The following is a 110878-nucleotide window of genomic DNA, read 5'->3' as shown; positions in this document are numbered from 1 at the left end:
TCTTGGTTTCCAGTTATGTAATTATTTCACAGCAAATAATGATAAATTAACTTCCTCCTTATCAACTTTGATTCTTCTCTTTTTTTTCTAGGAGGTACTCTCATATTAATACCAAAGTGGTGATGGTGGTAACAGTTAGTGTTTTAGTCATTATTGCTATGTAACAAACTACCCCCACCCTGACATAAAACAACCATGGATTCTGTAGATGGGGAATCTGGACAGGGCACAGTGGGCATGACTTACCCTTGCTCCTTACTATCTGGTGTCCCAAGTTGGGAAGATTTAAAGGCTAGGGATGATTCACTAGCTGCGGGGTGAGATCATTGATGTCTTCAATCAACATGGCTGAGAGTTTTGCTGGTCTCAGTCGGGCTCTGGCCGACACATTTACACATGACCTCTCTAAGTGATCTCTCCATGATGGCTAGTTTGGGCTCCTTCCCAACCTGGTAGCTGGCTCTTAAGAGTGAACATCTCAACAGAGCAAGGCAGAAGTGTATTGCATTGTTATGATCTAACCTTAAAAATCACAAAGCATCACTTAACCGTACTATATCTATCCAAGCAGATTTGCAAAAGACCAAGGGCAAGGGAGAAACACAGACTCCCCACCCAGTGGTTGGATTGTCAGTATTACATTCTAAGAAAAGCACGTGGGATAGAAGATATCCTTGAGGCCAGCTGTGGAACATAAAATCTACCAAAAGGAATGGCCTTATTGTGTTCCTGAGTTGAATAGAAATTCTTCCACTAAAACTTTAAGCCTCAGTTCCAACTTATTTATTTATCATATCAAAGAAGTCCCCCTATTCTGATTTTATTAAGTTTTTAAAAAATAAATAAATAGGGGCGCCTGGGTGGCTCAGTCAGTCGAGTGTCCGACTCTTGACCTCAGGGTTGTGAGTCCAAACCCCACGCTGGGCATGGAGCCTACTTAAAAAATTTTTTTTAATTTAGAGGTAAAATTAAAATAAATAAGTAAATAATAGATGGTGAGTTTTCTCAAAGGTCTTTTCAGCATTTATGAGGCATCTATTGAAGAGGCATCAAAATAAGATAAAAATGAATGAGGTTGTGTTTGCTCTCTTTGAGCCACGTCTGCAGCTGATCCCTTCATTCAGTGAGTATTTCTTTCTTTTTTTTTTTTTTTAAAGATTTTATTTATTTATTTGAGAGAGAATGAGAGAGAGCACATGAGAGGGGGGAGGGTCAGAGGGAGAAGCAGGCTCCCTGCCGAGCCGGGAGCCCGATGCGGGACTCGATCCCGGGACTCCAGGATCATGACCTGAGCTGAAGGCAGTCGCCTAACCGACTGAGCCACCCAGGTGCCCCTCAGTGAGTATTTCTGAGCCCTTACTGTGTGCCAGACACTCTGCTAGGCATTCAGAACACTGAGCCAAAACAGAAGTTGGTTCCAGTCCTCAGGAAGCTTGTAGCCAAAATGATCCAGATCCAATTCAGTGTCTGAAATCTGGCTTTTGTGCCAACAAATGCAGGAAGGGGAGTTACTTCCCACCCTCCCACCCAAATTCCAAACAAACTCAGTAACTTGGCCCTTCAGACTCTCTCATTTCTGTGCCATCCAATCACTGGTCTCAATTGTTTGAAGACATGGGGCATTTACATGTATAATTTTAGCCACCAGAGGGCAGTCACAGTTAAAAAACACTTTCGTAGGGCGCCTGGGTGGCTCAGTCGTTAAGCGTCTGCCTTCGGCCCAGGTCATGATCCCAGGGTCCTGGGATCGAGCCCCGCATCGGGTTTCCTGCTCAGCGGGAAGCCTGCTTCTCCCTCTCCCACTCCCCCTGCTTGTGCTCTCTCTCTCTCGCTGTGCCTCTCTGTCAAATAAATAAATAAATAAATAAATAAATAAATAAATAAATCTTTAAAAAAGAAAAATACTATAAAAAAACAAAAACAAAAAACACTTTCATAGGGGAAGAAAGAGGACAAACCCAATTCTTGAAAGGCTATTCCCAGGGTTCCGGGGCCAGAGTCAATCCCCATGGTGGGATTCTCTCCAATGGAGACATAGCCCAGCACCCAAACCACTCTCCCACTTTGGGCCTGGGGATTCCACCGATTATCACAAGGCTCTGTTCCCTTGAGTGGAGGATGATGTCATGGAAACTGACATGGGCCATAATGAAGTCGATCAGAGGGTCTCCCAAACTAAACAGTTTAGAAGAAGTTAACTACATAGGAACCTCCACAGGGAGGGGCCTAGGGTACCCACGTACCCACCTCCTTTCAAGTCCTCACTGAGGAGAGTCAGTCAGTGAGCATTTATTGAGCAGTATCTTCACAACAACCAGCCCTGTATGGGCAGGGGTAAAACAGACTTGTTCTGGTTACAGAGAGAGGCCTCACTTACACAACATTACAAGAAAGTAGTAAGGACAGCCCCAAGGCAAAGAGCGTCTGTTCCAGGGGAAGCGCACAGGAGACCACCCAAGACAATAACTTCTCCAAGATGCAGCATGCAGCCCTGACCCTTGGGGTGCTGCCAGTGAAGGTGGTGCTTCCAGAAACCGCAGTCCTTCTCTTTCCTAGCCTAGAGTGATGATCTATTTCCAGCTTGTTTTGTTTTGTTTTGCTTTTTGCTTGTCTGATGTGTTTTATCAGAGCCCCACATTCCCTTCCCAATCTGGGGCTTGAGCAGCTTTGGGAACACATAAGCAACAGAGATTTTCAGGCTCTTCCCTACCCAGGCTCCTCCCCTCTCTACATCAACGACGGCAAAGCCAGCCTGAATGAGAAGAAGGAAAGGGAGGAAAATGGTTAGTATCTCAAAAATATTCTCCTCCCGGGCGCCTGGGTGGCTCAGTTGGTTAAGCGACTGCCTTCGGCTCAGGTCATGATCCTGGAGTCCCTGGATCGAGTCCCACATCGGGCTCCCTGCTCAGCGGGGAGTCTGCTTCTCCCTCTGACCCTCCTCCCTCTCATGCTCTCTGTCTCTCATTCTCTCTTTCTCAAATAAATAAATTAAAAAAAAAAATCTTAAAAATATTCTCCTCCCACAGGATCGTGAGACTGCACAAGACTTAGCCCGAGACTGGCATAGGGCAAGAACCTGATGAGTGTTAGTTATTCTATGTCCACAATCCCTTTCTGGAATTTCCCAAGCTCTAAAAGCCCAAAGGTCTTTCATAATTGATTTGGCAAAACTAATCTGACCTGAATTCATTTGGCGGCAAAACCTCGTCTGAACCACGATGCCACTAATTTTGGTCCATGTGTACCACTTGGTGTGAGTACTCATGGATTCCACTACAGAAATCTACAGTGCTTGATCACAGGGTGTTGTCCCAGACTCCACTGCATGAGTCGTTGAGTCTATGGTGTAAGCACCTGATTGTCTCTCTAAAATCGAACATTCTGAATTCTGACACATAACTAGCCCCAGAACCTATTTCTATATGAAATCTAGGTTCTATATCTTATCTCTCCTATTATCTAGCTATGTGACATTAGATATGGTAGACTGACCATAGGGTGGCCCTAAGATTCATGTCTCCTACTTTATGCGTGCCCTGTATAATCCCCTCCCTTTGAGTGTGGGCAGGACCTGTGACTTGCTTCTAAGTAAAAGAATATGGCAAAGGTGGGGCGCCTGGGTGGCTCAGTTAGTTAGGCGACTGCCTTCGGCTCAGGTCATGATCCTGGAGTCCCTGGATCGAGTCCCGCATCGGGCTCCCTGCTCGGCGGGGAGCCTGCTTCTCCCTCTGACCCTCCCCCCTCTCATGTGCTCTCTCTCTCTCATTCTCTCTGTCTCAAATAAATAAATAAAATCTTTAAAAAAAAAAAAGAATATGGCAAAGGTGAAGAGATTTTGAAGATATAATTAAAATCTCAAATCAACTGATTTTTTTATTTAATCAAAGGGAAAATTATCCTGAGTGAGTCTGAGTTAATCAGGTAAAAGCCTTTAAAAGAAGGACTAGGTTAGGGCATCTGGGTGGCTCAGTTGGTTAAATGTCTGACTTGATTTTGGCTTAGGTCATAATCTCAGGGTCATGAGATCAAGCCCCAGATTGGGCTCCGGGCTTGGTGGGGAGTCTGCTTGAGATTCTCTCCCTCTGCCCTTCCTCCCACACTCTCTCTAAAATAAATAAGTAATTTTATTTATTTATTTTTTTTAAAGAGGGACTAGGCCCTTCCTGAGGTCAGAGGCTCTCAGATGTTGGCTTTGAAGAAGTGGCCATGTTGTAAGTGGGTCTCTGGAGAGGGCCATGTGGCAGGGAACTATGGGCAGCCTTTCGTCACGGAGAGCATCCAGCTGACCACCAGCAAGAAATGAGGACCTCAGTCCCGCAACCACGAGAAGATGAATTTTGCCCATGAGGGAATTCTGCCAACAGCCCGAGGGGGCCTCGAAACAGATCTTTTCCCACGGGAGACTCTGATGAGACAGGGGCCCCAACTGATACCCGGATTCCAGCATAGCAAAACTGGGAAGTGGTGGACCCAGCTAAGCCAAACCCAGAATCCTGATCCATGAAAGCTGAGCTAATAAGTGTGTGTTGTTTTAATCCACTAGATTGTGGTCATCGGTTATGCGGTATAGAGAACCAGCGCATTGGAGACATCCCTTAACCTCCTTGGGCTCTGGTTATCCGTCCGCAAATTGGGGCAGCAGCTGGTCACACCTAGCAGCCTCTCCAACTCCTGCCTTGGAGACTCGATATACGGGGCAGATGCTGGGTGCTTCGGTGTTGGGAGGGAGAATGATTTTCTTCGTGGCTGAGCGGATGCAGGGAAGGGGCCGTGGATGCCAAGGCAGTGTGCCGTTGAGGCGTCTGAAGCACAAGCAGAGAAAAACGCAGGCAGCTGAGGACTCACCCTGAGTCCCCAGTGATCTGGCTGCCAGGTTGGACACTGGCCATTGCGGGCATCGCTCCTGGCTGCAGGAGCCATCATCTTTCAGAAGCAGGAAAAACAAGCATCCTCATTGCCCTGCTCTGTAAGGGAAGCTTCACCACCCTGGGCACCCGCCCCCATCTCTGTCAGTTTAGGAAGGGGCAGAGGGTCTCCTCTCACAACTCTTCATCTCCAGACACCTAAAGTTCTTGGGCGGACGGCCTCAAGAACTGACCTGGGGAACTCACGGGGAGCTGAGTCAGGGAGGATATCAGGTTTCCTATGAGCTCTTGACAAAGCTCGGAAGTAGGTGAGGTTGTGCTTCTGTGTTCTCCCACCAGGCCAATCCATCATGTCCCCTTGCTCTCCACACTCCTGCCGCCTGTCACAGGGGCCCCAGACCACTAACATGCCCCAGAGCCGGCGCATCAACTCTCTATCTTGCCTCCCCCAAATACTCCCTCAGACACAGCCGACAGGCTCGTTTGACTGGCTGAAACGATTGTCCCTTATTAAATTCCTTAGGGGATGATCTCATTAAGCCTTATTATGGGTCACTTCTATTTCAGGGAGAATAGATTTGCTGGAATCTTTCTATGGGCAGCTAGTTCACTGAAACCTGAAGTGGCAAGGTGGGGAGCAGGTGGGCAGTGGGACTGGCTGGGTGAGGAGCTAGGAGCTGGTGGAAGCTGTGCCTTATTTCTCAGTTGGTCTCACACTAGAGGAGGAGAAGGAGCAGGCAGGGGCTCCACATGAGGGGGGCCGATAAGACGGAAGACACAGGCCATGGACTGAGAGGGGAGATAAAAACAAGGGCACCCTGCAGCCTGATCTGCAAGATAGCCTCCTAGCTGCCTCCCAGGCCTCTGGGCCCAACACAGGAGTCCAGACTGGCATGAAGTGATAAGGGCCTAGGCCAAGATGTGGCAACAGAGATGGAAAAGAAGGGGCTGTGAGGAGACTTGGAAACCAATTTAATACGAGGACGAAGGAGAGGAAAGTGCCCAAGATGACCTTGAAAGATCTCTGGAGAATGGGGAGAAGTGCCAGCAAACAAGCCCAGCAGGGGCCTCAGATCAATGCCATGCTCACGGCTCTATCATTTGAAGAATCCCTCTTCACCCAGTTGGAAAAAATGACTGTATCCAGTCTTCTGGCTCTTCAGCCATGATGCTTGCAGGTGGTGAATTGGGTATCCACCGTGGCCCGGCCCCTCTGCTGGGCACTGGGGACGCAACTATAAACAAGCACACTGCCCAGGCCAAGCGGCTCCAGCCCCTTCCGAGCGCTTAGCCCCTCTCAGAATGTTTTACTTCAATTCCATTTTCAAACAGCTGTGCTGATCCTCAGCATGGGCACTTCGCAGGAGAGGGCATAAAATGGAGGAGAGTTTTATGTCAGGGACCTTAACATCAAGTGAGCTTGGTACGGCTGGAAGACAGGTGGCAGCTAATTAGTTGAGTGGCCCCAGGCTGGTGTCTTGAACTTGTGGACCTGGCTTCCTTCACCTGTAAAGGAGGGAGGGGGATTAGGTGATTCCTGGAAACTCTCCTACCTTTCCTTCTTTGCTTTGTTTCATGGATGAGCAAGTGCTGCAACAAGTTTGATTTCTACAGAAGTGGAGGATCGTCCTTTATTCCAGAAAACAATAGTAATGTGAGCACCCACAGAGTGGGTGTGGGGTGTGACATGGAACCTCTATTCCCTACTCCTCGTGTTTCCATGTGGAGCTGACTCCACTGAGCCACATTCCTGGAGTCTCCCTGGTCTCTCTCTCTCTCTGGAAGAAAGACATCTGATTGGAAAGTTTGAGGGAAGGACCTGAGCATGCTATACTAAGACCAGCTTCCCGAGTTCACATGTTGAAGTCCTAACCCCCAGTACCTCAGAATGTGGCTGAATTTGGAGATGGGGCCCTTAAAGAGGGGATTAAGTTAAAATGGAGTTGTTAGGGTGTGCCCCAGTCCACGATGGCCCTCGTCCTCAGGACACAGACCACACAGACTGAGGAAGGGCTATGTGAAGACACAGTAGGAAGGAGACCATCTGCAAACCAAAGAGACCTTAGAAGAAACTAACCTTGCTGACACCTTGATCTTGGGCTTCCGGCCTCTGGCACTGTGAGGAGATAACTTTCTGTTGGTTAAGTCCTCCTGTCTGTGATACTTTACTATGGCAGCCCTCGTGAACTAATAGAGTATTCTCTTTAGGACTTGCCTGACTACAGGGATGTATATTCTTGGGGCGCCTGGGTGGCTCAGTCATTGGGCGTCTGCCTTCGGCTCAGGTCATGATCCCGGGGTCCTGGGATCGAGCCCCGCATCGGGCTCCCTGCTCGGCGGGAAGCCTGCTTCTCCCTCTCCCACTCCCCCTGCTTGTGTTCCCTCTCTCGCTGTCTCTCTCTGTCAAATAAATAAATAAAATCTTAAAAAAAAAAAAAAAAGGGATGTATATTCAGAGCTGCTCGTCATGCACCAAACCTGCTTCATGGGGGAGGGCTGAGTCTGTCCAGGTCTGTCTGCTGTCAGGTGAATGTCTGCAGTGGCTGGGACATATCAGGAAGTCCCTAGGGAGGGCACATGTGTACCGTGTCCTCCAGTCTAGTTTGTATCTACCATAAAGTTGACCTTTAAATGTTCATCTATTTCCTGTGTCTTATTTCTCAGTTGGTCCCAAACTAGAGGAGGAGGAGAGTCGGGGTTATTTATTGCACCTTGTACCTCCAGCCCCACACCAGACAGAAAAGGGAAAAGCACCATAGCCCATGTGACATATTAAACCCCTCTCCCACAGGTGCCCTCACCACTCCCAAATGGGCACCCTACGTCCAGGCCCACTCATCCCCAGCGTGGCCTGGCTCTTAGAGTCCACGGGGATGCCCACCTATTATATCTTTCCTCTTCTCCATGCTGCAAAATTCTCTTCATTCTTCAAGTCTTGGCTCAGAGGCCTCCTCCTAGCTGAGTCTTCCTTGGGGCCCAGGTCTTGCCTGCAGCTTCCTCATGTCAGCTATGACTTGGTACATATTTCTATTATTTTGTCATACCGTCCTAATGTTAGGTGGCCTCATGTCTGTGTTCTCCACTAGGACAGACTAGGCTGAGCACTACACCTGGAAGGACTTCCTCTTGTCACGTCTGTGTCCCCAGTGCTAGCTTGGTGCTTGGCTCCAAAACAGGTGTCTGTAAAGTGCTGGAGCATGTATGAGTGGCAGGATGACATTTTTGACATATTAATCTGTGTGTTTCTCATAGTTTTCCACCCCACCCCTTCCATTTCAAGTGGATTGGCCGGTTGGTAATTCCTTCATTTGGGCTTGGTGTAAAGCAGAGGAGCCTGAGTTCAATGACTTCCTGTCCTTCAAAAAAAATCTAAACTCATTGGGTTTCACGTGTGTGTCTGTGTGTGCGTGCGTGTGTGCATGTGTGTGTGTGTGTTGTGGGGGAAGGGTAGGAGTAAAGAGGGGAGATGGCTTTTGAGAGAGAAGAAATCGTGAAGGCCTAGAAAGGGAGAGAGGTGTGGGTGCTCTCACCCTTGCATAGCCATCCATGATGGAGGTGGCCGGTCCTCCTTTACGGGTGGGAGCAAGGATTTCTGCTTCCCGAAACAACATGAAAACAGAGCCAGCTGCCACCCATCACTCTCTATTTCTGTCTCTCTCAAATAAATAGATAAAATCTTTAAAAAAAGTTCAGCAATGACTGACATGGTCTTTCCTGCCAGGTGGGGGCCTCGGAGTAGAAATTAAATTGATTTCTAGGACATAAAGAAAGTGATGTTTCTTGCGTACTTGAGTTGGGAGGACTAGATTATCATCCACTAGAAATGAATTCTGGATCCTGTAAGTCCTGAAATGTTTCTCCCTTTCCCCCTCTTCTGACCTAGAAATTTTGCCAAGACCTGAACTGGTTCAGAATTTAGCCCCTCGTCCCCTCATCTGTTGCCTGGAGTGTGGCAATTTGGGGAGAGCTTTATCATTCTCAAGACTGTATGGTGACTTGTCCTCTCAGCAGCTTGGGGCAGCCCCAGAAGGCGAATCCTTCAGGCATTGGATGTTCCCTTCCAGAGACTCAAAGTCCCAGTAAGGAAAATTGTATCCTTCCCTCAATGAGGATGGAGAGTAAAAGTGCTGCTCAAGGTCAAGCTCTGTGCATGGGAAGAAGAGGCACCCAGGGAGGCCAGAGAAGAAGCTCCACAGGGAAATGAACCCAGCTGGGTAGGGGGTAGGGGTGAGGCTGTGTGTGACAGGAAGGATCCTTCTAGCCAGCACTGGGCCACTGGGAGCAAGGTGCCCAAGAAGGTTGTGAGATCAATAGAACTCTCTCTCTCTCTCTCTCAGGTCCAGCTAGTCACCTCTACTGCAGTTAAGACCTCTTAGAAATCACAAATATCTCTCTCCCATCTTTAGCCCCTCTCTTGTCCCTGCTGCCCCCCTCTACCTTGGTGCAGAGCCAAAGCTCCCAAGGGATGGTGTGGTAAAAAAATGTCCAACTTCCTCACCCTCAGTTGGCCCAAGGACACACCATCTGTCTCTGAGGTAGACTGGGGAGGACAATATATGTTGAGAGGAAGAGAGCAGACCAGCAAAGAGAAGAGGGAAGGCTGAGTGGGGACTGGGTGGAGGAGACTGACGAGAGGAAGGAGAGCCCGGGCTTGGGTTTGGGTGCCCCCCCAAAACAGAGTCTGAGACAAGAGCTACACACAGGTAGTTGATTTGTGAAGCTCCTTGGGATACAGTGACTTGAGGAGAGAGGGAGAGCCATTCCCGGGGAATGCTACCACACTGGTCTCCATGGAGACTGAGTGGGACATGGTCCTGCTGGTTGCCTTGGAGGAGCGCTGCAGAAGGGGTCACAGAATTGTCCACCTGAGGAAAAGAAGACGGGACATTTATCCACCAGCTCTGGCCTCTGCCAGCTGAGTGTCACTCTGTGGGCTGTTGATTCCTTCTTCCAGGTTCCTCCAGAGTCGACTGTCTGCCCCAGGAGGGAAGCCCCAGGGCAGGTGACATTAGCACACAGGGAGCCGGGGCACAATGCAAGAGCAGAGGGTGAAGCAGAAGATGCAGCAAAGGAATGGAGAGAGAGGAAGGGAATGAGGGCAGGTGATGGGGGGGGAGGACAGATGAACACAAATAGTCCCTGTTTGGGGGAGAGCTACCAGCCCAGCAGAGGCAGGACGGTAGCCCCTGGGACCCTCCGCAGAGCTCCTGGAACTGGCTGGGGTGAGCCCCAGTGTCATCGCCTTGTCTGCTACCGGGCTCCGGTGGGCACGGGGCAGTGTCGGCAGTGACGGTACATCTCCACCCCCTGGGAGCCAGGAGCAGCCTTTTGGGGCCTTCCAGGAAGATAAAAGTTCTCCTCGGTGTTTCTGGCTCTTCTAGTTCAACAACGTCGACTTAGGAGTTCTGGCTAAAAACACACCTCTCCCAAGAGGCAGACTGATGGGATATGACTACACAAAAGGATCATGACCTGCCAGAATGGAAGCATGCTTCCGGCGGTCCTTGTGGCAATGGGAAATCCAGTTAGGGGCATGGTTGCCACCCCTACTCCAAACCCTCAGTGCTGGGCAGATTTGAGGAGATAGGCTGTTGAAGCTTCTGAAGTTTAGAAAGGCCTGGAACATTCCATATTTGTATTCTATCTACACTGTAGACCCAGCCTCCTCCCACCATAGAGTAGGACTCTTATTACACAGCACTGACCTTTCCTTCTCTGAAGTATTATCGTACTACTAATAATCAATAGCCCAGATTGATCTCTCAATTGTCTTCTTTTTTTTTTTTAAGATTTTATTTATTTATTTATTTGACAGAGAGAGAGAGCAAGAGAGCACAAGCAGGGGGAGCGGCAGAGGGAGAGGGAGAAGCAGGCTCCCTGCTGAGCAGAGAGCCCGATGTGGGGCTCCATCCCAGAACCCTGGGCTCATGACCTGAGCCGAAGGCAGACGCTTAACCAACTGAGCCACCCAGGCGCCCCTCTCAACTGTCTTCTTAATGTTCTTTTCCTTTGAGTTACTCTTGTCGTCTTTAATTGTAAATTCCAAAGCTTCTTGGTTCCCAGTACACCAGAACTACAAAACAGTTGGGGCTGAGGCGCCTTAAGAATGTATAGATGAAGGGCGCTTGGGTGGTTCAGTCGTTAAGTGGCTGCCTTCGGCTCAGGTCATGATCCCAGGGTCCTGGGATCGAACCCAGCATCGGGCTCCCTGCTCAGCGGGAAGCCTGCTTCTCCCTCTCCCGCTCCCCCTGCTTGTGTTCCCTCTCTCGCTGTGTCTCTCTCTGTCATATAAATAAATAAAATCTTAAAAAAAAAAAAAAAAGAATGTATAGATGAATGTGTCCTCCTACGCTGTCAGATTGTTGTGATTTGAGAATTCTGAAAAGACTGGCTAACAAAAATATCTCCCTCCTCCCAGCTGACCTGCCTTGCCATCTGAAATTCCTGTCTTTTATGTCATCCCTTGATGGCTTCTAGAGAAGAGTTTGTTAGTTGGACAAAATGCCATCGCCTGGGAGAAGTCATGTGTTAGTCAGCTGTCACTCTAGTAGGAATTGGGTTCCTTAATTAATTGTTGTTAAGCTGTGGAGACTAGAAGCCTTAGAGATTGAGTTCTAGGCCAGGATGTTTTGGTTGTCAGAGGTGGGGAATAGAGAGGCAAAGAAGGCTAAAGTCCTGGGGCTTTGAGTGGCGGCGACAACACTGACTGGGTCAAGGAGGGGCCTGGATGTAGTGAGCACGGACGCACCAAAGAGAAACCAATTTTACGCTTTTGCCTTAGGTAAGGCCAATGTGTACATCCCATGAACAAGATCTTAGTTCTCTGAGGACAGGGACTGGCCAGTCGGCATCTCATACATCCCCCAGACTGACCCACAGTGCGTGCGTGTGTGTTCTCTCAGGAGTTGGCTTTGCACACACACATCACTCCATGAGGCCTCCCCACCAGCTGGTCTTTTGCCCTTCTGGTGACTTGAAGGACTCACAGCAAAAACCACAAGCAGGATTAAAAAGCCAGAGCAGCTCTACTGAGTGCTTTAAGGGACACAACAAGCAAAATTAGCAAACAAAAACATTTTTTTTTTTTTAAAGATTTTATTTATTTATTTGAGAGAGAGAGAATGAGAGACAGAGAGCATGAGAGGGAGGAGGGTCAGAGGGAGAAGCAGACTCCCCGCTGAGCAGGGAGCCCGATGTGGGACTCGATCCAGGGACTCCAGGATCATGACCTGAGCCGAAGGCAGTCGCTTAACCAACTGAGCCACCCAGGCGCCCCAAACAAAAACATTTTTTCTGCAAAATAAAAGGGCTATCTCTAAGGTCCCCTTCTCTGCTTGAGGGTTACTCATGGTTTTCAGTAAAGGACAGTAACTCTAGAGGAGGGAGACCTTTGGAAGCTGCCTGGTGCTGGCCGGCCTGGCCGGTGAGGGCCCTCCCAGCCTGCTGCCCCCACACAGGTTCTGTAAATCTCTGCTTTGTCTTTTTCCCAGGGGGCCCCATCCTGTTTCCCAAAGCCTGGTGCCTTTGCACCGACTCCTCAAGAGAGGAGTCACATGAGATACTCTGCTTCATTTAATGTTAGGTTATTGTTGCTGCTGTCAGTCTATTGAAGTACTTTAATGAATGCTTGTATTGTTCTCGGGCTGGAGCCTTTTTCAAATGATCAGCACATTATAAAACACAATAATGAGTCTAATTCCCACCCCCCCCAACACACACGCAGGCACACACAATGGCATTGCTAAGTCCCCCAGAGATGTACGGTAGTGAAGAGTCTGGGATTTAGGGGCAGCCGAGCTGGGTTTGGCCCTGACTCTCCTGTTCCGTGCTGGTGACCTTGGGCAAGTCCATTCATTCATTCATTCATTCATCCAGTAAGCATTTTTTCAATATCTCCTTATGTTAGTCATATAATCTCTGCAAAATGTTCTTTTTTTTAGATTTTATTTATTTGACAGTGAGAGAGAGAGAGCGCGCGTGCGCGTGCTTGCACATGAGCAGGGGGAGGGGCAGAGGGAGAAGCAGACCCCCTGCTGTGCAGGGAGCCCTGATGTGATGCGGGCCTGGATCCCAGGACCCGAGGATCATGATCTGAGCCAAAGGCAGATGCTTAACCGATTGGCCACCCAGGTGCCCCTCTCTGCAAAATGTTAACAATGCCTGCTCTTACTACCTTTCCTGACTGTTTAGAAGACCTAACGAAACCATACTTGTGAAGTGTTATAGGTAAGCTCCGAACACATTTGTATTGTTGGCATTCATCAGCAAAAAGCTTAAAAAAAAAGCACTGGAGGGGTAGGGGAGGAGAGCCCAAACCACAGACTTCATACATCACTTGAACAAGAAATACACCTCTTCCGGGCTGTCTGGTGTGCCCCATACTTCGGGAGCCCAGCCTTTCCCCGAGCCAGACTTTGCCTGGCATACCTTTCTCTTCATCTCTGTCCTTGGAAACCCTGCTTTCTCCAAGGCCCTGGTCGAAAGCTTCCTCTTCTACAAAGTCCTTCTTGCTCTTGGGAATTCATTTCTTCCTCCCACATGTCCTTCCTCTGCTTTGGGGATTGCCACGTCCCACCCGTGAACTCCTGTGATTTGTTTCTAGATTGAGCCCTGTTCCCGGACAGACAGCGGTGTTCTGGAAGGAGGTGAGAGGTGTCCTTTTCCAGGAATCCTGGCTCTGCCCCTTCAGCTCATGTGACCTTGGTCAGGCGCACTGTCTTCTCTGAGCCTCAGTTTCCTCTTCTGTAAAACCTACCTGCTCTTGCTGACTGTGGGGAGGATGAATGAGATACCACATGTCAAGTGTGCCTTGCTTTTAGTGGGTAGGCTTTCAATAGATGTCATTTATTTATATATTTATTTATTTAAATATTTTATTTCTTTATTCATGAGAGAGAGAGAGACAGAGAGAGAGAGAGACAGAGAGGCAGAGGGAAAACAGGCCCCCCAAGGAGCAGGGAGCCCTATGCAGGACTTGATCCCAGGACCTCAGGATCACGACCTGAGCTGAAGGCAGCCACTTAACCATCTGAGCCACCCAGGCGCCCAATAGATGTCTTTTAAATAAAATTGAAGGGCATTCATGCAGACTTCCGTGGGCTCTCCTGAGACACAAATAGAGGAAGTAGCCACTTAGTAGGTGCAAATGAGGAATGTTGCGACAGTCTCTATACAGGATTTGGTACCTGAAATATCACCAGGAAAGGTGAATTTCTCCTCCCAGGCACTCCTTTATGTTCCAGTACCATGGGGAGAGGTGAAGCCTCAAACCACTCTGCCTCCCCGGGTGTTGGGTGCCGGCAGCATTGATCTCCAGTGAAACCGTGGAGACACCACAGGGAAGCAAGGTGAGGAGTCTGAGATTTGGTAGGACTGGTCTTGCTTAACATAACATTTATTTAAAATCAAGTGTGTTCATTTTTGGTCAAAGTTTTTACGATCACACCAATTCTCTGACAAGAGGTGGGTCTTCCAATAATTCAGTTCAATTCCCTGAGTTAGTGCAGACCCCACAAGAGGGCCCCCACTTCAGATGCCAGGAGCAAGGGGCGTCCCCAGGCTACCCACACTTATGCCTGGCAGACTATAGATTTGGGGGCTCCCATGACTCTCCCATAAGTTCACTAGAATGTCTCACAGAACTCAGGAGAGTATTTTATTTATGATTACTGGCTTACTTCAAAGGATACAACTCAGGAATAGCCAAATGGAAAAGAAACATGGTGGGGTTTGGCTCAGAGCTTCCAAGCCCTCCCCAGGAGGGCCACCCTCCCAGCATCTCAATATGCTCACCAGTACGCGGTCTCTGTGAATCCTATCATTCAGGGATTTTTACGACGTTTCATGAAGTAGGCATGATTAATTAAATCAGTGGCCATTGGTGACTGAACTCAATCTCCAGCCCTTCTCACCAGCCCAGAGTCGGGGTGGGGCTGAACGTTTCAACACTCTCCTCGGGAGGTTGGTTTCTCCAGCAACTGGCCCCCATCCTGAAGCTACCTGCGGGCCCACCCAGAGAACCCTCATTAGCATAAACTCAGGTGTGGTTGAAAGGGCTTTCCTAAGAATGACAAAAGGCACTCTTATCACTTAGGAAATTCCAAGGCTTTTAGGAGCTCTGTGTCAGGAACTGAGGACAAAGACCACACAGTTTTAATTATGCCACGGATCCCCTGATGTTGTTCTTACTTAAATATCATAGTTTTCAGAGCTGGAGAGGGGAAGGTGGGGGACCGGGGACCTTCTCCATAAGGCTGGTGTTTCCGTGGCTCTGAAGCCCTTGAGTCTTTTCTTTCAAATCCCAGTGTGTCTTCGGAACCATCCTATCTGCCCCCAACAAGGAAGGGGCTAGGGCTGCAGGCCCTTCCCTTCTTTCCTAGTGCTTTCCTTCCTTCTTCTTCAACAGCAACCGGATTGAGCCTTCCCCTCCCAGAGCTCTCCCTGCCCCGTGGTTGGTCAGTGTGGGGTCAATTCCTTGCCAGGTTGTTCGTGGGCAAGGAAGGATCTGCTGTCTGAGGTTTTGATCATAACACTTAGCAGAGGGGGAGACGTCACACCCTGCTTCCCTCTTAGCGCTGAAGGAAGGCAGCCCAGGCTCCCTACACTCACCCGCAGCCCCCCACCTCCCTTCCGGCCACAGGCAGCTTGGCCCTAGGGTTGTCATCCTCCAAACATCCCAGGGGCTTTTCCACCTCTTGCCCCTTTTCCCTCAAGGTCAGTTTCTCTGCGTATTTTTCCGTCAGTCACAAACATTTCTTGGATTGTCCTGTCTGCCGAGCTGTGTGCTGGACACCAAGGGAGCTCAGAGGAAGGAGGCAGGAGCTTTGCCCTCGGGCACCTACTCTCTTCCTCCTTTGTATCAATGCCGGCTCCTCCCTCAGGCATCCCTCACTGCCCTCGACTGCAGGCCTACCTCCTCCCAGCCTCTCACCCACCTGGCATCTGGCACCACTTGTCTTGACAACCCTTCAGGCTTCTGGGTCTCCCCAGCTCGATGCTCAGATGGACTTCTTCCATTCACACCTGCGTCCTCATGTCTGCCACAGAACAGGGCCCCACTGCCCTCTCCGGTGAGTCAGACGGGTGGGGAGGAAGGACATGCCCAACAGGTACACAGGGGTAGACGTTACAAAGGGAACAAACAGTTCCTGAGATGGGCAGTGGGGTGCATGTCCGAGGAACCCCTCGCTCCTTCCACCCTGGAGGTCCCACAAGGTCGGGTCCTGTGTCACACAGAGCTAGTCCCTACATTGAAAAACGAGAGGACAACACACACTTGTTGAGAAATGTTAAACTGTCCATTACGTTTATTTCCACGTTTTAATACAAGTTATAGACTTCCATATAGAGGGAATGTCACGGGGGTCACCTGACTGGAAAGAGGGACCGGGAGCCCAAGACAGAGAAGCCTCACTCAGCCCACCCCAGAGAACAGGGGAGCTGAGGGAGGTGCCCTGCCCAGCCACCCTGGGCCACGAATGGCTCCACTTTCATGGCCCCATCTGCCCTGTTCCATTCTGGTTCCATGTGAACTTGGGAGCTGAGTTGGCAGCATCATTGTACTTAACCAGTGTGAGTCTGGGTGCCTGTGGGAGGTGCGTAGCCGGAGTGTTGCCATCAGAACAAGGGTCCCGTTTATGGAGTGTTCTCTCTGAGCCAAGAATTGTGCTGACAGCTTTACATACGCAAGTCACCTCACTCCCAGCCCTTACAAAAGCCTGCAAGGTAGTGTCAGGAGTCATCTGTGGCGAACAGGTGAGGACCCTTATGCTTGGCAGGGTTACCGAACTGCCCAGGGGGTCATGGCTAGAGGGAGGCAGAACTGTATCCAAATTCAGATCTGTCAGATTCCAGAGCCCCTAGTGCTGATGACCATGTGACCCTCTGCTACTTGGTATCCTTAGAATGTTCTGGGTGGCCTTCCACATGGAGGACATAATTTAATTCTGTGGAATAATGCTCTGAGTTAAAGCAGGTAGTGTTAACTCTGGAAGGGGTGACTTTTCTGAGGTTATGTGGCCAGCGCAGTGCAGAGGTTCAACACTTCCCCTTACAGCGCATACTGGGAGATTGTAGTGAATGCTGGTCATGCTGGGGTTGGAGGGTAGAGGGGTGGGTGGTTACGCTGAGGGAGGGGTAGCCTGGTTCTTAGCAATCTGAGAAGAAAGAGAGGGGGCAGCCCAGAGCCTACAGATAAGGGGTCTGTCTCTCCGATCTCCCACTTTCCTCATCTAGAGAGTGGTCCTAATAGTAACATCCCCCTTACAGGAGGAAATGGCTGAAGTTCCGGGCTTGGTCAGGAGGGAAGGGGCTATAGTCAAAGCAAGGCCAGCCACGCTCTGATGCTACTGTTCAGGCCACCATTTCTTTTTTTTTTTTTAAGATTTTATTTATTTATTTGACAGAGAGACACAGCCAGAGAGGGAATACAGGCAGGGGGAGTGGGAGAGGGAGAAGCAGGCTTCCCGCGGAGCAGGGAGCCCGATGCGGGGCTCGATCCCAGGACCCTGGGATCATGACCTGAGCCGAAGGCAGACGCTTAACGACTGAGCCACCCAGGCGCCCCCAGGCCACCATTTCTAACAGGCATCTGCTGCAGGCCCAGCCCCAGTGCTGGTGGTACACCAGGTGTAAGCAGTGATGCTAGAGAGTGATTCAGACAGGCCTGGCCTTGGCCTCCAAGACTTAGGACCGAAATTGAGAGGAGAACCACCGCTACGATTCAGTAATAACACTGCAGGTAGGCTAAGGGATGGACATGTTTGTAGGCTGGTGTCTGTGAGCAGAGGGATCGTGTTCAATTTCTGGTAGAGACAATGGGATGGAGGGGGTTGCTAGTGATGTGGGGGGGTGGTAGGGGGGCTGGGCCGGGCTGGTTTTATGGAGATGGGATTTCAGGAGCTTGGAGAGCTGAGCATGTGCTGCACGTGGGATTCTGGGAGACAATTCAGTATGTCTACAGCCTTGATGAGATAAGATTGTCAAGGAGTAGTTTTAAAACCGAAGATATTAGCCCACATTTATTCTTTCACTTCAAGACTGACAGGTATGTTCTTGGTAGTAAAATTTTCTTTTTTTCTTCTGAAAGAGCTTGGGCTCTTATCACTACCTGACAACTTCTCAAATTCCTTGAGGACTAAGGTAGCAGGGAAATAAATGAACAAAGGGATGAACAAGTGAGTGAAATAAACATAGACAAAATGTTTATTGGGCACACGGTATGTTCTCAGTGAGTCTCAAAGAGGTAGGTCGTGGTAGAGGCTGGGAGAGCAAGCCCTAGAGTTGGACTGTTTGTGTTGGAGTCCCGTCCTGCCACTTACTGATGTGTGACCTTGGGTGGGTCACTTTAACCATTCTGGGCCTCAGTTTCCATTTTTGTCACCTGGAGCTGGTAATGGTACTGAGCTTATAGGGTTGTTGTGCAGATTAAATGAATGAATCCATTTAAGCACATGCTACAGTGCCTGGCACACAGTGGGCATTCAACAAAAGTTAGCTATTAATATAAAATTATTTTATCAATGTGTTTGTTTAATCATGGACGGAGAACTCCCATGCTTGTGGCCAGTCAGCATAAATGAGTGAACTGGGGGAGCTGAAGCACCAGATCTGAAGGGGAGACTGATGTTAAGGGGGATGTGGGGCCAGCGCTGTGATTTCCATAGTCTCCTCTTGGGTAGTGTTACCCCAGGTGTCAGCACGGCTCCTGAAAAAGTGAAGACCTTCTACATTTTCTCCTCACGCTCTTATTTACTCATTTACTTCTCAAAACCCTGACTTTGGGAGCGCCGGCCCTTGGCTAGATCTCGAATTGCATTTTGTTCGCCGTACCTCTGAGCCCAGTACCGGCCAGGTGGCCGGTCACCTTTCCTCCAGGGCCCGCGTCCAGCACGTTTCTTTCAATCACAGACCTAAAGGAAGGGCCTCGAAAACTCAGAGTCCCCTGGTGCGTCACCCTGCCCACGGTGAAGTGCAAATGAGAGGAGTGACTCTGCAGAGGTGGAATTTGGGGCGTTTGCAGCGCGCGGAGGGGCGGAGCGGGCTCTCCCCCACTGACCCTGACTCACCAGCAGGTGGCGGTCTATCTGCCAGGCCTGCAAGGTAACCGACCAAAAACTTGAACGGGATGTTGATGCCACTGCAAGAGACTAGCACAGCCGAGTCTCCTCGAGCCGAGCTGTCGGCATCCGCGAAAAAGTGGGGAGAGAAGAGAGCGGACCCGCTGCTGGAGTCACTCAAGGATTCAGACACTACGAGCTTCATTCGGGAAGGCTTCAGAAGGGGTGAGTACCGAGAAGCGCACGGAAAACGGAGTGTTGTCCTTCTCTTAGGGCATTGTCCTTAGCTTGCACTGACTGATTTCCGACCCTCTGGGAAGGACAGGTCTGGAAGGGAGCTGCCTGATCAGATGGATGGAGCGCGGGAAAGAAGCCGGGGAAGCTGGTGCCTGCGCGCCAGGCACTCTGCAGCGGGAGGAGCGCCTGTTCCCTTCCGCCAGATGGCGCTCTCTGGCTTTCCCTCGGCCTCCCGCTCGAGTCCCTGGAGGCTGCCGCCGCAGCGGCCGCTCTAGCCGACCCGTGCGGGCTCTGTGGTTCCGGGCGGAAGTGAGGCGCCGAGCGGAACGGCCTCTGGTGACATTTTCTCCGGGCGGCGCGGACGAGTGAAGGGACTTGGTGGTGGAGGCTGTGGAGGTGGCGAGATTCGCTTTAGCCTCGGCGGGGCTTTGACCGCGACCCTCAGCTCGCCGCCGGGGCTGGTGCTGAGGTGGAGAAGGCGGCGGTGGCCGTCGCGCCCCGAGTCACCGCGGCCCGGGGAGTCCCGGTCGGGGCGTCGGTGCGTGCCCCGACGGGGCGCGCGGAGCGGGGAGGAGGTACAGAGCTGCCGCGGAGCGCAGGTGAGTCGGGAAGGTGCGCAGGGCTGGGGCCCGGCTGCCGGTCGAGCGGTGGGACCAGGCTGCGTCTCGGGGAGGGGTCGAGCTGGGCTGGAGGGGTGCGGGCCGCGGTGTGGGCTCTGCGGCGCCCGGGCTCCGGGGTCGTGACGGGCCCGGCCGGCGGGCGCAGAGTGTTTGCGCCCGGACTTGGCGGGAGGCACGGCCCGGGTGGGGGCTCCCGGCAGGAGCGGAATCGCTGGACGCCTTGTTCGTCCGCCCGCCGGTGACCCTCGGGTCCTCCCGGCCCGGCCGAGCTGGCGGGCGGAGCTTCCTCTCCCCTTCCCCGGGTCGCGGGTCCCTCTCCCGGGGGGCTGCGAGGAGGCTGGGGTTGCCGCTGCCCATGGGCCGCGCGGGGGAGCGGCTTTTCGGCCCTGGAGTTGTCTTCACGCAACTTTCCGGCGCCCCGGCCCGCGGGAGAAGCGGCGGCGGTGGCCCTGCCAACTCTGCCAGCTCCGCGAGCCGCGATCTGGCGCCGACACCTGCCCCTGCTCCCAGGAGCCCAGGCGGCCGCCCCAGTGCCGTGGCCTAAGAGGAGGGAGAAGAGGCTTCCTTTGGCTGGCGCCGCTTGCCTCTCGGCGCTTCCTCTACTTTCGGTCGGCCGACGCAGCCGGTCGAGGGGAGGCATGTGTCAGCCTCCAAAATTGACCTCTTCTGGAGAGTTTGTCAACTTTAGGTAGAAAATCGGCGAAGATGTAAACTGACGGGCGCGAAGTTAAAGATCGTTGCCTTCTTTGACTTTTCCCGGGGGGTTTTCACTTCTCCCCAGTAGCACTTCATGCTTTGTAATTTATTTCTTACAGCACCGATCTCAGTTTACGGTTGGGGCCGCAGCCCCCACGAGAAACCGCAGGTCATTCATTCTCTCTTTTAAGTCCTCCTCTCCGCTGTCGCAGAATAGAGGCTCGCAGGTTGAACGAATGAACCTCTCTCTCTACTTGTTCTTCCAGATCGAACCGCCCGAGCAGTTTATGCTTAATGTGCTTTTCATTTCTTGACTGAGCTTTTGCTTTCTGAATCCATCCACCCAGTAGGATGAAAATCTCACTGATGATGCTTTGTCAAGGTTGGACCTCTTAATTACAAATACATCTGGCAGTTTTGCTTAGGCTATTATTATGTAGTGTCGTTGGGCACATGCTAACAGTTTGAATCACTCCCTTTCTTCTCCTGGGATATTTTGAGGATGGAGGCTGTTAACTTTCTAATGTAGTTCTGCTGATCCAGGCAATCTGGATTCCTCCATTAAGAGCATTGCCTTTTGGTTTAACAAGCATTTTTAGAGGCCTACAATTGATAGTTATTACCTGATGTCCTGAGGAGTCAAAACGCTGACCGTTTGTTAGTGGGAAGTGTAATATTTTGGGTGTCTAATCTGGCCAATGGGATGCTTAGTTTAGTGCTTTATGCACAGTAGGTGCTCAGTAAATAAAAAATTGAGTTAAATTTTAGTTCAGGAAACTAAGATGGAATTTACTGCAATGACCTATGCTGCTTTCAAAAGAATCTTAGTGAAATTTCATGCAGTTACATTGAGAAGTAAAAATATTTTTAGCCATTTTTATTTATTTATTTATTAGAGATTTTATTTATTTATTTGACACAGAGAGAGAGAGCACAAGTAAGCAGAGCAGCAGGCAGAGGGAGACGGAGAAGCAGGCTCTCCAGCGAGCAGGGAGCAGGAGCTGACATGGGGCTCGATCCCAGGACTCTGGGATCATGACCTGAGCAGCCCTTAACTGGCTGAGCCACCCAGATGCCCCTGTTTTTAGCCATTTTTAAATCAGAGTGCTTTTCAGTATCACTGTACTGTTAAAACTTCAAACTATACTTATTTTTCATAACATTAACATTTTGTAGATGTAAACTTCAATATAGGTGTATACAACATGGAAGGCAGAGAGACATTTCCAGGTAATTATACCTAAAGCATCAGCTAAATGATTTCTTAATGAAAATATTTTTGTGAAAAAGACATCTGACATCTTTTTGTGAAAAAGAAGTGGAGCTGGAAGCTTTCCCCAGTGCTAGCTTCATACTACATTCACAGTGTAGTTGTTACATTACTAATTTAGTTTATATTACTATTAAATGCATTTATGAAAGTGTTCTAATGCTCTGTCTTATACTCTTCGTGATTAACTCAAGATCTGATATTAAAGATAAATTCAGCTTAAATTTTAATTTAATGCAGTTCTGTTGGAACTGAGTGCTCAGTATATGTCCTTCAAAGATTTTATTTTGTGACAATGGTACCTTAAGTACCATACAGTCTACTGTATGACTAGTAACTTCTCCAAGCTCGTGTAACTTGTAAACTTATTATTCAAGGAGTTGTTTTGCTGGGATCCTCAATCTTATGGTTTTGTTCCGACGTCTGCATGAGTAAACTTGATGTATGTGAAATTAGAATGGTTTTGTTATTGTTTTATCTTTCTTTTTAAAGTTTGGAACAGGTATATAGTAGAGACCCAAACCCTATGTTTGTAAGTTTGGCAAATCATCGTAGACCTTCCTAATTTTCCTGCATGTAACTAGGGATGTAAAAACAAATGTATATTCATGCTTACATGCTTACAATTGACAGTACTTGAGAAAACCTTTACTGTAAAAGATTTAAAATGTGGTACTTTTTTTTTTTTTTTTTGAGAGAGAGTCAGTGAGCATGTTTGAGAGAGAGTCAGTGAGCATGAACGGGGGAGGGGCAGAGGGAGAAGCAGACTCCCCGCTGAGCAGGGAGCCTGATGGCTGGATCCCAGGATCTGGACCCTGGGATCACGACCTGAGCTGAGGGTAGATACTTAACCAACTGAGCCACCCAGGCGTCCCAAAATTATGCTACTTTTAAAATTTTATTTTTTTATTATTATTTTTTTAAGATTTTGTTTATTTATTTGAGAGAGAGAATGAGAGGGGGGAGGGTCAGAGGGAGAAGCAGACTCCCTGCTGAGCAGGGAGCCCGATGTGGGACTCCATTCCAGGACTCCAGGATCATGGCCTGAGCCGAAGGCAGTCGCTCAACCACCTGAGCCACCCAGGCGCCCCTAAAATTTTTATTTTTTAAGTAAATGTTACACCCAACATGGGGCTCAAACACGATCCTGCAATCGAGTCACATGCCCTGTGGATTGAGCCAGCCAGGTGCCCCTCACAATGTGCTATTAATGTGTTTTCTTTTGAACCATACTGATTACGGTATTCTGTATTATTTTAGGAAAGAATCTGGGGCCAAAGAAATTTTCTTGGATAGCTGTAGTAAAAATGAAATAGACATGTTAGTAGTTGGGGAAGAGCTTTTGAAAACTTTGAGGAAACAGAGGACAGCACATTAGGTAGAACCTCTTCTCACAGCACTAATTTATTGGTTGCTTACTGTGTGCCCCTAGTGCCCTGGTTGCTAGAGATACACTGGTGAACAGGACTGACAAGGTCCTGATGCTGAAAGAACATTGAAATCTGACTCTGAGATGAGTTTCCAGGTGGGCATTCCGGCTGGGTAGCAGCTTACCCAAAGTCATGAGGATCAATCTTGACTGGCTAAGTGTGGCCAGTGCCTTGAGTTTACAGAGGGATGGGTTGTGCTTAGTCTGCTAAAGTGTTACTTTCTTTCAGGGGAAAAAAGCTGAGGTGGAATATGAAGGATGTGATAGGCATTCCTTTTGAAAGATTTTCTTCATCCTTATGTTCAATGAGTAGAAATGTTGCTGGTTTAATTTTATTATTGTTATTATTATTTTAGAAAGAGCAAGCGAGTGAGCGAGCGGAGAGGGGCAGAGGGAGAAGGGGAGAGAGAGAATCGTAAGCAGGCTCAGTGTGGGGCGTGACAGTGACGCTGGGCTCAATCCCAGGACCCTGAGATCATGACCTGAGCCGAAATCCAGAGTCAGACACTCATTCGACTGAGCCACCCAGGTGCCCCACTGATTTTCATTTTTTATTTTGGGTTGATTCTTATTTGTCAGACTGATAGTTCTTTTTCTTTAGTTTTTAAATTCCAGTCTTAAATTTAAATTTGATTGTTGTCATGAAACTTTTCTAAATCCTTTTAAGGTTTATCTTTAATTGTACCTACACTCCTTGCTTTTTCAGGGCTCATGATAGATAGGGGAAATAGTGTTTTCTGATTGTGTGTGGGCAGCCTCTCAGCACAAGTGGGATTGATGTTCAGTTTTCACACTCAGCCTACAGATCCTTGTAAAAGGAAGGAGCAGGGTGAAACTAAGAAGTATTTTATATTCCTTCTATATTTCTGGGCTAAGGGAGGAAATGTGTGTTGTATATATTATACATATTTTTCATAACCTATTAGTAGCAGATGATAATAGTAAACATGGTTTAAAAATAACATAAAATAACCAGCATACTCAGATTTGATGATTCTCTTGTTTAGGATTTGTGGCTTTATAGTGTTCATTTTAAGTTTTGTTTCTGTTCTCTTTCATGTCTTCATTTAAAACAGGGACCTCTGATTCTGTCACTTAATAGCCGAAAGATAGATGGTATAAGTCCTAATTTATTAATTTGACTTGATTCAATTTTAAAACTACCTGGATGGTTATTTTCTAGTTAAGATTAATTAAAAGTAGAAATTTACCACAGAACTGACTTACTTGTATGTGGAGGTGTTTATATCTGGTTAAATCAGAAGCCCATTTACTGAGTACTTAGGTGCCAGGTAGGGATGGGTAGAAAGAGAAAAGAAACAATTTCTGCATAAGGTACTCAAATCTAGTGAGCCAGATGACCTCTAAGTTTCTTTCCTGCCCTAAAATGTGAAGAAAAGTAGGCTATAGCAGAAAAAGTACTGTATAGCAAAGTGTAGTATGGAGTTAGTCTTTTCCTTTATAAAATAATTTTATTTTTTATTTTTTTTTTAAAGATTTTATTTATTTGACAGAGAGACACAGTTAGAGAGGGAACACAAGGAGGGAAGTGGGAGAGGGAGAAGCAGGCCTTCTGCTGAGCAGGGAGCCTGATGTGGGACTTGGTCCCAGGACCCTGGGATCATGACCTGAGCTGAAGGCAGACGCTTAATGACTGAGCCACCCAGGCGCCCCTAAAATCATTTCAAATAAGGTATTGGAGAATGACATTTTTCTTCCTCCTTGCCCCCCCACCATGACATTTTTCTTTTCTTTTTTCTTTTTTTAAGATTTTATTTATTTGAGAGAGAGAGAGAGAATGAGAGAGAGAGCATGGGGGGGGAGGGTCAGAGGGAGAAGTAGACTCCCCACCGAGCAGGGAGCCTGATGTGGGACTCAATCCTGGGACTCCAGGATCATGACCTGAGCCGAAGGCAGTCGCTTAACCAACTGAGCCACCCAGGCGCCTGACATTTTTCTTAAATAGGTCTCTTAAGTGTGAAAGAAAATGATTGGAGACTTGAGTGTTCTTTTTTGTACTGCCAGTTCATTTATAAAATACTTTTTCCTCTGCCTGGGATTCAAGTCCATGTATTAGTAAATTAGTTTTGATTGTTCAAAGAGCAAGAAAAGGAAATCTTTTAAAATTTATAGCAGTCATTCCTAAGACTGGATAAACTAGGCTTGTCCTTAGGTAATCTAGAGTGTTAAGTTTTCATTAGTGTGGTAAACATTAGGGAAACAAGATACCGACCAAAGTGTCCAGAAGTTATTTTATACTGAGTTGTCTGGTTTAAAAAAAAAAAAAAAACTTTTATGATGTTCTGAGTCAGCATTTTGCTAGGTGTCTTATAATTAGGGAAAGGTATTGTTGGGGATAGGGAAGTTGGGTGTGGACTAAAACTCTGGGAAAACAGAACTGTTTTCCTTTCTGTATTAAGAACAAAAACCTCATGTGGTTAAGATTTTAAGTGGTATCCTGTCTGCCCTAGTTTTAACCTAGCATAGAAGCATAGTTTATTCTTACATCAGTGCTTTATCATCAAGGGTTTCCCATTACTTTATTACACTACAGTCCATCATATAATTGCTATGTTAGGTTTTTGGCATCATTTATCTTGGGGACCTCAGGTCCTAGCATGTGGTGACCCATCTTTATCCCATCTTTATGTGTACTATATTCTGAGGGAGATAGAAATGGCCAGAGCAGAGATCTTGGAGGAAATCTAGAACCTGTGTTTTAAAGTGTCCTTGATTTATACTGATGGTGCTTTTGAGTACTTAAGAGGGTCTCACATCAGCCATAGTGCATTCTTTCCTTTTGGTACTTCCTTGGCTCTTGATGCTGGTTTATTCACAGTCTGAGGCTGGGCCAGATACATGTCAGTAGTGGTAGTATCTGCAACATGAAGTGATTTGAGCAGTCATTATCACTCTTGGCCTATTTATAGAGCTTGTATCAGTGGAGAAAAGGTTGGCTGGCAAGCAAGCAAAGCCGCTCTCTTCCCGTGGTTGCAGTCTCACAATTTATATTTCAGTCTGGGTGGGCCAAATCCATTCAGCTACATTAATTTTTAGTGTTCCTTTTCTGTACTCCAATCTTTTAGCACTGCAGTTTCTTAGTCAACTTCACTCATGAAGGAAAAAACCCAAATAACTATTATCACACTGAAAATAATTAGCAATAATTCCTTACTGTCGTATGATATTTAGTGTTCAGATTGCTCCATTGTCTCTTAAATGTATTTTTACTGAACCAAGAAAGGTCTGTGTATTGTTTGGTAATCTAAAGGTTCCCCCTACATTTTTTCCCCTGGCAAATTGTTGAAGAAACAGTTTTCCCCATTTGAATTTGTCAGTTACATTCCTGTGGTGGTTTTAAACATGTTTCTGTCCCTTTGGTCTCTCGTTATTTGGTATTAGGTTTAGAGGCTTGATCAGATTCAGTTTCTATGATGTATATTGGTTGTTGTTTTTTTTTTAAGATTTTGTTTGAGAGCCGGGGGGAGCAGGAGTGGGAGAGGGAGAAGCAGACTCCTCACTGAGCAGGGAGCCGGATGTGAGGCTCAGTTGTAGCATCCTGAGATCATGACCCAAGCCGAAGGCACTTAACCAACTGAGCCACCCAGGCACCCCTGTAATGTATATTGTTTCTCTCCTTTTTCTTTGAAGGGGCAAAAATATACCTTATCGATGATGTTGAGTAATTGCATCAGGAGGCACATAACATTTGGTTCTCTGTGGTGTTAGCAGCTGTTGATACTCATTGCTGAGCTGCATTACTTACTTACTCCTGATTCCTCACCCTGAATGCCTTTCATCATTCCCAGTTCTGAGGCTTTTATACTGAACCTTGTATAGCCTTTTCAATCTCTCCCTTTTGAGAGCTAAGGGAAGGGATGAGTTGCTGTGGAGAAGAGGGCTATTTCCGCTACATTGTAATATTATAGGGGGTTTATTTCAGTCCTGATCTTTGGTTCCTGCACTGTTCATATTATCCATGCTACCTACCCCTCTCTCGGGAAAAACTAACTCCAAATCCAACAAATAATCAAAAAGAAGTCCTTTGGGAGCAAAATTTGTTTTGAGATATTGGTGCTTACTAAGATAAAAGTACTGTTGTCATTAAAGTAGGTTAGTGGGCACCTGGGGGGCTGAGTTACGCTTCTGCCGTTGGCTCGGGTCATGATTCCAGGGTCCAGGGATCGAGTCCTGCATGGGGCTCCCTGCTCAGCGGGAGTCTGCTTCTCCCTCTGCCCCCTCCCCCACTCGTGCTCACGCGCTCTCTCAAAAATAAATGAAATCTTAAAAAAAAATGAAGTGTGTATATATAAAAATTAGAAGAAAGGTTAATTTTTCTATTTCAAAAGATTTGGCAACATCACTGTTATAGACATAATGGATTCTTCCTAGAACTGAACATCTGGGGAGATGGGGCTTTGTGTGACTTTCAGTAAGATAATGCTGCTTTTACCTTATTTGTGTTATGTTGCCTAAGAAATTTAGTTTCGTAGTGTCTGATTTTTGCATCTTTATGCATAAGTTCACAGCATTTATATACAGTATTCTAACTAAGGAAATAGATTTACTAGGCTATTAGCAGTGGTGTCTGTTTTTGTCTTACGTTTTTATGTGGAAAGATAAAGGAGAGTTACACTGTCAGAAATCATGTTGACTCTGTGTAATGGAATACGTTTTTATATACAAGTTGATAGTGCTGTTAAGCAAACAAGGGGTTTCATTAGTGGTCTTGGTGATTTTTTTTTTTTTTAAAGATTTTATTTATTTATTTGAGAGAGAGAATGAGAGACAGAGAGCACGAGAGGGAAGAGAGTCAGAGGGAGAAGCAGACCCCCTGCCGAGCAGGGAGCCCGATTTGGGACACGATCCCGGGACTCCAGGATCATGGCCTGGGCCGAAGGCAGTTGCCCAACCAACTGAGCCACCCAGGCGCCCTGTCTTGGTGATTTTTAAAAACGATTCAGTTCATCAGTTTAACAAATATTTATTAAATATTATGTATTAGGGAAAAAACGTTCTATATTAGGAACTGTGAATGAACTGAAGACGATTAATATAATCCCTGTTTTCAAAGGAGATTGCAGTATAATGGGGCTGAAGGGGGTGAGTAAAAACATTTGCACAAGTAACTGGTTTCTTTTTTTTTGCTTTCTTCATAATGTGCTGTTTCCCTCCTCCCCCGTGTTTAAGGTTAACTCTTAATTTCTTGGGCTTAAATTTTCTCAGTCATTGCTGTGTGTGTGTTTTTTTTTTTTTTGCTTTAAAAATCACTCTCATAGCAGTGTATGTGTTGTGTGCCACAGTCAGAAAAATCAGGTAATAATTAGTAGGTGCTAATTTTTTTGGATGATTATTTATATTGTGATTCTCTCCCACCGTTAGATTGTCATATTATCTGTTCTGATATCCAACTTGCCTGACACTGTAGAGTTACTTTATAATGTTTGACAGTTGCCTACACCAGCAGGAAGTTGGCATACAGAACTGTTTGAAAGCCCTGCTTCATTCTAGTTTTATTTTCTTGGGTTGCAATTTGTCTCTTGGTCTCTGTCTTCTGTTCATGTTTTTATTTTAAAAAGTAAAACCATGCAAAACTTCAAAACACCTTAACGTGGGTCTTTTTTTTTTTAAGTTTTTAGGTGTAGGGTAGGCTAAGTTTGGCAAAGAACTTAGAAAGTGGTTTTAAAGACCCATAATTGATTGTCAGGGATTTTGCTTTTTTTTAATCTCGGTCCCAATTATTAGGAAAGTTACTACTACTTAAAGTGAGTTAGTAGAATATGCAAGCTATAATCTATTTTATATCTTAACTGTCTTGGAGGCAGAAATTTCTATTCTCTTAGAGTTAAGCTGCACTGTTGTTGGTGGTCTCATGATTTTTTTTTTTTTAAGTTCCATTCATATAAGAAGTGTTTTTCCAACAGCGTAGAAGCAGTCCAGTTGCTTTGATTTTTAGCGCTAGGAGAGTGCATCATTTTTGAATCATAGATTCAGTAATAAATGCATAGTTGAGGGGTGCCTGGCTGGCTCTGTCGGTAGAGCATGTGACTTGATCTCAGGGTTATAAGTTAGAGCCCCATGTTGGGTATAGCAATTACTTAAAAATAATTTTTTTTTAATAGAACAGCCTCTTTTATTTATTTTTTTCTTCGGGGGAAGGGGCAGAGGGAGGGGGGAGAGAGAACCTTAAGCAGGCTCCTTGCCCAGTGTGGAGCCCCACGTGGGTCTTGATCTTATAACCCTGAGGTCGTGACCTGAGCTGAAATCAAGAGTTGGATGCTTAACCAATTGAGCCACCTGGTTACCCCCAAAATAAAAAGTCCTTAAAAAAACCCCAAAACAAACACCTGAACAAACACATATAACTGAATATTTAAACTGTAAGCCAGCTAATAATTTTTGGATTTCAAAGCTAAACCAATTAAAAAAATAACTAAAAAATTTGTTTAGACTGCTGTGAGGCTATTTGGATAGCACTTCCCTTGCTTAATAACTCCTTCCCTCCTCTATATGGCATAGTTTTTACTTTTTTTTTTTTTTTTAAAGATTTTATTTATTTATTTGAGTCAGAGAGAATGAGAGAGAGAGCACATGAGAGCGGGGAGGGTCAGAGGGAGAAGCAGACTCCCCGCAGAGCAGGGAGCCTGATGCGGAACTCGATCCTGGGACTCCAGGATCATGACCTGAGCCGAAGGCAGTCGCTTAACCAACTGAACCACCCAGGCGCCCAGTTTTTACTTTTTTTTTTTAAATGATTTTATTTTTATTTATTTGAGAGAGAGAGGGAGAGCCCATAGGGAGAAGTAGACTCCCTACTGAGCAGAGAGCCTGATGTGGGGCTTGATCCCAGGACCCTGAGATCATGAGCTGAGCCGAAGGCAGATGCTTAACTGACTGAGCCACCCAGATGCCCCAGCATAGTTTTTACTTTTATTGATTAATTGTACGGTATGCCTTGGGCATGGTTTTAAGTAAGTGCAGTATGGAAAAATATACTGCTTGTGTGGTTTCTACAAAGTGAATAAAAACAATGGATATTTGTTTTTAGGGAAAGTTATCAGAGTAGCCCTGTTTACTTTCTTAAGTGTAAAATGTAGATATATTTTGATTTACACAAAATATATATATATATATATTTTTTTTGGTTAAAGTTTATTATTATTATTTTTTTAGTAATCTCTACAGCCAGTGTGGGACTTGAACCCATGACTCCAAGATAAAGAGTTGCACCCTCGGGGCACCTGGGTGGCTTAGTCGGTTAAGCATCTGCCTTTTGCTCAGGTCATGATCCCAGGGTTCTGGGATCAAGCCCCGCGTTGGGCTCCTTGCTCAGTGGGAGCCTGCTTCTCCCTCTCCTTCTGCCTGCCGCTTCCCCTGATTGAGCATGCGCGCTCTCTCTGTCAAATAAAATCTTAAAAAAAAAAAAAAAATTGCACATTCTTCCAGCTGAACCAGCCAGGTACCCCACAAAACATGTATTCTTTTTTTTTTTTTTTTTAAGATTTTATTTATTTATTTGAGAGAGAGAATGAGATAGAGCATGAGACTGGGAGGGTCAGAGGGAGAAGCAGACTCCCTGCCGAGTAGGGAGCCTGATGTGGGACTTGATTCTGGGACTCCAGGATCATGACCCGAGCCGAAGGCAGTCGCTTAACCAACTGAGCCACCCAGGTGCCCCCAAAACATGTATTCTTGTATAATTGTGGGTGAAACCAAATTATGAAGTGGCTTAGTATTTATTTAAACATTAATAGCTTATATTAATTGAGCCATAGATTTAAACAAGGAAAAAATGGCATGTTATTTGCATTTCCTGTAGCTGATATTGAAAAAATATTTGTCACTTAAGCCTTTATTATTATTGTGTATATCTGAAAGGCATGTGTTAAGCTAATATGATGCATTTGTAGATAAAGTTAGTGCTGAAGTAAAGGGTAACTGCACTTGTAGCAGAGTTTGTCCTTAAAATTTTTAAATGGTTGGGAAATTATTAAAAAATAAGGGCCTGGGCGCCTGGGTGGCTGGCTCAGTTGGTTAAGCGACTGCCTTCGGCTTGGGTCATGATCCTGGAGTCCCAGGATTGAGTCCCACATCAGGCTCCCTGCTCAGCAGGGATTCTGCTTCTCCCTCTGACCCTCCTCCCTCTCATGCTCTCTGTCTCTCTTTCTCTCTCTCGCAGATAAATAAAATCTTTAAAAAAAAAGGGGGGGGGGGCTTTTAAAATGCCAATGTTTGAAAAAGCAAAATGTCCTCAAGATTCTATTTTAATGAAACTTATTTTTAAAAAATGGTATCACAGGCCCCAGCAAAATATCTTTTGCTTAATAAATACTGAATATAAATATATGTTGTTCAACAAATATTAGGTGTCTGGTAGGTTTTGGGTATTTTTCTAGATGCTGCAGATACAGTAATTAATGGGACAAATCCCCTGCCCTCTTGTATCTCATATTTTATGAAGCAGACAGACAATAAACTGTAAACACAAATGAGCAAGGTAATTTTAGTCTCCTTTTAAAAATAGAGAATAATGGGATATGGGTGAGAGAGGAGGTATTTATAGTATATTTAAGGAAGGCCTTTTAAAGGTGAGTTTGAATTGAGATCTGAAATACAAGAGCAAGCCAACTTTCAAAAGAGCGATGGGGAGTGCTTTCCTGGTAGTGGGAACAGCAAGTGCAAAATCCCCTGAATCAGAAAAGATCTTAGCATGTTGAAGAATTTGGAGCCTAATGAAGCAAAATGATGCTGAGGTGAGACTTGAGCAATACATGCCTTATAGGCCTTACTGTAGAAACTGTAGGTCTAAGCAAGGAGCAGTCTTGTTTACCTTCTTTGGTGTACAGTGTAGATGTGCCTTGATTCACACAGAAGAAGAGATATTCTTATATATTTATGGGCAAAACCCAAATTTTAAATAACCTCAAATACATTAGGAAAGCTTATTTTAAAGGAGTCTATATGAAAGCCTTACCTTTAAAGTGTATAACCTAAATGATCTTTTGTAAAGATCCAGATGTTCAGAACTTCATTTTGGTTAAAGGAGGCTACTTGTGTAGCACAATCTAGTCTTAGGTTAAGAAGCAGGTTGGGAATTCAGAAACTGTTCTAAATATATCTATCTAAATCTATCTAAATCTATCTTGGCCATTGACCTATATATTCTTTTCTTAGAAATGAGGATTATATATTTCAGGTTAACTATGAGCAATAATTAATAAAAATAATTATAATGTTCTGGAAACCTAAATGGAATTGTTTAGGTAGTTGTCAGTGTGGATAGACTACTTATTGTGTGTATCTTTTTAAATTATAGCTTTAAAAAAAGCCTACAAATAGGCAATAAAATAGTCCTAAGTTTGTTTTTAAAAATAGTGACTAAAGCATTCTTTTAGTAGGCTTTTCAGTTGAAATCGCCTATATCTTTTTTTGCTTTTTAAAATATTCCTTGAGGGGTGCCTGGGTGGCTCAGTCAGTTGGGCATCCAACTTGTGATTTTGGCTCAGGTCATGATCTAATCTCATGGGCAGTGAGATGGAGCCCTCAGTTGGGCTTTGCACTCAGCACGGAGTCTGCATGGGATTCTATCCCTCTACTCCTCCCTCCACGTGTGCATGCACTCTCTCTCTCTCTCTCTCTCACACACACACACACACACACACACACATAGATAAATCTTTATTTATTTATTTATTTTAAAGATTTTATTTTTTACTTGAGAGAGCCAGAGAGAGAGAGCACGAGCAGGGTGAGGGGCAGGGGGAGAAGCTGACTCCCCACTGAGCACGCAGCCCAGCTTGATCCTGGGACTCTGGGATCATGACCTGAGACGAAGCAGACCCTTAACCAGCTGAGCCACCCAGCTGCCCCAATAAATAAATCTTTAAAAATAAAATAACCCTTGGAAGTTTTTGAAACATTGAGGTCTTGGCTAATTCATGGTTGAGTTTTACGCTGTATCTAAAATCGACAATAGTCATCAGTAATAGTGCTTACAGGCACTAGTTTTCTAATGGTGAGAAGCAAAGGCCAGAGCAGTGCAGGTTGCTCTCATGTCGACTTTTCAGTGAAGTCTGCAAGTAAATCCGTTAACTGTGCTGGTTTTCTGTTAGCAGTGATGACTGTAACATATGTATATTGTAGCATCCCATGCATTTTTTAAAAAGCAAGAATGAGATGTAATAGGTTCACTTAACTTTGATTTTGATAAGTCCAGTGTGCAGCTGGCCTCTAACCTAGTTGAAGCCGGGAACTCATTTGATATCCGGGCACTCTTTTTCTGTTTGTATACTGGCTCCTGCTGTCTACTGCTTTTCTTTGTGGGCTTCATTTTCACTCAGGCGTTCCTCTCATGAGAGCACAGTTGACTTTCCAGCAGCTCCAAGCTTACAGTTTCCTCAGCATTTAAGAAAGATGAATAGACTTTATATTTTAGAGCAGTTTTAGGTTTGCTGAGAAATTGAGAGGAAGTACAGAGTTCCTATATACCTCCTCTTCGGTTTCCCTGTTATTAACGCTTTGCATTAATTTGGTACATTTGTTAACAATTATGAGCTAATATTGATACATTACAAAGTCCAAGTTTATATTAGGTCTCACTTTTTGTGTTGAAAAATAGAGATACCATACCACGGAATAACAGGTCTGTGGATTTTGACAAATGTCTAATGCCTGTCTATTATGATGGTATCCGACAGATAGTTTCACTGCCCTAGAGATCTCCTTTGCTTCACCTATCATTCCTTCCCCTTCTCCATTTCTCCTTGGCAACCGTGGTTTTTTTTTTTTTTTGACTATTTATTTATTTTAATAGACTTTATTTCTCTTTTTTAGTAGTTTGTTTAGAGCAAAATCGAATGGAAGGTACAGAGATTTTTCCATATACCCCTTGCTCTCACACATGCATAGTCTGCCCCATTATCAACAACCCCCATCACAGTGTACATTTCTTTTTTTTTTTTTTAAAGATTTTATTTATTTATTTGACAGAGAGAGACACAGCGAGAGAGGGAACACAAGCAGGGGGAGTGGGAGAGGGAGAAGCAGGCTCCCCGCAGAGCAGGGAGCCCAATGTGGGACTCGATCCCAGGACCCTGGGATCATGACCTGAGCCGAAGGCAGTCGCTCAACCGACTGAGCCACCCAGGCGCCCTACAGTGTACATTTCTAACAACTGAGGAACCTACATTGACATCGTCACCCAGAGTCCATAGTTAACATTAGAGCTCACTCTTGGTGTTGTACAATTTTTGGGTTTGGACAAATTTATAATGTATATCCACCACTTTAGTATTATACAGAGTAGTTTCATGCCCTAAAAATCCTTTGTGCTCCCCCTGTTCATCTTTCCCTCCTCCAGACCTCTGGCAACCACTGATCTTTTTACTGTCTACGTAGTTTTGCCTTTTCAAAAATGTCATATAGTTTGAATTATAGAGTATGTAGCCTTTCAGATTGGCTTCTTTTACTTAGTAATATGCATTTAAGTTTTTTCCATGTCTTTTCATGGCTTAATGGCCCATTTCTTTTTTTTTTTTTTAGAGATTTATTTATTCTACAGAGTGAGAAAGCAGGCACAGGTAGGGGGAGGGCAGAGGGAAAGGGAGAGAATTTCAAACAGATGCCCTGCTGAGCTTGGATCTCGATGGGGTGTGGGGGGCGGTGCTCAGCTCAATATCACTACCTTGAGGTCACGACCTGAGCCAAAATCAAGAGTCAGATTGGCCCCTTAACCAACTGGGCCGCATGGGTGCCCCACAGCTCATTTCTTTTTAGCACCGAATAATATTCCATTGTCTGGATGTACCACAGTTTACTCGAATGGTCACCTGCTGAAGGACATCTTGGTGGCTTCCAGTTTTTGGCCTTATATCCTTTAGCACTTTTGACTGAAATCACAATATTGAAACCACTCTTTTTCTTGACTTTATTACTGTTATCAATAACAAATATTTATGTCTCCCCCCCCCCACAATGGTATAAGAATTTATTACTAGTTTTTCAGAAGATGCCAAGTGTTAGAAGAAATTTTTCTCCTAGGCTAAGACAAGAATAGGTCTGTTTTAAAAACAATAAAATGCAAATTAAATGTTTCTCCTTTGTTAATCTAGCATTCAGTGGTTTACAAAATATTTTCTCACACATTAGTGAAATTAATACTCAAAATAACATTCTGAAGGGGGGTGCCTGGGTGGCTCAGTTGGTTAAGTGTCTGACTCTTGGTTTCGGCTCAGGTCGTGATCTCAGGGTGGTGAGATTGAGCCCCACGTCTGGCTCTGTGCTCAACAGGGAGTCTGCTTGAGACTCTCTCTCGCTTTCCCTCTGCCCCCCGCCCCCAATAAATAAATCTTAAAAATACCGTTCTGAGGTTAGTATTGTAGTGTCATTTTGTAGCTCAGAGAAGTTACATGACTTGTCTAAAGTCACATATGCGCTAGATAAAAACTAAAGTCATTTTACTGTAAATCTTGTGGGTTTTGTATGGCACTCTGCTCTCCCTTTACGTTATCCTAACATTTTTAAGTGTTGTATTTAAGTGTTTCAAAATCTGCAGATTCTCTATATAAACTCCTCTGTATAACCTTGATTTGTTTCTCTAACTCCAAAGCCCTTACACTTTGGTTTAACAAAACTACCACCTAATTATTTATGAAAAAATAGGATTGAAGATTATCAATAGCAAATATTTATTGAGCAGCTCCTTATTTTAAGGTATGGTGCTAGGTGGGATATACTGTGGAGTGATGAGTGATAAAGAACTTGCTTCTGTGAAAATCCCGACTCCAGTATTGACGTTGTGCAAATTCCTTAACTTTACCCCATCTGTAAAATAGGGTGATAGTATCTGCCTTATAGAGTTGTTGGGGGTGGGTTATACATTTAAATACTTAGCTGATTTTCTGGAGACTAAAGAGTGCTTTATTTTAAAAGATTTTTACTTATTTATTTGACAGAGTGAGAGAGAGAGCACAAGCAGAGGGAGAGGGAGGGAGAAGCAGGTTCTCTGCTGAGCAGGGAGCTCGATGTGGGGCTCGATCCCGGGACCCCGGGATCATGACCAGAGCCACCCAGACTCCCCTATTTTATTTTATTTTTTAAAAGATATTATTTAGGGCGCCTGGGTGGCTCAGTTGGTTAAGCGACTGCCTTCGGCTCAGGTCATGATCAGTTCATGCAGTCATATCAAAGGCTGGATTATTTGCAGTTTTTTTTACTAAAATGTAAGATTAGCACTAAAATAACTACTAAAACAACTGCTCGTCTTTCCTACATACATGCTATGTATTGAGAAGTGTCTAAATAGTGTGTTGAGCAATACATGTCTTTGATGCTTTAGACTTTTTAAAGCATTCTTACATTGTTTCTCTTAACCTGCAAAATCTGTATTTCCATTCCCTACTCAACTTTTTAAGTTTTACAGATAAGGAACTGAAGAACAAAGGTAGAGACTCATCTTAGGTTACATAGTTAGTGGCAGAGCTAAGGTTAGAACCCAAGTTTCTGATTCCTACCTAAATTATTTTTTTCTTTCTCTACTTTGCTGCCTTTCTTTTTCATGTCATTACTTTTACATAAAGTGAGAGTCACGTGCAGACAGAAACAGAGACAATGGTAACTCATTCTCAAAGATTTGAATTTTTCTTTTTTTTTAATATTTTATTTAAGTATTGGAGAGAATGAACAAGCAGGGAGAGTGGCAGGGAGAGGGAGAAGCAGGCTCCCTGCGGAGTAGAGAGCCCGATGTGGGGCTCTGTTCCAGGACCCTGGGATCATGACCTGAGCCGAAGGTAGATACTTAACCAACTGAGCCACCAGGTGCCCAGTATTTGCATTATTTTTCTAATTTGTTGTTTTATTTGGTCTTAGGAATGCCAAGAATACTTTTGTGTTATTGGCAGGAAAATCCATCCCCAATCTCTGCTGAGTTTTGGACCTGAATATTAAATACTTAGTGTTTCTCCAACATTTCTTTGGATGTCTCAAAGGCACTTGAAAATCTCTAAGCCTAAAACCAAATTCTTGATGTCCTTTTCCCCTCCATTCATTACACAGGTCCTTTCATTCTCTTAGTGATTGGTTCTACTGTCAGACTGGTTGCAGAATCCAGAAACCAAAGACTTGTTCTTGACACCTGCCTTTCTCACTCCTCATATGTGCTCTGTGATCTCGTATGCATCCACATCTGTCTGTTGCCAGTACCATCAGTCTAGAAATACTGTAATTTTTTGCCTTACCTTCAAATTGTTGTTGACATTTGTCTTCTTTTCCATCCTGTCTCTGCTATGCTGCCAAAGTGCTCTTTTTGAAGTACAAATCAGCTTAAATCTATGTCTCCTTCCTCTCTTTAAAACAATGGGTTCCTATTTACTTTTCAGGGAAGCCTTCCTACATCTTTTAGGCTATGTTACATTCCTCTTCCTTTTTTCTTTTTATGGTGCCAGTATATCTTCTCTCTGTAATACTACAGTAGTAAATTTTATATTTATTTGTGTGATTATTCAACTGTGTGATTATTCAGTTGTCTCTTCCTTAGACTATAAGTACTGTTAGGAAGGTGCTGTATATTTCCCAGTGCCTGGCACAGTAGCTGACACTAGGTACTCAATAAATATGTGCTGAATACATGAATGTATCCAGATAACATTGTAGAGAAGTGACATGTTAGTTCTGTGAGGGCCTTGAAGTGAAGAAGAGAGAATAGAAAGGCTAAAAAAAATACTGTCTCTTGAAATTTGACTTTGTGATTGTTACGTATTAGGTACTTTGAATGTGTTACTCATTTTATCTTACCAAGGACTGAAGTTTTATAAACAAGGAAATTGAGGCTTAGAGAACATTAATAATTGTCAGTGGACACATAGCACTTCAAATGCCCTTTCCTTCTAGTATCAGGACTGGTATTTTTATGAACTTTTGTTTTCTTTCTTTTTTTTTTTTTTTAAGATTTTATTTATTTGACAGAGAGAGACACAGTGAGAGAGGGAACACAAGCAGGGGGGAGTGGGAGAGGGAGCCTGATGCGGGGCTCGATCCCAGGACCCTGGGATCATGACCTGAGCCAAAGGCAGACGCTTAACGACTGAGCCATCCATGCACCCCTCCACTATGATTATTATAATAGCCCAGGCAGTGGGTCATGGTAGCTTCAACCAGGCAGCAGAGAAATGAAAATACTTGTAGGATGTATTGGGTGGCTAGGTTGATAGGAGTTGGTGATGGAATGGGATTTTGGGATATGTTTTTGGATTTGGTAATGAGACAGTTAATTGTACATTAATTGCTTGCTAGAGGAGAGGCAAGTTTGGGTATTTTTTTAACATTAATTTTGCAGTATCTTTGAGATAATTTAAATAGAATGTCAACGATACAGTTGATCATCAGGATTTGGGGATCTTTGGAAGAGCCCTTTGGGCTAAAGGTGTGAATTTGGGAGTTAAGGGTGTGGATGATACCACTTAGAAGTACAATAAGAGAAAGGAGGGCCTAAGACTGGGCCATGAAGAACTAAATTTGGAGCTTCTGGGTTGTTGAACACTAGGAAGTTGGGGAGAGTGGTATGCCTGGAGAGGGCATGGAAGCTCCACATACTTTCCCTGTGTGTCTCTTCATCTGGCTATTGCTTCATATCCTTTAACAAACTGGTAAATGTCTATTAGTCCATCAAGATGACCTGGTGGAAGCGCCTCAGACAGGGGTTATTAAAGCAGCAACTTTGGACGTGACACACCCAGGGCCCTTTCCCACAGATAATCCATTGTTGAAGTTGAAGAACATCACTCTTAACACCTCACGTTGGAAGTGTTCCTCATCAAGCCGGACGACAGATGATGGAATATTTGGTTGAACAGATGATGGAATATTTGGCTTCTCTCAGTGGTCTTCTCATTTCTTTTTTTTTTTTTTTTTTTAAGATTTTATTTATTTATTTGACAGAGAGAGAGAGATAGCGAGAGCAGGAACACAAGCAGGGGGAATGGGAGAGGGTGAAGCAGGCTTCCCGCCGAGCAGGGAGCCCGATGCGGGACTCGATCCCAGGACCCTGGGATCATCACCTGAGCCGAAGGCAGACGCCTAACAACCGAGCCACCCAGGCGCCTTGGTCTTCCCATTTCTAATGAAGTGGTACTTAAATGATCTTACGTGGGCTGAGAATTCAGTGGGATGAAACATGGCAGTTTAAATAGGGAAAAAAATTCTTGAAAAACATAATTTAGAGAGATGAGAATAAGTCAGTAAAGGAGATATAAGTTGGTTGAATTGGAGAGGAAGGAGGAAAAACCAGAATAGTGTGATGGTATAGAAATCCATGGAAAGGGATTTTCAAGGAGGGAATGGTCAACAGCATCAGATACTGTAGAGAGGTAAGGAATGAAGACTAAAAATGTCTCTTGGATTTAGTGACTTGAAATAAAGGTAGTTTTAGCAAACTTTAGGTGGAATGATGGGAACAGAGATTAGATTACCTTGGGTTAAGCAGTGGAAGAGAAGGAATTAGAGATGCTGATAGATCCTAAAGTTTGACAGTTGAAGTGAAAGAACAAGAAAGGTGTGCTTTTGGGAGTGCTTGAGTGGCTCAGTCGGTTAAGCGTCCGACTCTTGGTTTTGGCTCAGGTCATGGTCTCAGGGTTGTGAGATTGAGCCCTGCATGGGCTCCGTGCTCAGCGGGGAGTCTACTTTAGGTTCCCTCTCTCTGCCCCTCACCCTGCTCATGCTCTGTCTCTCAAAAATAAATAAAATCTTAAAAAAAAAAAAAAAGTGTGTTTTTGTTTTTTTAAAGGTGAGACTTGGACGTATGTTTCAAACTTTTTGTTCTCATGACAGTGTCTTTGCAGAGCAGAAATTTTTAATTAAAATAAAGTCTTTTTTACGGGTTGTGTTTTTGGTATCATATTTAGCAATTCATTGCCAAACCTAAGTTCACCTGAATTTTCTCCTGGTTCCCCACTAGAAGTTTTATAGTTTTGCATTTTACATTTATGTCTCATCCATCTTGAGTTAATTTTTGCGAAAGGTGTAAGGTCTGTGTCTAGACGATTTTTTTTTTCATGTGACTGTCCAATTGTTCCAGTACCATTTGTTTAATAGACTTTATCCACTGAATTGCTTTTCTTGTTCTTTTGTCAATGGTCAGTTAAACGTGTTTGCATGGATCTATTTCTGGGCTCACTCTATTCTGTTCCATTGATCTGTGTTATCTGTTCTTTGGCTAATACTACACTGTCTTGATTACTGTAGCTTTTATAGTTAAGTCTTGAAGTTGGGTAATGTCAGTCCTTCAGTCTTCGGTATTGTGTTGACTATTCTGAATCTTTTGTCTTTCCATATAAACTTTAGGATCTGTATGTCAGTATCTGAAAGATAGCTTGGGGATTTGATTGGGAATACACTGAATCATTAGATCAGGTTGGGAAAAATTGATGTCACAACAATAATGAGTCTTCCAATACATGAATACAGACTATTCCCCCATTTGTTTGTAATATCTTGAAGGTTAAGAATAGACAACGTTGATCTATGGTGATAAAGTCTGAAAAATGGTTACCTTTGGGAGAGGGCAGGTAATGATTAGAGATGGCATGGGGGAGGCTTCTGGGATTTGGGGAATGCTCTGTATCTGTGTGGTCATTACATGGGTATGTTCATTTTGTAAAAATTATCAAATTGTATACTTAACGATGTGTGTACTTCTCTTTGGTAATATTTTCAATATTTCTTAAAAAAAACCCAAAACTTTAGAGTCTGACTATTTTGATTAAAGAGCAGAAAACTTGTATCCAAATTTGTATTTTAGTGGTCCAACACCTACTTAGTAGCTTTGAAATTTTGTGGGTATAGTTTTGGAGGGAAGGGAAGTAGGTAAGGAATTTAAATATTGAGGCTAAGAGCAGACTCACATTAAAGGTTTTGGTGTTCCTTGTAGTTTTTATGTTAGGTAGTTTTTGGTCACAAGTATAGACAGAATTTTTTTTTTAGTATCAATTTTAGACAAAATGAAAAACCAAGGTAGTCTAAATCTTGAGAAAAAACTATGTTATAAATTCTATTTGAAACAGTGTTCTCCCAGGGGTGGTTGGTGTAAGCCCTATCACTTGGTATTTGACACTAGATTAGATAAAACAGTAGAAGGTTTCCTGTTTGGAAAAATCCCACTTTATTGCAAGGAAATAGGATCACTTGTAAGGATTTTTTTTAACTCAAATTTTTGTGACAGAGGAAGTATTATCTCTTCTACTCTAATGGTCAGAAGCATTGTTATTTTGTCATTAAAACATTGACCCTCTTTAAAGTTGCTTTTTTGGGGTGCCTGGGTGGCTCAGTCGTTAAGCGTCTGCCTTTGGCTCAGGTCATGATCCCAGGGTACTGGGATCAAGCCCTGCATTGGGCTCCCTGCTCAGCGGGGAGTCTGCTTCTCCCTCTCCCACTCCCCCGCTTGTGTTCCCTCTCTCACTGTGTCTCTCTCTGTCAAATAAATAAAATCTTAAAAAAAAAGTTGCTTTTTTGTCTAAATAGAAAGCCGTATTTAATGCATTGTTTTGTATAAGAGCAATGTTGGGGGCGCCTGGGTGGCTCAGTTGGTTAAGCGACTGCCTTCGGCTCAGGTCATGATCCCGGAGTCCTGGGATCGAGTCCCACATCGGGCTCCCGGCTCAGCGGGGAGCCTGCTTCTCCCTCTGACCCTATCCCCTCTCATGCTGTTTCTCTCTCTCTCTCTCTCTCAAATAAATAAATAAATAAAATCTAAAAAAAAAAAAAAAAGCAATGTTGGAATTCATGAATTATCTAATGCTGTGGCTTGTACACGTGGAGAAGCAGTGTAAGTTAATGGGTTCATATAGATTGTTTGAAGCATTACCTGCTTATATTTCTTACAAATCTAGGGTGGTGATATGAAATAAACAGATGTAGGAGTGCTTACAATTAAAATGCCCCATTTTACATGACTGTAGAGCAAAATCGCACCTAGAAGCAGTTTCACTTAATGGGCTGTGCTTGTGTCAACTTGTGGTTTCAACGGAAAAGTGCCTGTAGCAACAGTAAACTTCTAACAGCAAATGACTTGAGTTTGCATTTGTCACATTAGGAAGGACAATACAGTTTCAGTTTATTCATTCATTTTGCGTCATTATAATGGCGTAAAAGGATGGTTAGTTGCCCATTAGGAGTAAAATTGAACAGCATAAAAGGCAAGCCTTTCTTATGTTGAGTGCTTAATGATTTTATATATACTGCTGTGTCAAAACTCTCAGGAGGGTTTCCTATAGTGGTTGGCCTTAGATAAGACCCCATCAGTCATGGTCCATTCTCACAATTCTAGTTCATAGGAAGTTGTTAAATATCTAAGACTATATTGTGAGAAGGAAGACTTTCTTCTGTATGTTTTATTGATACTTTCATATCTTTTTTTTCCCCCCAAGGGTAATTGTTTTACTATTAGTTTATACACTAAAGCAACAGATTGACATTTAAAAAAAAATCTGTTTAGAATTTCTCCTCTGTTAATTTTATGCTGTCTTCCTGGATTAGCTGATATATTCATCTAGCACTCTACTTACATTGATAATGTCCAAATCTGTATTTCTGTATTTTTTTCTTCAAGACCTATGTTCCTAAGCATTATGTAGTTCAAATTAAAGTTGTTTATTTCTCTTTTTACTTTTCCACTAGTTCGCATCCTTTTTTTGTTTTTGTTTTTGTTTTAAAGAGAGGGAGAGAGTAAAAAGGGGGGGGTAGGGGTAGAGGGAGAAAGAGAATCTTAAGCAGAACTCCATGTCCAGCACAGAGCCGGACGTGGGGCTCAATCTCACAACCCTGAGATCATGACCTGAGCCGAGTTGGACACATAACTGACTGAGCCACCCAGGCGCCCTCCAGTAGTCCACATCTTAATTTGGGGTTACCCTGTACCCAGTTGTAAATGCCAGCAACCACCCAGGAGTGGGGTGTTCCATATTGTCATATGGGTTGAATTGGTTGATAATGTTCAAGTCTTCTAAATTCTTCTTGACTTTCTGTCTTGTTTTATATATTTACAATGAGGGCTAGAAATCTGCAACTATTGGTGTTGAATTCTCTCCTTTTCATTTTGTTAGCTTTTGTTTCATATATTTTGATTTTTATATTTTCTTGATATATTAACCTTTGTATCATTACGAAATGTCCTTTTTTGTCTCTAGTAATATTTCTTGTCTTAAAGTCTATTTTACCTGATGTTGATAGAAACATTTTAGCTCTCCTATGATTGCTCTTTGCATAATATATCTTTTTCCATTTTCTGTCAGCCTGTTGTATCTTTGAACCTAAGGTGTGTTTTTTAGACTGCATACATTTGGATCTTTTGTTATTGTTGTTTCGTGTTTTTACAATTGGATTTTTTTTTTTTTTTTTGGACAGAGAGTTAGCGAGAGCGGGAACACAAGCAGGGGGAGTAGGAGAGGGAGAGGGAGCAGCAGGCTCCCCACTGAGCAGGGAGCCCGATGCGGGGCTCGATCCCAGGACCCCGAGATCATGACGTGAGCTGAAGGCAGACGCTTAATGACTGAGCCACCCAGGCGCCCCTACAATTGGATCTTTTTTATCCATTCTGACAATATTTTGCTACTTGGTTAGAGTATTTAGGCCATTTATACTTAATACAAATATTAATATGGTTGGATTTACATTTGCCATTTTATTTTTTAATGTCTCATTTGTTGTTGTTCCTCAGTACCTTCTTTACTGTCTTTTTTGGGGGGGGGTTAGTTTTTTAACTGTATTTTTTGAGGATTTTCTTTTTTTTAATGGTTGCTCTAGGGATTGATTATATCTGTATCATCATTTATCACAGTCCTCTTCAAATTAATATTTAATTTCAGTAAAATATAGAAACATTGTACCAATGGGGAAGAGCTCCATCTCCTCTCTCCTTTTTATAGTATTACTTTTATATATGTGACATCTGTGTGTATTATAAATCTCACAGTGTTATAATTATTGCTTTTTGCAACCATTTATTTTTTAAAAGAAGGTAAGAGAAGAAGTAATCATTTATAGGGTCTTTTATGTTAACATACATATTTACGACTTTTTGTTGTCTGCATTTCATTTTGTGGATTTGAGTCACAAATTCTTTCCTTTTAGCCTAAAGAATTTCCTTTATCATTTCTGGTCAAGCAGGTCTGCTACCAGTGAAATTTCTTAGTCTGCTTATCTAGGATTTTTTTTTTTTTTTTACATTTTATTTTACATTTATTTATTTTATTTTTTGCAATCCCTCCACCCAATGTTGGTCTCGGACCCATCACCCTGAGATCAAGAGGGACATGCTCTTCCCACTGAGCCAGCCAGGCACCCCCATTAACAAAATTTAAAAAAAATTTTTTTAAAAGATTTTATTTTTTTGACAGAGACAGTGAGAGAGGGAACACAAGCAGGGGGAGTGGGAGAGGGAGAAGACTTCCCACAGAGCAGGGAGCCCGATGCGGGGCTTGATCCCAGTATCCTGGGATCATGACTGGAGTTGGAGGCAGATGCTTAATGACTGAGCCACCCAGGTGCCCCCCCCCCCAATTTTTTTTAAAGTAATCTTTATGCCCAGCATGGGGCTTAAACTCACCACCTCAGGGTCAAGAGTCACATGCTTTACTGACTAAGCCAGCCAGGTGTCCCTTTTGTCTTTGTTTTGAAAGAATATTTTTGTTGGATATAGAATTCTTATTTTTTCCCCTTAGCACTTTGAATGTCATTCTACCTTCTGGCCTCTAGTGTTTCAAAATGACAAATCAGCTGTTGATCTAATATGGTTTCCTTGTATATGATGAATTTTCTTTTATTGCTTTCAAGATTTTTCTCAGTTGTCTTTCACTTGTTTGATTATGATGTATCTATGTGGATCTTTATTGAGGTCTACTTTGAGATTTGTTGAGCTTCTTGGATATGTGTGGATTGATGTTTTTCATCAGTTTAGAGGATGTTTGGGGCCATTATTTTTTCAGGTATTTTTTCTACCTCTTTCTCTCTTTCTAGGATTCCTGTACACATGTTGACATTCTTGACATTGTCCCTTATGTTTCAGAGGCCCTATTCATTTTAATCTTTTTCTCTCTATTCTTCAGATTGCACAGTTTTTATTGACTTATTTTGTTCACTGATTTCTTTATTCTGCCATCTTGAACCTGTTGTTGAGCCGTTTTCATGAAATTTCAGTTTTACGCTTTCTGACTGCAGAATGTCCGTCCATTTGTTCCTCTGCAAATAATTTGTTCCCTTATTGAGATTCTCTGCTTGTTGACTCATTGTTCTACTTTTCTTTAATTTTTAAAAGTTATTTCCCTTTAATACTTTGAACATATTTAAAATAGCTCTTTTGGGACGCCTGGGTGGCTCAGTGGGTTAAATGTCTGCTTTCATCTCAGGTCATGATCCCAGGGTTCTGGGATCGAGTTCTGCATCGGGCTCCTTGCTCAGCAGGGAACCTGCTTCTCCCTCTGCCCCTCCCCCTGCTTGTGCTCTCTCTTCTCTGACAAATAAATATTTAAAAAAGTAAAATAGGTCTTTTGATGTCTTTGTGAAGTTCATCATCTGAGGACATTGTTTTTCTAGTGACTGCTTTTTATCTCCTGTGTATGAGTCACATTTCCTATTTTTTCAAAGGTCTCTTAATTTTTTATTGGAAACTGGACACTTTAGATAATATTTTGCAGCAGCTTTGGATTCTTACTATTTTTCCCTTTGAAAGGGTTGCTGTGTTTTTGTTTAGGTAACTGGGATAAATCTGAAATCTGTCTCCCCTGCAGTGTGTTGTTTATGTCTCTGCTCAGTTTTTAAAATTTTTTCTATTTTAACTTTTCAACCTGGCTTTCTGTTCTTTGCTCTTATCCTTTCCAGCATAGTTTACTGGTCAGCCAGTACTTGGACAGAAATTGTGCTCAAATACCTCCCACCAGTAAAGATTTTTGGCATCTCCTCTGCATAATCCTGTAGCCTTAGCCAAGAATATGCTTGACCCATTCATGATCACATCCTCAGGCTAGTGGAACCCTTGACTGCCCTGTCCGCCTGCTGCTTAGATTGTCACTTGCACCTATAATGCCCCTGGGTGTAGGTGTGGCCCACCATTCCAGATTGAGTGAGGCGCCTTTGTAAATGCAAACACAGATCCTCTAGGCCTGTGCCACCTAATTAGGCAGAACCTATTGAGCTGGGAGGTGGGGGGAAATGGGAGTGGCCCCAAGTAGGTCCCCTACTGTTCTTAATAAAAATCTTGCAGGTTTTTACATTTTAAGATTTAATTATTCATTTGAGAGAGAGCGAGCTCGCAGGCAGGGGGAGGGGTAGAGGGAGAGAGAGTCCTGAAGCAGGCTCCCCGCTGAATTGGGAGCCCAACATGGCTCCATCCCAGGACCCTGAGATCATGACCTGAGCCAAAACCAAGAGTCTGCTGCTTAACTGACTGTGCCACCCAAGCGCCCCAAACCTGCAGTGTTTTTTGTTTTTTTTTTAAGATTTTATTTATTTATTTGAGAGAGTGCTTGCGAGCGAGTACGTACAAGCAGGGGGAGGGGCAGAGAGTGAGGGAGAAGCGGACTCCCCACTGAGCAGGGAGCCTGACAAGGGGGTGGGGGGGCTCCATCCCAGGACCCTGAGATCATGACCTGAGATGAAGGCAGACACTTAACTGACCAGGTTCCCCAGTCCTGCAGGTCTTTAAGCATCAGTACTTCTCTTTGGTGCAGGCATTTGATAGATTTCCAGAGCTCTGAAGTGTTTTTTTTTTTTTTTTAAGATTTACTGATTTATTTGAAAGAGAGCGAGCATGCACACACAAGTGGGAGGGAGGAGAGAGAATCTCAAGCAGACTGCGCCCGCTGGGGAGCCCGACTGGGGGAGGGGCGTGTGTGTGTGTGTGTGTGTGGGGTCCCCGATGCAGGGCTGATCTCATGACCCTGAGATCACTACCTGAGCTGAAAGCAAGAGTCAGGTGCCCAACCAGCTGGCACCCCTGAAGTGGTTGTTTTGATTAATTTTGTCTTGCTTTGTAATTACATTTTGGGGGTATTTGCTGACCTTTTCCCATGCTCACAGCCAGGTGTCCTGCCTTACCAATACTTATGAAACCCTGCATACTCATCATCTATCACCGCTTCTTCACACTGAGGTAACCACTATCCTGACATTTTGGTAATCATTCCTGAGCTTTTTTTAAAGTAGTTTTACAGCACAACTAAGTATCCATATATATTATGTCATTTCGTATCGTCTTGTTTTGAACTTTATATACATTGACTGATAGGGGTTTTTTTTTTTTTGCAATTTCCTTTTTTTTGTTTGTTTTGTTTTTGCTTATCATTGTTTTTATTGTTTTATCCATGTTGATGTAGTTGTCTTTTGTTTCTACTGCTATATGCTCCTTTACTGTAGGAATGTACCACAGCTTATTTTTCCGTTCCGCTGTTTGTCAGTAGATGTTTTGTTTTTGTTTTGTCTATCACAGAGACAGTGCTGCTACGACACATGTGTTTCTCTAGACAGTGTTTTTCAAGCTTTTAGGTCACCACCTATTGGGTTGTGAAATCAATTGACTGAGTCATGAACAACACTACATTTTTTAAATATATAGAATGAAAAAATATCTTGAGTGCTTTACATAAGTTTCTGTCTCATGAATGTAACCACAGGAAGCTCCAAACTCCTACGTCACCCCTTATTTCCTACACTCTAATCTTCAGAAAGCACTGCACATTCCCTGTTCTTTCCCTTCCCTCCTTCTCCACCTCATTTCTACTTCAGTTCATCATCAGCGAAATCACCAATATTCTTAACTTCCTCTCTGAACTTCCCCTTCACCTTCCTACACTAGTAACACTGTGGTTTCCACTGAGGGCACAGCTTCACCTTGCAAGGGATGCCTGTGCTTTTTTTTCTCCTGCAGTCCTTCTCCTCTGGCCTGGATTTCCTTGTTCCTCATTGCCACTTTTCAGATAATTTTCCTCTTCCATTAATCCCCATATTGCTGTCCTCTTTTGACCACTGACTCTGGTGATTTTTGTTCCTTGCTTAGTGTCATTTTGTCCATTATTACTCTTGTCTTAATTCTTCATGATTACAGTATACACAGATGATCCTTCTGACACTGCCCACTCAGTTCTGTGAACTCTCTCATAATGATTTTGTTCTCTACCTCAGCCAGTTATTTTCACAGTCATACTCTAACCAGTGCTTCTCGAACTATCTGTTGTGAAGGACTAGTATATATATATTTTAAAGATTTTATTTATTTATTAGAGAGAGAGGGGGAGAGAACTTGTGTGGGCGCATGAGCGGGGGGAGGGGGCAGGAGAAGGAGAAGCAGACTTCCTCCGCCCCCTACCCCCCAGCAGGGAACCCGGCATGGGGCTCGATCCCGGGACCCTAAGATCATGACCTGAGCCAAAGACAGACACTTAATCGACTGAGCCACCCAGGTGCTCCAGGACCAGTGTATTTTTATTTCCAGTCCATCATTGGTCAATGTTTTTGGTAAAATACAATTAATTAGGGTGCATGGGAGCAGGGAGCCGCCTCCTCCCTCTGCCTCTCTCTCCCTCTGTCTCTCATGAATAAATAAAATCTTTTAAAAAATACAATTATTTACTAGGAAATTGAAATGCTGTTTGTCATGACATGTCATGACAATACCAAATTGCCGTATAAGTCTCTTAATCAGTTTTCTTAATTTCTGTACTTCTCTCATTGCAGACAGTCCTTTAAGAACACCACTTTGAGGGGCACCTGGGTGGCTCAGTTGTTAAGCATCTGCCTTCGGCTCAGGTCATGATCCCAGGGTCCTGGGATCGAGCCCTGCATCGGGCTCCCTGCTTGGCGGGAAGCCTGCTTCTCCCTCTCCCACTCCCCCTGCTTGTGTTCCCTCTCTCACTCTGTCAAATAAATAAAATCTTTAAAAAAAAAAGAAAAAAAAGAACACCACTTTAAGTGGCACTATTTTAGATCTCATCAGTTACCAGTAAATGCAACCCTTCCGTAATCCATTTCATTCACAGCGCTCTCGGACTGCCACCTTCTCTTTGCAGTTCACTATAGTACCTTGACTCCACTGGGATGTCCATTTCATTGGGCATTTTCACTGCCCTGTACCTTCTGGATGTGATCATTAGAATCATTTCCTTGTATACACTCTTGTTTCTTTCTTGCACCGATCTACTTGCTTAGTAAAACTAGAATTCTGGTTAAACCCAGCTTCTTTCTCCTCTGTGCTTAGACTTACACAGCTGAATTTCAGAGGAGAAAAACATACCTGTGTGTCCCAGTCTCACTTGAAGTTCATGCTATAGCCTTAAAGTGGGCCTTTATTATGGTCTGAAAATCATATACTGTAACTGCTCTAGTGTCTTCATTTTCACCATACTTTTTCACACCTGGTCTTCTGATCAGCCTCAACACCACCTCATTCATCTTCACTCTTAATGATGACCTTGCTTTCTACTTCCTTGAAAAATTTGTAGTCAGAGGGAACTTCCATAGATTCCCATTGTGTTTATCATTGGGCCATGAAAATTAGAATGACACCTTTAGTCTTGACAATTTCTGTCTTAAGGTCTGTTTTGCCTAATAATCATGGAGATAAATAAGCTGGGGGATTATGTGATTTCTTTTCATTTATATATTTTTTTATTTCGTTAAACCTTTATAAGTCCCTGTGTATGGAATATGGACATTAAACAGTAACAGTTATGCAAAGTGCTGTGAAAGAAAACAGGTGTGTAATCTTTTTTTCCCCCCCTAAAGATTTTATTTATTTATTTGACAGAGAGAGAGACAGTGAGAGAGGGAACACAAGCAGGGGGAGTGGGAGAGGGAGAAGCAGGCTTCCTGCTGAGCAGGGAGCCCAATATGGGGCTGGATCCCAGGACCTGGGATCATGACCTGAGCCGAAGGCAGATACCTAGCAACTGAGCCACCCAGGTGTCCCAAAATAGGTGTGTAATCAGTATATAACAGGGATCCTATTAGTAAGGTACCAAAGGCTACCCCAAGGAAATGATACTTACTCTGATATCTGTGAAGAGTAGCCAGCAAGGGGGCAGGCACAAAATGAGTGTGAAAGGCCAGAGATCTGAAAAAGCCATTCATGACACATTCTTTGTATCTGGAAGGAGTTAGGGTGTGAGTGGCCCAAGATGAAGCTGGAGATGTGGGCAGAGGTTTTGAGCAGGTAAGAGCAATCACACACTACCTTCTCCTCTTAAGTTTGTGTTAATAGTCCCTACCTAGCGTGGAAATTGAGTAGTATTACAAATTATTCTTTTTGACACTATGTAAATTACTGTGCTTAGCAGTTTTATTCTCCTCACATTTTCTGTAGCAAGTGTTATAATCCTTTTCCATTTTCACAAACCTCCAGATGTGCTCTTTTCACCTTGTATTAAGTTTTGCCGACCAAGAATAAGGTCTGATATGAGAGAAACTCCCTCCAGATTTTCGCAGTAGCCTCATTTAGCCTTATACTTTGTACTTTCCACTCCTTTTCACTTAATACTTTCCACTTCCCTGTCTCAGAGGGGCAGTGTATTGCTTCCTTTCCATGGTTTAGCTCTCCTACCTGTCCTCATCTTTTGTCATCTTAGTTTCTTAGTGAACACAGGACTAATAAAACAAATGCTGCATTTTGATTGTCCAGAACTGAAGGCCTGTTTTTAATTAATTTATTTTTTTTAAAGACTTTATTTGAGAGAGAGAGAGTGAGCGCATACGCGCACCCAAGTGGCGGGGTGGGAGGGGGGAGAGGAATAGGGTGAAGTAGACTCCCTGCTGAGCAGGGAGCCTGATGTGGGTCTCAATCCCAGGACCCTGGGATCATGACCTGAGCTGAAGGCAGGTGCTTAAGTGATTGAGCCACCCAGGCACCCCTTTATTTTTGTTTTTTTTTAAAGATTTATTTATTTATTTTAGTGCGAAAGAGCACAAGCGCTCAGAAGAGTGAGTTGGGGGGAAGGGCAGAGGGAGAGACCCTTCAAGCGGACTCCTACTTGAGCGCAGGGCTCGATCTTACAACCTGAGATCATGACCTGAGCCAAACCAAGATGACGATGCTTAGACGACGATGCTTAACCGGCTGAGCCACCCAGGCATCCCTGACAGCCTGATTTTGAAAATTATTGCATATAATCCTTTTTAAAGGGGAGAGAGAGAAACTCAGATAAAACTCAAGTTGCCTTGAACTACTCTCCTCTTGGTCATCCCCCTACTCTTGTAAGACATTTATAAAATACTTTCTGTTTATGTGGAATCTAAAAAAACCCTTTCTATAAACATGTTATATTTGCCTTGTAAAAATATTGTTCTGTCTGCTGTATAGAGCACAGGTTTGTGGGTAGGAGCAACACTGAATATATATAGAGAGGAGATGATGATTTTTGGTCGTTCTATTGAAAAATAAATTATGGAGGTTGTGTTTAGAGTGGTTGACAGTGGAGATGGAGAATACTAGGCTAGAAATATGAGGTAGGACTGATAGGAATTAGTGAATGATGGGATGCAATGAGTAAAGGAGAAGGCATTGTCAAGGATAATCCTCAGGTTTCTGACATGAGCAACTGAAGTATTAGTGGTGTTATTTTTTTTAATTAATTATTTATTTATTTAAAAAATAGAGGGAGTGAGAAAGCATGCGGGCAAGCACGCATGCAGGGATGAGGAGCAGAGGGAGAGGGCAAGAGACTGTTAAGCAGATTCTGTGCTCAGCACGGAGCCCAGCGTGGGGCTCAATCTCACAACCCTGAGATCAGGACCTGAGGTGAAACCAAGAGTCAGATGCTCAACCAGCTGTGCCACCCAGGTGACCCATAGTGGTGCTGTTTTTACTGAGCTAGGGAAAGTTAGAGAAGGAGCAGAGTGGGGTAATTCAGAGATGACTAATTTGGTTTTGGACATGAAGAGATTATGGTGCCTTTGTGAAATCTAAATGCAGATGTCAAATGGCTGTTTGGGTAGACTAGTATAGAGCTTGGAGAAGAGCTGAGATGGAGAGACAGAATTACTAGTATAGGGATGGTATTGGAAACTGGTGTAGGGCGCCTGGGTGGCTCAGTCGTTAAGTGTCTGCCTTCGGCTCAGGTCATGATCCCAGGGTGCTGGGATCCAGCCCCGCATGGGGCTCCCTGCTCCGCGGGAAGCCTGCTTCTCCCTCTCCCACTCCCCCCTGCTTGTGTTCCCTCTCTTGCTGTGTCTCTCTCTGTCAAATAAATAAAATCTTTTTTTAAAAAAAGAAACTGGATGTAGAAGAGGGTTACTTTGAGGGGTGTGAGAAGGACCTAGTCCTAGGACTAACACCCGAGGTTTGGTAGAGGAAGTTAAGTCTATAAAGTAGGCTGAGAAGGAGCAACCAGAAGAAGGGAAGCCTGGGAAACCAAAGAAAAACATTAGCTTAAGGAGGAGAGGGGAGTGGTTAAGCATAGAATGCTGCTTAGACATTAAGATGAGGGCCAAACTGTTTGTTTGCTTTAAATATACGGGGGTCATTAATGACCCTGATAAGAACTGTTCTACAGGTTTAATAAAAGCAGATGTCAGATGGGATTGGGTTGGAGGAGTACGAGAGGTAAGGAAATAGAGGCAGGGAATTTAGACAGCTCTCTCTCTCTTTTTTTAAAATTTTTATTTATTTATTTGACAGAGAGAGACACAGCGAAAGAGGGAACACAAGCAGGGGGAGAGGGAGAGGGAAAAGCAGACTCCCCGCTGAGCAGGGAGCCCGATGCGGGGCTCAATCCCAGGACCCTGGGATCATGACCTGAGCCGAAGGCAGACGCTTAACGACTGAGCCACCCAGGCGCCCCTAGACATCTCTCTTAATGACGTTGTGAGAAGAGAATGGTTTCTGGAGGAGATGAGAGGTTGAGGCGGTAAGTAGGAGAATTTTTTTCAAATGAATGAGTAAATGGATGGATGGACGATCCATTTGAGTGTGAGAAGTTGATGAATGCCAAAGAATAATCACTAAGGCTCTAGGGAGATGAGGGGGGATTAACTGTAATATCCATGTAGAAGGGGACCGCCTTTAGAGTGGAGGGAAGAACAGCATAGTGGAAAATGCTCTTCTAAGGAAAGAAATGCTGTATGTTACATAATTATTACTTCATTGTGAATTTACTATTAAACTGGGTGGTTGAGAGCCTTTTATCCCATTTGTAAGATGCAACTATCATTCAGTAGTTTTATCTTTTTCTCCTGCCAGCTACTTTTGATTACCTCTACCAAGAAAATCCACATTTTTTCCCGGACCAAAAACAATATATGCAGTAGGGGCACATGGGTGGCTCAGTCATTAATCGTCTGCCTTCGGCTCAGGTCATGATCCCAGGGTCCTGGGATCGAGCCCCGCATCAGGCTCCCTGCTCGGCGGGAAGCCTGCTTCTCCCTCTCCCACTCCCCCTCCTTGTGTTCCCTCTCTCGCTGTGTCTCTGTCTGTCAAATAAATAAAATCTTTAAAAAAAAAACAACAACAATATATACAGTAAATACTCTGGTTGTTGGAGAGGATTACTCTGTACACATGACATCTTTCCCCCGTGTTTAGAGTACTTTATTTTTATTCCACTGCAGGGAGTTTTGTCAGAGCTTGTATTTTCACTTCCTGTGACTTTTTTTTCTTGTGTTTTATGAATTATGACAAAATTCCACTACAGTGGGGAGACTCTAATAGCCTTCACTGACTAAATGTGACCTGAGCAGTAGTTGGTGTCAGGAGCAGAAAGGTACCAACTCCCCTCTTCTTCAGAAGACTTTAAAGTAGACTTTTATGGGGCGCCTGGGTGGCTCAGTCGTTAAGCGTCTGCCTTCGGCTCAGGTCATGATCCCAGGGTCCTGGGATCGAGCCCCGCATCGGGCTCCCTGCTCAGTGGGAAGCCTGCTTCTCCCTCTCCCACTCCCCCTGCTTGTGTTCCTGCTCTCTCTCTCTCTCTCTCTGTCAAATAAATAAATAAAATCTTAAAAAAAAAATAAAGTAGACTTTTATGTTTGAGTGGGGTTTTGGATAGGCAATACTTGTACATGATAGTAGAATCAAGAGGTAAAAACTACGTACAGTAAAAAGGTTTTTTGACTCCTGTTCTCTCATTCGCTTTCTTTCCTTGCCAAAGTAGCTGGTGTTAACTATATTCTTAAGTATCCTCGCAGAGATTCTGTACATCTACAGACGAACTCACATATAAGTATAAAACAAAATTATACTACTTTATTTACACTAATGGTATAATGTACCTTTTTTATTCATTTAACATTATATATTGAAAATTGCTCCATATTAGTGTATTAAAGAACTTTTTCATCCTTTATGGGCACACTGTATGGGCATATCACTATTAGCTAACTGGTGTCCTATTTATGGTTGATGCTAGTGTTTGTGATTAAAATTGTTTTTTTAGGCAGTAGAAGTCATTGTAGATCTCAATAAACTGTTAAGTATAAGGATCTTGAAATGAAAGATAATTGAGTTGTCATATTGAAAGACAATGATAATGTCATGTTTTCTTACAAAGAAAAACAGTTTAGATTTATTTGTCCTACCCACACAATTTATTTACTGAACGAACAAGAGTTTTATGGTCATATTAACATATTTACCTTTCCACCTGATGTTATATTATGTACTTCAAAAAGGTCCAGTGCCTCCTTTCAAAAATTAATTTGAGACTTTTGATTCTTGTGCTTTATGACTGACATTAATTTCATTTGAGTGTAATTTCTCTCAAATATTTCAGCTGTAAGAAAAATTTTTATTCTGGAATATATAACATCATTCTGTACAGAAGAATCAACTCTTGTTTCTATTTAGTTACAAAATCTTGGTTTATTCCTTATATTTGGGGTATTTCATATCTCAATATTTTATTTCCTGTTTGTATTGCCAACATGCTTCAGTTATGACACTGGCAGTTTGCCGGTTTAACTTTTACTCCCTCTGTTGGCTTTCAGAGGTGTTACATTCCTTTTGGAATGGTGTTAGGAATAACATTTATGCTTTTTTTCATTTAAGTAAAAAATTAGTAATGATGCAAATATGAAATAGGCTACATATGGGATTGTTTTACATTAATGAATGTTTCCAGTGGCCGTGAATGTTCTGGTTTTCATGAATATGTTGTGAGGAACCTTCATCAGAATGTCTGTTTCATCAGCCGCTGAGAACAAGGCCATGAAAAACAAAAAATAGGAATATAGAATATTCATGTTCATAGTAAGCAAAAAGTAGGCTTGGCATGTTAGAGCAATAAAAGGATTTTCTGAATATCTTCTAGTTGCCATCTACCATATATTAAACTGTCAAGTAATAGAGTTGATAGAGTGAAGTGATGAAGATGTCTTATGGCACCTGATTAGCACACCATCTAGCTCAGTGTTTGTGTCTGTTACCAGTGGGAAATCATGATAATTGTCTTCTATAACATTATATGTACAGAATGAGGTATTTACTGGCTTTGCACATTCTTAGCACCATCCTTTTAAAACCAAACCATCAGTTAATGGAGTTTGCTCTGTACAGGTCACAGCTCTTGTAGTTTAAGGTTATTTCCTGTTTCTCCATGATTAAGTAGAGTTGTAGCACACTCAGTAGGGGAAGGATGTTAGGTTCTAAAGTTAGCACATAGGTGCGCCTGGGTAGCTCAGTCATTTGAACATCCAACTCTTGGTTTCCGCTCAGGTCATGATCTCAGGGTCTTGGGATCCAGCCCTGAGCTCAGCGAGGAGTCTGCTTGAGATTCTCTCCCTTTCCCTCTCCCTCCTCTTCTGCCCCTCTTCCACTCATGGTCTCTCTCTCTCAAATAAATAAAATCTTAAAAAAAATAAATAAATAAAGTCAAGGGCGCCTGGATGGCTCAGTCGGTTAAGCGGCTGCCTTCGGCTCAGGTCATGATCCCAGAGTCCTGGGATCGAGCCCCACGTCAGGCTCCCTGCTCTTTGGAGAGCCTGCTTCTCCCTCTCCCTCTGCCTGCCTCTCTGCCTACTTGCTCTCTCTCTCTCTCTCTCTGTCAAATAAATAAAATCTTTAAAAAAAAAAAAGCATAAAAGGTAGAAAATTTGTGTAGGGTGTTTTCTCTTAAACTCCTTAAGTCATTCATAGACTAGAATGTACTAGGTTTTCTGGGTTCACAAAGTAGTTGATCTGTATTTAGTGGCTCTGTTTATGAAACAAAACATGTTGAAACACTAGACTCACATTCAGCCTGATGAGAGGTATGTGGGAACTAGGAAGGACTGTGAGGAAACAGCATAGTCAGGTCTGGCCTCCTAATACGCCTGTAGAGCAACTCCTCCTGAGGGGAATAGCAGATAGGTTTGATGCATACAATTACTTTGGGTGCTCATTTGCCAAATGCATATAATTGAAAGGTTTTTTTTTTTAATGTGTGTACATTTGATGTTACTCCACTATAATGTCCTCTCTTTGAGGATTTGAGTGTAAAAGTAATCATTCTAGCTAACTTGTTTTTGAGACTAGTTTTTTTGAAGCATTCTTTTTCATATATGTTAAAGTCAGAACATACACATTTAACTGTATCAGAGTTTTGAGGACCCCTTTCTTGAGCATTTTAAGTAACGTTTTTAAAATTGAAAATCCTTGTTTGGTTCCTTGCTGGGCTTGCAAGTTCAGTAATTGAGGATTAATATTATGCCATTTTTAGTAGTTGTGTATGCTAGTATTTTGATAGTACTGAGTCCTTTGAATTTGACTATTAAGCAGATGACAGGTACATTTTAAAGGCCTGTGTGATGGTAACTTTTGCTACTAATTTAGAAAGGTAGGCATGTTGTGTTGATTACATAATCTTCCATTTCTGTTTATTGATTTTGTGTGTTTTTGTACAGGTTGCTTTCCTGTTGCATCTTTGACCTAGTTTCCTAAACTCTGCTCCATGATTTAACTTGAAAGTCTGAAATGAAGATGGAGGAGGCAGTGGGAAAAGTCGAAGAACTCATTGAGTCTGAAGTCCCACCAAAAACATCTGAACAAGAGACAGCTAAGGAGGAAGATGGATCTGTAGAACTGGAATCTCAAGTTCAGAAAGATGGGGTAGTGGATTCTACAGTTCTTTCTTCAATGCCCTGCTTATTGATGGAACTGAGAAGGGACTCTTCTGAGTCTCAGTTAGCATCCACAGAAAGTGACAAGCCGACCACTGGCCGAGTTTATGAGAGTGACTCCTCTAATCACTGCATGCTTTCCCCTTCCTCTAGTGGTCACCTGGCTGATTCAGACACGTTGTCTTCTGCAGAAGAGAATGAACCCTCCCAGGCAGAAACAGCAGTGGAAGGAGACCCTTCTGGAGTGCCTGGTGCCACCGTCGGGCGCAAGTCTCGGCGTTCCCGATCTGAAAGTGAAACATCTACTATGGCTGCCAAGAAAAACCGGCAATCCAGTGATAAACAGAATGGCCGAGTCGCCAAGGTTAAAGGTCATCGGAGCCAAAAGCACAAGGAGAGAATCAGGCTACTGAGACAGAAAAGGGAGGCTGCTGCACGGAAGAAGTATAACCTATTGCAGGACAGTAGTACCAGTGATAGTGACCTGACTTGTGACTCAAGCACGAGCTCATCAGATGATGATGAAGAGGTTTCAGGGAGCAGCAAGACAATCACTGCAGAGATACCAGGTAGAGGATGTTTTTTAAACTGACTGTAGAGCGACCGATGGCATTTCTAAGCTGTCAGGCTCAGTTAGATGAGTGACACTTGAAAAAATCCAGGAGACCTGCAGCTCTGTGTAAATTTGAAGACTGCAGTGTATTAACAAGACATGGCCAATTTTAAAAACCTGTTCTGAGGTTTCCAGTGCACTTTAGCACGTCAGCAAAAAAATATTTAAATGGTTAATGATAGGGGCAAGATTATTTTTAAGTAATGGAATTTCTCACACGTCTCTTTCTCTGTAACACATTATCTGAACTCCCATCATTGCCTTTTTAGCACTGCTTAGGTTTAGTACTCACTGTTCAGCATTATTACTAAGTAAATTCTCCTCAGGAATAGGCACTTTGCTTTATTATATAGCCACTGTACTCGAGCTTATGGTGTCTGAAATGACATGTTCTATCTTCCGTTTAAGTTTTCTAGTAACTGTTCCTCCTAAAACAGTAGTTTTATGAGTTTTTCCCCAGTTCACTGCATGATGAGATAGTTACCTTGTACATTTTTCTATTCTAAGTTGTCCCTTGCATTGGAAAGAATGCTTTTTTGCAGTATTTTCCCTTTACTCTCCCAAGCTTTAAGAAGTTTGATAGAAATCTGCTTATTCTAGCTCTCACTGGTGTAAGAGTGTGTAATTTATTACATGTTAGACATATCTGCTTTTTCCTTACTATCATGACTGGTAGTGTGTACTACAAAGGCAGTCTTGAGATTTCAAGGTGGAAGAAGGAGGAGGTCTGAATGGTTCTTAATTGGTGAATTCTCGTTATTGAAGAGACTCTTACGATTAGGAACATTTTATAAAGTACCTGGCACTTAATAGATGATGACAGCGTTGTTTATTGCTACATTAAAGAAGGGGAGGTTTTGGTTTTTAAAATTTTATGGGTGACTGTTCTTTTCTCTTAGTTTTCTGAAAAGTTTGTTTCTATACATGAAGACAGCATATTGCTGATCTACAAAGAATATTTCAAGAAAAATCATATTGGTTCATTAAGCCTGTAGCCAACCAAACTTACATAAACTCAGTAACAAGAATGATCCTATAGGTGTTCATCTTATTATAATAAAAGTCTCATCCATATAGTATATTAAATATGAGTTTTTAACAATTAGAAATGCTTACTGTTTTAATATCTGTTGAATTCCTTTGGTAGTTCCTTGTGTTAAAATTGCTGGGGAGGGGGTTTATTTGAAGTTCATCAGTTGAATGCATGAGAGAAGCAGACTTTGGGGTTGTTCTCAGGCAGATTCTAGGTATATTTCAGTTTTGCATTTAATATTTTTTAGAACGGTTGATTAACACCTGTAAAATTGTTTGTTCATGCATTCTTATGTCCTGTGTTCTGATCTGTTAATCAAGATCATAATGATACAGTGCTTAATTTCACTCACTAAACAGCTTTTGATGTAACCGCCCCAGTATTTTGCCTTCTTATGGAAAGGGAGAAGAAGGTGGGTAAACAACAAAATAGACCCAGTTATAGAGGTGGCATGAGAAATGTGTTCATGGGCACTCTCCTGTTTGGCTTACATAGATTAGGTGTGCTTTGTTTATATTATCTAAACCTCCTTGCTAATTGACTACTTTCACCAGTGTTTAAAACTTCTAAAACACTGGTGGTCTGTTTCTCGTCTATTCTGAATTTTATACAAACCAAAACACCAAAGTAAGTTATCTGAATCTATGACTTAATTTCTCTCGTTCACACCATTTATTAAGTTTGTGGCTTTTGAAAGTTTGTACAGTTTTCTAAGGTAATCCCTGGAAAATCAAATGGTAGGTAAGGTGCCGGGCCGCTGTATATGACTGCCTACACTGTGTGTACTGCACAGTTTCAGGAGGTGCTGTTCATATAAGTGGGCATGCAGAGCAGCAAGGATGGAACAGCCCAAGTTTAAATATTAGGAAGTTCCTTTCAGCTGTCTGTATTGCTACCCCTAAAAAATTGTTACATCGTGCATTTTTAATGTAATAATTATGTATATGTCAGTTTCCTGAGTCACATTATGACTTCAGGGAAGGGGATACACTCAACCTAATAGCAAGGGCAATTGTTGAAAAGTTGTATAAATTGTAAAGATTGGATAAATTATGAACTGACTTGAGTGCAGCAACATAGACATTCAGGTGAACTTAAACTGGATGTGCCTGACAGAATCTCTTGGATGTTGACATTTGAATCAAGCTGTTTACACAGAATGGAAATCAAGAGGAAAAGTGAAAACAGATTCTTGCTATCCTTTTTCATCAAGGTACAACTAATTTAGTAATTCAGAAAATGCTTCATTTATAAGCTTTGTCAGCAGCATAAACGTTGAAGGAATTAGGCTAAATGTTCTCTTATGCCAAATTTACAATTAATGCTTTTTCTTTTTTCATTTTTATTTTTTTAATGCATTTTCTTTTAAAGAATGAAAATGATGGAGACTTCTGTATTCTATAGTGCATGATCATGCTTAATTGAGTTCGATATCTGGAAACAGATGTTTATGAAGATTGTTTTTTAGTTAACAGTTAACTGACAGGCAACTTATTATCCACACTGAAACATTCTCTACGTGAGGTTTTTGAGACTAAATTGCTGTTTTAAGAATCTGTTTGGAGATATCATATCAAGATAATTCTGGCAGTTCTTGCATTTGGGGGACTTAGAGATGAGCAAAAATATAGAGTATTTGGAAGTGAATATTAATGTGAAAATACTTTGTAGTGGTCTTGTGTATTCAAGGCTTTTAATCAAATATCTCATTTATCTTTATAGATGACCTTTTTGTACTTTTAATCACTCCTTGCAGTTTTATGGTGGGACGTCACCTCTCTGTAAAATCACTTTAAGTTGAATCTAGTTCTGTAAAGTCCGCTCTTGCAGAGAATTTTGATTTTAGTGAATATGAATAATGGACATCGGACTCCATTCAGTTAAAGAAATCAGTTCTCTGAACAGACTTACTTACGTCCATCAGTGTACATGGGCAGCAGGGAAAAGTTTTTCCAATAACTTTTTTTTTTTTTTTTTAAGATTTTATTTATTTGAGATAGCGAGCTGTTTACACAGGAGTCGGGGAGCAGAGGGAAAGGGAGATGCAGACTCCCCACTGAGCAGGGAGCCTGACAGGGGCTCGATCCCAGGACCCCGGGATCATGACCTGAGCTGAAGGCAGAGGCTTAACCGACTTCACCCAGGGGCCCATACCTGTTGTTTTTAGCATAGAGTAAACCTCAGGGTGGCTTCATCTTGTCTTGGCTATAATGACCTGCTTTTGTGTGGTTTAATAGTCCACCATATAAATGCCTCTTCAGACTGAGGTTCCAAAAAGAGTATCCACCGTCATAGGTAAGGGTCAGTTTTCTTGGTGGGTTTGCATTCAGAAAATCTAATTTTGCATTTAGAAAATATCTGTTTCAGAGAATGTCAAGGAGGCTGTTGAGGACAGCTGTCTAAGATCACCTAATTCTCAGTCCATGTGGCCAGGTCCAGCCCCACTGAAGCCAGGATCTCAGTACCCCTTACTCACCATACACACTTACGCGCTGTAAGGCACCCTGATAAGCTATTATCTTACCTCACAGTGTTTCTGAGGCAGAGACTTACTATTCATCAATTAATTCTTGTTTAAAAATAAAAAAGAATTTTTTAAGTAGTAAATGCTTTGTAGAAAATTTTGAAAATAGAAAAATGAGAAGTAAAAGATTAAAATCATTTACAATCCTGCTTTTGTTAACATTTGAGTATGTTGCCTTTCATAATACGTAACAAAATTTATCACCCTATGTATACTTCTATCTTCGTTTCCCTCTTAACATTGCGTTTTGAACATTTTAATTAAACACAATATTCTCCCTAAAATGTATGGATTTTGAATTATTTAGCTAACTATAAGATAAATTCCCCAATGTTTGGCCTTTGGGCTGTTTTTGGTTTTTGCTATTATGAGAAAAGGCTATGAATACTTTAAGACACTTGACACATACTGTCAAACTGTTTTTTAAAATATATTAAGTTTATTGCATCCAGGGGTTTGTGTATTCGTTGCATTATGTTCTTTCTATTGAATATTTATATTTTTAAAAACTCCTGCTGAGGGGCGCCTGGGTGGCTCAGTTGTTAAGCGTCTGCCTTCGGCTCAGGTCATAATCCCAGGGTCCTGGGATCGAGCCCCACATTGGGCTCAGTTGGGAGTCTGCTTCTCCCTCTCCCACTCCCCCTGCTTGTGTTCCCTCTCTAGCTTTGTCGCTTTCTGTCAAATAAATAAAATCTTTAAAAAAAAAAAAACTCTTGCTGATTTGATGGAAGAATTGTATCTTAGTGTTAATTTCCATTTCTTTGATCACTAGTGAAGCTGAAAGGTCATGTTTGGCCATTTGTTATTTTGGTAAACATTCTGTTCATATTCTTTGCACATTTTCCTCCTGCCACATTTGTTTTTCTTACTGATTTGTGAGGGTTCTTAGCCTGTTGAGGATTGAATTACTTGAAAAATTTTTATATTAAGCAGTGGGAACTCATGGGAGGAGACCCCAAACCCACATCAGCAGTCCTATAAATTTTTTCCTAGATTGAATATGAGTGGCTACAAGCTCCATCTTCCCATTTTAAACCTCTTATAATCTTACTGTATTTTGGTGGCTATTTAGGAGACTCATTAAATACATTGATAACAAATACACTGAGACATAGTAATCAGGTGAAAACTGCCTATTTTCAGCTTAGTAAAAGCAAACAAGGCAGGTAAAATCCGTGCAGTTTTCAGTCTCACTCTAGGTTAGAATCACTTGGGAGCATCTAAAACTAACGATGCCCAGGCCCCACGCCAGACCAGTTAAATCAGAATCTCTGGGTTTCACCCAAGGCATCAGCATTTTTTCCAAGCTTTTTTGAGATACAGTTGACATATAACATCATGTAAGTTGAAGGTGTACAATGTGATGATTTGATGTATGTATATACTGCAAAATGATTACTACAGTAGGTTTAGTTAACAAGTCTATCACTTCACATAGTTATAATATGTGTTGAGAACTTTTAAGATTTGCTCTCAGCGGGCGCCTGGGTGGCTCAGTCGTTGGGCGTCTGCCTTCGGCTCAGGTCATGATCTCAGGGTCCTGGGATCGAGTCCCGCATTGGGCTCCCTGCTCCTTGGGAGCCTGCTTCTCCCTCTGCCTCTCTCTCTCTCTCTGTCTCTAATGAAAAAATAAATAAAATCTTAAAAAAAAAAAAAAAAAGATTTGCTCTCAGCAACTTTCAAATATACAACACATTGTTAACTGTGTGTACATGTTGTGTGTACACAACATGTGTGTACAACCATGCTGTACATTACATCTGAGAACTTATTCATCTTATAACTGGAAGTTTATACCCTTTGATCACTTTCACCCATCTCCCCATTCAGCCACAATCTACTCTGTTTATGAGTTTGGTTATTTTAGATTTTACCTACACGTGAGATCATGCGTATTTTAAACCTCCTTAGGTGATTACAGTGAGCAGCCAGGGCTGAGAGCGACTATTCAGTTAAGTGGTGATGTTAAGTCTCCCATAGCTAAAAATCATTGTGAAACTGGTAGTCTGACTCAGTTTTGTTACTGCTAATGGGTATCAGGTTATGAACAATAGAGTCTAGTTTTTAAAAATCGTATTAGTTATAAAAACCACAGCACAGTTTTGTATTAATTAACAAGCATAAGCATTTTTTTTCTTTTTCTCCACTTAAGTGATTATTTTGAAAGCATGCATTGTTTAAATGTGGTTTTCTCTATGGTACAATGTCTGGATAATGTTACCTTAAATTTGGAAGCTTTGCAATCTTACTGGTGGGTATCTTTTGGCAATCTCTTATGTTAAAGCACTAAGGTATTACTTTTTTGGCCTGCTTTTCCTAACTTCCTAAAGTTGAGTGCCTATATTAACTTTGTGTATATGCAAAAGTGTAAGCTTTGCTTTCAATAAGTCTTTTTCTCAAAGTAGGATATATCTTAATATTAATAAAAGGACATATGTGTGTTTAAGGTGAGAATATGGTCCCTGTTTTTTGTTTTTTTTTTCTGTATAAACTTTATTTTTTAGAGCAGTTTTAGGTTTATAGCAAAATTGAGCAGAAGACAGATACTTCCCATATATTCCCTGCTCCCACATACGTACAGACCCCCCCCACTGTTAGCACCGCCCACCAGAGACAGTGATGAACCTACATTGACATTATCACTCAGAGTCCATAGTTACATTAGGGTTCATTCTTGGTGTTATACATTCTGTGGGTCTTGACAAATGTATAGTTAATTGATCTTGATTTTAATACTTTAAAATGTCTTGTTTATCAGTGTTTATTGCTGGTAGTCATTTCTATGAGGCTGCAACTTATCTCAGTATCCCTAACGTAAGTATTCTTATACCATTTTCTGAATTCAGCCATTTTTCAGTGTTTGCTGAAAAATAAACAGCACCAGAATCTGAAATAGATCAAAGTAGCCATCTTAATTTCCTGTCCTATACACTTAAGTTTATCCAGCACTTGTAATGGGGATAAACTGCTTAAAGAAAGTTTAATATTCTTTAAATTTCATTTACTGTTTCCATAAGCCAAACACAAATTTTGGGGAAAGGTTTGTTTTTCTTGAGAAAATTTTTGTATAAACAAGATTTTTTTTTAAACATGAGGACAAGGGATGGAGTAGTCAGGGGAAAAGGAAAAATATGAACTTAGAGAATAATAAACTCCATGAGGTTTTTATTTGCTAAGTAGAATTGGGCCAAAAATTTGTCCCATAGCCGTTTAGGCATTGAAAAGAGGTGGCGTGACTGATTAAACAATTCTCATTATCTAGGAGAAACATTGCTATTCTTAATACTGAGACCTGGGAAATTTTTCTTTTGCAGCTTCATATAAAGCCACTATGAGATAAAGTAAACCGTATTTTCAGAAATACCCTGGAATAAATACAATAGAGCATTTCATAGGGCTGTTCTTTATAAGACTTCTTGGGATAGGTAGAAGGGTTAAGGCCAAGATTGATTTCCATCATTCATTTATTCAGCAAATATATGCAGCATGTGAGTGCAGCAGTGAATGACATATTAAGTCATAGAAAATCTTTTTTTGGGGAGATGGATTATAAATGAATTCATTAAATATACACTATGGATAATAATAAAGCAGGATATAAGAGATAAAGATTGACAGGTAGGAAAGCTATTTTAGATAGTACTGTAGTCAAGAGTGGTCTGACGAGGTAACATTTTTTTAATAGCTCCCTAAAGAAAAGAGGTCGGCATAATTAGTTTTTTTGGAGACCCAATCCAATCCAAACCAAAGATAATCTTACCTAATTCAAGGATAAAACAGTATATGTAGAGGAACATATCCTAAACTGGAATCCCATGAGGTGACTTCCTACTGGATATTAATAGCTGTACTTGTTCACACATTTGGAAAGTGCTGGACCATGTCGAAACAGGTTTCTTTACTGCAGGACAACTCAGAGCCGTTAATGTGCTCTGCAGAGGGGGAGGATATGATTTGTAGCATATCCTAAACTTAACCACGAAACCTTTTTTTTTTTTAAGCATACCTTTTAGCACTTGCATAGACCACGGTTTGTAAAAAGCTGACCCAGAGGCATATACGTGGATTGTATATATCTTTTATGAAGTTTCCCATAAGGAATATTTTTAAACTTAATTATAAGAGCATTTGATAAGAATCAGTAAGTTGAGAATTAATTGATTTATTATGGGTCAGCTGTGAAAACAGCTTTTAGAATTTCAAAGTCAAAACAGTGAAAATATTCAGGGATACAATGGTTCTCAACCAAGTAAATCACCTGGGGAGCTTAAAACAAAATAAAACAAACCTTCAGTGCCTAGGAGCCCTAGATTTTGATATTTGTTAAACCACTCCAAGTTTTTATGTTCAGCAAAGGTTAAAAACCACTCTTACAGATTCATAATTAGTAACAGAATACAAGTTGCCAGGCAAATAATATTGAAGCTGTGAAAAATGGTAGTGTGTTATTTAATTTTTCTTGGAATTACTTTTGTTAATTTAAGTGCTTGCTTATCAGTGCTTTATATGGCTCTTTTTAGTAATGCTTAAGCCATTTTCCTAATTAAGCATGTCATAATAAAAAATATTTTCTGAATTAATGATGTTTTATCAAATGGCCTCAATGTCTTTAAAGCTGACTTCAGTCGTGCTGGGGGATCTGAAGGAACGCCCAGGGAAATTCCAGGATTACTTGACAGGGGTGCTGTGTATGATAGGAACTGCATAGGCAGTGCCCTGGAGGAGGCCATGAGCTGTTTTTCCGAGATGCAGAGGCAGACAGAGGAGAAGTTTCACGTGTGGATGGAAAAGCTAACTCACCTTGACACTGGCGAAGAGAACAAGCAGCTATGGAACCCAGGGAACTTAAAATGCAACTAGTTGGCCAAAGAATTTCCCCTCTCACCCAGTCAGGTGCTTACATGCAGATGCCTGATTTCCAAGAACTACCACAGCAGCCCTTTGGTTCTTGTGTGACTTGTCGAAATGTTGACAGTACAGTAGAATTCCCAGAGACTTACAACAGTTTTCCATTTAACTTTGCCAAAAATGGGAATATTACAGAACAACCTTTGAATCTGTCACAAAGTCAATTGTGTTTACTATCTGGATTTTGGCTTGTGTAAGAAGGAATATGGTTTTGCCTATTATAAGTTTCTTTTGATGGTGTAAAAATTATAATAGTAAACAGTTTCTTTTAAAAATTAGATATTTAAAACAGAGTTGGATAAATTTTAGCTTGTGTTTCGTTACATATGGTTGGAACATGGAACCATATTTAGATGATAATAGGAGCGATCCTCATCTTTATGCTTTTTTCATGCCAAAAATATAAATAAGATATAAGATAGGGAATGTTAAGTGAATCCAAATAGGTAAGTGATTAATTCCTTGAGAATCTCTTAGCATTTATTCTCTACAAACACTGTTGACTCCCTTCTGTTTCCAAAGGAGAGAATCATGTAATTAATCCCACTCTGAAGATCACAAATGATGAATGTACTGCATGAACATTTTTATATCATTCTAACGTATGTCATTTAATGAATGCATTTGTTGTTAGTCTTTAATGAATTATAACTTTCAATAACATTTGTATGCAGGAAGAATGAATTAACTTTTGAGGAAATGTATACTCTACCTACTATGTAAGATATTGTAGAGAAAGCAGAATAGAACGGAGTTTGAGTATATGCATGAGAATTTTTCATTGCAACATAGATGAATTTTTATCTTGAGCATTAACTTAAAGCTCAGTGCCTGAGGCAGTAACCTGGCAGACATCATTCAGTGAAATTGTCTGGTACCCTGATGTAAAGGGTACTTCTAGAGGAAACAGATGAAGTTGTCACTCTATTAAGCATGTGTATTGAATGGGTTTTTAAGTTACTAGTGACTAAGTGTATTAGCTAATGTACTACCGATTTAATTTTGTTTTTTATCCCCGGAGAGAAAATAAACAGCCCTTTGGCATGTTAAAGGGCCCATAGAGTATGTCAAAGGGGGGAAGATATCACAGGATTGAAAGTCTTGCAACATGATAGCTGTTTCTGTGTGCAGCCTGGGATTGGGAAATATTGGTATTTTATCTTTTCTGGGTTGGTAAGAGTATTGTGAGAAACCGCTGAATTAGGATGAAATTTTTTAGTAGGAATATGTAACTTTGCTAACACTTTTTTTGTTTAAGATTTTGCTTTATACTGGATTTACTTACAATAAAAATTTATTAGTCTTTCCCTTCAAATTTATAACTTGTAACTTCTCAATATGAAAAAGGTTAATTATTTTAATATTTAATGAAGTTGCAACTTTGGGAAAACTAATTCTCTGTTTTATAAGAGGAAGGATGGGTAGTTTATATAACAGTGAAGACCTTTATTTTAATAATTTATCAGTAACTTTACTCAGAAAATTGTCAGTACATTTTCTATTTTGTTCTTTATCCAAATATTTGCAGCTTCTAAATTAACTGTAATAGAACGAGTCAGCTTTTTTTCTTTTCTAGTTTTTATTATTTGAAAAATAAACTGTGTGATTTTTTTTTTTTTTTTTCTTTTTAGAAACTGATGGATGAGAATTGGGAGTTAACTTTGGGGGAGGCTTGTTAATGTGCTCCGTTCTCTCTGAAGAATGTATGGTAGGAATTGGTGAAAAAGACTAGAAGTCTCTTCTCTATTGTGTAATGACTTGTCAGATTTCCTAAACTTGATATTTGACAAATAGGGGTAAGGTTTGAACACCAGTACAACTTGCAATAAATTTCTTAACATCAGTTAAGCTCTTACATAACGTTAGTATGAATTTTCACCATAAACTATATAGGAGTTTATTATAACTGATGTATTTTTCTTTGAAATGATAGTGCAACATTTGTAAATGACTTAAGCCAGTATTTTTCTTTTTTTTAGATTAAGTTTTATATCAACAGGAAGAACATACTGGTTTGGGATGACTGACTAGATTTTAACTAATCTGTAATCTTTGCTTGAATTTGAGATATTTTCAGGGAAGTTTGTTCTGTCTTCAGTTTCTTACTGAGATCACAGATTTTTCTAGACATGGACTTTTAGGCATAAAAAAATGTTAATTTAGGGCTCCTGGGTGGCTCAGTCGTTAAGCATCTGCCTTCGGCTCAGGTCATGATCCCAGGGTCCTGGGATCAAGGCCCACATCGGGCTCCCTGCTCAGCGGGAAGCCTGCTTCTCCCTCTCCCACTCCCCCTGCTTGTGTTCCCTCTCTCGCTGTGTCTTTCTCTGTCAAATAAATAAAATCTTTAAAAACAAAGTTAATTTAGGGGGGTGCCTAGCTGGCTCTGTTGGTAGAGCATGCAACTTTTGATCTCAGAGTCACGAGTTCAAACCCCACATTGGGCATGGAGCCTACTTAAATAAAAAAGTTAATTTCAGCATGTTAACGTGACTACTTTTCTATGCATATATAAACTGCTTTAAGCACTTAGCAGATTTCTTTTTTGTTTCATGATTTAATATTTGATATGTTAAGCATGTACTGTTTTTTATTTTTAAAATAGAAAATATGAATTCATCTTTTAAGAATAACACAAATTATTCCTAGTATTGATTGGATATATTCTAGTTTTTGTTATTAGATAATTGAGCAAAAAGTCTACAGATACATTTTTTGCATTTAAGAGAAAAAATGACAAAATTTCAATGGAATTGAATTACCAGACATAAGTTTTAATAATTGATATTCTAGGTAGGAATGACATTTAGGATATTTGGGAAGGTGTTAAACAATAATTTTGGCAAGTCTTTCTACATAATTTTGGATAAAGAGGTGAAAGAGGTTTTGGTAGAAAGAAAAGGACCACCAAAATATATTGATTTCATTCATAGAATATATTCCAACATATTAAAATTTATTCTAATTTTTTTTTTTTAAAGATTTTTATTTATTTATTTGAAAGAGAGAGAATGAGAGAGAGAGCACGTGAGAGAGGGGAGGGTCAAAGGGAGAAGCAGACTCCCTGCCGAGCAGGAAGCCCGATGTGGGACTCGATCCAGGGACTCCAGGATCATGACCTGAGCCGAAGGCAGTCGCTTAACCAACTGAGCCACCCAGGCGCCCTAAAATTTATTCTAAAGTAAAATTGGACACTTTGTGGTTTGGAGTGTTTAACCTGAAGAATAATTTTGTAGCAGAAACATACATGCAAATTTTATCCTGATTTTCAGTTTCTCACAGTGCCTTGAAAATGTGTTGCTGTCTTAGGGAATATTGTTTTGAAAAACAGTAAGTTTTTATATGAGTTGTGCTTTAAAATGATTACACCTTGTCCAGATTGCACAATTTAAAAATTTCTCTTTCAAAAAAGTTTGTCTTTATATTATGTATATTTAAAGAAGTATCAAGTATTGAAGTAGTTTTAATACTTATTTTTATATGACTGCTGTTGTGGATTAGTGAATTCTCCTTTAGTGAGGCAAAGTCTGTATCCCTGAGATTATACCCCCTCATGGGGGGATTATGTTCCAAGACCCACGTGGATGCCTGAAACCACGGACAGTACCGAACTCTACATATACTGTTTTTTCCTATACAAACATACCTGTGGTAAAGTTTAATTTATAAACTAGGCACAGTACGAGATTAACAACAATAATAAAATAGAACAGTTACAACAATATATTGTAATAAAAGTTATGTGATTGTAGTCTCAAAATCTCTCATAGTACTCACCCTTCTTGTGATGATGTGAGGTGATAAAATGGGTACGTGATGAGAGGAAGTGAGGTGAATGACACAAGCGCTATGACATAGTGTTAGGCTACTGTTGACCTTCTGACCATTTGTCAGAAGGAGGATCATCTGCTTCCAGACTGCTGTTGACTGATGTAACTGAGACCATGGAAGTGAAACCACGGCTAAAGGGGACTGTTGTACTTAAAAGGACTACAGCTAAGAAGTGGGAATGACTTTTGGATCATGTGTGGCATTTTAATGTAGGTATTGTTTTAGAAGTGCCTAGTGGTCTTCCCTAATTTCTCTTGAATTCCCTTAATTTTCCTAGAATTTTACAAAGGGTAAAAAATGTATCCTATTTGGACCTTTTTGTAGTATATAAAGGGCTAATGCTGAGAAGAAACTTCTTTCAACCTAAAACATTAATCTAGACATGGTTGAAATGCTTTTTATTTAAGAATAAAGTCCCATATTTGAGCATGTCATTTCTCTAATATGTACATATGGAATTAGGTGATGATTTTTAAAAAGGGGCATTATCCCCTCACTAAAGGTAAATGTGCTTTCGGGTACTCTGTCAACAGACTACTTCCTGCCTAAGTTGTACTAACTCAGTGTTCTAAAACATTAGATTTTTAATAATTTTAAGAGCATTTAAACAGCAGATTAGAATGATCTGGTTATTCGAGCCACTTGTTAGATAATAACTCTCTTAATTGTATTGATGTGTATTTTGTGCACATTATTAAAAATGAGTGAAATAAAAGCCCAAATAAAATTTTAATTTAGAACACAACACAGTGAAATTAAAATCTTAAGATTTAATGTTTTGCATGAAGTGTTATTTTAACTTAGAAGTAAAGGAGTCTGTCATTTTGGGGCTGCAAAAGAAAAAGCCTGTTTTCTTATTACCAAGTAAGAGGAATGAGCCTCATCTCAAGGATGTGTGTGTCTGCGCGTGCGTGTGTACACATGTGCCCATTCAGAATTCTGAAATAATTTCTGTATTTTTATTAACGTTTTATTAACGTTGTTGGAGACAGATAACTATGTAATAGTCTTACAGGGATTTTAATGGATTCACATCATTAACATCCATTCATTGCTTCCTACATGTATGTAAGAAAAAGAGTTGCCCACATATAAGCCTAGTTAGGGTGATTAAATTGGAGAAAATTACTTTATGGATTTTCTTTTTCTGGCGAGTAAAGGTTTTTGATCTCTTGTTTATTTCACTAGCAGACTGAGTAAAAAAATAATTTTGCTTCATTGCTTTTGTCATTCTCTACTGTTACAGATTTAACAGCAGAGATCCAGATCTCTGGGTCTAGGTATATCTCAATTTACCTAAGATTTATTACTTAAAATTTGTATGCAAGTCAGAATATTAGAAATGAAATAATTATAAATGTATTAAATCTGCTTGTTAATAAAAGAGATGCTGTAGTGAATCTTTTTGTTGAGCAAATAAAGCACCCAAGTTGATACTACTGATAATTTTCATTTTTAATGTATAGCTGAATTTGCCTAATGGTACAGCTACATGGAAGTCATAGGAAAGATGGCAAATAGGTTTCTTGCTGTCATTTGTTTAGAATAACAGATTATAGGCAAGCTGTTTTAAAGATGGTGACCTTTTAAAGTAGTTGTACCTGTTACGTTTTATTTAATTTATATTGATTTCCCTCTCTCCTGTTTGAATTATTTAAATGATACAGTGATGGTGACAATGAAAAAGATTTTGTGGAATGTCACATTTAGAAAATACAGCATCAAAACCGTTTCAGCAAATTTATTAAACTTGAAATTTTTTTACTGTTCAGTAAAAATTGTTCTTGAAGAAAAATTCATCTCAAAATCCTTTCTAAGAATGGCATGTGTCCATAATCATTGTACAGTAAGAAACTTGTCTTCTTAATTTGACTAGAACAAATTATACACAACATGAATAACTTCTGAGTTTCTATACTTCTCATTTTTTTCTTGATTTTTGTTTTTAATTTCTCTGACTTTTAGGAAAGTTAGTGGGGATCGAAAACAAACTACTAGTTTACTAGCATTGAATAAATCTTACCTTATATTAAATTTACCACAACATAAAATAGAAGACATCCTAAAAAGTGAAGGAATAATAATCTATAAGGAAGTATATTCTTTGGTAATGAAATCTTACAACTTTAAGATTTGGGGAGAATGTTATCAAATAACTGATTTTATTTTATTGCATTTTCTTTATATCTTTTACCTAACTGCATTTGAAGTGTAATAACTAATCTAGATAAATAAAAGTTTTAAAAAAGAAATGTTTCTTGTTACTCTCTTGAGGACAGCATTGGTTATATTAGTGATTCTCTACCAGTTAATTCACATTAGGTGTTTGGGATTCAAGAAGCTTGCTTTTCCATAATGAAATGATGGTATTAGTTTGTAGTTAGAATAATTAATAATAGGTTTTACATGATTTTTTTTTAAAGATTTTATTTATTTATTTGACAGAGACACAGCGAGAGAGGGAACACAAGCAGAGGGAGTGGGAGAGGGAGAAGCAGGCTTCCCGTGGAGCAGGGAGCCCAGTGTGGGGCTCAATCTCAGGACCCTGGGATCATGACTTGAGCCAAAGGCAGATGCTTAATGACTGAGCCACCCAGGCGCCCCTACATGATGTTTTTGAGATAATTTTCAGGTTTTTTGTAATTGGTGTATTGAGAAAGGTAATAACAAATACCAATGTTAATACAAAAGTTGAGATTCTTTTCCTTTATATGTCCTAGTAAGTTATCCTCTTAAAAATTGAGGAATATTTGGAAAATAGCAGAATTTAGACTACAAGGAGTAATCAGAAAGGAATGGAGGTATCTTTAGGAGGGAGCATAGGCATGGAGATGTGGCTAAAATCATACCTAATTTTAATGTCCTTCCTGTACGTAGTACAGCTATTTTAGTTCTCTATAGATTTGAATACTAAAGCAGTAGGTTGTGAGTTTGTTTCTGAAAAAGGAAGAAAAATTGAAAGATGGTGACCTCTTCAGGTGCCCTGTTTTCTATATTTTTAGGGTTTTTTTTTGAACATCCAGATATATATTACCCAAGTTACCTCATGAATAACCTCCCAATTTTCCCAGCTTTATAGTTAGTGATGAAATGTTAAAATAAAAATTTTCTTTCTTGTGATCAACTTTCTAACAACTCTGATAATCTTAAATATTTGCGTTTACCTCTTTGATCTTGTCAAAATTAACTCTTAATCAGTATCATAGGTAACTTTTCTGGGTGGACAAAATGACCTGTCGTTTACCAGTATGATATAAGGATAGATGTAATGCTTAAAACTTTATTCCCACCTTGCAAACTTTATAATCTCAAAAATTTGAATAATTGAGATGAGTATAATGGAAAAAGTACAAAATAGACATTGATTCAGTTTTATTTTGAAAATGACTTAATGCCAGGTGCCTGGCTGGCTCCATTGGTGGAACATGCTACTCTTGATCTTGGGGTTGTGAGTTCGAGCCCCACTTTGGGTGTAGAGATTACTTAAAAAAACAAGTACAAATTTAATTAAAAAATAGAAATGACTTACTGCCTAAACATAAATTTTCAGTGCATATTGCGCATTTCATTTCCATTTAGCCCTGTTTTCTCAGACATTTTTCTTTTCACCGAAATAGCTTTTGGTATTATTCTGCAGAAAATATACACACACAGTTTTTGGTATTTAAAGCTGTTTTTCTAGAGATGGCACTTTTCTATATAGGTTTTTGTTTTCTTCTGGTAGATGTAATTATTCGTCTTTTCCAAGAGCTGCTTTGAAAACGACTGCTTTCTGTTTCTTCAAATTGTTCTTTGTGTGTGTATATATACATACACACACTTTGATAGTAATAAAAATATAGCATAAGTATTCTCACGTATTTTTTCTCATTTGCAAATATAAATTTTCACTTTGGTAAGTATTTTGGTATGTAATGAAAAAGGCTTTTTTCTTGAGTAGCTTCTGCTAACATGCAAATTTCCTTCTTGAGGTTTGCCCTTTCCCTCGATTCCTCATAAGCACACCCTTATTCCCCCACACCTCATTCTCTCACCTGGCCACTACACACACATACTCTCCCTTCTTAGACCCCTTGGGTAGGTAATTTCTAAGAACCCTTCTTTCAGGTGTAACTGTTTTTGAATCTATCTGGTTTGAGGTCAAGTGTGATTTCCATCACTGTCTTAATGTTGTAGGTAATGGCACTGGGCCTAGGCCCTCTAATGACTGTGGCAGTAGAGCTTGTATGGGATCATTTGGCAGTAACAAGATAGATTTTTCCTCTCCTCATGAGGGGTTCAGGAGATTGGCTGTAATAGGGACAACAGAAGGAATTTTCTCTGGGCTTTACTGTATATTACTATAGTCATAGGAATGGGAGTTGAAGGGGCAAAGCATCTGTTGGGCCATTGCCCCACTTTTCCTTGGGCCTAAGACTTGACCAATAGAGAAAGAGAAGTGGCATTTCTAGGATGTCTGGGATACAAGAGGAGTTCCTGTCTCCTAGATCTAATCAGACTTCATACTGGGAGACTGACAACCCTTGTTTTAGTGGGAGGGCTCTATAGGCAAGGATGGTGCAAAATATGAAATAATCCAAAAATGTTCTCTATTTGTCTTTGAAACACTTTTATATAAATACACCCAAACTGATATGACACTTAAGACAAAAATAAAAGTACAAAAGCCCCATTTGTGGTGATCTCAGTAATCCTAGCAGAGCATTTACTTCACAAGTTGGGTTAATCTTTTGACCAGTATGAGGCACCAATCCAGACAGTGATGTTTTCTCAAAGCTGCTTGCTTGCAGGCTCTGTAGGGCAGAATTTGCATGTAAAGAAAAGCAGCCAAATAATAAAGTAGGGCAGGTGCTAATTATAATGGAAGGATGGGGCAGTGGACCAGTATTGTGCTGTTACGTCTTCTTTAACTCTTGCCATAACCTTGTGAAGAAACAGTCTTACAGCTAAGTAGTAGTAGGCAGGACTTTTAACCTATTATGTTTGCTGCCAAAGATCTATGTGTTTCCTATGCTGCTGTCAGTTGCCTGTATATTCCCAGTTCCCTCAACACTGAACAACTGTAATGTAATTGATTCTGCTTCCACCTAAGTAGGACTTAAATCTTTCATCTGTAAAACAAGAATGGTTAATTATGTATTACCTTACATAATTTTAAAATTCTGTGCTTTTGGTTATCAAATTTGAAAAGGGGTTTGTCAGGGATAAACATAGTAAAGGATGTTGGTTTTGTTTTGCCTCCTTATTTTTGATTCAGATTCTTTCAATGAGGTTTAAAAGAACGTATTTTTTAAAAAGAACATATTTGATTGAGAAAACGAATTCATAAAATTAAACACACGATGACAACAGTACAGAAGGTTTAAGGTCCATAAAAGTGTAAACTTCACTATATCAGGTGTATATGATGACAGACACATCTGTATTTTATTATTTGCAAAGTTAAAACAGTGTTTATAGGCTAGGAGGTCAGTGAGAGGGTCCAAACCTATTTCTAGCATAAAATGGACTAATTGATGTTCTTAAGGCAGTGGATTGCTTGACTTTTAATTTTTCTTGCCTTATAATCATAACGACCAGTAAAAATTTCAAGATATTTCAATCAGGAGGAGAAACAGCACTTTGATTAACCACAGACGAAATAGTTATTAGCTAATTGTGTTAAATATACCTTTTTGAGATATGCTTTTAATGATTATAGAAGAACTAGTAAGTTCATTATTATAAATTTGTGTTTTAAGATTGTGACAGACTTCAAGGTTAGCAGATGGGAGATTGTGCAGTTTGGCTAATCCTTAAATATAGTAACATGGGATGTGCTTACATTAATGATTAAATTTTAAATTGGAAATGTTTCCATGTATAACTACTTAAAGGGACTATTTTGGTGTTTTTGAAAGTGAAAATCTTAGTAGCATTGCATTTGTTTTAGCAGCGTAGAGGAATAATCAAGTTGGGAGGGAGGACAGTATCTCCATCTTTATTCCATCCTGTAATGAATTGTTAGAGTCAAACTGGAAGCATAGTTGTTGCTTCTGTTATTAATGTGTTGAATTTTCCTAGCTCCTCCTCAGTGGCTTTTTCCGCCCCCTTTCTTTTATTTATTTTATTTATTTATTTGACAGACACAGCGAGAAAGGGAACACAAGCAGGAGGAGTGGGAGGGGGAGAAGCAGGCCTCTGCTGAGTAGGGAGCCCGATGCGGGGCTCGATCCCAGGAGCCCAGGAGCCCGGGATTATGACCCAAGCCGAAGGCAGATGCCCAACGATTGAGCCACCCAGGCGCCCCGCCCTTTCTTTTAAAAGGCAGATAAAATTACTACAGGATCTTACCTGTCTCTTAATTCTGCTATGTGGCAAGAATCACTTTTAAAAGAATATCACAAATTATCACCATCAGTTAGCTAATACTTAGTGGTTAAAGTCCATGCCCCGATGATGAATGCTTTAAACATACCTTATTTAATCTTGGTTTGCTAATGATAAGTGTAAGATGACCTTAGAATACAAGATTCTTTTTTTTTTTTTTAAAGATTTTATTCATTTATTTGACAGAGAGACAACAAGTACGCAGAGAGGCAGGCAGAGGGAGAGGGAGAAGCAGGCTCCCCGCTGGGCAGGGAGCCGGATGTGGGGCTCGATCCCAGGACCCCGGGATCATGACCTGAGCTGAAGGCAGCGGCTTAACCGACTGAGCCACCCAGGCGCTCAAGAACACAAGATTCTTAATTGTGGTTTCTTGTTGGAAGAAAGATAAAAAGGCAGCCATTCCTTTATTAAAGTTTGAATAGTATTGTCATTGTTTTGGATACACTGGAACTGAGAAATGACACTGATGATAATTTAACTTTTAAGTGTAATTAAAATATGAAAATATTACTGTCTTTGTTTATGATGAATACTAAATTTAAGCTAAGCTATAAGGTGTGCTGTTTGGAAATAATGGAAGATACAAGAATGAAGCCAGATAACAAGTTTATGCTTGTATTTCCTACTGATGAAGACTTTCAGACAAGTTATTGCCATGGGTAGGTGATGTTAACTCTGCATGTACATATACAACTATACTCTTTGCATGACTCTACATGTAGGAGTGGTACAATTTTGACTTGACTGTTGACCTGATGCCTCAATTTGGTGGTTGGGGCGGGGGGATGTGTGAGCAAGAGGTTGTGAATGGTACTAGTGGTATAAATTTTAAAATAAATTACTAATTTATTGTAAAAGCAACACTTAACTAAAGCCCTTTTAAAAATAGAACATTTGGTCAAATAGTCAATATTGTACTTGACCCTCATATCTTCTGCACCCAAGTATTTGGACATCACACAGTATCTTGATTCCATAATAATCATTTTGAACTCTGACGAGAACTCCATAAATGATAGAGCTTTCTTTTCCTTTTTAGAAAAGAAAAAAATCAAACATGAACCAATTTTTGCTATTTGAGCTAAAATCCATTACCAACTGGTACTGAGGCCACACTATTGAATTTTATGAACTTGATTTACCCTTTTGGGAGAATTGGAAATTATTTTTAAGTAGTCAACTGAAATTGTCATGATCGTCAGAATTTCATATTGTGACATGTCTGTTCTTTATACAGTGGCTCTTAACAACTCATTTGCTTTTATTTGGTCATTTTTATTTTAAAAATGTTGCTACATAAACCTGTGATTTGAGAACTTTGCTTTAAGGGATAAATACCCCAAATGTGTTCCATCTTTTGTTCAGTGACAATTTACACAATGGATGTTTGTATTAAAACTAATCCTTCATTGTGTTCTATTTTAATGATTCATTGGCATATGTATTCATAGTCAAAGAGTTTCATAAAATAGGCGTGTTTAATGTTAAACAGTCTTGATCTTAAAAAATCTTTATGGAAATACATAATTTGCCTGCACCTCATAAATAGCTGTTGGGGAGAAACTGCATTCTTTTATTTCTGCTTTATTCTAAAATGGAGATAGTAGTAAGGGATGTGTTTCATAATTGAATGAAAACTGTATTTTTGCTTTTTGCTGTTGCATTAGAAAAAGGGTAGCATTAGCATTTTAAAGCATGTATCTGTTCTACAAGCATGAATATTGAGTTATTTTAGCATGAATCACTGCAGTTTAATTACTCTGGAGCTCTGCTGCCTTTTTCAGTTAGTTAGGATGATTTGGAGGTAGAAGGGATCTCTTATTTTCCAGTAAGGACTTCAATGTCTTCCTCTAAAATAACCCATAAGGTTGCATATCGTTGCCTTGGAGCATGAGCTGGTTGTTTTTCTCAGGGAAAAGAAAATTTCTCCCTAACAAGACATCCAAAGCAAAATCCTGTAGGTGGATTTTGTGAGTATTTTCTTTTTTGTAGAACGTTGTAAAGTATATAACATCCCTGATATTTGTAAAGGGCTTTACTGGACATAGTCAAGTAGAACTCTTAGTGTTAGCCTTAGTTCTTTAGAATAGGAAAATACGTATTTGATTTTCTTCTCTGAATCTATTAGTGACTTTTTAAGTATTAGCTATTAAGAGAAAGAACTAGACTCATTCTCTTAAAAACTATAAAATGAGTTTTAATAGTTTGCCTCGGTTTTTTTCCTTTAAAAAATCAGTTTTACTCTGTGGAGTCTTCCCCTTTTTCATAATCTTTTGCTTTTTAGAAATATGGCAAGAACTCAGTGTAACTTTGTTCAGTATACTGTTGTCCTCCGTTCTTCATAATTATGCTCCTTTTCTACTTTTCAAATGTGTCCCTCATCTTTATAAGCTTGAGTTATCTTTTCCACTTTCACATCATGTACAAAATATTAGGTATATAAAGTGCAGCTTTTCTGACCAGATAGAATAATAAGATAAAGGCAACTGGCATTTGGAGGGCTCTTAGTTACAGAAGTATTTTTCACCCCATAAGTTAGATACAAGTATACATTTTCTTTCCTCCCTAGATGGACCTCCAGTTGTAGCTTATTATGATATGTCTGACACCAGCTCTGACCCAGAAGTGGTAAATGTGGACAATTTATTGGCGGCTGCAGTAGTTCAAGAGCACAGTAATTCTGTAGGAGGCCAGGACACAGGAGCTACCTGGAGGACCAGCGGGCTTCTAGAGGAGCTGAATGCGGAGGCAGGTTGGTCTCCCTCCCCTCCCCCCTCTCATGGTGTACTGTGCATGTGTCCCAGCAGCTGTTCTCCTTGTAGTGACCCTGCCAATGAGAGCAGGCCAACTAGACATCTGGCATTAGATGACTGTGACTATCCAGGGTGCCATTTGTAACTGAAAAGGAGATGTGGGTAGCATGTCGTTCATCCTTCCTAATGTGAAGGAAGCAAAAATGAGAAATAATGGTAGGCATAGGTAGATTCCAGTAGACCTATTTCTTGGGTTAAAAATACTTCACATACGTTAAAAACCATCCAGATGGCCTTAATACTCCTCCCCGCTCCTCTTCTCCAGGGGCTTCCCTCACTTAATCTGTACTGCGACCTTACTTTGCAGTGTGGGGAGGGAGCTTATTAAACTGGCCCCTGGGGGCTGCTCCTGTGCGGGGCTGCACTGTTTCTTCTGCTTCTCGGTGTGCCTGTCCCTGTCACTTCCTCTACGGTAGCTCTCAGGTTGTCTCTTCCAACCCTTTTCATTCAGTTTCTGCTTCTGGTATCTCAGGAAAATCTCTCTCCCTGTCTTGCATAATTTATCTGGGCTCTGTGATGATTCTGAAGAGTGATATTTATTCACTAAAAAAAAAAAAAACCATTGCATTGCTTTTGAAAACATTGCCCAGTGCCTCCAAGTCTCCTTAATTGTGTTCCTCAACACTTTTTCAACATTCTTTCTCATTTAAACCTTTTTCTTAAAGCACTAGTACTTAAGTTTGAAAAGAGAGGGGGAGGGGATTGAGAGACTGCTTTTAGTGTGTATTTTCCTACTTTAGTGTTACAGAAGGATTATAGCTTCTTAGTTAAATTATAAATTGCATTGGCTTTTATGAGCTACTCTTATAATTTAATCACTACCTAAAATATGTTTATGGGTTTTACAAAAATAATAATAGGTTTAGAACATATATATATATATAGAAATTGCTAGGAAATAAAAAAGGAGACAGCGCTCCACAGATCATTGCCCTTAATTCTTCCTTCCATAATCTGATTGGAACAAAATAAAAATCTCTTATTTGTTGAGTTTCTGCTTAATTTATTATAGCTAATTTTGGAACAGGACCTGACTTTAGCTTTAAATATGTTTTGACTGCTAACTGCCTGTTTGACCTTGGACAAAGTGTCCTCTGGACTTCAGTTTTTGTATGTATAAATACTTGCTTTGCCCAACAAGGATCTTTTAAGGATTTATTAATATGTATAAGTACTTTAAAAAATTAAGCAGTAATATTTTATATCAAAGGAGAGTAGTTTGACCACATTTTGTTCAATATATATTTCTAAGTTATATGACTTGTTCTATACACTGGATAGTTTATCTTCATTTTTCTTCTGTTGACCAGTGATCCATTCTACTTCACTTTTATTTCCCTGTTTCTTAGTCTTGCTGTTAAATGTAGATCACTGTATAGTAAAGTCTTGGGGAAAACATGAATGATTACTTTTTGTTTTGCTTTTCATGTAGAGAATTTTAATATTCGTTTGAGCCATATGGAATTGTTAATATTTGACTTTTTGACCTGTAACAAACCCAGCAGTTTCACACAATTCAACCTAATAGTGCAAAGATGTGGGCTTTAAAGTATCCTTAAAGTTACCAGTATCGGGGATAGCATCACATTTTTTTTTTCTTTCAGATTTTATTTATTTATTTGACAGAGAGAGACACAGCGAGAGAGGGAACACAAGCAGGGGGAGTGGGAAAGGGAGAAGCAGGCTTCCCGCCGAGCAGGGAGCCTGATGCGGGACTCGATCCCAGGACCCTGGGATCATGACCTGAGCCGAAGGCAGACGCTTATTGACTGAGCCACCCAGGCACCCCGATAGCATCACATTTTCAGATTCAAGTAATTGTTAGCTTGATTGTTTAAAACATCACTAGCCTTTGTGTACTTGATTCTATTTTTGATTGTTTTTTTTGAATTTCAGTCACACAAATTTTTAAAGAATATATCACTCAGATACCTTCTTAAGAGCCACCATTCTTAAGAAATGAAACATTACAAAAATATGTAAGGGAAACACCCACAGCTTCAACTCTGTTCCCTTTCCTTTTCCCTCTCCATTCCAAAGCTGTCTTGAATTTGGTATATTTGATGTTTGGTATTCCATGTGTTTCTTTATATTTTTACTGCATTTATTATGTATCTGTAAACAAGCATGTTTTAATACTAATTGATATTATATTGAACGTAATGATTTGTAACTTGCTTTTTTCAACATTTTGTGTTTTGTTCTTGTTGATAAGTGTAGCTCTAGTTCATTCATTTTTCACTGCTGTTTAGTATTCACTGTATGAATATATCATAGTTGACCTACCCATTGTCTTTATTGGACATTTAGGATGTTATTCCAAATGATGCTACCATTAACATTTCTTGTACATGTCTCTTGGTACACGTATGTGATTAGTTTCTTTAGGATATAATATATAGAGAACATACGCATGTATTGGGCCACACATATTGTGTGTAGATTTTTGTATATCATCACTGTTCAACAGATCCTCACCACATTTTCTTATGAAGCCATATATTGGCTCAAAGTCTTTTTTTCTAAATCTGACAATGCAGGTATGTGAGTGATAAAACTTAATAATACACTCTGGTCTTGATATAATTGTCTTAGTGGGAACCCATCTCGCAAATTTTGAATATACTTACAGTGCCACAACAAAATGTTAACAGAATTCATGCTTGTTTGCCAGTTTATAGTTTTGAGATTTGAATTCTAGCATCAATGAGATGGTCATTCTTATGGTTTGAATTTTTTTTTTAGGATTGTATTTATTTCAGAGGGAGAGAAAGACGGAGGGAGGGAGGGAAGGAAAGAGAGAATGAGTGGGGGAAGCGGCAGAGGGAGAGGGAGAAGCAGGCTCCCCACTGAGCAGGGAGTCTGATGCATTTGGATCAGGAGCTGAAAGATGTTTAACTGACTGAGCCACCCAAGTGCCCCCCCCTTTATTTATTTATTTATTTATTTATTTGACAGGGAGACACAGCGAGAGAGGGAACACAAGCAGGGGGAGTGGGAGAGGGAGAAGCAGGCTTCCTGCCGAGCAGGGAGCCCAGGGAGCCCAATACGGGGCTCGATCCCAGGACCCTGGGATCATGACCTGAGCTAAAGGCAGACGCTTAACGCTTGAGCCACCCAGGCGCCCCTCTTCAGTTTTAGTTTTAACCAAGGAAAATAATTGAAATCAGAAAGCCACTGGTCAAAAAAAGACCTAAACTTTCCATTTCAGCTGTTGTCATGTGTTTCCTTCTCCTTTCCTGAGGCTAGAATTGAACAGTGTAGTGTAGGTAGCAGCCTGCTGCCAACAAACATCCTGGTTTGAACCAGCAGCCGCTTACATACTGTGTGAACTCAGGTAAATTACATAAAGCCTCAGTTTTTCTTCTCTGCAAACCGGGATAAAACTAGTATCCATCCCAAAAAGGTTATTGTTCCCATTAGGTGAAATGATGTCTCTACTATACTTAGTGCAGAATACAGCACAAGGTAGGACCTCAGGAGTGCTGGCCAGCATTATGTAGCGTATGTATGCTGAAGTAGGCTGAGTAAGGAAGTGATTAATGGACCTAATCAGTGAATTTCTAATTTACTGTTCTGTCCCGGAGTGAGTTGCTCTGGCCACAGGAATTTCCTATACTTAGCTTGAGCATAAAAATTACCTAGGGTACTTCTAAAAATTCAGAATCCTAAATTTCTCCCTGAGGATTCTGTAAGTAGATCTGGTATGGGGTCTGGAAAATCTGTTTCTAGTAATCACTCCCAGGTAACTCTTGTGTTGGACATGTTGAGGAAATGGTATCAGTAAATAGGAATATGGCTTAATTTTTACTTATTGCTAGTAGTAGCTCACTGTACATGTAAAAGTAGATAAGGCTAAAACAAGCAGAAATCTGAAGTACTCTTGGTATGGAAGGCTTATAAAAGTTTATTTAGAGTGAACTCCCCCCCGTAAATTAAAACTTTTACAGAAATGATACGTTTTTTCCATCAGCCTTCTTGTCAAGAAGGTGGCCCATGAGCATGTTCCCATCCTTAAAATAGGGATGATGATCTTGATTTGTCCAGAACACTAGTTATAGTGCAGAGAAACAAATCTTGGGTTTCCTGTTCTTAGCCTAGGGCTTTTTATAATCAGACCAGAATGGCCATGTTTCTATTAATAGCACTTTGAAGTCAGTGTATCAGTCTTGTGAAGGAGATCACATTTGGTCGGGTTTCGCTTGTTTTTACCTGGTTCTTACGAGCTCTAAGATTTTAGTTCTCTGACTTCTTTTGCCCTACTTTTTAAAGTTGTTTTCCACATTCTTACTGAAAAATGCAAGGTAATAATTCACTTTTCAAGCTAAACGAATGATGACTTGAGATACTAACCTTTTTTATACCTAACGTGTTGCTGTCCTCCTGTCCTTTAATGTGCTGCACATCGGCTTTGGACTAGTTCTTACCCAGCAGATTTGTGATTTAAAAAGTAGCTACATTATTTCTTTTGAAGACAGAAAGAAAATGTTTGCCATGATAATTTAGTTACGATTTTATGCTGTTTTCTTTCTGATTTGTGCGTTGAAAAGGTCTTTAGTGGGAGGACAAAAACTTAGAATTTCTCATAGAGTGAAAGAAGTTATCTTTCCAAAGAGCTGCACAGAGACAGCCAACTGCCCCCATAGTTAAATAAGTCCTCTGATTTATTTTCAGTTTAATATATGGTAATTGTGGTATTTACACTTTTTCTACAGGGCTTATTCTTGTCCTGCAACAGGAAAGATTATTGCCACTGACCGTATTCGAGAACCCCAGAGCATCTTTGAGGCTCCGTTTTGTGTATGTTTTAGCCATTGCTCTGTCACTGGATTCCTGTGAGGTCATGGGTTGGAGGGTTGACAGTGGAGGATGGCCCAAAGGCCAGAGAATGTGAAGCTGTGCACAGGAGCTCCCAAAGGAATGTATGACATACTGAAGAGGGTTACGTTGAGAGAAAAGGACTAATTGCCCTGGCTCTGAAATAGACCGAAGAGGGGGTATATTTCTGGCTCTTGGAGAAAGCCTTGGTGTCTCTTGTAGAGCATGGTGTCCCATAAACTTGGTGGGGTCACAGCTGACTTGTTATCTGAGTGGCACATTTTATCTAATGGCTCTGACAAGAGATGTGGCAAAACTCTCACAATCATTAGTCTAGAGTTAACATTCACCAGGAAATTTGTATTTAGCCCCCATCACTTAACCTCAGTGTCCCTTATTTCATTTTATACTGATTTTTAGACTAAAGAGTAAAAATACTGGCCACAGGAGCCGACCCTGATTTTAAGTGATCAGTTTTAGAACATCACACAAGTTCTGTAATTGCCAGCAGGGTGGGATTACAATTTTTATGGCCCAAATCATGCTAACAAAATGGTTTGAATTGATGTAATAATGTGAAAGTGGTATGTAAAATACTAGTTTCTGGATCCATAATGATGAATAAAGTTAGAAGAATCTTAAATATTGACGGTAGTTACCTTTTCTTAAGATACTATAGTAGAATTGTGAGTAAAAGCATAGTAATTTTTCATTTCTTCCCCTTTATTTTATTATTTTTTTGTTCTTCCCCTTTCTTTAAACAAAGGAAGGCAAAGAGATATTTCCAGATCTGAAGTGAGGCTTTATAGGTGATAGGGTCAGGATGAGGGGCCTAATCAGTAAAGATTGATTATTCAGAAATATTGGTGACTGAGACAGAACATTTCATAAGTTGGAATTATAAATTAGAACTGCAGGCTACCCTCAGATAAAAAAATTAATTAAAAAAATTAGAACTCTGGAGTTAGAACTGGGCACAGAGATACTAAGAACTAATTGTGTCATATTCTTGTCATGTTTTCTTAATTACTGTTGAAAAGATTTGAGTAATCAAGGAGGAGTAGTTTAGTTATAGCAACCATGATTCCTATAATCTGCCTTTTTAGTTTGGTTTAATTCAGTTATCTTGTTTATTTTTAGGATGGTAAGGGCTGAGCCCCTTGCTGTGAGTCTAACCACAGGGAGTTTAAGTGCCTCTTGAGCCTTGGCTCCTTAGAGAGTAGGCATGGAGAATTTGGGGGTGGTTGACCACATAAATAACGAGCACTCATAGAGTCATAAGTAATCATGGTAGCAGGAACTTAAAGTGGAAAGAGAGAGAAACTGACCCCAGTGCCAGTAATGTTCCATGGAGGGGTGAAACTGTCCTGTAGTTAGTATTTGGAAGTGCTCTGGAAGGTGGGGGCTGCTGGTGTTGTACGTGAGGATGGAGGGCAGTATTCGTAAGTGATTCTGGTCCCCCAACTGTGGCGTAGGAGCAGCTTCCAAGGACTACAGGGTTGGTGGCATTTTCAGGAGAGTCAGATTTCCACAGGGAGGTGAAAAGTTCAGTGCAGTTTTCCATGGATCTGGCATTCCAGAGGGCAGTGGAAAAGTTGTAGGAAGGTAAGTATGGGTGGCTGGAGCAAAGGAGAATAACAGTGGAGTGGAGGATGAGACAGGAGAGCAGTGGATGGGTCCCAGAGGCTTGTGTTTGTGGGTGGCCAAGAAGATAGAATTACAATGTTTTACTTCTCATAATCACTGGTTTTCTTCCTGCCTCTTCCTCTTGCTTTCTCCTTTTCCACGGGGGCTCTGGTATACTCTCATGCTGTTAACTTCCCTTATACTGTTCTTCCGCCTCACTGACCCATCACGCGGCTCTTTGCCAGCCCCCTGCTAGCGTCACTTCTTCCCTGCTCCAGCATGTTTAAGCCCAGCTCCCTATAGAGTGGGCTTTCCTGTTACCTAGCTGGCATAGTCTGATCCCTGGACGCACACTTGGAACCTGTATCACTCTGCTTAGCATAGCTGGAGAAAATCAAATAGCGGCAGAATCGTGGGTTGAGTTAGCGTCCTAATGTGCAGCGTCACCCTGGCTGTCAGTGCTGCGCAGCAGATCCTGTCTTTCCTTAGGCAGTTCTGTCTTCATAGTGGTTGCTTCACTTTTCTGAACCCTCATCCTGCTACCCACCCACACCTGTGCTCTGCACATGGCCTTGCCGCATTCTTCACAGATGAACCTTGCCTCAGTCTTCTGCCATCATGCTTGTTTCTGCTCTGCCTTTTTTCCGCATATGGCCGGGTCTCTCCCATCTTTTAAAGTTCTTCATACACACACATACCTCTCCCTCAGACTCATTTTTCTTTCTCGGTACTATCCTATTGCCTTTTTCTTCATAGCCAAACTATTTAAAATGTGTATATTCTTCCTTTCCGTTATTCTTCCCCTTGTTTTGCTACATTGGGTTTAGCCCTGTCACTCCTCTGAGGCTCTTCTTGCCAAGGTACATGTATGGTCATCTTATTGCTGATTCTAGTGGACTCTACCTAGTCCCTCTTCTCATTGGACCTCTCTATTGGGCACTGATAAGCACTTCTTCCTAGAAATGCTCATTCCATGGTGTCCTGGCTTCGTATTTTAAGGTTTTCTTCCTACCTCTTACTTAACTTGGTGAGCTCCCCTTCATCTGCCCATCCTTAATTATTGGTGTTTGTCAGGGTTCTCTTCTAGGCCTCCTTCACTCCTCTGCTGCCCTTTACCTTCCCACCTACTGCCGAGGACTCTATTTCCTCTCTAGACCTCTGACCTGAGCTTTAGAATAGTACCTCCAGCTGCCTGTTGGACATCTTAAAGGCACGCCATCATCATGTCCTAAGCAACCACCCTCATCTGTTCATTGGTTCACTGAAGGGCACTGTAACTCTGTCCAGTTACCTGAAGCAGAAACCTAGCCATTATTTTTTACTAGGTTTGTTTGTTGATTTGCCTGATTCCCAGCATTGCTAACCCTCTGTATATACACGTACACAGATAGTATCCCCCCATTTTGTTTCTTTACTAGTTTGGCCGTAGTCATTTCTCACCCAGGAAACTATAGCAGTCTAACTGGTTTTCTTGCCTTTCATATTCCCTGCCCTGATATTAGTTCCATTTGTACACTCCAAAAGGAAATTTTTGAAAATGGAAAACCAGATCATGTCACTGCTTAAATTCTTCAGTGGTTTCTGACTTCTCAAGGTCAAGTCCAGACACCTTGCCCTCTGAGCCCTGCTGACTTTCCCAGCCTCATTTCCCATTACTGTTTTTATTACATTACCCCACATTTTGCTGAATTTTTATACCCTAAAGGGCAACACAGTGTTCCTTATTGCTACTTTCCCTCACCTGTGCCTACTCTTCCCTAAGAGCTCTGTGTCCTCGATTATTCCCAAGTCTGGGAAATTTCCCTTTTCTGTGTCTTTAAATGTACTCCTTGCTTCTCTAACAGAGCAATTTTCAAGTCACAGTATAATGGACTGCTTTTTATAATCCCGGAGTATATTGTGAGCTAGTTGAGGGTAGACACTATATACCTCCTGTCTTTGTTCTCCGTAATATTCCTAGCACCTAGTGCATAGCCTGTCATAAACAAGTATTTATTGTAGGAACAAATAGATGAGGTACATTGTTAGAGTTGTACAAAGCAGGGCTGCTCAAAAGATTGAATATGGACAAGCTGAAGGCTTGAAAAAAGACTATATATTCCTTCCTAGCAGTGCAGTAGGAACAGTGCGTGTGATAATAGTTGTAACTTCAACATTGAACTGGACATTGGACAAAACACTTGGCCACAAGCAAGGTGTTGGGGTCAGAGCAAGAATCTGAGTTTACCAAATCAAGACTTAGCCATACGTACTCCCCATTTAAGCAACCACCCCAGATTTAACAAAACTGGGTTTTGTCTGGTGAATGCCACCTTTCATATGCTCATAGGATTCAGTTATTTCCCCATTGCCAGTATTTAGAATCCTATTTCTGCTGTTCTTTAATACAGAAAGTTAAGCCCTTGCAGACTGTAATATAATCTCAATCACCAGTTGTATCTGGGAGCCATTTTAAGCTTTGTGGTCTTCTGTTTTCTCATATGCATCATAGTCAACCGAATAAAAAAAGATAATATTAAAGAATTGTTAAAAAAAAAAAAAAGACCCACAGTTATATTCAAACTTGATTGCTTTTTACCAGCTTTCACCCAGCACCAAAATACTTCTATAGTGTTATATGTGACACTTTCTGTGTTATGCATACACTTCCCCAAGTTTTTTTTTTTTTTTTTAAGATTTTATTTATTTGACTGAGAGAGATTGCACAAGCAGGAAGAGCAGCAGAGGGAGAGGGAGAAGCAGGATCCCCGCAGAGCAGGTGGAGACCGATGTGGGACTTGATCCCAGGACCCCGGCATCATGACCCGAGCTGAAGGCAGTTGCCCAACCAACTGAGCCACCCAGGCGCCCCCACTTCCCCAAGTTTCTAACGTAGACAGTAGTCACTGTCTTTGGACATCATTGCATTTTGCTTATTTAAAGTTTTTTCCCTTAGGCTAGATTCCCAGAGATGGGACTACAGGGTCAGAGGGTTTAAAAATTAGAAGGCTTTTGCTTTGGGACTGTCTGTAACTTTCCAAAAGGGTTATACTAAAAGTTCTCAGGAGTATGAAAGTACAAGGTTTCTCAGTGACCTTGAAGCATTGGAATGAGTGATGTGAAGGGGTGAGGGAGGGGGAAGTGAGAGTCATGTGTGTAAAATCTTACTGATCGTGGTCTAGTTTATATGAGGTGTCACCAAGGATTTTATTTATTTATTTATTTATTTATTTATTTATTTATTTATTTATTTATTTGGCAGAGACACAGCGAGAGAGGGAGCACAGGTAGGGGGAGTGTTTGTTTGTTTGTTTGTTTGTTTATTTGACAGAAAGAGACACAGCGAGAGAGGGAGCACAAGCAGGGGGAGTGGGAGAGGGAGAAGCAGGCTTCCCGCAGAGCAGGGAGCCTGATGCCGGGCTGGATCCCAGGAACCTGAGCCAAAGGCAGACGCTTAACAACTGAGCCACCCAGGCGCTCCAAGGATTTTTTTTTTTTGATACAGAGACATAATATTGTGTTAGATGACAATATATTTAAATAAAAATACCTTTTAAAGAGTAACTGAAAATTTGTACCTGTTGCAACTCGGTTTATTTCATAACTCCTAGATATTCTAAATTTCCTAAAGGCCAGAACACTTAAGAGCTGGGTACATAGACTGAATTATTTTAACTCTTGTTAGAATTGTTTATATTGCTGTGTACTTTGCTGCTTGCTCTTAGCCTTTATTGAGAGAGCTCATGTTTTCGGTGCGTTGGAGAATGTGTTTTACTGCACCATGTAATAGATGCTTTGTGAAGCCCCTTGTGAAAAAGTTCTTACATGCCCCAGTGCCACAAGTTGTTATGCTTTTCCAAGAGTATGTGGTTTCCTTCTGTCTAATAAGGACTATCAGCAACGTACAGGTTATATTTCAGTTGCTCAGAACAAAAACTGATCTGCCTCTAGCTTTTTCTTTTAGATGTGGTTTAGATTTTGTCAGCTCTCCATTCCTTTTGAGAAAGACTGTTAAAATTGTTTAAAATTTAAAGGAAATTGTTAAATCCTTCATAAAGCATTCCAGTATAAATATGTTATTAATGAGTATTTCTGTTATTTATTCCGTTTATGCCTTTGAACATTTCTGGTTTAGAATTTTGTTCTATTAAAATTCACCGGTAAGCAGTAGAGAACCCCGTTGCCCTCTAGGTGGTGACAGACCTGTTATACAGGTCATTTAAAAGCAGACAGGAGTTGAATGCAAAAAGCATTGTGGAATAAAATATAATAGAGTATTATCACAGTTTATATATACGTATTTACTAAAGTACTCAATGTGTTGTTGTTGTTGTTTTTTTTTTTCTTCCTAAGGAATAGAGAGCCAGAGACTTGACAGTTTCACTCTGGTGAGCTCTCGTACAGCAGTCCTGTTTTCTGTGATTAAGCCTTGATGGGAAATCTGTCAATGAGTTGTTCGTGCTGCTTGTAAGAAGTCAAACTGTAGAGCTTATTTTTTCCCCCTTCTCTCTCAGGTCATTTGGATCCAGGATTCCTAGCAAGTGACAAGACATCAGGTGGCAATGCACCTCTCAATGAAGAAATTAATATTGCCTCTTCAGATAGTGAAGTGGAGATTGTGGGAGTTCAGGAACATGCAAGGTAGGATATTAAGTGGAGCGTTCTGATATTTTAAATGTGAATTTGATTTTAACCAGAAGCCAAGTGAGAAGAAAATGGTAGTCCTCATGGCATGGCTGGCATGAATGGTGGGAGCTATCTCTCATCTTCCTTTGGCTTAAAAAAATGCTTTTTGATTAGACGTGATAATGCTTTGGCTTAAAAAAATGCTTTTTGATTAGACGTGAGAATGTGTTGCATATTGTCTCCTATCAAAAACTTTTCAACCATACATGTATGTGAAATAGAACTGATGTTTTCCTCTTATTTTTAGCAAATGTCTAGATAGCTTGATAGATTTTTCTCTTATGGCTTAAGTATCACCCTACTTTTCCCCCCTGTCATTCATACTTTCTTGCCTTTCACTTTATCTGGAAATATATTGGGAGCAAACAATTGGGAAATATACATCGGACATCATACCTCTATTGCTTGTTTCTCTCCTTGTCTTTCATTAAAACTTGCGAGTTACTTTGGTCTGTTCCTAACGTAGTAGATTTCTAGTGATGTTCATGTGACTCAGGCAGTCCTCTTTTTTTAGGATTAAAAAAAAGCCACAAGATGTCAACTTTGTGTAGTATTTGAAAATTTTTGAAATTTGTCATTCTTTAAGTTTAAGTTTAGGGGTGAGCAAACTGTAGCCCACAGGTCAAATCTGGTCTGCTGCCTGTTTTTGTATGGACCTTAAGCTCAGACTGGTTTACATTTTTAAATGGTTAAGGGTGGGGGGAGGGGAGATCAAAAGAAGAAGAAGGTTTTGTGACATGTGAAAATTATATGAAAAGAAATTCAAATAAATTGCATTTATCCATAAATAAAATTTTATGGGAATGGAGCCGTATTTGTTCATCTACATATTGTCTGTGGCTGTTGCACTCCAGTGACAGTGTTGAGAAGTTTCAGCAGATGCCTCATAGCCCTCAGAGCCCAAGATACTTACCTCTGCCCCTTTGTAGAAAAAATGTACTGACTCTCACTTTAAGATAATGTTCCTAAGAATCAGTTATAGCCTTCTCAGAGGTGCTCCTGAGGAACATTTCACACACACACTAGAGAACAAAAATGTAGACTTGGGAAAATTTGTATTCTACATTAGCAAACAACTTTTCTCCTGGGCCACAAGAGTTAAGTTGTGATTTCCTGATTGCCCCAAGTAGGCATATGACACAATATCTACATTACCTGGCTCTTAGATCTGATTTTATTCTTTGGGTAGAAAGGTAATAAAACATTCACCAGCATTTCTTCTGTCATGTATATAAAAGGTGAACTTAGGAGTGGAGAGTGCAGGCAAAATACACATGTGTGTAAATTGAGGCTACGTTTGTCTTAATGAGAACTGATCGTAGTTTCGGAGAGCATTTTTCAGGTTGTACCTGTTGGGACTTTAAGGATGTAGAGTTAAGTCATTGTTTTAATATGTCTTCTCCCCAAAAGTGGCCCGTTCTCCGATGTTACCAGAGTTAAACATGCCGACTTATCCCTCAGATGAGAGGATAGAGCTTCTGATTTTTTCCTTTACTTTAGCATGTGTTTGCCATAATTTATTTCACCGTTGTTCCTTACAATATAGAAGACATGATTATCCTTTAATCCCTACTATAAACCTTATCTTGCCTATTAACAAATTGATAGAGGTAAATTATCTTCAGTTTTGCCAGGAGCACATTATCCATTCACCAACTTCCTCTTGAGTTACATTTCATGTTTTAATTCACTATTAGTCATGTGTTCCTACTGAAGTAGCAAAGAGTAAGTAATAACCTATGTTGCTTACTTGATCTCTTTGTCTCTGAGACATACTACTTGGTCCAGTTCTCTATTAACTTCTATCAGATCTCCCTTCTTTACTGTTTACTTGTGCCTAGAAGTGTTACAGAGTGAGCCACCTTTCTTCTTGGCTTCTTTGTTCAACTTTTCTTCCATCATAAACTCTTTAGCTTCTTTTTTTCTACCAGTATTTTGGTATCTGGAGTTAAAATTATCATTATATTTCTGTTAAAACTTGGAAATTTAAATTCTAAGTTTTTACCCACCACACACACACACACACTCTCTCTCTCTCTCTCTCTCTCTCTCTTTCTCTTTCTCTAGTACTATTACTTAATAGGTCTTTTATCCAGATTGTCATGTTACTCTGTAGACCTGTTTGTTCACTCTTAAGTGGCTGGCTACGTTGTAAATAATATGAGGTAATGTTACTTTCAAGGACTTTTTCCTTACAGGCTCTGAATCAAGATATGTTTTATTCTGATCCTTTGGTTTGAATCCTGTGGAAATGCTATCTTAGAGGTGACAAATTGATTATGAAATCTCAGAGATGGTGAATACTGCCCATATGATAGAATGTACAGTTGGCAAGTTTTGTTTGAGTACTTTGAACGGACTCCTGTGTCATTCTGAGGGGATCTTTTATTTTGCTTTTTGGGCCTAGGACTGAATAGAGTCTCACTGGCTCTTCTGTGTCTTTCTGAACATTTTCCCAGTACTTTCTTTAGAGGAAACCTGACAATCTTTCAACCATTTGAGATTAAAAATCTGAGAAGCAGGTGGGGGGAGAAGCTTTCTTGTTGGTTGCTTCGGAGTGACCACTTTGGCTGCCTGTATCTCATCTGGAATTTATTTCTTTTACAGGTCTAGGGTTGCAGTTATGAAGTATTGATGGGCTTCTGGCAGGGTTATCGCTTGGAAAAAGGTTTTAGGTTTTGATCCACATCTTTTCTAATTTGATGTGCATGCATAGATGTTTTGTGTGGATTTAGTTGTCCTGTTCTTATTTTTTCTTTTGATATTCTACCTTGCTGTGGGCTTTCTGAGAGTTTTTTAAAAACTCAGACTTGGTTCTTGAGTTGTTCTCTTTGGGATTGTGATTGCTCTGACTTGAATTGCGTTGCCATTTTTCCATATTGGAAGCATTTTGTTTCACATTGACTCAGTAGTTCTAGTTATGTTGTGTCTTTTTTTTTTTTTTAACAGTTTTTCTTTTCCTGCACGTTAATATCTTTCCCTGCTTTTTAAATTTAGATTTTGATATGTTCTCTTAGTTTCTGTGTTTCATCTAGTCATAGACTAGAAAGCATGCCTTCTGAACTAATGGTTTGAATGCATCTTTTATGGCTGTCTTGTATTGCTGTGATTAACTCCGGACGTTACCTAAATGTTATCATTTCTAGATGTTAATTTTGGGACAGTCTATTTTCACAAGATGTTCTTCGCCAATGAGATAGAGACTTTTCCAGCACCTCTAGTTCCTCTGTGCCCATTTAATTTTGCAGAAGCTTTAATTTATGGCCCTCTGCCAATATTTTTCTTTGTCCTTGGTCCTTTTTCCTTTTCTTCTACTAGCCTCATTGGTAATTGCCTTAGGAAGATGAATGCATATGAATGCATACAGAACAGGCCTTTCTGTTATGGAACTGTTGGAACAGTTTCTTTGGTACCTGTCCTGTGAAGCTTTTGGGAATAATCAGATCCTTACCTCATTTCACCATAGTCTTTGATCCTGTGTTCATTTGTCTTAATGTTAGTTCATCCCTCCACAGAAGAACTGATGCTAGAATCCTTTTGCATTTAAGACTGATTGCTTCCTAGAACCAGTTGCAAACATCAGTCTTCAAAAAAGCAAGGGAGACAGACAGGCATTTCCCTGAAGCCAAGGATTCATTTCATCTTCAGTTAGGAAAAACAAGTAGGAATGTTATCTAAGAGGTCACGTTCATGCTCTGTAAATGAGAGCAAAAATGATTAATGTTTAATGTTGTTTTCTTAGGATAGTAAGTTAACTGTATCAAAAGCTGATCATCAGAGCCTGCCCTCTTTTTGTATTTTTTCTTTTCCACTGTGAAGTCTCTCCTTTATTGGTTTCAGTATATGAAGAGCAGGAAATTATTCTTTCAAAACTTATTATTTATAAAGTAGGTTTTTTGGGGGGAAAGTGAGTCCTAAGCATTTTCTTGGGTACAGGACCCAAAATATGACTCTAGGTTATGTTTTATGCCTATTGCCCATCATACACAGATAAATGGCTTTGTAAAAGCACAGCCTGTATCTGCCCTAGAATTGGATTGGATCAATTAAAAAACAGCTGAGTATGTTCCCATGCCAGATCTTTCATCATACAGAAAAGGGTTTTGTGATAATCCATGAAACTGTATTTTATGTTCTTAGGCTTACCAGAAATTTGAGCCTCTCATATCCTTCTTTATAGGGCATCTCTATAGGGCTGATAACAATTGTTCTGGTCCCTTTTCCTCCTGAAATTTTTTCCGTCCCTATCTGGTATAAGTTGATCTATAATGTACACCATCTTGTAAAATAGTTGAAATGTTTCTCCAGCATCCTTTTGTTTACCAGCTTGAGTCTTTTTGCCCTGTACTTAAAAAGGAAATGTGGTAAAAGCCTTATTCAGGCCTCATCCATGTCTTAGCTACCATTTTATTCAAGGAGGTTGAGGTCATTAAATCACAAAAAATTTCTTGAATGTTTTATTGGCTTATAACACACACAGAAAAGTTGTAAGTGTACATTTTACTTTTTGCAAACTGCCCACACTCAGGTAACTAGTGTTCCAATCAAGAAACAGAAATCCCTCCTGTGCCATCTTCCATTTACAACCTTCCCACCATTGTGCCCGCTGTGCTACCAGCCTCACTTCTAAAAGGAGAGTTTTGCCTGTATTCAAAATCTTAAAGTCAGTACTAACCTTAGAAGTCATCTTAGAATACTCTTTAATATTCCTGACAGATACCCTAGCACTTGCTTGAACATTTAAAAGGCAGTGTATTCCATTAGCTGCAATTGTTGTGTAGTAATGATCATCTAAAACTTCCCTCCATAAACTTGATTCGTGGTTGTTAGTTTGCTCTTGAGATCTCTGTATAAGGTGGAGTAGCCACCTTCTTCCATGGTGAGTCTCTCTTCTTTGGGATTTGACCTTCCAGTTGCAGTTAAATAGGAGCTGAGAAAGCTTTTGACTGAAGATGGGATCATCACATAATCCAGAGAATCTAAAATTTTGAAATGAGAGAAACAGACTGAGAGGGTTGACGCTTGAATCAAATGAATGAGACCTAGTTATTCCATCATCCTTAGGTTCTTTGAGGTGCTCCAGTGTCTTTTCAGCAAATTCTCTTTTTTGCTTAAAGTAGTCCAAGTTGGTTTCTAGTAACTGGATTCATTTGTAACATAACTACAGAAGTGATCTAATTCAGATAGTTGAAGTGCCTCATCTCCTTATTCTCCTTTCTGTGTCTACCAGTCCTCAGTGGTATATACTGTCTCTACACCTCTAACTCTCCTACTCTGAGTATATTCTAGAATCTGCTTTGCTGTTTATCGAATGATTCCCAGGGGCCAGGCAGTGCTCCTTACAATCAGACATAGTATAGTGCTTCAGGTGCAGTCTGAGGAAGGCATAGTTACTTAGTGGAAAATAAACTCCCTGATGGAGACCTTTTTTGGGATCCTGTGCTTAACTTGCTTAAGACCCTGGACAGTTGTCTTTTGGCCTTGGTTTTCTCTTCCGTAAAATGATCCGATCCCTTTTATTTTATTTTTTAAAGATTTATTTATTTATTTTAGAGAGAGAGTGCACTCAAGAGAGCAAGAGTGAGAGTGAGCGTGGGGTGGGGAGGGCAGAGGGAGAGAGAAACTCTCAAGCAGACTCCACTATGATCTGGGAGCCCGATACCGGGCTCAGTCTCACAACCTTGAGATCATGACCTGAGCTGAAGTCAAGAGTCAAGACGCTTAACCAGCTGAGCCACCCAGGAGCCCCTGGATCAGATCCTTTTTAAAGCCACTCCCTTGTATGATTACTTAGGGAGCAGTGCAGAGTAACAGTTGGGACTAAATACCTCTTTTTTTTTTTTTTTTTTAAAGATTTTATTTATTTATTTGACAGAGAGATAGAACAAGTAGGCAGAGAGGCAGGCAGAGGGAGCAGGGAGCCCGATGCGGGGCTTGATCCCAGGACCCTGGGATCATGACCTGAGCCGAAGGCAGCCGCTTAATTGACTGAGCCACCCAGGTGCCCCCTAAATACCTCTTTTATTTTGGAGATGTTTCTAGGAATTCTGCCAAAGATTGCATTGATTCTCTCTGTAGCCATTCATTCTCTGAATTCTACTAAGTTCTAGCCTCTTGTACTTGTACAGGTGAGCTTTCGAATTGTTGAAGAACTTTATATTTTTAAATTGTTAATCTGGGCCTATTTTTGCACTCTGCTTTGCACTCATTATGTTTTGCCTTATCTAATTTAATACACACATTGTAAAGCGACAAGCTGATGTGAAAAGCAGTGGACTCAAGATCAGACCTGGCTTGCAGCTCTTTGGCCCACCACTTTCAAGCAGTGTGACCCTGGGCAAATCATGTAACCACCTGAATCCTCGGTTTCCCTTTTGGTTGAGTATGGATAGTAACTTCTCCATCTACCTCATAGGTCTGTTGGGATTGTCAAATGAGGTGAGGCTGCTAAGAAACTCAGTATGCTAGTGCCATCAGTCATCAAAACTATTTCTATAAATGTTGCATGGACTCCTTTGGCTGACATTCTTCTGAGATTACAAGATCACTTCATCTGAGTGTACTTAATGGATTGGACAGATCTGGATTAGTCTTTGGATTTTATGTCTCATATTTTAGTGCTTTTCACTAGCTAATCTTTGAAACCATAGTAGCCCCTGGGTTAATAGCTACTTTGCCCATTCTGAACAGATAATATGGGCTTCTGGTATGGTAACAAATCTACGGTCTGCCCCTTGCTTTGGCCCCAGGGGATCTGTTTTTTGGCACCTCTCTTGGTAAGGGAGTAACTTTTAGGCTACCTTTGTAGGAGCAAGGCCTCTTTGCAGGGTCTTAAGAGTCCTTCAGCAGTTTTACAACTAAATCTTGTCCATTGTTACCCTAATGTTCTTTTGCATCTGGTAGTGCAGGTAGCAGTGGGCAGAGCTGGAATTCTCCAGTGATCCAGCACCACTCGTTGTACGCAGCCTGTTTGAGCAGCTGCTCAAGACCCACTGTAGTAGTTTATGTGACTAGAATCCTACCAGCTGTCACTTTCACGTATATTACGCAGGCTCTGGTCAGTAAGTTAGATGTGAGGACCAAAGTAGCACCGAAAGCTTGAGCGGCCTGCCTTCCACTCATCAGAATCCAGAGTCCCTCAGTGATTCATCCAGGAGGCTCACAGTTCTAGCATTTGATTGGAATGTGGAATTCATTATGTCAGTGTTGCAGAAACCGTTTTCTTCCAGTGAACTCTTGGTGAGATTTATCAACAAGGCAGTTCTGTCCCTCTGATAAAACACTTTTAGAGGACCTTAACAGATGGAGCACTTCAGCCTTGTTAACTTTCCCTGAACTAAGACATAAAACACATAAGCAGTTCAGATGAATGAACCAGGTGTTCTGTTGTGACCTTCAGGGTAAGGGAAATTGATCCTTTATGCATGACCTAGTACTTACAGACTCCTAGAAATCCAATCTGTAAAGGAGTATTACTATTACTCTCTTGGAAGATACTATTCCCAGGATGGCATAGAACTTATTTAGGAGAACAGCTTATACCTGTATTTCTTACTGTTTCATTTGGTTAGACTAAGATTGTTTGGGTATCTTAATTTTGCTCTGGATTTATATTCTGCCCTGTCCTGAAGACCCCAGAGGTTTAATTGTGTTAAGAGAAACATTGTTATCTGTCCATTTCAGTAACAGATCTAGACATAACTCAGGAGTTTCTGACTGAGACAAGACTCTTGTCTGTTTTTAGGCTAAATTGAGAGAGGCGGGAAGGAAGACAAAGAGGGAGGAGGATGGGAAGGATATTGGTTGTGAGTTTCATGAACTCACACAGTAGGCTTATCTTTGTAAAAGTATCAGTTGGTGCTACTGAAGCCATATTGCCTTCTGTTTTCCCTGTGGTGGGATTAACCAGGCTTATGCTTTTGCTCTTCACCTCGATTGCAGGTGTGTTCATCCTCGAGGAGGTGTGATTCAGAGTGTTTCGTCGTGGAAGCACGGTTCCGGCACGCAGTATGTCAGCACCCGGCAAACACAGTCATGGACCGCTGTGACTCCCCAGCAGACTTGGGCTTCACCCGCGGAAGTTGTTGATCTTACCTTGGATGAGGATAGCAGACGTAAATACCTACTGTAATACAAGGTCACTGTGTTTCCTCTGCACTGTTCCCTTCCACTTCCTCCTCCTCCTCTTTGTGACATGGAAGTTCATTGTCATAGCTTCAGCCTCAGAAGCTGTTTGTGGCATTTGTATAATCGAAACTCATGGAAAATTGCCCCCCTCCCCTCCTTTTTTTTTTTTTTTTTAAATTAAAAGAAGTCACTTAGGAAAATAACTTAGCACAGAGAAAAGAATTTCTTCTTTCCCTCAGTAGAAATATGAGGATGATGAATTTATTAGAGAGCTTCATTTTACTTGGTGACTTTTGATCTTAGGAAACTCTGCCTTCCTTTTAGAATAATATTTTAATTACCAGGTGAAATGGATTTCAGTTTTTGAATCTTGTATTTATTTTTCTGTGTAATAAAATTAATATCTAGACTTGACCACTGTCAGCCCACCCATTGGCACTCCTACCTTAGGGCATTTGCACACATTTAGTCAGGTCCTTCTTGGCACCTAGTAGGGCATGTGCATTTGAAAACCTGTCCTTAAAAATAGAAGACAGAAGTATTACTTTTCTTTTAGCTTAAGTCTTCTGCCTTCTTTCCTGACTTTGCTCCTGGCTGATTTCCCACAATACAAATAATTGATATGGCCCTTTGTGTTTATAAATACTGCTAAGGTGACTTAGTTGGTCTCCTTGTTGCAATAATTCATAACTCTTTGTAAAATGTCTGCTTTTGGGGCAGAGGCATTTCAGATAGATACCCACCATGAGGTTTTCTGGGCATGGGAGGAGAGTATTGAGAGATCAGTAGGAAAATCTCTCTCCCTCAACTTTTTTTCCTGGTTTGTTCAAATAACGGGAGAACACAGATACCTATTATTTAGGTAGAATATGAAGAGTTGCGTTCACCTCTTAGACTGTGGGCACTTACAAGTCTGAGAAGACAGTGCCTTCTTTCATAGCTGGTCTCTTCATAGAGGAGGAACAACTGTTCAACACTTGAGCTGAAATAGACTTGATGCTATATTTGGGTCTTCTTCTCCTCTACCATCTAAAAGTGGAAAAAGCAAAATGCACCATAAGAAACCAGATGCAAAGCACATAAATGACACTGTAGGTTTTACAGTCTCTCAATAAGCAAAGGGTGATAGGAGCTTCAGGGAACTCAGGAAATGCCAGTGTTGGAGTTTTGTGGCATTAGTTAACTACCTTTTTTCCTCTAACATGTTGTAGTTACTAGTGAATTCTTTTACAAGCAATACCTAGTTAGAACACTATGTACTGTGCACAGGGAGGAGTGAAGTGCTATTGGCTTAGAAGACCTCATCTTTTGTTTTTCCGTGGTTTTTGTTTGCTTTTCTTTTGTTTCCATACTTGCCATATAACATTGCTGTAGCCCTTTGCTTCCCTCCCCAAATGCCTTGGTGGCTCTCCCTTATCATAAGAGCATGGAACTACCATTTTCAATTGTCAATCAGTGGACACACATGTACCAAGTACCTGTCCTGCGTAAGGCACGGTGCAGGGTAGGTGCAGCGGGGCTGCCAAGACAAATGGGGACACCCCTGCGTGCACATGCGTCAGAGTCTGCCTGGCTCCACCTGCCTGGCCTTTTCTTCTTCTTCTTCTTCTTCTTCTTCTTCTTCTTCTTCTTCTTCTTTTTTTTTTTGGTAAAGACTCATTTAGTCCTTTACCCTTCTTCCTGCTGCTTTAGTTCTTCCATGTACCTCTTCCATGGGAGTGGATATAAGCGTGTGTTCTTTGATCTTCTCTGATAGCCTCTCATTTGATCTGGCCTCTGTTCTTCATCAACTTTTTATTTTCCTGTCAATCTACTTTTAATAGATCAGGCTTATAAAAGATCATGAACCTCCAGTTTTAGCACCTCATATATCAAGTCTCTCACATGGCCACAGTTCTAGACAAAAACCAAAGATCCAGAGGCCAGAGCGAAATAGGACCTTCTGCAGATTCACTACTGGTGTATCCTTGGACCTTCATATTTTACTTTAGGATTAATTTATTGAATTTTACTGTTACACGTTGTTTTTGACTTGAATTAAAATGCTAGACAAAGCAGAAATGTACAATTTCTGGTCTGTGTTTTCCAGGAAAATCATTGGGAAAAGAATAGAGTGGATTATATGACTTGAAGTTTTTGCAGCTTACTTTTTCCCCAGCATCAGGGCAGAGCCCCATTTTAAAGAATGTTTTCGCATTACCTATTCTTATGTTAATAGTGTGTTTTGTCCAGTTCCACACAGCAGGTGATTTCCCATGACATATTTTCTTTAGCCCCTAGTAGTCATCCTCTAGAGAGAATTCTTCTGGTGTGCTGTGTGCACTCTGGATTGGGAGCAGAGAGCAGAGTCATAACCAAGCTCTTCTGTGGCCTTTTGCCTTTACACCAGGTCGCACTTTTCCCGCACCTGCCCCCGTTCCAGCATCCTGACTACCTGACTTGATGCACCAGAACAGGGATTTAGAAATTAATATGCAAAAGGGGGAGGGGAAGGGATGGTAGAGACAGTCAACTGTTTTCCCCTGCAGGGTTGGGATTTTTCCACCTACTAACCAGAGAGAGACTCTGTTTCAACTCTTCTTTCATTGCCAGATCCAGAAGAGGGGGGGTGTGGTTTCCGGCAAGGTATTGTACTGATAAAATTGTGTGGGTAACAACTCCTGTGACATTTGAAATTTCTTTTAAAGGGATTGTTGTTAACCAAAGTGTTGGATTTGGTAGCATAAGTACTTCTTTATGCCTCACAGAACATTGTTCAAAGCTCTGCTAAAGTGGTGCACTCGGGTCACAGGTTGGATTGTGGCACAAATTCAGTTAAGTCCCTTCCTGCCCTCCAGTTTGAAACCACAGAGCAAGAACTGGCTTTTGCGTCCTTGTTGCTGCCCTAGAACACGTACGTGCTGCTCACCAGTAGCTGTCTTTTCATTCTGATGGAAGGGGCCAGACTGAATGGACTCCAGTATTCGTTACAACTGAGCATTGCATCAACTCTGCTTTTATTGTTCTCAATTATGAATATGAACCCTCTGATTTGCTAAGTTAGTCAGTTGTTCACTGTTACTTTTAGCAGATTAGCACCGTAGTTAACTTAAAAATGAATTTATTGCCTGCTTTTTATACTGTGTCACAAGGTTTTTGAAAGAGCTGGGGACACAATGTTGTCTTTTAGTTTAAACTTTTTTTTCAAATGCAAGGAGCCCGTAATTTCTGTTTTCCAGTATGTGTATGATGTGACTTCCATGTATATATATATAAATGATTGCGCCCTAACCAAACTTCCTCAGATTGTGCACTGTTTGTTTAAAATAATCACGTATTTTAGTCCAATGCTGTTGTATTTTTCATTTTATTTAAAACACTACATCTTATTCTTTTAACAAATTTTAAAGGGTAGTGATCTTAAAAGAAAAATCACTGGATAACTAGGAAATATTTTTGTTGTTTTGTTTTTTAAAGAGTACAAAGGTCCTATGAAGCCTTTTGCTCCTCTTACCATGAAAATGAAATGTTAGCCATTGTATGGCTAGGAACCAATGCACTTGGTGGTTAACAGGTCTGCTGTTGCTGGAGTGTGAGCGTGGACTTGATGCAGTGACGACAAATCATTGCTTAGAGTTAATGTTTTAAAATGTGCAACTCTAGTTTTTAAAACAAAATTTAGTTCTTCTTTACATTCATTATTTAGTTTTTGTTTCCATTTAGTATTTAATGGTCTTTGGAGAAAAAAAAATAATAAAACAGAGTGTTATATATATATTTTTTGGTGCAAGATAAGATTTTCTGTTTTTTGAAATAAGTCTGTAGCATAAAGGTTAAACTATTTTAAGACAAAATAAAATAGAGTGTATTTAAACAATGATAATTTCTGAGGATTTTTTTTCTATCTGCTTCAGTTAATTAGATGGTGTCTGGAGCAGCTCCTAAGTTAGCTTTTGGATGTGAAAGTGGATTATATTTTGTTAACAGATCTTATTGGTATGCCGACTTTTTCCAAGCAGTAGCTGTATCCTACTCCCAAGATGTTTTGCATGTGGCTGTTGGTGTGTTACATCTAGATACAAGTAGCTTTGCACTGGCTTTCCTGTAGCCCCTGCCTCCCTTTCCAGCTAGGACCAGTGAGATTTCAAAGAGAGCAGAAAGCTTCCTAGCACCTTTGCTCCTGGGCAGAAAACTCAGCGGACAGTTACTTCCCGGGGGCCAGCACCAGCTGCGCAACTGCGTGCACTTGGCATGTGGTTGAACATCGAATCAAATATAGGCGGTTTCAGAACAGCCTAAAAGAACTTGTCCTTTAATTTGGTTCTATATTCGGGGTTTTATTTAGCTATAAAAATTATAGTAACTACATACTAACATCACATGACTTTTCTCATGTTAAAGGGAACAAGGAACTGGGGAGAATGAGGCCTGTCTTTACTAAAATACCACTCCTGGATCTCTTCATGTTCCTCAGAAATTCTTAGTTCTACTTGCACTGGAAAGGGGTCCATTAACAATGAGGAAATACAGCGTTAGCAGTTGGGAAATGTTTTCCGCGTTCTGGAACAGTTCTATTGAACTACCTTGTATCTGAGACCTTGGCATGTTAGCGCGTATGAGAAACTCTTCTTTTCTTGGACTCCAGAAGAAAACTGTTAATCTTGGTCCTTGCTTTTGATCCCTTTTGCCCTTGGATGCCACTTTTATAGAATGAGTAAGTAAAATAATTTGTGGCTAGTTCTTAATCTCATTCTGCCTTTCTCCTTCTACGCTTGGCTGGCTTTTGGCCTCGCCTTGCCTTATTGGTGTGTTTTTCACGGTAGATGACAGCTATTTGTAACCTTACTCCTGAGAAAAATTATAGATAATACTTGACCAAATATATAAATAGCTCTTTGGCTCCAATTTTGCAGCTGAAGTAAAGTGAACCTCTTCTAGGTTTGGTTGTGTGTGTGTGTTGTTTTGTTTTTTAAAGATTTTGTTTATTTAACACAGAGAGCGCACAAGCAGGGGGAGCGGCAGAGGGAGAAGCAGGCTCCCTGCTGAGCATGGGAGCCTGATGCGGGGCTCGATCCCAGGACCCTGGCATCATGACCTGAGCCGAGGGCAGACGCTTAACCAACTGACCCACCCAGGTGCCCCTAGGTTTGGTTTTGTTTTAACTCTATTCCTCATCTAGGAAGGAGTGAACTTCCTAGGTCATTGGTAGGTATGACTTTCTTAACTCCCATGTTTGAGAGCACCGAGTCACAGAGTCTGGGAAGTTCCTGGGCTATGGTGGAGCTTTGGCTGGGAGAATCTGCTTGGAGCAGAAGAAGGCAGTAGAAAATACCGGAAAGAACAGTGGGCTCGGACAAAGATGCAGATGATGATTGTGCACCTCCTAGAGATGCAGAAAGAGCACCCATTTGCTCCAGAGGCTGTGGCACTATTCAGTTCGGTGCTGCAATGGTGCATCTCTGCGCAGGCGCAGGCCTTGTAGATGGAGGGGCTTTAGGCAGGGATCCCTTTGTGTGATGAGGATTCACTGTTTCTTTGTTTCAGCCTAGCCTTGCGATCCCATTTGGTGGGGTGGGTGAGTGAAGGGTCAGCACGAGTGCTCGCAGTGAAGTCAAACCTCAGAAGGGGGCTGTGGCAGCAGCAACCCATGTGACCTCAGATCCTGGCCTGCTGGTTGGGAATACCCTTTGCTTGTAAATTATATCGATCTAGCTTCTTATTCTTTAGTGAAAGAAGCTATAGGATACCAGCTTTTTCCTTCGTGCTTTTGAGAATTGACACTTGAGAGGAGTCATTTCTGTTTCCTTTCCGTGATGACTCCATTCTAAGGGTGGGAAGGTGAAGTATTGTTCACTGTTGAGCCCTCACACCTGTAATGGAGTCTGAAGCAAGCAAGTCTGGCATTAGGATGGACTTAGGACCTGGAGCACCAGGGGCCATTAGACCAGAGGGGAGGGTGTGGTGGCTAGTGTATGAAAAGCTTGAATCAGACTAGGAGATCCTTGAAAGACTATCTGACCACCTAAGGGAGTTAATTTCTATACCTGTAAAATGAAGAATTTCTCAGATCTCTTTTCTGAGACTGAAAGGTAGGGCCGTGTTCTTTTAGGAGTTAATTTGTTGTTCTGCAAAGCCATCGGGCTTTTCAGGCAAGAATTTAGGAGAGCGGCTCACTCCAGGAAGCTGTTCAGAGGACTACAGTTCTGTCCTCTTAGGCTTTTGGAAGGCATCGGATGACTAACGCTCGCAGAACCTTGACTTCTGACAATTTCTTTTATTTTCAAAGTTTTAAAAGAATGTTTATTTCAAAATTTCCACATGGGAATAAGGAGTGGTACAGATTGTTATCCTAATTTTGCAGATTGGAAGACTGAGAACAGAAGAATAACAACTTTTCCAAATTTGCATGGCTAGACTTTGCAAGAACAGATTTTTCCTATGGTCCAAATTAGGACTTTTTAGCTTTAAAAAAAACAAAACCTCTTTTCTCCACCTGGTTTTCTTTCATTCTTTTTGCTGCTGATTCTACTTTGTGCTCTGGCCTGAGAAGAATTGGAAGTCTTCCTGAGAAGGTAATATTTGGTTGAGTCCCTTTACTCTTAGGTAAGTGGTCAAAGATTTAAACCTTAGAACCACACACTTGAGTATGCGTCCCAGCGCAGGCTCTGGAGTGACCATGGAAACTTTTTCCATAGATAGATTCCCTGTCTCATAGTTTGTGGAACGGGAAACTACAGATGGCCAGTAAACATAGGAAAGATGCTTGGTTGGGCTCACTACTAATTATGGAAACATATACTTAACTTTACAGGATGCCATTTCACACAGGCAGGATCGGGAATACATTTAAATCCAACCAGGACGCAGAACAGTGGCAACTTACTTGTCTTTTTGTGTGAGCATAACTTGCTACAACTACTTTGGAAAACAGTGGAATTGTCTAGTAAAGCTGAATATGTGTATACCCCATGTATGGGCTGAATGTTTATGTCCCCCCTACCCTACCCCAAATTCGTATGTTGAAGCCCTACTCCCTGGTCTGATGATATTTGGAGGTGGTACCCTTGGGCAGTAATTACATTTGGATTACATGGGAGTCCCTGTGATAGCATTAGTGTTTTTAGAAGAAGAGGAGGAGACCTGAGCTTCGCATGTGAGGACCCAGTAAGAAGGAGGCTGTGTGCCAGGAAGAGAGCTCTTACCACATCCAAACGTGCTGGCACGCTGGTCTTGGACGTCCGGCCTCCAGAACGGTGAGAAAAAAATCTCTGTTGTTTAAGCCACCTACTCCATAGTATTTTGCTATGGCATCCTGAGCTGACTAAGGCGTCTCATGACCCACAAATTCCACACCTTGGGATAATACTCTTGAGCAGGTTTTAAGCGTTGGTGGTAGCCTATATGGGGAAGTCATGAAATCAGTTCAAGTGTCTGTAAACCATCTTTTGTTTATCTATTTAAGGGAATAGAACAACACAGCAGAAAACAGACAGTATTATTACATGAAACTTTTGTTATATGCTGATACACACCTACACACAAGTATATGTATGTGTGCAAAGGGTCAAGATACAAAGCACATTTTTTGTACTGGGGGTTGTAGTCAAAAAGATACGGAAAGCCATGGTTCTAGAGAAACTAGTTTATGTGCTAAAAAATATTTAGTGTCATTTTCTCCAGTTTTTGGCTGTCTTCATACATCTATTCATGGTCAATAACACATGAAAAGATGTTAAATATCATTAGTCATCAGGGAAATGCACCTCAAAACCACAGTGAGGGGCCCCTGGGTGGCTCAGTCGATAAGTGTCTGCCTTCGGCTCAGGTCATGATCCCAGGGTCCTGGGATCGAGCCCTGCATCGGGCTCCCTGCTCAGCGGGAAGGGAAGCCTGCTTCTCTCTCTGCTTCTCCCGCTCACCCTGCTTGTGTTCCCTCTCTCGCTGTGTCTCTCTCTGTCAAAAAATAAATAAAAAATCTTAAAAAACCACAGTGAAATACCGCTTCACCACACCTAGGATAGCTAGAATCAAAGTCAGATAATGTGTCGGTGAGGAAGTGGAGAAATCAGGACCCTTGTACGTGTTGGAACCTTGGCTTTTAGGCTGTGCCAGGTAGTACTTGTTCTCTTTCATCCATTTATAGTCTCCCACACCCCAAAGTGGATGACTAAATTCTACCAATCAGCTTTTTGGGCCCTTGGCAGAGTACCTTAGTTTGTGAAGTTACAAATGTGAACCTCCCCCTCTGATGAAATCGTCCAAATCCTGTCGGCGTAGGCACGAGCCAGGCAGCACCAGAAGGAGGACGGCCCGTCACAGGCTGCCGCAGCAGGTGTGCGATTAGCCCTGTCACGGCTAACCTGCAGGTCCTGACGAAGTGCCCAGGGCGGTGGTGAGGGCACTCAGGCGGCTCGGCAGGGGCAGCTGACCAACTGCAACTGAAGGATGTTGTCATTTTAACACCTGATAGAACCAATCTAGTGTATAATCAGATGATCCCATCTTGAGTCCGTTGGACCTCTCTGTGCCACCCATCAAGTGGGGATGATAGTACCCGCCTTACAGGCTTGTCATTAGAGGGGTGAGTGAGTGACGTCCAAGCCGTGCCCTCTGTCTTGCCAGCCCTGCCCCAGTCACTTGGCTAGCTCAACCAGGAAGTGTGTAGATCAAATAAAACTAGGCTGTAGGTTGCTAACAGTTTCCCAGCAACAAGACTAAATCCTTACAATATTCTCGAAACAAGTGAAGTACTTTAAAGAAGGCAAGCAACAGTTTGTGTCTGTGCTAACTGGCATGGGGTGGGGGGAAAAAGTCCCAAGGTCTGGATTTGAATCCTGCCTTCATTGCTCACAAGCTCTGTGACCTACTACCATCGGCCACCTCTCTGGATCCCAGCCTTTTGTTCTCTGAAAGGAGGATACATGCACGCTTACCATGGGGCGATCAAAGAAGATCGTAAAATAGCAGAGGATGATTCGAAGCACTTTAGAAGTTACAGACCCAAATGATAAAGCAGGGTTGGCGATGGAAGCCATCATTGAGCTAGACCAGTGGGGGTGTGGCAGAGTGCAGAGAGCCTGGGCCTTGTCTAAGGGGAAGGTGCATCTCTTGTGAGAAAGTGCAGGCTTGATGTTGTCAGGTCTGTGGATTTTTTTTCAAGAAAGAAAGGGAATCAGGATTTTTAAAATGCAAATGAGAAATTTCTGATCTGTGTATATTGTGTGGCCATGGTCAGACCTGCTAAAGATACAACCTGAGTAGATCTGTTGGTACAGGAAGAAATAAAAATAAGGTGGACCTGTGCCACCCCCACCTCTCTTGCCACCCCCCCCCACCCCAGTCCTTTTGCATGGGATAAAAAGCAGGGAGCCCGAGGAAGTCTGGTGCTCCAATCCTCATTCTGTACAGGTTGCTGAGCCTTTGAAGCTGCAGGTGAGCCTTCGCTGTAAGGGACGGTGCATCCTAGGGGCTGTGGTCGCTTGCATCCTTGGTCTGGTGTATTGCCTGAGTACATGTCTAGTTGGCTAGGCAGTCAGCCAAAGGGAATAGAGGCCAGTTCCGTGTCATCAGCCCTGTAACCTGGATCAATCCTAGTTGACCTCACTCAGCCAGGAAGTGTGTGGGCCAAAGAGAACTTGCCTGCAGGTCTGATTTAGCCTGTAGGCTGCTAGTTTGCTACCCCCGTACCATGCAAATTTCACTGGTTCAGCAAACCCTTAGTAAATACTCGCTATACGCTGGGCACTGCGCCAGTCCCCAGAGACACGAAGGTGACTGGAAGCCAGTCCTCATTCTCAAGTATATTGCTCTGTCTGGAGTAACAAATCATTGTCACAAAGCCTAACAGGCACTGAGACAGAGCTCTGTGCAGTGGGAACAGAAGGAAGGCTGCCTAGGCCAGCACTGGGATGGAATGAACAAATAGGGAAAGAGCTCCTGCAGAAGGTGACGGCTAAGTTCATGGGAGGGGTAGGAACTGTGGGATCTGAGGAAGTAGAGAGAGGCGGATGTGGTGGGTGTTGTTCCAGGCACAAAGCTTAGGTAAGCATGAAGGTGAGAAAGAGCAAGTTTGGCTTAATAGAGAAGCTGCCAGTTGGGAGAAATGGGGTGAGTGGTGGGGAGTAAGCCAGAGATCTAGTTGGAAGCCCTGCGGGGAAGGGCCTTGAATGCCTCACTAACATCCCACAGACACTCTGGGTACTGGTCTTCCTCAATAGAACAGGAACCTTACCCCCAGCCCGCCTACAGTGAAAGGCATCAGTGCAATCAAGATGTATCTCTGAAGTGATGGGAGCACTAAGGTGTTGTGCAGAGGGGAGGAATGAGAGCAGCTCTCCCTTGTGGTAAAATGGGTGAATGAACTAGAAGAGACTCGAGGTTGGAAATGGGGGGTTCGATTAGGAAGCTTCTGCAGGAATTGAGCAGATAAACGAAGAAGGCTGCATCAAGGTGGTGAGAAGAACAGGGAGAGGTCTGACTGAAGAAATCCATGTAAGAGGTAGAATCTTCAGGACTTGGTGACAGAGAGTTGGGGTGGTGCAGAGCATGTGAATGAGGAAGAAAGAGGAAGTGAGGGGCTCACAGGTTATTGTTCCCATTGAGGAGGAAATGCTGAAGAGGGGTCGAGAAAGGGATCAAGTGTGGCAAATGTAGCAGAGGCTTTGGGGTGTCCCATGTCACCTTCCTCTAAGATGAGGACAAGTTATTGTCCTTTGTATCCTCTGCTGTTAGGAAGGAGACCGAGCACTTGATGGACCCCTTTGGCTTTGGGACACATACATAGCATATTTGGAAATACTAATCCAGTCCATTCATGGAGTGACTTGGAGCAGGGAAGGGCTTTGCAGCAAGCCGGCCTCCCAGGCAAGCTGCTCTGTGTGGACCACGCAGCCGAGCAAGTCCAGTGGTGATAGAGGTATCCATGGTGGGTAAGGATGCAGCATGGAGTCTCTGGCAAAGCCCCAGGAGGAGAGGTGTATCATGGACCCTATAGGTTCGGGAGCAGGACTATGCTTTCTAGTCCCCATTTGAAAAGCAGCTCCTAGCATGCTGTTGGGCCCTGACCACAGGGCATGAGTTGACCGAGACCTTGGAGTTGCTCATCACGAGCGGGGTTTTGTACCATTCATGTTATAAATTCAGTCGACTCAAAGATGGAAGTGGCAACATCTAGAATCAGGTGTCAGCAGGGCCAGGGGGCACAAGTAAGCTGCACAAACTCGCTGCATATGCCTCTTCTCCAGACCTCCAAGGCACACCCCCTTCCCCCCCCCCCGGCCCCAACCCCCCGCCGTTGCATTGATGTGTCTCTCTCAGTTCGTGCCAAGCATTTTCTTGTGATCAGCTGATGGAGGAAGAAAGGTTTTAGGCCTGGTTCAACATGCTGGTGTTGGCCAAAAACGGACTGTGGGTTTCACTAAAGCCCCATGCAGGGTAGCCCTGGAAGACAGTGGTTCGTGGAGCCTTTCCAGGTGGGCAGAACTTCAAGCAGAACACTTGTAATTCAGTGTGGTTCAGGGGGAGAAGTGTGTATTTTATAAGGATATGTATCTTGTGCAGTGGCCATTGGTTGGGTTGGTTGGTTGGTCAGGTGCCTGAAAAGAAAATGCCGAGAAGAGGGAGACAAGGAGGCCTGGGGAAGGGGCGTGTGGATTGTTCTATGGGCGTGGACACAAAGCGTGTGGGTCTTTGTGTTCACGCTCATGCTCGTCAGAGTGCACCCACCATGTGGACAACATGGTGCTCTGTGGAGGGTCAGCCTTGTCCTCAGCCATCCCTGGGCTTGCGTGCTGAGCTCACGCACAGGGTAGCCATGGTGACGGATGGAGGCAGGCAGGGGCCCAGCAGCACCAGCTCCCTCTCGAAGGCGGTCTGGCCCTGCCACTGCTGACTGGTCTGTGGGCACAGAGGCCCCGAGCCCTTGACCGGTGGCCAGCTGCTTGCCGGAAGTTGATTACGTTGGGCCCCTCCCACCCTGGAAAGAGCCGCTAATCCTCCCTTCTGGGGATTGATACTTACTCTGGTGTTAATCTGAGTGTTTACAGACTGCCTGATTTAGTAACATGTGATGACTCATCGCCTCAGATCAAGAGGCCCATTTTATGACAAAGGAAGTGCAACGGTGGGTGCAGGACGGCGGGACCGGCTGGTCTGGTTCATACCAAATTGCGGGCCGCAGCGGACCGACTAGAGTGATGGGACCGTTTGCAGCTAAGGAGGGCCCTGGGACAGCTCGTCCCAGCTCGAGGAGGACACTCAGCTGGGCGTAGTCCCCAGAATACAGCTGGTGGACGGTGCTGTGTCCCCAGTTGCGGGAATACACGGGTCCAGGGGTCCAGGGTGGAG

At 41.6% G+C, this 110878-nt stretch overlaps 1 protein-coding gene across 6 annotated transcripts; it reads left to right on the top strand.

Annotated features, from left to right (window-relative positions):
- Nucleotides 1–19464: 19464 nt before the first annotated feature.
- Nucleotides 19465–102416, top strand: CUNH18orf25 (chromosome unknown C18orf25 homolog). Of its 6 annotated transcripts, XM_034996079.1 has the most exons (6): nucleotides 19465–19758; nucleotides 57015–57799; nucleotides 79075–79257; nucleotides 90256–90382; nucleotides 93035–93095; nucleotides 98369–98453. In XM_034996079.1, exons 2-5 carry the CDS (start codon nucleotides 57085–57087, stop codon nucleotides 93060–93062), a joined length of 1053 nt encoding a protein of 350 aa, XP_034851970.1. In that variant the 5' UTR covers nucleotides 19465–19758; nucleotides 57015–57084; the 3' UTR covers nucleotides 93063–93095; nucleotides 98369–98453. The 6 variants fall into 6 exon arrangements, with proteins under 6 accessions (XP_034851970.1, XP_034851969.1, XP_034851966.1 ...); XM_034996078.1 differs by lacking the exon at nucleotides 98369–98453 and having other exon boundaries at nucleotides 93035–93218; XM_034996075.1 differs by lacking the exon at nucleotides 93035–93095 and having other exon boundaries at nucleotides 19467–19758; nucleotides 98369–102416.
- Nucleotides 102417–110878: the final 8462 nt, after the last annotated feature.

This window comes from Mirounga leonina, unplaced genomic scaffold (assembly GCF_011800145.1).
Source record: "Mirounga leonina isolate KUSES-001 unplaced genomic scaffold, KU_Mleo_1.0 Mir_93, whole genome shotgun sequence".
In the NCBI taxonomy this organism is placed as follows: Eukaryota; Metazoa; Chordata; class Mammalia; order Carnivora; family Phocidae; genus Mirounga; species Mirounga leonina.
This window is presented reverse-complemented; position numbering and strand designations above follow the sequence as displayed.

Bases quoted from the DNA above. Each gene is read 5' to 3' on its own strand.
- CUNH18orf25 (XM_034996075.1), top strand. From the start codon at position 57,085: ATGAAGATGGAGGAGGCAGTGGGAAAAGTCGAAGAACTCATTGAGTCT. The intron at 57,800-79,074 runs GTAGAGGATGTT...TTTCCTCCCTAG, and splicing joins AATCACTGCAGAGATACCAG to ATGGACCTCCAGTTGTAGCT. The intron at 90,383-98,368 runs GTAGGATATTAA...CCTCGATTGCAG, and splicing joins GGAGTTCAGGAACATGCAAG to GTGTGTTCATCCTCGAGGAG.